This window comes from Eleutherodactylus coqui, chromosome 9, assembly GCF_035609145.1.
Source record: "Eleutherodactylus coqui strain aEleCoq1 chromosome 9, aEleCoq1.hap1, whole genome shotgun sequence".
Lineage (NCBI taxonomy): Eukaryota > Metazoa > Chordata > Amphibia > Anura > Eleutherodactylidae > Eleutherodactylus > Eleutherodactylus coqui.
The window spans coordinates 126,176,944-126,321,122 of NC_089845.1; the positions used below are offsets into that span (position 1 = coordinate 126,176,944).

The following is a 144,179-nucleotide window of genomic DNA, read 5'->3' on the forward strand; positions in this document are numbered from 1 at the left end:
CTCAGACCTGATGCATAGTTATTCTATGTTCACGTGGCGGAATCCACCGCGGAATTTTCTGTGTGGATTTCACCTCCAAGGGCTTATTCACACAAACACATTTGCGCACGAAATAAGCAATGAATAGAACCCGTTGGTTTTCATTTTTTGCATGCATTTCGGTAGCACGAGAAAAAAAACCGCAGCATGTCCTGTTTTCATGCACACACACCAATGGTTTTTTTGCGCAGGGCATGCGCGCTGTCTTGACGCGAGATTTCATATAATATTGTAGAGAGACAGTGCGCTTGTTCGGCAGGAGAAAGGAAAAAAAGCTGATTGGTTGGGGCGGGGAAGCAGCAGCAGTTCCTGCCGGTCTTACCACCAATCAGCGGCACGTATGGGCGGCAGTGGGGAGAAAAGAGAACTGGTAAGTGTTCGCAGACTTGCTCACGCGATCGCGAGTTTGTTTACGTGATTGCGATTTAGTTAACGTGATCGCGCGTTTAAGCACTCGATCACGCAAACAAATGCCGATGTGACAGATTTCGGCACATTCGCTTTATAAGACGCAGCAACTTTCCCCCCGCTTTGGGGGGAAGAAAAATGCGTCTTACAAAGCGAAAAATATGGTAAGTATAGAATTTTTGTTTTCTGATGACACAACCCCTTTAAACTGCAGTAGAAATACACAGCTGTTCTGCAATGGGTTATTTACTAAAGTTTGGCGCCGGGCTACCTTTCTGTGGCCAACCCTGTTGTTTTACAGTAGGTTAACCCATTAAGGAGCAAGCACCATAAATATACACCACTTGGTCCTGGGCTTTAATCCTGGTCAATGGTAAATATAGAGTGTGGGATTAAAGCTTCTGTTCTGCAATCTAGTAGCAACAGCTTGGGTCCTTGGCTGTCAGAAATAGCCACGGACCCAGAGGAGAAGTCAGAAGCTGTTTTAACTACTTCTGCCTTCTCTTTTACAGGCTACATAGCGCTCAATGATTGCTATGTAAAAAATGCAGCATTCGGCACTGCCATTTCCTGCATGAGACCCGGCGATCATGTGATTGCAGGCAACCCTCGGGATGTCAAAACGGCAGGGTCTTAGCACACCATTGTGACTTTTATCACATTAGAGGGATGTTTTCCCCCGTAACTGCAGTTCATATGGATGTGCGAGGTACTGTAGAAAAATTTGAAATAAACAAAAAAAACTGTGTGAATGACCCCCGCCAATAGGTTATGGGGGATATAGATGTTGAAAAAAAGTTACAAAAATGTGTATTGTCCTTTAGGACTGAAACTCTCTGGTCTTTAAAGGGGAAGACCATGAATACAGTAACTGAATGCAGACCTCCATGAATCAGTTAAACAGGATCCTTCTCAGATATAAGCATTGAAATGGCTTCGGTTCTCAGACAAGTTTCGGGGCTCCTTCGATCAGCTGATTGGTAGGAGTCCCAAGCGTGAAACCCCATTGATCAATCGACTTCTAAAACCCAGATAACTCCTTTAGGCAATTTTAGTGAAAAACGTCCTAATGAATACGTACTAATAGGATTTCCCGTTGTTTAGAAATTGCGGTCATTTAAAGGGGACTTTCCATTTTAATAATATAACACGTCTTCCTCCAATTTCTCTTTGCCAGTGTCATTGTCATGGGCGGCTCCTGAAGAGTCTTCTGAGTAACTAATGTTCTGCCGCCACCAAAACTATGTAGACTAACCTATTGGATAATGACAGGAGTTATTCATTAATCGCATCATCTCATAAAACTGCACTCTGGCCATTCACTGCAGGCTCATTGTCAGAAAACCGAACAACACAGAGGACCATGGGCAACTTCCATGTAAGCTTTATGTATGCTTGACATTGCATTGTGATATACGGATGTAGCAGAGTCGAGAACACGGCAAAGAATTTGAAACAATATATTGAACTAGTCTAACTTCTTCGAGTGTATGAGTATTTGTACTCGCAGGAGCGTAGCGTTTTTTACGCACACATCGGCATATTTTACTGTACTTTTTGCGCCTGCAAGGCATATTCATTTGGGAGCGGCAAACAAAAACGCACCAATTGAAATGGCTAATTAGTCTTAATGAGTTCCGGATGTGTTCTTGTTCCATTATTACGCAGTGTTTCACGCATCCCCTTTGTGCACCCCTATTGACTTCTATGGAGAACTTTGGTGTGCAAATACACAGAAAAATAAAGCAGGTTTTATGGGGGATTTTTGGCGCAACATAAATGCACCCGAAAATACGGAAATATGAATGAACAAATTGAAATCCATTACTTCTATTTTCTGCGTATTGCGTGTGTAAATTTTGTGCCGGCAAATACGTCCGTGTGAAGCCAGCCTCAGGTTTTACATAGGGCTGCAGGTAGCACTACTAGTAATAGAATGAATGGACAACGCACGGATGTACATGAGAAGTTCAGGTCTGTTACTTCTGCACACGGGATACTTCTGAGTGATTTATAATTCTACAGGACTAATAGTCAGTAAGAATCATTTTGAAATATTCATGTTTTATGTAAATTTATATCTCTTTATATATTTAAATAACATAATGAGTGGTATTTATCATCAGGGGGACTTTTGATCTCGGTGTTCTGGCAGTTGTTCTTCCCTTTTCTAAGTAAAGATTCGACAAAGTTTATCAAACGCCACATGTTGTTCATAAATTTGTCGCATCTTTAACCCTTCCCGCTGTAGTACTTTTTGTGTTTTGTTTTTTATTTAATTTTTTACTCCCCACAAAAAAAAAGTCATAACTTTTCCAGCGACATAACTACATGAGGGCTTGTTTTTGCAGAAGATACTATATTTTTCAACAGTTGCATTTAATGTGTCATATAATGTATTGGAGAGCTGAGTGGAGCAAAATAGAAGAAACCCCAAATTTAGTAAATTTTTCGGGGTTGTTTTTATGTTATTCACCTCGTGCAGTAAAAATAACATGTTATCTATGTTCTATGGATCAGTACGATTATGCAATTTATGTTTCTTAATGTTGTACTGAGTAAAGATAGGGCAAATTAAGCTGACAGACTAATAACCTAATATTCTGATGTGTACGAGCTGTAATAACGAACACAGCGTTAGGCCTCCTTCCCACGAGCGTGACGGGGTCCGCCGCGTAATATTACGCAGTGAAGCCCATCACGGCGCCCCCCAGAGCCCCTATACTTACCTGCGGGAGATAGCGTGAAATCGCTTCCCCGCCCACCACCGCCGCGTCACCGCCCGTCACCGCCCACCACCGCCGCGTCACCGAGTGTGTCACGTGACGCGGCCGGCCGTGTCACGTGACGCGGCCGGCCGCGTCATTTGGCGTCAGATGACGCGCGGCGGTGGGCGGGAAAGCGTTTTTTCACGCTATCTCCCGCTGGTTACAGCGGGAGATAGCGTGAACGGACGGCTTCCATTGACTGCAATGGAAGCCGTCAGTGCGTACAGCCCGTCCTCACCCGCAGAAAATAGAGCATGCTGCGGGTGAGGACGGGAGAAATCGCGGTGCGTAATTCCGCGCTGGAATTACGCATCGTGAGCATTGTGCTATTAGGTTCAATAGAACCTAATAGCTGCGGGCAGCGCAGCGGATTTTCGCCGCGAATTACGCGGCGGAAATCCGTTCGTGGGAAGGAGGCCTTAGGGTTCTTTCACACGAGCGCATAAACGTGACCATCTGAGGCATTGGTTTCCAATGCATTCGTTCACATCGGCGAATATACAGCGCGTAAATACGTCAGACCGTCAAAAATGGGACATATACGCGCCCAAAATATGTGCGCCGTATGTACGGTGGCTAAAAAGATAGTTCTGGAACTATCTTTTGGCTGATATACGGCGGCGGCTCCCATAGACTCCTATGTAGCTGAAAAAAAGGGAGAGAGAGGTAGTTTAGCTGCGTCCAACGCTGCGAAAACCTTACAGGTGCCGCTATGTAGGCATTGCAAGGCATCCAGAGGATCTTTGCAGAGCGAGGGTTTTCTGTGATGCAATGTATGTTTCCGCTAAAAACTTTGCACCCGGTAGTGTGGGTGAGCAAATACTGGCTGTGATTGTGGAAAAACATCAGTTCATGCAATTTTACGGCACGGCCGAGAGAACGCAAAAACGCATACGCTCATGTGAAAGAGCCCTTACCTTAATATTGTGCGAAAAGGTCTCTTCCAGAAAGATACAGGTGAATAAGTATCTCGTGCTATATGCTAATGAGCCCTGGACCGTCCGATGGGCGTTCCCTCTCTGCGAATGGTCCAACTCTCTTCCAGCCCTTTCCGGTAAAAACCACCCCTTTCTGACAACTTCAGCACTTCCCATCAGAGATGCCACAGGTTCGCTGGTGCTGCTCTTTGCGATCAGGCGCATGTGCCTTTGCTTATTCCAGATAGGCTGACGATGGCACATGCGCGTGACGTCAGTCCGGTTGGGGACCAATAACAGTACATGCACTCGATCACACAGTGTGGTGCATATGGGGTTGGATGTGTAACATCTCCAGTGGGAAGAGCAGGAGGCAAATTTTTATCGCATATATAGGTGCGGGAAATAATTCGCAAAATGCACGTATAAAAATCGTGTTACCAAAGCGTCAGACACGTTTTTAAATTCGTACATAAAGTGCGGTCCACTGCTATCCCCTGCTCTACCTGTTACAGCTGCAGCAGGGGATAGCGATCCACTCCCATTGCTTTCAATGGGGCAGCACTATATGTGCAAATTTGAGGATTGTGTGCAAATTGCGAAACGCTGTCCTATTTTTTGCAGGTGCGAATTTTATTTGCGTGTAAAAAATGGACATGTGATTGCTTTCATTGGAAAGCATTGGTTATAATAGATGCAAATTGAAAAGGCAACTATACACTCGTTTAAAATTTGCTCATCTAAATGAGCCCTAATAGGGCAAATATAGCAGACAGACTTCCTTTCAAAAAACTACCTATTAAAAGTGCTTTCTGTGACTATTTTTTGACTCCCATAACTTTTATTTTTCCATTGATCCAGCTGTGTGAAGGCTCGTTTTTTGCAAGATGACTTGTAGGTTTTATTGATACCCTTTTGGGATACATATTACTTTTTGATCGCTTATAATAAAAAAATCTTTTATTTGACTTATTTCTACATCTTGTTCTATCGAGATATGCTATAGGCAATCAATCATCTGTGTGGCATGAGGGGCATTCGAGACATTACAGTCCTGATTGGAACATTTAAATACTGCTGTCAGGACTGACAGTGGTATTTAAAGGGTTAACAGCTGCGACTGGAGGTATCTCCGATCCTGGCTGTCATGGGTTGGTGTCAGCTGTCAAAGATAGCCAACACCCGCTGTGTATGGAGCGATCTCGGCTCCCAAGCCAGCTCCCTACGCAGCCATCTGATGTGTGCCGAATATGCACATATGTCTGGTGGACATCGCCCAACTGCTAGAATGAGATTGCAACAAAGAGTGCAACTTTTGAAAAGTGGAATGAGAGGCGCTGTGTAAGGGTGCCTACCCACCAGCATTTTTTTTTCTGCTGCGAATTCGCAGCGTTTTTTTTCCAATTGTTAATGGGACTTTCTAATGTTAAAAACGCAACGCAACTTGCGGTTTTAGTGCGTTGCGTTTTTAACATTAGAAAGTCCCATTGACAAGTGGGAAAAAAAACGCAGTGAATTCGCAGCAGAAAAAAAAACCGCTAGTATGTAGTCAACCTAAGGCCGGTCTCACATGACCAGGTTTGAATTGCGGAATCTGCGACTGTCACCAGCACGGACAATCTGTGGTATTCTGCATGCATTCAAGCAAGAGAACATTCGCATGTCCGCTCAAATGAGCTGTCAGCGATTGCAAATTCTGCTCGCGCTGAAAAAATTGCAGCATGTATTATTTTAATGCGGATTCCGCATGGAAGTCAATGGAAGCCATCCAACCCGCGTCATCGCCTAGCGACCGCGCAGGAAAAACAAAGTTTCGAAAAAACATCTGTACTGCACATGTCTGATGCAGTACAGAAGAAATTGAAAGAAGACAGGTACACTTGGACGCTGGCAGCGGTCAGGGTCGGGTTCCGCTGCGGGCTCCCGCATGCGGAATCCGATCTGTCCGTGTGAGACCGACCTAACATTTGTTCTTTTTGGCGTAAATCAATAATACATTTATCTCAATTGATTTGCACAAAAAAGGCAAAATGTTCGCCAGAATACTGCCACAGCAGCAGTGATAGATACAATGCCTATATAGAATTATCATACAATGATCCCTTAGTGCTCGTTTACTGGCCATAGTTATTTGGGCCCGCACAAATCTCATAGTACTAATGGGTTTTCCATTACTATCAGGTTCAGGGAATCCCATAATGTGACTATGGTCTGGAATAATGTGACTTTTATCTCCACGATTTATCATGATGAGAGCTCAGTGTGGCATTCTTCCATCAATAGTCAGACACGGGGGTTTATCGGCTCGCTCACACCTGCTTTAGGACTTTCTGTTCTCTGTTCTGTTTTTGGAGCAGAGAAATACATTTAAAACAGAATTAACCCTTTCCAATCCAATTTGTATCCTGGTTTTCCTAGGAGGCTTATTCTTTTTCTGCTGTTATACAACGGCGCTATCTGCTGGCTAAAGCCAGTACTGCATCAGCTGACACGTTGGATAGGCTCCGACAGCAGAGAGGCTGGCAATATACAGTAAGAGAACCCAAGCGGATGTCTTCCAACATCGGAGCTGTACAGCCTTAAATCATAATGTCTTCAGAGGTCAGACAGTGGATTGGAAAGGGTTAACCGTTTCTGTTTTCCCCATTGATTTCAGTGGGTTTTCAAAAAAAATGGAAAGCTTTCAGTTTGTTTCCATTCTGTTAGGTTTCCGTTTTTTTAACAGAACAAATAGCACAATCTGAACTGAAATCAATGGAGAAAAAAAATGAAACTTTTAAGTCTGTTTAAAGGGCGAAAACACACTTCCACAGGCGCAACTACTCAGCAGTCCAGAGTGCAGCTGCACCTCAACAAGGTCAATTTCTTCCCTGTCGATGGCTTTTCAAACTGCGCGCCAGAGCACAGGAGTTTGTAAAAAGCCGTGGGAAGTTAGGTGCCGCCCAATCTTTGTCGCACGTAGTGAATACATCGTGGAATGTCTCGGACGTAATATTAATATTTGAGAAATCCCAATAGTGAAAATGCAAGCCGCCTTGTAGTCCCGATCTTAATTACTGTTTTCTCGTCCATTCGCATCAGGTGGCTGCGGCGTATCGGTGAAAAAATACACTGCAGTGCAGTAATTTAAGAATGACTACTAAGGCTTAAAGGGGTTGCCCCGCGGCAGCAAGTGGGGTTATACACTTCTGTATGGCCATATTAATGCACTTTGTAATGTACATCGTGCATTAATTATGAGCCATACAGAAGTTATTCACTTACCTGCTCCGTTGCTAGCGTCCTCGTCTCCATGGTGCCGTCTAATTTCAGCGTCTAATCTCCCGATTAGACGCACTTGCGCAGTCCGGTCTTCTCCCTTCTGAATGGGGCCGCTCATGCTGGAGAGCTGCTCCTCGTAGCTCCGCCCCGTCACGTGTGCCGATTCCAGCCAATCAGGAGGCTGGAATCGGCAATGGAACGCACAGAGCCCACGGTGCACCATGGGAGAAGACCTGCGGTCCACCGTGGGTGAAGATCCCGGCGGCCATCTTCGCAAGGTAAGTAAGAAGTCACCGGAGCGCGGGGATTCGGGTAAGTACTATCCGTTTGTTTTTTTAAACCCCTGCATCGGGTTTGTCTCGCGCCGAACGGGGGGGGGGCTATTGAAAAAAAAACAAAACCGTTTCGGCGCGGGACAACCCCTTTAAATAAAGCCGTCTGTCTTCTTTTCCTGGCGTTGGACGCAGTCACACTCCCTCTCCCTCCCTTTTTTCAGCCCATGTAGAAGTCTATGGGAGCTTCCAGCGTATCTCATCTAAAAGATAGGGCAAGAGTTATCTTTTCACGCACCGTATTAAATCGGTCGCTGGTATGCTATTTTTGCTGGCACGATTTTTTCACGCGCCAAAAAAAAACGCTCATCTGAATGAATACATTGGATTCAATGCTTCAGATGGTCACAATTTTTGGATGCAGCTACAATAGCTGCGTATACACGGTCGTGTGAATAAGGCCTTAGACTGGCATATGAAACACTGCTCTAAGTACATAGACCCCGATATATAAGGAAAGGAAATTCTGATACATTTGTTGCATCTTTAAGACCTGGTTTCACACGGCTGAGAAACTCGTGCGAGATTTGTGTGCTGCGAGACGCACATATCTGGCACAAATGTGAACCCCATTCTTTTGATTGGAGTCATATACACAAGTGATGCAGTGCGGGAAAATATCACGGCATATCCGATCTCTTCGCGTTCCTCAGAATGCATCGCCCATTGATTTCAATGCCTCGCATGCTGTGTGATGTGCATGTGAGGTTTCCCATTGAAAGCAATGAAAAACACTTCTGATCCTCTATTACACATGAAACTCGCACGAGAGGATCGGTATTTCACAGATATCGGCCCGATATCGCGCTCGCTCCTGTGTAGGTAGCCTAAATTGGTGAAGGGAAGAAAAGCTGCTAGAAAACTGTCGTCAAACATCCTCCTATAGCGCCATTATGCTGTGGTATTTAGATACAGGGCTAATACAGCCAACTGGCAGTGGAAAGCATGGCTACATCCCTGAGGAGATAAGGAATGAACCCCCCAGAGAAGTAGCCCATGAGGTGTTACTATGGCGCCCCAATAGTTTGTCTCTCCCCTCCCCTTCACCCATTTAGCCAGCCATGTATTACTGTAGTTTAGTCATTATGCAGTGTCGGCCACAGAAAAGTAGCCGTCACCACACTCTTAGGCCGGCTTCACACGAGCGTGACAGGCTCCGCCGCGGAATATTCCGCGGCGAAGCCCGTCACGGCGCCTCCCAGAGACCCCATACTTACCAGCGGAAGATAGCGTGAAGACGCTTCCCCGCCCACCGCCGCCGTATCACGTGACGCGCCGACCACGTCATATGATGCGGCGGCGGTAGGCGGGAAAGCGTTTTCACGCTATCTTCTGCTGTGTTACAGCGGGAGATAGCGTAAACGGACGGCTTCCATTGACTGCAATGGAAGCCGTCAGCGCGTACACCTGCGGCAAATAGAGCATGCCGCGGGTGAGGACGGGAGATTTCACGGTGCGGAATTCCGCGGTGGAATTCCATATCGTGAGCATTGTGCTATTAGGTTCAATAGAACCTAATAGCAGCGGGCAACGCAGCGGATTTTCGCCGCGAATTACGCGGCGTAAATCCGTTCGTGGGAAGGAGGCCTTAGGAAATCTGCCTTTGTTGCCTATAGCAACCAACCACAGCACGGCTGCTTTCATTGTACCTCAGCTTCATAATAAACAGCAACCAATCACAGAGCAGCTTTCATTGTACCTCAGCTAAGAAATGAAAGCTGCGCTGCGACTGGCTGCTATGGGCAACAAAGGCAGATTCTCATGCAATATGGAGCATATCTTCAACTCCAGTTTACTGGCATACAGAAGTCACCGTTTTAGGCTTTATTCACACGAGCGTTCTTACACAGCTCTGTAGCCGATTTTTCATGCCCGGCCGAAAAATGCAACTATCCGAGGCATTGTATTCCAATGCATTGGTTCACATGGGCGAATTTGTGGCGCGTAAAACATTACACCGGAAGAAATAGAACATACGAGACCGAAATCGGCAGGCGCTTTTACACACGGCAGGAAAAGATAGTTCTGGATCTATCTTTCGACCGATAGATGCTGGTTAGAGATGAGCGAGCACCAAAATGCTCGGGTGCTCGTTACTCGGGACGAAATTTTCGCGATGCTCGAGGATTCGTTTCGAGTAACGAACCGCATTGAAGTCAATGGGCGACCCGAGCATTTTTGTATTTCGCCGATGTTCGCTAAGGTTTTCATTTGTGAAAATCTGGGCAATTCAAGAAAGTGATGGGAACGACACAGCAACGGATAGGGCAGGCGAGGGGCTACATGTTGGGCTGCATCTCAAGTTCCCAGGTCCCACTATTAAGCCACAATAGCGGCAAGAGTGGGCCCCCCCCCTCCCAACAACTTTTACTTCTGAAAAGCCCTCATTAGCAATGCATACCTTAGCTAAGCACCACACTACCTCCAACAAAGCACAATCACTGCCTGCATGACACTCCGCTGCCACTTCTCCTGGGTTACATGCTGCCCAACCCCCCCCCCCCCCCGCACGACCCAGTGTCCACAGCGCCCACCAAAGTGTCCCTGCGCAGCCTTCAGCTGCCCTCATGCCACACCACCCTCATGTCTATTTATAAGTGCGTCTGCCATGAGGAGGAACTGCAGGCACACACTGCAGAGGCTTGGCACGGCTAGGCAGCGACCCTCTTTAAAAGGGGCGGGGCGATAGCCCACAATGCTGTACAGACGCAATGAGAAATATAATCCTGTGCCACCGCCATCAGGAGCTGCACACGTGGGCATAGCAATGGGGAACCTATTTGCCACACACTATTCATTCTGTCAAGGTGTCTGCATGCCCCAGTCAGACCGCGTTTTTTTTATAAATAGTCACAGGCAGGTACAACTCCGCAATGGGAATTCAGTGTACACCCACAGCATGGGTGGCTCCCTGGAACCCACCGGCTGTACATAAATGTATCCCATTGCAGTGCCCTGGACAGCAGAGCTAACGTCAGATTAAATGCAGATGGGCTTCGGCCCACACTGCATGCCCCAACCTGACCGGGGTTTTTAATTCATAGACACAGGCAGGTACAACTCCCTATTGTGAAGTCCCTGTGGACCGACAGCATGGGTGGGTGCCAGGAAGCCACCGGCGGTACATAAATATATCCCATTGCATTGCCCATCACAGCTGAGGTAATGTCATGTTTAATGCAGGTGAGCTTCGGCCCACACTGCATGCCCCAGTCAGACTGGGGTTCTTTAGAAGTGGACACATGCAGTTACAACTCCGTGTGGACCGACAGCATGGGCGGGTGCCAGGAAGCCACCGGCGGTACAAAAATATATCCCATTGCAGTGCCCAGCACAGCTGATGTAACGTCAGCTTTAATGCAGGTGGGCAAAAAATTAATTGGTTTACACTGTAGGCGAGGGCCCCAAGAAAATTGCTGTACCAACAGTACTAATGTACGTCAGAAAAATTGCCCATGCCCAACCAAGAGGGTAGGTGAAACCCATTAATCGCTTTGGTTAATGTGGCTTAATTTGTAAATAGGCCTGGAGGCAGCCCAGTTAAAATAAAAATTGGTTCAGGTGCAAGTTTCAACGCTTTAATGAGCATTGAAACGTATAAACATTGTTTACAAAAGTAATATGACTGAGCCTTGTGGGCCTAAGAAAAATTGCCCGTTCGGCGTGATTACGTGAGGTTTCAGGAGGAGGAGCAGGAGGAGGAGGATGAATATAATACACAGATTGATGAAGCTAAAAGGTCCACGTTTTTGATGGGGATACAGAACGATGCTTCCATCCGCGGGTGCAGCCTACGTATTGTTTAGGTACCGCTGCTGTCCGCTGGTGGAGAAGAGAAGTCTGGGGAAATCCAGGCTTTGTTCATCTTGAAGAGTGTAAGCCTGTCGGCACTGTCGGTTGACAGGCGGGTATGCTTATCTGTGATGATTCCCCCAGCCGCACTAAACACCCTCTCTGACAAGACGCTAGCCGCAGGACAAGCAAGCACCTCCAGGGCATACAGCGCGAGTTCAGGCCATGTATCCAGCTTCGACACCCAGTAGTTGTAAGGGGCAGAGGCGTCACGGAGGACGGTCGTGCGATCGGCTACGTACTCCCTCACCATCCTTTTACAGTGCTCCCGCCGACTCAGCCTTGACTGGGGAGCGGTGACACAGTCTTGCTGGGGAGCCAGAAAGCTGTCAAAGGCCTTAGAGAGTGTTCCCCTGCCTGTGCTGTACATGCTGCCTGATCTCCGCGCCTCCCCTGCTACCTGGCCCTCGGAACTGCGCCTTCTGCCACTAGCGCTGTCGGATGGGAATTTTACCATCAGTTTGTCCGCCAGGGTCCTGTGGTATAGCATCACTCTCGAAGACATCCTAACATGAAGTCAGCCATGTGTGCCAGGGTACCTGTACGCAACACATGGCTGTCCTCACTAGGAAGATCACTTTCAGGATCCTCCTCCTCCTCCTCAGACCATACACGCTGAAAGGATGACAGGCAAGCAGCATGGGTACCCTCAGCAGTGGGCCAAGCTGTCTCTTCCCCCTCCTCTTCATCCTCCTCATGCTCCTCCTCCTCCTCCTCAAAGCGCTGAGATATAGACAGGAGAGTGCTCTGACTATCCAGCGACATACTGTCTTCCCCCGCCTCTGTTTCCGAGCGCAAAGCGTCTGCCTTTATGCTTTGCAGGGAACTTCTCAAGAGGCGTAGCAGAGGAATGGTGATGCTAATGATTGCAGCATCGCCGCTCACCATCTGGGTAGACTCCTCAAAGTTTCCAAGGACCTGGCAGATGTCTGCCAACCAGGCCCACTCTTCTGTAAAGAATTGAGGAGGCTGACTCCCACTGCGCCGCCCATGTTGGAGTTGGTATTCCACTATAGCTCTACGCTGCTCATAGAGCCTGGCCAACATGTGGAGCGTAGAGTTCCACTGTGTGGGCATGTCGCACAGCAGTCGGTGCACTGGCAGATGAAACCGATGTTGCAGGGTGGCAGCGTCCGTGTGGGACTTGCGGAAATGTGCGCAGAGCCGGCGCACCTTTCCGAGCAGGTCTGACAAGCGTGGGTAGCTTTTCAGAAAGCGCTGAACCACCAAATTAAAGACGTGGGCCAGGCATGGCACGTGCGTGAGGCTGCCGAGCTGCAGAGCCGCCACCAGGTTACGGCCGTTGTCACACACGACCATGCCCGGTTGGAGGCTCAGCGGCGCAAGCCAGCGGTCGGTCTGCTCTGTCAGACCCTGCAGCAGTTCGTGGGCCGTGTGCCTCTTCTTTCCTAAGCTGAGTAGTTTCAGCACGGCCTGCTGACGCTTGCCCACCGCTTTGCTGCCACGACGCGCGACACCGACTGCTGGTGACGTGCTGCTGCTGACACATCTTGATTGCGAGACAGAGGTTGCGGAGGAGGAGGAGGAGGAGGAGGGTGGTTTAGTGGAGGAAGCATACACCGCCGCAGATACCACCACCGAGCTGGGGCCCGCAATTCGGGGGGTGGGTAGGACGTGAGCGGTCCCAGGCTCTGACTCTGTCCCAGCCTCCACTAAATTCACCCAATGTGCCGTCAGGGAGATATAGTGGCCCTGCCCGCCTGTGCTTGTCCACGTGTCCATTGTTAAGTGGACCTTGGCAGTAACCGCGTTGGTGATGGCGCGTACAATGTTGCGGGAGACGTGGTCGTGCAGGGCTGGGACGGCACATCGGGAAAAGTAGTGGCGACTGGGAACTGAGTAGCGCGGGGCCGCCGCCGCCATCATAGCTTTGAAAGCCTCCGTTTCCACAACCCTATACGGCAGCATCTCCAGGCTGATAAATTTGGTTATGTGCACGTTTAACGCTTGAGCGTGCGGGTGCGTGGCGGCGTACTTGCGCTTGCGCTCCAACACTTGCGCTAGCGACGGCTGGACGGTGCGCTGAGAGACATTGGTGGATGGGGCCAAGGACAGCGGAGGTGAGGGTGTGGGTGCAGGCCAGGAGACGGTAGTGCCTATGTCCTGAGAGGGGGGTTGGATCTCAGTGGCAGGTTGGGGCACAGGGGGAGAGGCAGCGGTGCAAACCGGAGGCGGTGAACGGCCTTCGTCCCACCTTGTGGGGTGCTTGGCCATCATATGCCTGCGCATGCTGGTGGTGGTGAGGCTGGTGGTGGTGGCTCCCCGGCTGATCTTGGCGCGACAAAGGTTGCACACCATTGTTCGTCGGTCGTCTGCACTCTCAGTGAAAAACTGCCAGACCTTTGAGCACCTCGGCCTCTGCAGGGTGGCATGGCGCGAGGGGGCGCTTTGGAAAACAGTTGGTGTATTATTCGGTCTGGCCCTGTCTCTACCCCTGGCCACCGCACTGCCTCTTCCAACCTGCCCTGCTGCTGCACTTGCCTCCCCCTCTGAAGACCTGTCCTCAGTAGGCGTAGCAAACCAGGTGGGGTCAGTCACCTCATCGTCCTGCTGCTCTTCCTCCGAATCCTCTGTGCGCTCCTCCCTCGGACTTACTCCAATAACTACTACCTGAGTGATAGACAACTGTGTCTCATCGTCATCGTCCTCCTCACCCACTGAAAGCTCTTGAGACAGTTGCCGGAAGTCCCCAGCCTCATCCCCCGGAACCCGGAAACTTTCCAAAGGTTGGGCATCGGTCACGACAAACTCCTCCAGTGGGAGAGGATTCGGAACCATTGCTGCCCATTCTGGGCAGGGGCCCGAGAACAGTTCCTGGGAGTCTGCCTGCTCCTCAGAATGTGTCATTGTAATGGAGTGAGGAGGCTGGGAGGAAGGAGGAGCAGCAGCCAGAGGATTCAGAGTTGCAGCAGTGGACGGCGCAGAATTCTGGGTGGTCGATAGATCGCTGGATGCACTTTCTGCCATCCACGACAGAACCTGCTCACACTGCTCATTTTCTAATAAAGGTCTACCGCGTGGACCCATTAATTGTGAGATGAATGTGGGGACGCCAGAAACGTGCCTCTCTCCTAATCCCGCAGCAGTCGGCTGCGATACACCTGGATCAGGAGCTCGGCCTGTGCCCACACCCTGACTTGGGCCTCCGCATCCTCGCCCGCGTCCACGTCCACGTCCTCTAGGCCTACCCCTACCCCTCAGCATGGTGTATTACCAGTAGTACAGAAACAGAACTCTGTAATTAAATGTGCCGCTTATTGGCCTGTGGTTGGAGGCTGACTTTGCTTACGGAACGCACAGCAGAGGCAGGAAAGAATTTTGCGCAAGCCTGCTGTAACACTTAGATGGCTGCGTATGAATTAGGACAACTACTCCCAGCAGAGACACAGTACAGTCAGGACGGTCACAGGCAGCCCAAATAGATTTTTTTCCCCAAATTATTTTGGAAAAGCCCACTGCCTATATAGACTGGATATGTCTTTCACTGTCCCTGCCTCACCACCACTACTGGCCGTGGACTATGTAAAATTACTGCAGGACGCAATGCTCTGGACGCAATGCTCTGCACGGCCGATATACAAAAAAAAAAAAGTGCAACACTGCAAAAAGCAGCCTCAACAGTACTGCACACGGTCAGATGTGGCCCTAAGAAGGACCGTTGGGGTTCTTGAAGCCTAAAATCACTCCTAACACTCTCCCTATAGCAGCTTCGGCATCAGCAGCACTTTCCCTGATCTCTGTCAGAATGCATCTGTGGCGAGCCGCGGGAGGGGCCGATTTATATACTCGGGTGACACCTGATCTCGCCAGCCACTCACTGCAGGGGGGTGGTATAGGGCTTGAACATCGCAGGGGGAAGTTGTAATGCCTTCTCTGTCTTTCTATTGGCCAGAAAAGCGCGCTAACGTCTCAGAGATGAAAGTGAAAGTAACTCGAACATCGCGTGGTGCTCGCCTCTAGTAACGAGCATCTCGAACACGCTAATACTCGAACGAGTATCAAGCTCGGACGAGTACGTTCGCTCATCTCTAATGCTGGTGTCTCCCATAAACTCTAATGAGAGCTGAGAAAAAAGGGAGGGTGAGGCATTTTAGGAGCGTCCAATGCTGAGAAAAGCTTACAGGAGGCTCTATTTAGGCATTTGAAGTCATTCCGAGCGAGGGATTCCCTACTGCGACATATTTTTTTGCTAAAATGTCGCGCTCGCCTGTGTCAATGGATGAGAAAATGCTAATGATCGCGGAAAATCTCCCATTCATGCGAATTAACGTCCTGCGAAGGAGCCCTTAGTATGAGCATCAAAAAGGGAGCAGGGCTTAGCTTTAGAGGGTGCGGCAAGGTCGCCTGGAGCCAGATCAAGCACTTTGGAGGCCTTTGGGAAACATATTGGGGCATATTTATTATCTTTTGTACGCAGATGTCTAGCAAACAAAGCCACAATTCTGGCGCACACGCAGTACTTCGGGCCATGCAACTTTTTCAAAACATGGGCCGGACTGAGTGTTTGGGGGTGTGGCCATGCACAGCCAATTACATTTACTATAATATACGCCAGAAACGGGAGTACTTTATCGTATCAGCTGTGACCAATGTATTACGAGACGCAAACCTCTTAATACGTTTGTCGGAATTAGCTGGGCACAAGGCTTGCTTAGATTGGTTTGTGAAACACCATTATAAGTAAATAGCCCCACTAGGGTTTTATACTTGATGGGGCCTATTTATTTAGAGCGGCGTTTCATACGCTGGCCCAAGTTAACTTTATGCCCAGTTAATTACCACAAATGTATATAGGCCTGCACCTCTTAACACACTGGCCACATCTGTAGGCAATGCCAGATGGAAACCTAACCCAGCTCCAAGCATAGGTGTCTGCTATAATGAACGCCAGTTTCTGGCATGCACTATAGTAAGTGTGTTGGGCCCTGCATGGCCACACCTCCAACATTATGCCCAGCCCCCGGTTTGCAAAAGTTGCTAGGCCCGACATACTGCGTGTGCACCAGAATTGGACCACTGCCAATTGCCTGGTAATCCAGTACTGGAACCATTTGTGCCCAATACATAATTATCAGGAACGCTGGACTTTTGGGTTTTGGATTGAAGGACCTTCACTTTACGTTTTAAGGGGAACATATTAGGCTGTCTGCAGACGGGCGTAAATTCCGTGGCGGGATTTCCCGCGGAATTTCCACCCGCGGAATTTCCAGCCCCGCGAATTGGGGTAGCCCCAAAAAACATCCAAAGACATCTACGTTACAGTACCGAACACGCTGGAGATACGTAAGTGAGGTGGGCCTCAGGAAAAGATGTGACGTGTGCACATGGGTAGTGACTTAAATGCAGGTCTGCCAATTAAGATACAAACGATCAAGCCAATGCCTTGGAATACATATTCATCCACCAGTTGTAGCAAAGCTGTTGGACAACACTTGCGTTACTTTCGGACTGTGTGCAGGTTACCGCCATTGCTGGGTTAAAACATTTAGTGGGTCACGTGTTCTACAGTTGAAGTGTGTGACTGATCTTTGTGATTGATAGCAGATTGTCATCGTACCCCACTCACGTTAGAGTTAAGCATAGAGTCAGTTAGGTTTTCTAACGTTTCTGAATAACTGCATATTGCGTATCTATTAACAGAAGCTTGAACTGCCAACTTCATCTCCATGTTTATTTGTTATAATAAAAATTATGTATTTCTGTAAGCCCGGTATTCAGCGACTGATTCCTATGTCGCTGTCCCTATTGCAGCAATTGTGCAGGGAATGGAAGGAGGTGGGCTGTGACCATCACATATTGTGGGTGGATCCTCTGTTATCTATATATAGGCAACATAGTAAAGCTGCATTCCCACGAACGTATATCGGCTCGGTTTTCACGCTGAGCCGATATACGGTGTCCTCATCTGCAGGGGGAGGGGAGGATGGAAGAGACAGGAGCAGGAACTGAGCTCCCGCCCCCTCTCCACCCCCTCTTCGCCCCTCAGAGGCTCAGGCTGAGCCAATCAGGGGGCAGGTCTGACTCACACCCCCTTAACACCCACTGTAGGCCGCGCTGAACTCCGTCTGCCGGGACAAGGTAAGTATATATATATTTTTTATTTTTACACATTTCTGGATGAATTGCAGGGAAGGGCTTCTATATTTAAGCCCTTCCCGACAATTCATCCCGCGCACGCCGGCAGCCCATTGCTTTCAGTGGAACCGGCTATAAGCATGTAACCCAGGAGAAGTTTCAGCGGAGTGTCATGCAGGCAGTGATTGTGCTTTGTTGGAGGTAGTGTGGTGCTTAGCTAAGGTATGCATTGCTAATGAGGGTTTTTCAGAAGTAAAAATTGTTGGGAGGGGGGGGGGGCAACTCTTGCCGCTATTGTGGCTTAATAGTGGGACCTGGGAACTTGAGATGCAGCCCAACATGTAGCCCCTCGCCTGCCCTATCCGTTGCTGTGTCGTTCCCATCACTTTCTTGAATTGCCCAGATTTTCACAAATGAAAACCTTAGTGAGCATCGGTGATATACAAAAATGCTCGGGTCGCCCATTGACTTCAATGGGGTTCGTTACTCGAAACGAACCCTCGAGCATCGCGATAATTTCGTCCCGAGTAACGAGCACCCGAGCATTTTGGTGCTCGCTCATCTCTACTAATGTCTATATCCTGTAATATCATAGTGCTCTAGTAAGACATCTAGTTCCCTCCTAAACTCCTCTATGGATTTTGCCATCACCACATCCTCAGGCAGAGAGTTCCACAGTCTCACTGCTCTTACAGTAAAGAACCCCCTTCTGTGTTGGTGATGAAACCTGCTTTCTTCTAGACGTAGAGGATGCCCTCTTGTTAACGTCACAGTCCTGAGTGTTTCCTTTCATTGTAATCCTGCCTGTGATGATAATGAGACAACTGCTGAAAGGTTTTTTGTACAAGCCAGGAAGTTTCAGACTATTATTAGGTTTAGTGGTCAGTGTGAGAACTGCAGGATTTTAATATATTTGAAAAAAAAATCTAGAGTATGACATTGAAAATTTGCAAAAAATTGCTAAAAATGCGTTTAACATAAAAACCTAATTTATACAATGGGTTCTTTTATTGATGACGCATTCCCTTTAGAGAGTCATACATTATTTTCATAGCTTACACATTGATTGATACTAACAAGTTGGAACAGAGATAAAGTCTGTTATCCTATGGACACAGTCCTACCCATTGTGCCTTCACTGTCTGATCAATACCTTCATTTGTTTGTGACATTATGTTGAAAAGTCTGGCACTCACAATAATGACTCCCATTAATTATTAATTAGAGTGGCCATCCCATTTATGGCTTCACTTATCTGCTGATAGATAAGGCCAAACTTTGACCAGGAGGGGAGCATACAGGTGGATAGCAGGCTTTTATCAGGATATGAGACAGCTTATCAGGTTCTAAAACAAAGGTGTCAAAAAAAGGAAGAAAGCAAAACAAAAGAAATTTGACAAATTTGTAAAAAGAGATTTCTAAAAATTATTTAAATAACTATTAATGAAAAATACAATTATAAAGAAGCTGTAATTCATAGAAAATATATGCATTCAGATATAATGACTTTATAGGCCGCCTGCAGACGGCCGGGTTGGATCCGGCTGCGAGAATTCTCGCAGTGGGACCCGAACCGAGCGTCTGCAGAGAGCAGCGTGTCACTCACCTGCTCCCGCGGCCCCGACTCTTTCATGTGCCGGCTGCCGGGCAGCCCGCGCATGTGCAGAGCGGAGCCGGCGGCCGGGGAGTGACGTTTCTGTGCAGGGCTCGAAATAGAGCATACCGCTATTTGTTTGCTGCGCGGGATTTTGCGCGGCCAAATCGCGGCCGTCTGCCTAGGATTGCATTTGTTAATGCAATCCTATGGCTGCTTTTACTGGCGGAAATTCAGCGGGAAATCCCGCCGCAGAATTTCCGCCCGTCTGCAGGCGGCCATAATCTGCAGATTCATAACTGTTTTGTATGTTAGGTAACGGATAAAAAAAAATTCCAAAGGGCGTGTATATTTTAGCCTAAACTTTGAATAAATATACTTAGAATAAACTTTGCAAATAATCTTCAGAGCTCTTTCACATGAGTGTAGCTATTTTCGGTCGTCTGTGTCATCGCCACAGCGTGACCGAAAATCATGTGAACGGGCGCACAAATCTACCGTTTGTGCACCTGTTCAGACAGCCCGAGTACGGCGCATATACGCCGAGCCCGGATTGCCGTCGGGCGGGGGCAGACAGTTTAGCCTCCCCCTTTCCGCCCCCTCAACGGCTCTCAGCAAGGAAAGGGGGCAGGACAGAGTGGAAGCTAGTGTGCTGGCAGTCGACAAGGGGGAGAGAAAGGGCGCGACGGGCAGAAGCTTAGCAACTAGCTCGCACACCACCCCCTCCCATTGCAAACAGCCAGCAAGGGGCGGAGAGAGGAAGGGAAGGGGGTGGGAGTTTAGCAAACACGCTGCTAAACTCCCTCCCACCTCCCTTCTCCGGCAGCTGCCATAGGCTCCCATAAGAGTCAATTGGAGCCGCCGCCGTATTCCGTCCTGGAGATTGTTCCTGAACTATCTTTCCTGGCCGACGTACAAGCGCCCAACCGCAATGCGCTCCTATGCGCTATCTTGGCCAGCTGGGCGCTTTTTACACCACAGGAATACGCCCATCTGAACTGATGCATTGTAAACCAATGCATCAGATGGGCAGCGTGTATATCGGCCGGGCATGAAAGCGCAGCCGATATACGCTCATGTGAATGACACCTAAGGGTGCGTTCATACATTACGGAAACACTGTGGTAAAGCTGCAGTGGGAATATTTACTATAAAGTGAAGGGGATTAAAGCAAATCTTGTTCATATGTTGAGAAAAAAACACTGTAGGTTTCCTGCTGTAACTGTTCTGTAACTCTAAGGCTGGGTTCTCACAGCGCGGATTCTAGGCGGAAATCTCGCGGCTTGGCCGCAGCGAAAAACTGCGAGATTTCCGCCGGGAGAACCACCGCTGCAAAACCCGCGGCGACTTTGAAGCTCTTTCGCTGCGGCCGGCGCTCCCATAGAGGAGAGCACGGCCGCAGCGGGGAAAAAAAATCAACATGCTGCGGCCAGCAAATCCGCGCCGCAGCAGTGGCTTCTGCCGGCTTAGCCGCAGCGGATTTGCCGTCCCGTGGAGACGAGATTTCTGAGAAATCTCTTGCACATGGCTAGCTAATCCCGGGATTAGCGGCCGCATGCGGATTTGCCACGGCGAAATACCGCACGGAATTTCCGCGGCAAATCCGCCCCGTGTGAACCCAGCGATATTGCTCCAGATCTGCTGCAGAAATTCTGCAACTAATCCACAGCATTTCGGCAACGTGTCAACACACACTTCGGCCTTATTGACTCGACCGTATGCATTTATACATTCCCCCGTATCCACTATATACTCGCATAAAGAATTGCCGAGATCGAGTCCTGATCTTAATTAGCGTATTTCATGCCATTCACATGGGCGGCTGCAGCAGATAGGCAAGAAAAAATTCACTGAAGCAAAGAAATCCATCGATCGCCCCAAATCCTCGGAATAACTAATAATGCTTAAATTGGGCTGGCTGTCTTCTTTTCCCAGTGTTGTATGCAGGGTAAATCTCTCCCCTTCCCTTTTTTACAGCTTCCATTGAAGTCTATGGGAGCTCCCTGCGTATCTCGGCAAAAGATAGTGCAAGACCTATCTTTTCACGGCGCGTATAACATTGGCGACTGAAAACGGTCGCGCATGTGCTATTATTTCCGGCACGAGTTTTTTGCACGCCCAAAAATCATTTATCTGAATTAATACATTGGAATCCAATGGCTGCGGGCACGGGTGGAAACCGCTGCGGGATTCCACACTTGGAAACCGTGCGTGCCTGTGGACATGAGGACTTAAAGGAGATGTCCCGAGGCAGCAAGTGGGGTTATACACTTCTGTATGGCCATAATAATGCACTTTGTAATATACATTGTGCATTAATTATGAGCCATACAGAAGTTATAAAAAGTTTTTTACTTACCTGCTCCGTTGCTAGCGTCCTGGTCTCCATGGTGCCGACTAATTTTTGGCCTCCGATGGCCAAATTAGCCGCGCTTGCGCAGTCCGGGTCTTCTGCTGTTCTCTATGGGGCTCCGTGTAGCTCCGTGTAGCTCCGCCCCGTCACGTGCCGATTCCAGCCAATCAGGAGGCTGGAATCGGCAGTGGACCGCACAGAAGAGCTGCGGTCCACGAAGATAGAGGATCCCGGCGGCCATCTTCAGCGGTAAGTATTGAAGTCACCGGACCGCCGGGATTCAGGTAAGCGCTGTGCGGGTGGTTTTTTTAACCCCTGCATCGGGGTTGTCTCGCGCCGAACGGGGGGGGGGTTTAAAAAAAAAAAAACCCGTTTCGGCGCGGGACATCTCCTTTAAGGCATGCATTTCATACAGTGTTTCCATATTTTTGTCCACCCCCTGTACATGTGCAACAAACTTTAAAGCTTGCTGCAGATGGAACTTGCCTCCATCTGCAAGCAGGAAGGATATTAGTCGTCTATTAATGATACGCATTTACAGCATACAGAACATTTCTGAGGAAGCCCCCTCCCCGATACATGAAGCAGATGCTCTTTATTACTGCTGCTGGCACATGATTACAAAGTCACAATAATCCCTCTGCAAACATTATATTAAGCTCTGCCTTGTGCAAACACCCTGAGATAATGGAGCTGACATTTCCATCATGGAGCCTATCGGCCCGTAAGCTGCTGCAATGATGCCATTGTGAAGTTGGGTGGTGTTACGTGTGATGGCGCGGCAGTGATCGGCAGAGGAAGAGGCAGCACACATCTTTACAAGACAACTGAAGCTTACTTAACAAAACGGGTTATTAGTATTATTTATAGTACCAGTGTTTCTGGTGGAGCAATGTGCCACTTATAATATAATACAGTAAATGAAATCACATGTAACTCATGGAAGGACCTGTGATGACCCTTGGAATTGGTCAAAATATTGAAGGAGCTGTGATGACGTTACTGTCATGTGATCAGGGGCGGAGCATGTAACTCACTCAATCACTCACTCACAGACAAGTGGTTGTTAGTACTTTGATTAAGGACAAATTAATTAAACGTTTCGCTAACATCAAATGGCATAACTCATAATATTCGGGTACGCAGCATTTGGAAATATGGTAGCAGCAAGTCACCCATGTCGACTTCTGGCCTTATTCACATGCGCCCACTGCCTACTCCTACTCATGGCTTGCCCTCTTCCACCCTTACACCAGGAACGCCTGACATTGTAGATGTCACAATTTGCTTCAGGTCTTCTTGGCTCTGTCACCTTCTCTTAAACTGGTTGTGCCATTACATGTGGTATTAATGCACAATTCCCACGTTTTCTACACATTACATTACATATGAGAACAGACATAACCTAGTTCGATACAATTCACTCCTTTTCCTCAATTACTACTCCAGGCCTGCATGCTAACCAACACTAGTCTCTAATAGGTGTGCCCACCTTTACGTTGGAGACCTCACTTACTCCCATTGGCAGGAGGTGCGCCTCATCCACATGAGGATCTCCTTGTCACAACTACATAACTTCAGCTTCATTCTCTCCTGACGGAACGTCAGCGGGTTCTTCCAACTCATAGCCTCCATCCTCAGCCATGAGTAGCCCCTCTCAGACCGCTGGCTGCTCAGTCCCGCACTTGGTTCAGCTTGCGATCTTGTCTGGCAACGGCCTCCACCACTTCCTCGGCCTCCATCCGCACTGCTCCAGCTGTGTCACTGCTGCTGCTGCTCATCTCTGCGTCCCCGATAACAACAACCTGTGACGCAGCACAGTCCCTTTTTATACGGCGCCTCCCGACACCTCTAGAATCTTCAGGCAGCTTCTTGGGTGGCAAGGATTAGCACAAATATTTGCACAAGTGCATAAACATTCGTATGAGTGCATGGATCTTTACCCTTACGTTCACATCTTCACATGGCCCTTTTCCCTATAATTGTGCCAGGTTGAATAAGCACCATGGCCTAGGAAACCAGGCCCGAAATGGAAGTGGCGATAAGTAGGTTAAAAGTACTAAGGAGCACTTTATGACAGTATAATGTCATTTTATGGCACCAAGAGAGTACTTCTGGGCACTGTTTGGTGCTAATATAAGGGGGTGGTACTGTAACCCTTATAGTTTAAGTGGGATCTGAAGTAACTACCCTGTTGTTTTTCTTTGTATGCTGTTTTATTCCATGGGTCTGGCCTGACCTCTTCTGGTTAACCTGAGTATTGTTATTCTAAACTGTATTTACACTGTTTAGTTATATAGGGTTTTTTTGATTGGCAGTGGCTGAACATGTGGGGCGTGCTGACCCAGGGATTACACACACACAATATAAAATGTGTATGCTATATCTAGGATGCAGAAGAACATCAGAGACTTTCCAGTAAGATGGGTTTGATGCCAGTTGAGCTACTCTACCAGGCCTTCTGGCACAGCACTGAACTTTGTTCTAGTACCCAGGTTGTGATCGCTGAGGGCAGGATTGTCTGTGACAGAGAATCTTCTCCAGGAATTAAAATTGGAGGTGAAACCAAGCTGCACTAAAGACCTGGTGTCCACCACTTCCATGAGTCCAACCACGGCTATTTGGCACATCTTTGACCATGATGACGATTTATCCGTTCAGTTGTTGCCAACTTTTGGTCACCTTCTGGATCAGCATACGCCATGCTTCTCTGTCTTTGGCCGCTTCCTTCAGATTTTCCACAGTCATGTTCGTGTCAACCTTGATTGTGTCTCGCCAGCGTGTTCTTTGGCGTCCTCTTCTTCTGGACCCACTGACTTGGCTGAGTATTAATGTTGTTTCTAGAGAATTGGCTTGAATGACATGACCAAAGTAGGAAAGCCGTTGTTTGGTGATTTAGCTTTTCTAGTACTTTTGGTCGGACACGGTCTAGGATCACCTTATTTGTGACCATCTCTGTCAATGGTATGCGCAGCATACGCCGCTGGCACCACAGCTCAAGAGGCCTCGATCCTTCTGCCTACTTTCTTGAGTGTCCAGATTTCGCTGCATATGTAGATATTGCATTGATTATTCGGATCTTTGTTGTAATGCTGATGTCTTTGCTCTTCCATATCTTTTCCATTCCTTGCATTGACTACGACCAATGCCAATTCTTCATTTGATTTCAGACCCCGATTCGCCACTGCAGTCGATCTTGGATCCAAGGAAAGTGAAATCTTGGACTGATTCAATTTCTTCATTGTCGATTGTTCTGTGTGGTACAATATTGCGTGCTGCCGTCAGCATTTGTGTTTTCTAAACCCCTTCCCGCTCCATGACGTACCTGTACGTCATGGGAGCCTGGTACTTCCCGCAACATGACGTACCAGTACGTCATCGGGATAGCGCGGAGATGCGCCCCCCGCTGTTAACCCCTTCCCTGCCGAGATCCAAGTAGATTGTGGCAGGGAAAGAGTTCACAGAGGGAGCGCACTCCCTCTGCGTCTTCGGCCAGCTCTCGCGATGTTATCGCGAGAGCCCGGCCTGTCGTCATGGCAACAGGACACCAGACACTGGTGTCCTGTGTTGCTAGCGCCTATGATCGCTGTATAAGCGATAAGGCATGGCAGGGCAGCAGCTCTGCCATGCCTTATCACAGCGATCATAGGTACAGTGCTGCAAGTCCCTCAGAGGGACTCAAATTGTGTAAAAAAAAGATTAAAAAATGTAAAAAAAGAAAAATTTTAAAAAACATTTAAAAAAACCTCTTTTTTTGTGCTTTTTTAATATTCGCATAAAAAAAGGTAAATAAAAATTAAAACCCTGCATATTTGGTATTGACGCGTCCGTAACAACGTTTACAAAAAGTTGAACACCCTTTTTATTTTGTATGGCAGAAAGCGTAAAAAAAACCCCCAAAAAACAGAGGCAAAATACTAATTTTTAGCGTTTTGCCTCCCAAAAAATGCAATAAAAGTGATCAAAAAAGCCATACATTCCCCAAAATGGTACCAATAAAAGCTACAGCTCGTCCCGCAAAAAATAATCCCTTATAGAGCTCCGTACATAAAAAAATTAAAAAGTTACAGGACTTTGAATGCAGCGATAGGGAAAAACAAAGATTTCCAAAAAAAAAGGTGTTTTATTGCAAAAAAGTGTAAAAACCTAAAACAAGTATAAGAATTTTGGTATCGTTGTAACCGTACCGACCCACAGAAAAAATGTAGTGTGTCATTTATGCTGCATGATTAACGCAGTAAAAAAAATAATAAAGAATCTATGGCAGAGTTGATGCGTTTTCTCTCTCTGTTATCATAAAAAAATAATAAAAGTTTTATGATATAGCCTATGTACCCAAAAGTGGCACCGATAAAAACTACAGTTCGCCATGCAAAAAACAAGCCCTTATACGGCCGCGTCGACGGAAAAATAAAAAAGTTATGGCTTTTGAAAAATAGAGATGGAAAAATACCAAAAATCGCTTGGTCCTCAACGCCAAAATAGGCCGTGTCATTAAGGAGTTAATATTGAGATACAGTCCCATGTGTTCGCTTTCTTCTTTGACTCTTCGAATTAGTTATACAAGGTCCTTTTCATTTGCAGCAAGTAGAGTTCGGAAGCATATTGAAGATTGTTTATGTTCCTTCCATCAATTTTCACTCCGATTGGGGATTCATCTGGGTTGCATCGCCTTATGATCACTTGGGCATACAACAGGGCTGAGGATAGAATGCAGCCTTGTTAGACGCCTTTCCTGATTTCAAACTAGTCAGTGTTACCAAAAGCAGTCGTGACTGCGGCTACTTGGTTTTCATTAAATGATCTTGTCAATTCTTCCAGATGCTCTGATATTCCCATTTGCTTTAAGCATTTCCACAGCTTGTCATATTCAACACAAACGCTTTGCTGTAGTCGATGAAGCACAGGTATATGTCCTTTTTGTGTTCACGCGTCTTCGCCATGACGCAGCGCAAGTTTGCAATTGGGTCTCTGGTTCCACGTCCTCTGCAGAACCCAGCTTGAACATCAGGGAGTACCTCTTTAATGAAGGAGGCCATACATTTTTGAATGATCTTTAGTAGAGATGAGTGAGTATACTCGCTAAGGCACATTACTCAAGCGAGTAGTGCCTTAGCCGAGTATCTCCCCACTCGTCTCTAAAGATTCGGGGGCTGGCGCGGGTGACAGGTAAGTTGTGGCGGGGAGCCGGGGTGAGCCGGGGGGGGGGGGGGGGGGAGAGGGAGAGAGAGATCTCCCCTCCGTTCCTCCCCGCTCTCCCCCGCCCCCGCCGGCCCCCGAATCTTTAGAGACGAGTGGGGAGATACTCGGCTAAGGCACTACTCGCTCGAGTAATGTGCCTTAGCGAGTATACTCACTCATCACTAATCTTTAGCAGAATTTTGCTTGCGTGACTTATAAGAGTGATGGCCCGAATATTGCCACACTCTTTTGCATCACCTTTTTTTGTAAATTGGGACAAAAACTGATCTTGTCCAGTCCTTTGGCCATTGTTTGGTCTTCCAGATCTGTCTACCTCTGACCATAGGCAGCTGTTAAGGAGGCTTGCACCAGATTCTGACCCACCCATTAGAACGGTACAACATTAATATGAATCCATCTGACCAAGCGATGTTTCTCAACTGCTCAGTGATCAAAATTTTTGCACTCTTTAGCCCACTGGAGTCTTGACTAAGGGACAATAAGTTGTGCATTCGGACATGTTAGTTGGAGCACCAGCATTGTATTTGGGTGCTCTTGCCTGTGCATTGGCTGTTGTATGTTTGTCAGAACAATTCCTGACATCCTCCTCTTACCCCTTTTGTCGATCAGTTGTTTCCGTCCACAGGATCCCATTTTGCTGGATGTTTTATATCATTCCCACCATTCTCTGTATATTCTCTGCATGGCTGCATGAGAGAACCAGACAGTGTATGAAATCTGGGTCTCGGCTAGTCTAGCACCGATGACCCGGCCTCATTGGGAGTCGCTCAGATCGCTGGATTTTCCCATCTAATGTGGATTTACACTGAAACTGATCCACAGAAAACTTGTCACATGATTTTATGCTGCACTCCGGGGTCATTAGTCCAATTTCCAAACAGGGAAACAACAATCGCGAGAGGGCCAGGGTCCTAAATAAAATGTCCATTCAATATATTACATGCTTTATCTGGGCACCATATAATTTTATCTGGTTGCTGTACGGCACTGTTTATATGGACACTGTGTGGCTGATGGAAACTATTTTTTTCTTGGCACTACCGGTATATGAGCACTGTCTGGGGTTGCGTACTGCAATTAATTGTTCACATTATCACAATGATAATACTGTGAGTAGTAAACTGATTAGACTGCTTGGATAATGGAGCTACAAATCACAATTTTGCTGCTGGCTCCACGTACTTCTAGTTACGAGACCATTCAGTGCAAGAACAACGAACTGTGTATATACCCTGTGAAACACTTGTATTATCCTAAAGTCACTGAGCTTTAAGATTGATACATATATATTCATGTTAGATACTTTAAAGGGAATCTGTCACTATGTTTTGCAAATCTGACTGAGAGCATCATAAGATAGTGCCCGCCACCCTGATTACAGTGATATGTCTGTTGTATATATCTGTGCAGTTGTTTTGGAGACCCCTGCATTTCATTAGTAGCAGCCCAACACAGAAGTAGTCCTGCATATTCATGAGCTGTAGATAGCCACACCCACCCTAACCTCCAGCCAATGATTGGCAACTCTCTCACTATGCACAGTAATAAGCAAATAGCTGTCAATCATTACTGGAGGGAAGAGTAGGTGGGTATTAGTGTATCTTGTCGCCACCTGAAGTTGAGGTGGAGTCAAGATACTGAGTGTTTGACAGGGGGTTGCCGCCCCCTGTTCCTGATTGGCTGTCTGGCTGTGTGCTCATCCTGCCACTCACAGGTCCTGTATCCCCGTCCTGGCCCAGATAGCTCCTGTAGGCAGCAGCGTGCAGCAAGGTGACACGCGGTGGTCGGGAGCTATGAGCACTGCTGCCGACCGGACTATGCAGTTCACGAAGGTCAGAGCGGCCGTTATTCAGTTTACCCCGCTGCTGTGCCAGGGAGCAGTGGCGATGAGACCTGAACTGCGATGCTGTGGAAGGGAGGGCTGAGCGCCGGCGGTCTGCACTTCACAGCGACGTATGGGTGAGCAATGCAGAGTCCCGGAGGGGCCCTGCTTAATTCCCTGAGAGCAATGGTGGAATCTGCGGTCCAGGTATCTTTGTGTAGGAGCCTTAAGTGTTGCACAGCGCCTGGGTACAGCAGCAGATTCTCGGACACCAATGGCGGCAGCAGCGGGCCAGCAGTGTATGTGCAGCAACCTTAAAGGGGTTGTCCCGCGGCAGCAAGTGGGTCTATACACTTCTGTATGGCCATATTAATGCACTTTGTAATATACATTGTGCATTAATTATGAGCCATACAGAAGTTATAAAAAGTTTTATACTTACCTGCTCCGTTGCTGGCGTCCTCGTCTCCATGGTGCCGACTAATTTTCGCCCTCCGATGGCCAAATTAGCCGCGCTTGCGCAGTCCGGGTCTTCTGCTTTCTTCTATGGAGCCTTTCGTGCAGGATGCCGGCTCCGTGTAGCTCCGCCCCGTCACGTGCCGATTCCAGCCAATCAGGAGGCTGGAATCGGCAATGGACCGCACAGAAGAGCTGCGGTCCACGGAGGAAGAGGATTCCGGCGGCCATCTTCACAGGTAAGTATAGAAGTCACCGGAGCGCGGGGATTAAGGTAAGCGCTCCGGTAAGCTTTCTGTACGTCCCTGCATCGGGGTTGTCTCGCGCCGAACGGGGGGGGGGGGTTGAAAAAAAAAAAAAACCCGTTTCGGCGCGGGACAACCCCTTTAAGCGTGCAGAGGGGGGCCTAGCAGCGGGCCAGCAGTGTATGTGCAGCAGCCTTAAGCGTGCAGAGGGGGGCCTGCATTAATGAAACGAGCACAGTGCTTGCTCCACAGACACACTGTGGGATACAGCAATTTCCTACAGGCTGGACGCCGGTGACTACAGGACCTGTGAGGGGCAGGACGGGGAGACAGCCGGACAGCCAATTAGGAGAAGAGGGTGGCAACCCCCGGTCAAACACTCAGTATCTTGACTCTACCACAACTTCCAGTGGCGTCAAGATGCACTAATACCAAGTAGGTGTCGCCAGCCTACAATTTATGAATATTCAGGACTACTTTAAGTAGTCCTGTATGTATGTGCTGCCACTGATAAACTGCAAGTTTCTCTAAAACTACTGGACAGATTTACACAGGAGACATATCACTATAATTACTGTGAAAGGCACTACTTTATGCTGCCCTCAGATAGGGTGAAAAAGATGATGAGAGAGTCTCTTTAGAGGGGTTTTGTTATTAAAACAAAACTCTGTTCCCCAGCCGGGCCCTGCCTAAAATAAAAAACAAGGGTATACTCACCCCTCCAGAAAGATGGCTTTTCTCGCTCATGTAAACACTATGTGCGAGAAAGGTAGGGCAAGGCCTATTTTTTCTCACGAGTAGTAATATTGCGGGCGAGAAACACAGATGAGAAAACGAAACCATTGAAATCAATGGCTTTGTTTCGTCACTTTTTACGGATGTGATTTTCGTGCCTGCAAAACGTTCCAAAATCACGGCCATCTGTTTAAGCATTTACATAAATGTAATGCGCTTTCAGTGCCGTTAGAACAACCGCCTGCCATAATGTGCTCAATATGTTCTAATACCGCCAGTAATTCGTGATCGAATATTCCTTACTAATAAATGCATATTTTTTTTCAGCCAACTATCAAGCACCATCATGATTTTGATGCAGATAGAGATGCCAAGAAACTGCACAAGGCTTGTAAAGGAATGGGTAGGTATCTCATATATAAACCGTTCCACAGATCTGGTTGTGATTGTTCCCAGCAAGAGAAACCTTGTAGATATGATACCTTTTAATGGCTAACAAAAATACATGATGTTAACATGAGCTTTCTAACCTCTCAGGATTCTTCCTCAGGCATAATGAAATAGATCCGAAGAGGCATGCATATATATACACACATACTTATGATAAGGCACAGACATAGATGTGATTAATTTGCACTTAAAAGAATACTACAACAGGATGAGTAAAGAAATAAATGTAGTTGTCACAGGATGTGTAACCGAGATGTAACTCACAGTACTTGGACCCCAATGCAAAATCTGTAGCAGCCCTCACCTACCATGTGCCACTTATAATACTGATGTTGTCTTATGAGGAATATGCGCCACGAGGACCCCTCCCCCTTGGATCTGGGTGCATGTCTTATCTCTCACACTTTAGTTAGACCCCTGATGTATAAAATGCAGCTAATACATACATTTAGGTTTAACACTCTATGGGGGCACATACGCAGGACCGCTTTAAAACCCAAATGGACCCAGTGCACACATATTAAAACGGGGGCCCCTCCACTACTGTCCTGCCCCTCCATCCCAAAACTTTTATTAGTGACATAACAACTCACTCATAGTCATTTAATCCAGGCCCAGCAAGCTTTACTGCGATTTTTGTTCACCTTCGGTTCAGGAAGTCACGTGTCCATCCAAACACATGACCGCTGCGGCCAGTTGGTGACTGCAACGAGCACTGAAACCAGTGATTGGCCACAGTGGTCATGTGCGTGAGTGGAGACCAGAAAGGTGCAGAGTAGAGATGAGCGAGCGTACTCGGAAAAGCACTACTCGCTCGAGTAATTTGCTTTATCCGAGTATCGCTGTGCTCGTCCCTGAAGATTCGGGTGCCGGCACGGAGCGGGGAGCTGCAGGGGAGAGCGGGGAGGAACGTTGGGGAGATCTTTCTCTCCCTCTCTCCCGCCCGCTCTCCCCTGCTCCCCGCTGCGACTCACCTGTCAGCCGCAGCGGCACCCGAATCTTCAGGGACGAGCACAGCGATACTCGGATAAAGCAAATTACTCGAGCGAGTAGTGCTTTTCCGAGTACGCTCGCTCATCTCTAGTGCAGAGACATGCAGTAAGTGAGTATAGCCTTTTATTAATTTTCAAACTCCTCAATACTCTGCAACTGCATCCGTGTCCTGAAGACGTGACTACAGATGAAATGGGTAGTACTACTAGTAGCCTGGTGCTACCAGGGAACTTGGGGCACATGCACAGTTTACCCTACGGTTAAAGTGGCCCTGCACATAGGGTCTTGCTTTTTATGTTCTTCCAATCATGCCATGATGTGCTACAAATGACATTGCAAGTGTATGTCAGAGAGAAGTCTACTCCTATGAACCTGCCTTCAGCTAACGAGCATTCACATTGATCAGATGAGTGCTTCAGGTTCTTTGTATTAACGATTAAGTTCTCAGCACCCGGACTCACAGCAATCGAAACATTTAACATGTCCAAAAATTGTCCACGTTTTTGGGAAAGCACAGTTACATTTTAAAGGCCCTTTTACGTAGGCACAATGAACATTGTGGGTAGGGAAATAAGTTTGATAGGAAAACCCCCTTATTAGGTCTATTCCCCCACCGGAGCACCTTACTGAATGGAATAGGATATGTACAGTATAGCTTTATTCCTAACTAGTGTTACCTTTCCTTGTATTTATATAACTGCTGTCTATAGTTTGGTGTATAGCGCCCCCTGGTGATAAATTTGTATATTGCCACAGAATTTATAATCCTGTCAAATGCGACTCATTAGCAACAAATTGACTGATATCAGCAATGAAGCCACATCATTGTCTATTGCCAAAGAACATCTGGTAGAATTTTAAATGTCATGCCAAAAATCTTGGTGAACTTTAAAGGGGTTATTCTCCAAAAATCATCTATCACCTGTTCACTGGGGGCCCCCATGGTCATGAGAACAGCTCATTCCAGTTCACCGGGTGAATGGAATGATGGTGTGCATGCCAGGAACTGATGGAGATGCTCAAATGCTGTGCTCGGCAGGCTCCATAGACAGTGAATGGAACGGTGGTCACATATGTACTCCTGCGCTCCATGCGTCTGGCAGATTTCGGATGTGCCATTCTTCCGATCAAGGATAAGACTTCATCTTCCTTGCATCACAAATAAAATGACGAATTGCGCTAGTCGCAGCACAATGTTAAGTATGGATAAGCAAAGACATAAGCATTGCAACGAAATACCAGATAGTTAACGCAATCATCTTCCCAATCACAACTTACGGCTGCGAAACGTGGACACTGAAGAAAATGGACCAGAGGAAGATTGATGCCTTCAAACTTTGGTGCTGGAGGAAATTCCTATAAATTCATTAGACCGCCATAATCACGAACAAAACAGTCCTAAAACGCATCAAACCAATTTTTTTTATTGAAAGGCAAAATAACAAAACAGAGACTCTCATACTTCAGCCACGTAATGCGAGCTAATTCATTAGAAACATCGGAAACGCTCAGAGTGGTCAGCGGCAAAAGAAGACACGGCGTCAAAGAATGCGCTGGTTTAATAGTATCAAAGCCGACACCAACATGCAAATAATCGGGCTGAAAGAAGCCGTACAAAGCAGAACTGCGTGGAGAGGGCGGATGCATAAAGTGTTCGAGTCGGAGATAGATATTAGATAGATAGATAGATAGGAGATAGATAGATAGATAGGAGATAGATAGATAGATAGATAGATAGATAGATAGATAGATAGATAGATAGATAGATATGGGATAGATAGATAGATAGATATGAGATAGATAGATAGATATGGGATAGATAGATATATGAGAGATAGATGGATAGATAGATAGGTAGATAGTATAGAGATAGTGTATAGAGAGAGAGAGAGAGATAGCTATGAGAAAGATAGATAGCTATGAGTAAGATAGATAGATATGAGATAGATAGATAGATATGAGATAAATAGATAGACATGGGATAGATAGATATGAGATAGATATGGGATAGATAGATATGAGATAGATAGATAGATATTAGATAGATAGATAGATAGATAGATAGATAGATATGGGATAGATAGATATGAGATAGATAGATATGGGATAGATAGATATATGAGAGATAGATGGATAGATAGATAGTATAGAGATAGTGTATATAGAGAGAGATAGATAGCTATGAGTAAGATAGTTAGATATGAGATAAAAAGATAGATAGATATGAGATAGATAGATAGATATGAGATAGATAGATAGATATGAGATAGATAGATAGATATGAGATAGATAGATAGATATGGGATAGATAGATATATGAGAGATAGATGGATAGATAGATGGTATAGAGATAGTGTATAGAGAGAGATAGATAGATAGATAGATAGATAGATAGATAAACAGAGCTCCTATGTAGACCAATGTGTAGCTGATCCTCAGTACTCTATTCTCTCTGCCTCCACTTGCATTATCTGAAAATGACCAAGATGTGCTGACAGAAGGGAGTACGGGATGACTGAAGAATCAGACTACACTAGGTTTGTTTGTAGACTGCAGCCATGGCGATACATAGGTCTGTACAAGAGCTGTATACCTGAAACAGTATATTGTTTTATCGAGACTATTTGCAGAGCTGTTTCTTTTTCTGTTGGTTTGAGATGCATTGGAGCACTAGTACACTAGTTGGTTGCAAAAGTGAACATGCCTTTTTTAAACAGTAATTTTAATCCTTTTCGTTCCTAGTGGTAGGTTTCATTGGCTACTATAAGGTGAAATTCTACATTTTTAATTTTACCTAATAACCTATAAAATGTTGGCTAAACGTTGATTTCAAAGAGAAAAAATTAATAATGTCAAACATAGTAAAAGCTACTTATTCTAGGTAAGGAAAGTATTCCAACCTCCTCTGCAAGCTAATATATATATATATATATATATATATATATATATATATGTATTGCTTTTATTTTGCAGGAACTGATGAAAAAGCAATTATTGAAATACTGGCAAATAGATCTTCTGACCAGCGACAGGAAATACAGAGAAAATTCAAGACAATGTATGGCAAGGTACTGTATGCTGTGTGCAGTCTGCTTTGTTGGCGTATGGCTAGGATGTCCAACCGCTGTGACTCTACTGGTTATTGACCTAGCAAAGCCTCATGTTTTACTTAATCTTCCAGCAGCTCCACATAGTTTTTCCGCAGGCCACGTAGTTGACCCATTAGAGCCAATGGCTGGCCTTGCGGCCTCCAGTAGTTATTGATATATTAGCTCTAATGACATTTCCTTCTAGCACGGTGACCCCCCCCCCCCCCCCCCACCACCACCAATATGCAATGAAGTATGTATAAAGTAGATCTCCGCCTTTTTCATCATGTTGTTTTTAAGTCCTAAATTCTGTGCCGATTAATTTTTTAAAGGGGTATTTCAGGATTTTCTTTTCATTGAGGACAGGAACCATTAGAGTTTCATACATTGTGCAGTGCACCAGAAAGGCACAGTGTCTGACTATAACTCCATGCAGAGCCCGATATCACTTCTATGAGATGCCCAAATAATACTGCCAGACAGTTGTCTATTTAACACTACCCAACCAATAAACTACGAAACGAAGATGTATACAATGCAGTTGCTTCTCCATACATTTGACACTAAATGTAGGATCAGGGTCGCAATCTCTGGGTGCCAACATCATTTGAGCTAGTGGCCACTTATCATTACAGCCAGGTGATGTGCCCTATGTGACTGTATACACTCCTAAGCCAGGCACTGAGCACTAGAACCTCCTGCTGTAGGTTTCCTTAAAGGGGTTTTCCAACATCTAAAAAATAGTAGTAGATCGTCAGGGCTTGGCACTATAGTCAAAATTCCCATTCAGTTCAGTTAGAACTATACCTGTAATACTACATCTGTCCACTGCAATGGGAACAGAGCTGTCTGCTTCCTGTAGAAATCAGCATAGTGCATCGACCCCTGAAAATGTACTATTGATGGCCTATCCTGAGGATAGAGTCTCAGTAGTTTACAACTGGACAAACAGATTGCAGTAGAGGCAGAATTACAATCGTAAAATTGATATTGGGACTACTGCAGTTTTACAATAGCAGGTATGTATGAAATGTGCCTATAGTGGCTGTGGGGTCAGAAACGCTATCTTTTCTCCTTAGGGAGAGCACCTAGACGGTGAGTGAGGAGACTCAAATAATCATGCACGCCCTCCTGGGTAATATGCAAATAAGGGAGATGAAATAAAAGCTCTACAATGCCACCTTTTGGAAGGCAGCATTCCTTTAAGCCAAAGTCAGACTTTTTATACAAGCCTTGTAACAATGACCGGGAATTCCCGGTCATTGTTACAAGGCTTGTATAAAAAGTCTGACTTTGGCTTGAAGGAATGCTGCCTTCCAAAAGGTGGCACTGTAGAGGTTTTATTCCATCTCCCTTATTTATAGTGGCTGTAGTACAGTCAAATCTCATGCCATTCTCTAAATCTTGCTCAGCATATATTTTATTTTTCAGGACTTAGACCATGTATTAAAAGGTGAGCTGACTGGTAACTTTGAGAAGACCGCTTTGGCGTTGCTTGACCGGCCTTGTGAATTTGATGCAAAAGAACTCAGAAAAGCCATGAAAGGAGCAGGAACCAACGAATCTCTGCTGATACAAATCCTTTGCACAAGAGCCAACCAGGTACAATGTCCACAAACCGAGCTGGGCCCTCCTAGTTTGTAGCTTTCTAAAAAGCTGTTTGCACCTTCGCTACCATTTTTATTGCTATAATGCTTCTAAATGATATAATGTAACAATTTTGCAAATAATGGGACTTTCTAACGTCATGACGCATTGCAACGTTAAAAAGATGCAAGTGTGTGGAAGCCCTTATGCCGACTTTACTACTCAGCAAAACTGACTCGGCTTGTCAACCAATGCTGGATCCAGTCTCGGTTTCCTTATAAATTCACAGTCTCTTAATTACTTAGCAGGCCTGGCGTGACTCTCTGGGCAATCTCAACAGTTCTCAATTGTATGCACTCACAGTTTTTTAGTGGCATTCTTCTATTCTCTCAGTAATACAGCAGATATACAACTGGAGACCCCACAGCTATGATGATTTGACTTACTGGACGTTCTCAGCTCCTACTTGGAAGCTCCAGAGCTTCTATTGCATCTTACACTTAGGCTGCACCCAGCCTCTTCTACAGAAGGCTTCCAGGGCTTCTCTTGTGGCTCACAACTCAGGCCACACCCAACCTTGCACTAACCTCTTTTACCACCGCCATGGCCAACACAACTACATCTTGCATACCACACCCCACCTTTTGTACCAAACCCAGGCACCATCCTGCAAGGCAAGGGTATTATTGTATCTTGTCTCCACCACAAGTATGGGTGGGAGACCTAGTGATGTGCTGTATCCGCCCAATGTACACCCACAAGCAAGTGATTGGTCGCCTTTAGCAAGGTCCTAGCAGCGTGAGCATTTAGTTTTGCCTGGGATGGAGGGTTAGGGTTAGGGTAAGTTTCAGTGTTAGGCTTACATAATTAGCTATAAATGCTTTCATGTTAGAGCGGGACACAGTAATATGAAAGCATTATCAGCTAATAATGTAACCCTAACACTGAAAGAACCCCTAACCCTCCATCCCAGCCATAACTCATTCCCGATGCTACTAGGCGCTTGCGACAACTTCCCTCCAGTGCCACAGGAGCCGTGAGCGGTGAATGCAGACCGGGGTGGTGAGTACCGGAGCGGAAAAGGGAGACAAGAGGGTAGGGTGAGGACAGCAGCGCAAGCGAGCCCTCAGAAGAGAAGAGAGACGTGGGGAATTGAGTGACAGGAGTGGAGAAGGGAGGCTGGGGGGGGTGAGGACAGCAGCGCAGGATGAGCATGCCTTCAGAAGAGAAGACAGACGTGGGGGAATGAGTGACAGGAGCGGAGAAGGGAGAATGGAGGGGAAGCGGTGAAGACAGGAGCAGCTAGCAGCGCAGGACAAGCGAGCACAGAAGGGAGATGAGTGACATGAGTCGTGAGCGGAGAACGCAGACACTAGGGGGGTGAGGGACAGGAGCAGAGAAGGGAGACCAGGGGGGTTGAGTGGCAGGACCCTAGGGGCCGAAGGACAACAGGAGTGCTAGGACATAGACGGGAGCCAGCCCTGCTGCCAATCAGGAACTGGGGGTGTCACCTGGCTGTCAAGCAGTCTCACCGTTATCGACAAATAATATTCACAAACATGAGTCTAGCTTGTGTGTAATTCTTCCTGCTTTATTTAATAAGTAATTATTTATTAAATAAAGCAGGAAGAATTACACACAAGCTACACTCCTGTTTGTGAATATTAATTGTATGAAGTGCCAGAGCAACAGGATGGCTATAAAGACTTGTGAGTATACCTGCTAACAGGAATCGGGGAGGAGTGATTCGACCAAGGTGGGACAAAAGCCCTTTTTTGAAACCTCACCGTTGTCGACACCCATCACTTCCAGTGTTGACAAGGTACAACAGTACCCAAGGCAAGATGTGCCCTACTATTCGTCAATCACATGCACATCCCACCCAGCATGGGTAACTAAGACTATGAGTAACTAAATAACCAGTTAATATATAATGAACCAGTGCATGTATAAAAATGCATGTGATAGTATAAATAGATTGCTGCACAGTTTAAGAGACTCTACTTGATTCTGCAAGGCCCAGCAAAAGGAGACAGTGTTGTCAAGCACTTCAGATTCCAAAACTATTTGAAACTATGTTGTAACATCCTGAGACCTCCAACAGTATAAGAGAGTTGTCATAAAACTTCCTGCCTTTACTAACTCTTTCCCAGTCTTCACAGCAAAGCTGACAAGTAAGCTGCAGAGAAGAGGAAATGTTGGCTTGTTGTGTGTGTGCTTGTGGCCAATGTGAAAACCGCAATATTTCAATACTCTTTATACGGTTAAGTGCATATGATACATAAGAAAACAAAACCAAAAATAAAATACATATGGTTAAACAATATATAAATATTCTGAAACCTATGTACAATAAAACCTGAGGAAAACCCTAATGAGATGTCATCTGCTGATGATACATTTGTTTTAAAGCAGATATCCAATTTGTTGTTAAACAACTTCATGTTGGACTGCATTGATGATTCAGTATAAAACCAGTTGGAGTCACAAAGAATGGAGGAAAAGGAGAGAGCAGGGACTGTGCATTACTATGAATGAGACCCTGTGACTTATACCATACCGACTGTACATCCTCCTATACTGCATACGGTATATTATTTTATACTGTGCATATCCTCAGTATATCTATCTTTATCTTTCAGCAAATACGAAACATAAAAGAGTCCTACAAGAGATGTAAGTACTGTTACTCCTCCATAGTGATACACTGCAGTGGCTGTATCTTCACGTTACATTGAGATGTCTCCATTTTTCAGTGTTCGATAGAGATTTGGAGTCTGATCTCAAGAGTGAAACCAGCGGTTACTTCAGGAAGATACTTATCTCATTGCTGCAGGTAAGTTATATTATAAGTCATACATATAGTATTGACCTCTTCTGATCAGGGATGATATAAATTAGGCACTCATTACCCGCTGTGTATTATAGGAAAGGAGAGGTCAAGATCTATTACTATTTTAGATTAAAAGGGATTTGTCATCTTCAAGATGAGATGAACGGGTGGTTGCATTTGCACCTTTGGATGTAATCAACAGATGTATCTGAGGCTTCCATAATTTGTTCAGTTGACCACCACTACTTTGTATTATTCAAAAGGCCAAAGTTCATTGATCTCTATCAGTAAATCCTAAGGATCATTCTTCAAGCAAGTCAATAGAGAGAACATGTCTTGCCTTGGTGAAGATGTTCAGTGAGAGGTAGAAATACTTGTGAGGAACTCCGTTTCTTGAGAACTTATGTAAGGGGGTTAAGCCCCTTTCATATGCTTCTCTGTACATGCATGGATTGATGCGTTCGAGCTGTGGTGCTGGTGAAAGCTGCTGCGTATGTCCTGGACGGCGAGAGTAACAAACAGAGAAGTCCTGAATCATATAAGACCCGATATATCACTGAAGGACTAGATGACCGGACTCAGGCTCACATATTTTGGCCATGTAATGCGAGCAGAGTCGCTAGAAAAATCTATACTGCTTGGACAGATCAGTGGCAAAAGAAGACCCCCTGCCAAAGGATACAATGGCTGATACTGTCAGATCTGATACTGGCATGGATATCACACAACTACAAGAAGCCGTGCAAAACCGAAAAACATGGAGGGAGTTCGCCTTCAGGGTCGCTGAGGGTTGTGAGCGACTAAATGGCTAACAACAACAACATGCATGGACTTTTGTATGTTTGAGGATCCTCAAAGAGAAAGGTCACATGATTTAATTCACTGTATTTTGTGGCTGTGGACTGAAAGGCTTTGACTCTGCCCCTGGATTATATCACAGCCAGGAAGAGGGCTGAGAGTAAGGAAGCTAAGCTTTGCTCACCTTCCAGAATAATCAGGGACGTTCTCAGGCTCCGGCTATGTAAGGGAAGGGGCTGCATCACAGTTTGTGTGCAGTCAACCAGAGGCACATTAGAGAACGGCAGTGTGGAAGAGACCCAAGTAGCAGCCAACAGCAGGGACTTTTAAAGTGGCAGAAGCCTACTCAAGGCCAGTGCAGCAGGCATTTTCCCCATGATGGGCAGCTGCCAAAAGAGGGCCTGAACAATAGGGCCACAGGATTCAGAGAGACCAGACCAGCAAGCCCTGATGACTAAGGACAAATGAAGATGGTGCTACAAGACCAGTGAGCCCTGATGACCTAGGGGCTGAAGTGGATGACAGCGTTATGGATTTTGGAGGAGCATCTGTGTGAGTGCACTAACTTTCCTTGTACTGCGTTATATTAAATCCCAGGTCACGGTGGTGGTCACGGACCCAATGGACTTTGTTAACGCAGGTGCAATTTAAAATGGCACCATAGTGGTATAAATGCAAGACTTTACAGAATAGTTATTATGTTTTGTGGTTCTAGTGTATGGTATAAGATGTCATGTGAAATGTTTATGCTAAAGGATGTAATAGCGCAGCAAGGCACAGGATAATCTGGAGAAGCATGCAATATATAAAGCTGGATGTGACATGGAAGTGAAATCACAAGTTATTAATGAGGGGAAGAAACCTCTGAAGAAATTACGTCTACGACATTTTTTGCTTTTTATGTGAAAGGATGCAGCTTCTATGGGGCAGGAGAGGTGATGCTACAGTTAGTGAGACAGGAATTGGGCATTATTAATGAGGGCCCATGAGACATGTACCTTGCTACAACCAAATGGGAGAGGGCAATAGAAGATGCATGTAGCAGTGGCATATATTGTAGACCATTGTAGCTCCTTACTCCTCTACTTCCAGCATATCCACTAATCCACCAACCATCAAATTTCAATTGCCCCATGCAGGTTCCTTATAATCAAACATTAAAGTTGCCTTAAATTATTGGACATCCCACTAGTCTCTATCCCATTCCTGACATTACATCCTTATGAGCAAAGTGGGCCATAGTCATTTAATAATATCATCCAGGACTTAGCACCCCAGATTCCTTTAACTTGGCTGAGAGTGCATGCTAGTTTCTACAGGGGCATTAAAATGCAACATAATTGATTCCTTGTTGGCCAAGAGTAACCCAACTAACATTATATCATTGGTATCCACTGGTATCAATCCAATGTGTTTGGGTGACTTTAGTTTGCTGTAGTCCAGTTTTTGAAGATTTTGATCTGCACATCCACGTAAGTGACATAGATACAAATAGGGGTGTAACAATAGAAGGTGCAGAGGTAGTAGTTTGCACCCAAGTCCTGGTGTCCATGGTAGGGGGGGGGGGGGAGGGGGAGAGACATTATGTTTTTTGTTTGGATCTCATTGTTTGATTTTCACTGCTCTGTCTTCTTAATTGCGGGCCGGAGCAAAGAAGCAGTGCAGAGCTGGAAATATAGACAAGAATTAGTGCAGAGAGGAGCTTGATGCGAGCCGGAGGTAGAAAAGAGGAGTCTCTCATTGTGGTACTGCAGTATAACAGACGGTCCTATGGACAGTGTGCTCCGCAAAGATGGCAAGCATACCAAGATATAGTTAGAAGCCGGATAGCTGAATACAAACAGTTCATCTGCTCCCACTCTCCCATTTATCATGAATCCATGTCAATGGACTTTGCATAAGACAATTTCGGGTTAACCAGGTGTAGGACTTATGATAACCCATTTGCACAGAAATCTAATTGTTGTTACTCTTATGATTGGGACAAGAGATTGAGTTATCCTGGTTTACCAGGACCCATGTTTTACATTGCTATAATCGTAATTAATCCTGTTTTGTTCAGCATGGCGACTCCTGACGCCTATGCTAACTATCCCCAAGATGTATGTCCCTTCGGCTGCTAGTTGGGTCTATTTCAAGACCCAGCCCTCTCCCAAACCAGTTTGGCCTAAACCAGGTCATGAATCTCTTACATCCCAACTGCCAGCGCATGAAGAAAAAAGAAAGGGACTAGGACCTCGCTCATGGACCTCAGCCTAGCGCTCCTCACTTGGAAATCATGCCAGCCCTATGCCCGTAAGATTGACACTGATCTGGAAAACCGGAGAATCCCTGGACTTGTTGCCTGCACCTAAGGAGGCAAACAGCCCTTCTGCTACATAAGAAGACACCAGTATTATAAATGACACATGATAGGCAGGCGGCTCTGTTACAGATTCAGCCGAGAAGCTTCACGTTAGATTTCAGCGCACAAGGTCCAATGAGGCATTTAATGGTCCTCAAGGGCTTGAATGCCACCATAATCTCTGCATCTCCTAGATCCATTCCACTGCTAAAGAGTTAACATAAAATCCCCCCCAAATCATTAAACATTAGAGCAGTGGTATAAGTTAGATCCCGCTGTTGTTTTAGTATAGAACCATTTCTGTTTTCTTCAAAATTTCAATTACAATACCTCAAATAGCTGTGGTTTATACCAGCGAATGAGTCAGGACAATACGTAAGACAACATCCAAGACTTCGTAGGTTTCAATAGACTTGTTTTGCCATGATTCTAAATTTGCACTGAACTTGATGAACCTCTGTACTGTTTCGCATTGAGAGAACAGCTTCAGACTCATTAAATTAAATTTGTGACTTGGAAAGCCTCGTAATAGTCTAATCATATTATTTCATAAATTTTACCATCTGACTATAGAAAAAAGAGAGGTATTTTCTAAAAAACAGCGTCACTCATGTCCATGAACTGCGTCCAGTATTGCAGCTCAGTCCCATTCATATTTATGAGGTTGTACCAGACACAACCTATGATTATGAATGGCGCTGTTTTTGGAAAATAACAGATAATTTTTTTTCTAGTTTTAAAGTGTAATGCTTCATTTTTCCTGTGGCGGCGCTGCAGGAAAACTGAAAACATATTACTGCCAGGTTTTCTCACAGATTTCAGCTGATCACTAGAGGTCCTAGCAAGGAGACACTTTACAATAAGATTATCATGTGAGCACCTTTAGCAAGTAGGGATTATCCTGAGCAGACATCTCTTTTAAAAGATTAAAGAGGTGTTAAAGAGGATGTACCAGGATCATTAGTTATCCCCTATTCACATTATAATGGATAACTTGCTGGTTAGTGGGGTCTCACCACTGAGACCCCCCACACCGATCCCAAGAATGGTGGTCCCATGTCCCCATCCTCCTCACTGCAAGCTTACTGCTCCCCCAAAGTGAAGAGGAGACTGAATAGAGCGCTGGTTGTTCAAGTATGCTGCTACTCCATTCACATTCAATGTGGCTGGTAGAGATAGCAGAGTGGTAAGCACTCGGTTATTTCCATCAGCCCCAATGAAATTAATGGAGTGGTGGCCAGGCATGCTCAGCCTGCGCTCCATTTATTCTGATGTAACAATTCCACTGAAAAAAAACAAGCTGAAATCCTTTAGAGTGGGAAAATAAAAAAACTAAAATAATGTGGTTGGAAACCGGGGTTAGAATAGGTGGCAGAGACATCAACAATCTCCGTTATGCGGATGACACAACTTTGCTTGCAGAAACAGAAGCAGGTCCGAAGCAGCTGATATGTAAGAATAAAACTGAAAGTGAAAAAATGGGCCTCTACCTGAATTTAAAGAAGACTAAAATTATGACAACTGCAAAAAATGGCCAAATTCAAATCAAAATTGACAACGAGGTCATAGAATATGTGCGAGACTTCATCTTCCTTGGCTCAAAAATTGACCAGGCTGGAGAATCTATGCCAGAGATAAAACGTAGGATAGCACTGGGGCGAAGCGCAATGCTAAACATGGACAACATCTGGAAAAGTAGGGATATCGGCATAGCAACTAAATGCAGGATAGTGCAAACTGCTGTTTTCCCCATAGCCATGTATGGATGTGAAAGCTGGGCTGCGAAAAAAGCTAATAGAAGAAGGATTGACACGTTGGAGCTGTGGTGCTGGTGAAAGCTGCTGCGTATGCCCTGGACGGCAGAGTAACAAACAGAGAAGTCGATATATCACTGGAGGGGAAGCTGGCCCGGCTCACGTATTTTGGCCATATAATGCGAGCAGGGTTGCTAGAAAAATCTATAATGCTTGGACAAATCAGTTTCAAAAGAAGACCCAGCCGCCAAAGAACACAATGGCTGATACTGTCAGAGCGGATACTGGCATGTATATCACACAACTGAAATAAGCAGCGCAAAACCGAAAAACATGGGGGGAGCTCGCCTTTAGGGTCACCGAGGGGTGTGAACGACTAAACGGTCAACAACAATGGCATAAATATGCCCTCACAATCTGACAGATTTGGAGCGCTTTTGCAAGAATGATTGCCATGTCTAGATGTGCCATGCTGATAGACCCCTACCCAAAAAGACTGAATGCTGTCACAAAGACAAAGGGTACATCAACACAGTATTAGGTTTAGGGTGTGCATATTTATGCAACCACGTTATTTCAGGGGGGGGGGGGGTTCTACCCTAAAAGATTTCAGTTTGTTTTTCAACGGAATTGTACAGATGACGGATCGCATTGAAGGTGGAAATAAATCTGAGATGATTCATCTTTCTCGGATTTTTTAACATGAAAAAAACATGGCATTTTAACCGGGGTGTTTAGACTTTTTATATCCATTGCATGTCTTACTGTTGCTCTTATCGAGATTCGCATCAGTTGAATACTGCATGACATGGACTCGTTTTGGGTATGTCGCCGCTGGTTTCTAAATCAGAATATGAAAATGTGACCCTCAACAACCCAATGCACTATATATACACATATTTCTTTTAGGCAAACCGAGATGAAGGTCTGAGCATTGATGAGAATCTTGCCGGTCAGGATGCCAGGAGACTATATGACGTGAGTAATCCCAATCTTTTTGCATATTTCTAATGCCTCAGTTGAATAGACATACTTAGAACTTTTGTTTGTATGTTCTATAGAGGACTTAAAAAGTAACTGTACTGTGTAGAATTGAAGTCCCTTCATATATTCCATATGCAGTTATGGACATGACCAAAAGGGGTACTTTGGCCTTCCACCATCTTGGTATGGCAACTTTTGTCGTGGCTACATTTGTGGTATTACTTAAGCATTGTGTGGCAATATAACTTTTGACCAATATATAGCCATGCTTGTTAAGTAATGAATGGCATGTTTATGTAGATACCTTGTGACAGTATTACCTGGAACGTGTATGATATGGGTATTTGCAGAGTTTTGGGTAGGAACTTACCAAGTCTGTGCAAACGTCGGGTGTAGAAAGGGTCTCGGGAAGAGCAGATAACTATTAGTGTCAGAAAGATTGTCCCATCCATGTAGCAATTCTATTGAAGAACATAGGTATGTTTACTATGGGATGAGTAGAATGTCTATAATGCGTAATCTAACCATATATAGTGGTTTCCATGGAAACATTTCTTGCTTATTTCTTAATTCTTTACCCTAGGCTGGAGAAAGTCGATGGGGCACGGAGGAGTCAGAGTTTAATGTCATCCTGGCAACAAGGAACTACATGCAGTTAAGAGCCACATTTAAAGCATATGAAATTGTGAGTATCAGGGACACTGATATCTCGAAAACTGTACCTGCACTTTCAGGTGATTTTTCAGAATACACCGCTGTGGGTATTGACAAGAGGAATAACAGTATATTGGCCATTATATGACTTGTATTCTGTATTTCCTCTCAGCAGGCTGTATCTCCAATGCTAAGATTTCTCTGAGGTGTTGGGTATAGACTAAGTACTATTATGTCTTCTATACACCACACACAGAGAAGAGGACATCCTGCTCTCCTAGTACTATCTCTCACACACAGGAAAATAACCACATCATGCAGGACAATGTACAGAATTACTGAGCAGCATAGATATAGAAATAGCAAGATAGATATAATATTAGCTGTGAGACAATAAAACACTAACTGTTAGATGCAGCAGTGTATCTGTGTGTGTCACTCTGCTTCTCTATTACGCAGCTTCTCCTCCCTCTCCTTTCCATAAATGTCCATGGGCTGGGCAGCATGTAATCTGATCTGTCAGTGAGCTAACAATCAGTCTTATATAATAATAGCTTAGCGCTTGGTACTGGTATTAACTGAGTTAAACATTTAACACACCATAATAATAATCTTTATTGATATAGCGCCAACATATTTAATAGCACTTTACAACATACACAAAATAGGTAATTAAGTACAGTAATAAACCAATGCGCATCTTGAACAGTAGGGGTGAAGGCCCTGCTCACAAGAGTTTACAGACTATAAGGAAGTATGCACATAGGATACTATACATATGTACATACAGGCATAAAGCTGTATGAGTGGGTCACCAGCCATATTTGTGAATAAGCATATAAGAGGTGCAGTAGAAAGAAGGGGGGCAGGTTTCGATGGGAGAGTGTAAAGGTAGAGTAGATAGAGAAGAGTTTAGATTACGGAATATGGTAGGCTTCCTTACATAGATGTGTTTTTAGGGCATGCTTAAAGCTGTAGGCATGCGGAATTAGCCTGACTGTCTGGGGTAGCGCATTCCAGAGAAATCTTGGAGGCGGTAGTGAGAGGTCTGGATTAGAGAGGAATTTAGTCTAAGGTGATTAGCAGAGCGGAAACAGATTTTAGCAGTATTTCAGAGTCAATGAACAGTTTATCAAGGAGGCATGAGAAGGAAAGGAACCTGATAAGTGGAGAAGGAAGCATTTTTGTCTGATAAAATATATTGCGTAACTGTTTCTTTTTGATTTACTTAAATTTAGCTGAAAGCTCAATGACCATTAAAGTTGGACATAAATGTCAAGAATTTCCCCAGGTGTGATTAGTGTTAAGTGCAATTACATAAGTCATATTTAGGTGACAAATTTACTCTAGGAGCTAATCAGGGGTCTGTATTTACTATAGAAGTAGGGGGCAGAACAGGACAGACGAACAAACAAAAGAGGTGTAGACAAGGCTCAAGAACGACTGCAGTCAGGACCAGGAATAGGAGCAGATAGACGCGGTCCAAAGTCAAAACAGTCAAACACTAAGGCTCCATTTACACTGACAGATGATCGCTCAAAAGTCGCTCAAACAACAGTTTGAGTGACAGTTTTGAGCGATCATCTTTGCATAGTCTATAGTAGCTAAGTAGCTACTTAAGAGCTATGCAGGCGGCACGGGACACGGCCGCTATCTCTCGGCGAGAAATGCAGCTGTTTTGCATAAGCAAACTGCTGTATTGTTCTCCTCGATTACAGCTTGCGTCTCACTGTGAACTACCAGTGGGACACGAGCTGAAAGAATCTTATCAGCACTGCCGACTGTGATAACAGCATGCACTGCTGATAAGAGTTCATCGATCAATTCAAGAAAACTAGAATTGAGTGAGGAATGACTTGTGCACGAAAACTACACAATGTCAGTGCATTTAGACGCAATGGTTGTCGCTCAAAAGACGGCTTTGAGCGAATTTTGAGTATTAATTGTTGGGTCTAAATGGGCCTTAAGTTATACCAAGAAGCACTAAAGCAAAATACCCCACACAACTGAGCAGGACAAGCATACACAAGTGTATTATCAGCATCGTCTGTAAAGAAGGGCCAGAATAAATACTCTAAGCAAACAACTGATAGGCTGACTGGCTGACTAAGAAGATAGATGGCCCCGAATGTCACTGCGCATCAAATGGTCCAGCGCTGATGCCATGATGTCATCTCAGACCCTTGCATGCCCTTGGTATCAGTCAGCTCCGGTGGCACAAGGAGGGGAGGGACAATCAAAAAGAAAAACAAACATATCTGGGCAATCCTAGAAGACATAAGATATTGCCAATCCCGAGGTTACACCACCGGCGGAGAGGGAAGACTGAGGTGTCCAAGAAAGCTGATGTGCAGGAGAAAAGAAGAAAGGAACTTCAATGCATTCTCTAAATCAGTAGAGATATCACAGGTTGGACCTCTACGATCATAACGTTATGGCATATCCTGGAGATACACAGTAATGTTCTTTAATACTCCTTTTATAATATAGCAGCACCTTGCTCACCATATTCCAAATCAGCGCACTGGGGCCTATTTATCATGCACAGGATTTCAGAAATCTGGCATCCACAAGTCACAATTTTGCGAATGCAGCAAAAGAGAGACTTTTTGGGCATGACGCACCCCACCGGTTGTTCAAAAAGTAGTCCAGACCCAGCTTTATATAACAGCAAAGACTGACTTGAGCTCCTAGTTTTCATCTGGCAACTCTAAATAGATTTTTTACCTAACACCCAGGCACAGGGCTGGCTTCTGCCGGCGTGTGAAATGTCAGCCTACGTAAATAAGCCCCATTGTATATAAAGTGAATAAGCCTATAATGCCCGAATATAACAAATATTGTAACAATCATCACTGCCCCTTATTAATGGTTTCATGTATGTTTCTGCTTCTTTTGCAGCTTCATGGGAAAAACATTGAAGATGCAATTAAAAAGGAAACATCTGGAAACTTGAAGAAAGCTTATCTTACAATCGGTAAGTGTAATCAGACTTTTTACCTAGGTGAGATCTCACATGTCTGCCAGGTTCATACAGATCTCAAAGCTGCTTCCAGATTTCTTAACCCACATAGTTGCCCACCCTCTCAACTACAGATACGCTTAAAAGGAAAGTATCATCTATATATTTTTCACTAATTAAAGCCAGATAGCACAGCATAGTCAAGTTGTCTATTCTGTTTTTATTTTCTGATTACTGTATATTTTTTATTCTATTGCCTATACATGACTATAGGGGCGGCCATCTTGCATGTGCTGCAGATGTTTTATAGCAGCCTCATGGGCCATAGACACAGTGGACAGAAAAGGACTTCTCTGTGAGAGTGTTGTGGGCATGCTCTGTGATCTGTGTAGGGAGGAGGAGGTGAGCTGTGACCATCACCTATTGTGAACGGTGGATCCTGTGTTATCTCCATATAGGTCTGATCTTTTATTGTAATCCTGCCTGTGATGATAGTGACATGACTGCAGAGAAGGGATCTCTACAGAATTGGAAGTATTAGACTATAATTAGTCTTAGTAGTCAGTGTGAAAAATGTAGAATTTCAGGATTTTTTTTAAAACATAGATTGTGACATCGAAAATTGAAAAAAAAAATTACCAAAAATTCTTAAAAATATGTAGAGTTGTGACGTGATTTGATGAACAGTCTTGCCACCTGAGGTCCTAAAAGTGGTTCCACCCTCGGCCTATAAAAAGGCTCTCGGAGGCTCCTTGTGTGTAGTGACCTCTTTTTACGTTTGTGTACAGCTTGTTGACCACTAGACATGTTTCTACGACACAATTGAAAGAATTTCGCCCAGTTAGCAGAGTCTGAGAAGGGGATGCTTTATTGAAATTCAAGAAGCTGGATGGTTGTATCGACGAATTGCTGCCACCTGGGCGATTCTGACCAGACTGTTAGGAGGTGTTGGGACCAGTGGATGCGTGAGGGCGCACAAGGTGATGGGGCTCGGGACGTCCTTGAAAGACCACCAGTAGAGAGGATCGTCTGACAAGTACAAGCAGCTCCAATTGTCTAATTGTCCACCATCCAGAGACTGGTCTATCGTTGCGGGCACCTGTGTTTGCCAGAGCCATTTGCAGGCACTTGGCTGAAGGACATTTGGTCTCACAGCGCCCATTACATGTCCTGCCTTTGACACCCACCGTTGCCTCTGTTTGCAGTCATTAACGACAAAAGTGGACTACTACAGAGCGCAACCAGGTTGGCTTCAGTGACAAATCCAAAGTCACAAAAATGTCTCCACAAGACTGTCATACTTAGATGGCTGTGTGGTCACTAGATTTATCATCAATGGAACATGTATGGGACCATCTGGGACACCAACTTCAACTACAAGTTTGCACGATCTAGAGGCTCAGTTACAGCAAATGTAGACTGATGTGCCGCAGGAAACCATATGGAACCTGTATGCCTCCATGCCTTCCCGTATCACACCTTGTATCCAAGCTAGAGGCAGCGCAACAGGGTACTAGAGCCTCCATGCCCGCCCGTATCACATCTTGTATCCAAGCTAGAGGTGGTACAACAGGGTACTAGAGCCTCCATGCCCACCTGTATCACATCTTGTATCCAAGCTAGAGGTAGTACAACAGGGTACTAGAGCCTCCATGCCCACCCGTATGATCTTGACTTGTGCCTCATAATTCGGGCAATCAATAGGTACAGGCCTGCAGCTGGATAGTTTAGTGGCAGCACAAGTACGGATTGTGTGGTCTATATTGCCCTCCTGTCTTCTTTTTTTGTGACGTGAATGTTTGGAAGAAGGTCACAGTCTGTAATTTGGGGTTCACCCACACGCAATGCCCAGGGCGACGTCACCTGTAAACACAGGTCTGGGATATGAGGCAGGGGTTAACAATCTATTTCAATTTTTACTGACATTCGGCACCAGGAATGTGATATACTCTAAGTAGGATCTGTCTGGAAGGATGTGGTCACCAAGCTTATGTGAGGGCTTTTGTCTTATTCTGGCACAAGAGGTAATTACCACAATGCTCTTAGCTGGCTCAGTATACAGGGAACCAGCAACCTTACACGTAACCCTTTGCACTGGCATGATCTGACATAGATCTTAGTGATTCCAAATTTTAACATGTATAGCAGAGATATGCAAAGAATTTCTTGAGGTCATGACCTATATATTTTAACTCTCCATGCCGGAATGGAGTGTTACATTGACAGAACACTACATCTCTGAGAATGCACCACAGAAGAGCATGCTCAGTAAAGACAGTTAGACAGCAAGGTGATATGTTGCAGCTATGAAAGCTAAGAAAAGGAAACCAGCAGAGGTTTGAATGCAGCTCTGGATGTGAATGGGGTATAAAGAGTCACATGTTCTCACGTCTGGATCTGGAGGAAGAATGAGGTTCTCCTATAAGAAAAATCTTCCCTATAAAGAATCCATTCCTACATGACTCTTCTCTGTTCGCTCCAACAAAGGGTTCTTTTACAATGAGCATGTCAATTGGTACTCGTTTTCTTTCATTTACACGGGCTGAGAATTGTTTTTGGTGGCAAATAATCAGAATTATGATCATTCCTTCCCATAGGCTGGCTCTACATCTCCCTAGTCACACGGGAAATGTACAGCCAATCAGCGAGTATTTATACGATTGCTCAAAATCAATGATCAGCAGATGAATGAGTTCATTCATTGACTGCTTTTTGTCCCTTTTACCTGGCCCAACGATTGCATAAACATTCGTACGAACATTTGTGGTCGATAATCAGGCCATGTAAAAGGGCCTTAAAGGGAGTCTGTCACCTTGTAGCTCTATAAACTAAGCTTATGGGCAGAAGGTAGGTGACCCGTGGAATCTGTGTTATACTTACCTTCCCCGTCGTTCTCCCAGCGCAAACGCTGAAAGCCACCGCTCAATGCTAAGTAGTCCACCCATTACAAAATTAGCAGAACTGCTGAATGCATTAAATGGCGCTTTCAGCAGTCACACCGGGGGAACGACAGGGAAGGTAAGTATAACACATCCCTGGACTCCATGGGTCACCTACTTTCAACTTACCTCATAGGGCTAAGAGAAGGTGACTGATGCCCTTTAAGGATCAAGTGATGTTCTTGTCTCTGGAGGACGATGGTTTTTCATAGAATATACTGGATACCCATTGAGCTCAATATGTGCCCTGTAATACCTCTTTAATCCTGCGGGAATGCTACATAGATAAAAAGATCTCTCTTTCTCTCTCTAAATCCTCTACTGTTTGACTCTCAGCACCGCATCACCCATGAGCAGCTGCTGACCGTGGGACCCACAAGGTGACAAAGTATTGTCCAATTTGGACAGCTCCTTTTAGTAGATGACATTTTTAATAATGAGCAACACTGACATGAATTTCCTTTCACACTAACGATCTTGTTTATGATATAATAAAGTATTTCCTCAGAGTACAATCTGCGGGGGCGACGGGGCACCGACCACTTATACCCGCTGACTCATGACTCACACTCAGACATTACATGGACCAAGAATTCCATTTTGGGAACAGATTTTGTTAATTCGCCAGCAGTCTCACGCATGTCCTGCCCTGGTCCTGACCTGAACCCTCCTCCCAGAGGAGCTCTGCTCATGTCTGACTAACCAAATTGGATAATCACATTAAGGGGAATGTGGAAATCATTCTGCTTGGTGCAAAGTTCTAGGCTCCACTCATTTCCAGTGTAATTTATGTTATCTGGAGGTAATGGGACTAATATTTACTCATATGTCAGCAACTCTGTGATATAGTGCAATACAAGCCCGAGCATGCTGGGAATATTAGTTCTAATAGCGGTCCTTTTAGACAACGAGCGAGTGACATTAGTGCTAACCCGTTCGCAGTCATGCAGCCTGTTTGGATAGGCAAATGCATCATTAGCTGATTCAAGCGAGAATTGTTCAGTCCCTGTGTAAGCGAATACAGGGACTTAATGATTGCTGATTAAACCAACGATAAGCAAACGAGGCAATGATGATTTTTATGAATGACGAACGAATGAACAGCTTCCCTGTTTGTATCTGCCAAGTCTTGTTTCATAGTTCAGCTCCACTCAATTTGGTTTTTTTATCTCTATGTCCTAGTGCCATCTCATTCTTCTCATGTTCAGCAAGGTTTCCATTAGGGTTATCTGAGTGTTATTTGGACAGTGTTGTCTGTTGTTAAGGTCAGCATCAGGGATAGATTATGGAGAGACTTAAGGCCAATTTATAAGTAACGTTTATCGCTCAAAATTCATTCAAACGACCGGAAATTAGCGATAATCATTACATTTAAACGCTTGCATTATGCACTTTTCGCTTGAATGATGATTTTAAGGTGAACTTAAAATCCATCGCTCAGCTAGTGAGAGATAAAGTATGTCTCAACAGACCGCACGCTGTTATCTCCACAGGAGTCATGAGATAACATTGTAACCTGCCATTAACTGTAAAGAGAGCAATGCAGCTGTGTGCACAGCTGGGCGTGTTATTAATCACAAGCTGGGCTCTGCAAACAGCCCCTGGAGGTCCTTTTACATGCACATGAAGATTATAAAGTGTAAATGGCCATTGATGGTCATTAAAACTTTATGCAAACAGATCGCAAAATCTTTCAGTCGTTTGAAAGATTATCTTTGCGTGTAAATGGGCCTTTAGGAAGAGTTAGCATGTTATCAGGTTGTTGTTTCTGCTTCCACCAAACGTCTGCTCCATTATCTACCATAATCATCATCAGATTATCCTCACCGTTCTGTTCTTGTCATTAACTGGTGAGATTCTAATCTTGCATTTCTGTTTCCTAGTTGTGTTATGTGCTTCATATACCGTATTTGTTCTTTCGACAGTTCGGTTGTTACTTTGTTCATGTCTACTCATAAGTTTTGGAGTATCTGAGTACAGGGAAACACTGTTAGTACCCGGAAAAGGCGTCTGCTATAGGTGAAGTTAGGTTCTAGTGTCCAGTTATGTCATTAACCCCTTGCAATCCACTGTCTGACGTCTAAAGACATGCTGATTGAATGCTGTACAGCTCTGATGTCGGAAGACATCCGGCAGGGTTTTCTTAATGTATATTACTGGCCGCCCTGTTGTCGGGGGCCTCTCCAGCATGTCCCATACCACAGTACTGTGTTTAGTCAGCAGATGGCGCTATTGTATAATGGCAGCAAGAGAAAAACCCCTAGGAAACTCTGAATCTAAAATTGGATTGCAAAGGGTTAATGTATCAGAGAAATTGAGCTTCGATCACTATATATATATATATATATATATATATATATATATATATATATATATATATATATATATATATATATATATATATATATATATATATATATATAAATAAAATCATCAAGTACAAAATGTTGGACTTTTTTTTGCATTTTCTGCACAAACTGCCATTTACACCATGTGAACTTTAAGCATATTATCCCTTTCATAATTCATTCATTTTTCTTTCTAGTACAATGCACTAAGGACTGTCAGGCATATTTTGCCAAGAAACTTTACAAAGCCCTGAAGGGAGGTGGAACAGATGAAGATGCTTTAATCCGAGTTCTTGTTAGCAGGGCCGAGGTAAGAGACTTCTGACTTCTATGGCAGCCATATTGTACATCCGTGAACCTTGGAGCACAATGTTTTTTTAGGTCCAGCATTCTATAATGACTGATTTCTTACTATATCTAACATAGATTTAAAGGCTATGGACAACTTTAACACAGAGAAAACGAGTTTTACATAGATTCGTGGTTACGTTGGGTTAAATTTGCACTAAGGATCCAGTTGCAATCTTCATTCCTTCATTTTTGGACAACCCGATAAACAGTTTGCAGCTTGCTCCTGGTTTCAGCCTGTTCCCATGTGGACCTGTCCCTCCTAGTAATATATGCGACAGAGAAGGGGACTATAAACTAGTCTTTATTTTGTTACATAAACTTATAAAAAGGATCCAAATAGGCCACCGTCGCCCCCTCCTTGCTGCTGGCGGGCAACGGCCTGTGCTGCCACAGAGGTCGCACACAGCTAATGCCGGCCATGGCACTGCGAATGTACTTTAGGTTCAACTTCTCTGTATCGTAGGCCTCATTACAGTATGTAGTACCATAGGTTATACTATTGTGTATAGGAGCAAAGTCCACACTACTGTATATAGCACCGTATGTGGGTGTAAACATACCATATGTGCCACCTGTGTACCTGCACAGGACCCCAGTAACTAAGGGGGCCCCCTGCCCACCAAAAGCAGCTTCCTCTCTATTAGAATGAATGTGAAAGACTGAGCTAGTGAATGACATAGCTGACAATTACCGGAGTATAGCAGGATAAGCGTATGGAGGCCTGCTATAAGGAGCTGGTAAAGAGCCAGAGGCCCATACACGTGCAAGTATATACCTGGAACTATAGGTTACACTGCTGTATATAGTACCATACACAACGCTACTACATGCTATACTAATACATAGTATATGATATATACATTGTATATAATACCATAGGTTGAACTAATATATAGTACCATGGGTTACACCACTGGTTATCATAGTATTACACAATTGTGCGTTGTAGCACAAGTTACACCACTGTATATAGATCCATACTACTGTATGTTGTACCATAGGTTACAGCACTTCATATTGTACCAAGGCTTACACCACTGTATATAGGGCCATAGGTAACACCACTGTATGTAGTACTATAGATTTTAACACTATATATACTATCATAAATTACACCCCTGTACTGCGTATAGTACCATAGATTACACCACTCTATAATAGTACAATAGGTTACACCACTGTATATAGTACCATGGGTTACATCATTGTATATTGTACCAATGGTTACACCACTGTATATAGGGCCATAGGTAACACCACTCTACGTAGTACCATAGATTCTATCACTATATATACTATCATAAATTACACCCCCTGTACTGTATATAGTACCATGGGTTACACCACTGTATGTAGTGCCATAGATTCTAACACTATATATACACTGTCATAAATTACACCCCCTGTACTGTATATAGTACCATGGGTTACACCACTCTATGTAGCGCCATAGATTACACCACTCTATATAGTACAATAGGTTACACTACTGTATATAGTACTACTGCTTACACCACTGTATAGAGTACCATCGGTTACATCATTGTATATTGTACCAATGGTTACACCACTGTATATTGGTCCATAGGTAACACCATTGTACGTAGTACCATAGATTCTAACACTATATATAGTATCATGAATTTCACCCCCTGTACTGTATACAGTACTATAGGTTACACCACTCTATATAGTACAATAGGTTACATTACTCTATATAGTACTACCGCTTACACCACTGTATATAGTACCATCGGTTACATCATTGTATATTGTACCAACGTTTACACCACTGTATATAGGGCCATAGGTAACACCATTGTACGTTGTACCATACATTCCAACACTATATATAGTATCATAAATTACACCCCCTGTACTGTATATAGTACTATAGGTTACACCACTCTATATAGTACAATAGGTTACATTACTCTATATAGTACTACCACTTACACCACTGTATATAGTACCATCGGTTACATCACTGTATATTGTACCAAGTTACACCACTGTATATAGAACTATAGGTTACATCACTGTATATATTACCATTGGTTACATTACTGTATATAGTACCTACGGTTACATTACAAAGCATCATATATAACACCACTGTACTGTATATACTGTAGTACCATCAGTTACAATACGTGATACATAACACTGTTACACCACTCTATATAGTACTGTAGGTTACACCACTGTATATACCAACATTAGTTATATATAGTACCAATGGTTATATAACTGTATATACTACCATCACTTATATCACTGTATATAGCACAGTAGAAAACCTTACTGTATATAGTACGAATGGTTATATCAATGTATCAAACTACTAACGACCACTTGTCTGTTAGTACGTAAGTATGTGAGTGAGTGATGCTCTTGCTCTGCACCTGGCGAGGTCATAGCTCCGTCCCCTGGCAACATCATAGCTCCTGGCATCGTCATAGCTGGTCCTAACACACTGAGAATACAACTAAGCCGTTATTATGTCAGACACAACTCAGCGGTCCTGACAGGAGACACCGACCTACCACCACCACAGAGATCCGGCTCAAGGACCTGTGGTGACATCACTGCTGTGGGAGGAGCCATTCTGGAGTTTGGTAGTAGTGTATACTGGATAAGCCAACAGAAGCTACCAGGACCTGTAATGACATTACCTTTATATGATCACCTGTGTGGGTGGAGTCAGGGATCACATGACCAGGGGCTCATCACTGTATTCCAGGAGCTGTGTGTGTCATGTGTGCAGTCAGCATAAATGTAGTAGAGCTGCGAGTGGCTGTTTGTCTAATGTGCTGTGCGTGTAATGTGTATAGTCAGCATGGATGTATGTCATGTAGCAGAGCTGTGTTTGTGACGCGCATGTCATGTAGCAAAGCTGTGCTTGTAACATACGCATGTCAAGTAGCACAGCTGTGTTTGTGACGTGCATGTCATGTAGCAGAGCTAAATTTGTAACATGCGCATGTTCTGTGGCACAGCTGTGTCTGTCACGCATAAGTCATGTAGCAGAGCTGTGTCTATGCTGTGACTTGTATGTCATGTAGCAGAGCTAAGTTTGTAACATGCGCATGTGTTGTGGCACAGCTGTGTCTGTCACATGCATATAATGCAGCAGAACTGTTTTTGTACCAAGCGCATGTCATGTCTTTTAGGCGCATGTCATGTACCAAAACTGTGTATATACCACTATAGATAACACCACTATACGGTATATTGTAGCACAGTTACACCACTCTATATACCACCATAGATAACACCACTGTACTGTATATAGTGCCACCGGTTACACCACTCTATATACCACCATAGATAACATCACTGTACTGTATATAGTGCCCCCGGTTACACCACTCTATATACCATCATAGATAACACCATTGTACTGTATATAGTGCCACCGGTTACACCACTCTATATACCACCATAGATAACACCACTGTACAGTATATAGTGCCCCCCGGTTACACCACTCTATATACCCCCATAGATAACACCACTGTACTGTATATAGTGCCACCGGTTACACCACTCTATATACCACCATAGATAACACCACTGTACTGTATATAGTGCCCCCGGTTGCACCACTCTCTGATAATCATGCTTTTTTCAATCTTCTTTATTATAGATTGACCTTGAGACAATCAAACAGAAATACGAGGAGCTGTACAAGAAGAGTCTGGTAGATGCCATCAAGTCCGACACGTCGGGAGACTTCTGTAAACTGCTGCTCGCCCTTCTGCATTGAGCCATATTTTGTAGAAGAAGAGGCGCTGATTCCTACGAATCTCCTTATCTCCAAACGTCTTCTGTGATGTTAAACACAAAGGAAACTGATGGCTGATGTTTGGAAATAAAATACTTGTCTTCAATCGTTTTGTTGCTCCATTTCTGTTTTTACTGTCTTCATTTTCACTGTTTAATGTAGAAAAACGAAACCTTGTTTTGAGTACAAATGTTAACACTTTCAAGATCAGAGATTTTTCAGTCTTTCACTTTTGTTTTTTCGGCCCCACATTCTAAGAGCTCTAACTTTTTAATGATTGCCGTGTGGGGGATGTTTTCTGCTGTATTTTTAATGGCATCATTTAATGTATGATAAAATTTACTGCAAAACCTTTTAATAATTGTCAACTTTATTCTGGGGGGTCAGTATGATTATGGTGATACCAAAGTTATATCATTTACTTTGAACTACTTTAAAACATTAACCCCTTCCCGCCCCATGACGTAAGGGTACTTCATGGCAGGGTGGTACTTCCCGCAAAATGACATACCCTTACGTCATAGGGATAGCGCGAGATCATAGCAGATCTCGCAATATCCCACAGCGGGAGCCGGCTGTCACTAGTAGCCAGCATCCCGCCTCGACAGTGGGGGGCATCGGAGATGCTCCCCACCCCCCGCTGTTAACCCCTTCCCTGCCGCGATCTAAGTAGATCGCGGCAAGGAAAGGGTTCCAAGAGGTAGTGTGACTGTGACTCTGTGACTCCATCCGGCTCTCGCGATAACACCACAAGAGCCCGGCTGGTTGCTATGGCAATAGGATGCCAGATACTGGTGTCCTGTATTGCCATAGCCTGCGATCGCTACAGTAAGCGATAAGGCATGGCAGGAGAGAAGTCCTGCCATGCCCTATCGTAGCGATCTGCAGTCCTACTGTGTAAGTCCCTCAAAGGGACACAGATGGTGTAAAAAAAAGAGCAAAATAAAGTACAAAAAATAAAAATGTAAAAAAAAAATTTTAAAAAAAACTTTTTTATGCTTTTTCTCATATTAGCATACAAAAAATTAAAAATCCCACATATTTGGTATCGACGCATCCGTAATGATGCGTACAATACATTGAACATGCTTATTATCCTGCACGGCAAGAAGTGTTAAAAAAAATGCTAAAAAACTGAGGCAAAATGCTAATATTTAGCATTTTGCCTCCCAAAAAACGCAATAAAAGTGATAAAAAAAGCATGTGTACCCCAAAATGGTACCAATAAAAACTACAGCTCGTCTCGCAAAAAATAATCCCTCAGAGAGCTCCGTCCATGGAAAATTAAAAAAGTTATAGCACTTTGAATGCAGTGAGTTTAGAAAAAAATAATTTCCAAAAAAGGGTTTTTATTGTGGAAAGTGGAAAAACTTAAAAAAAATCTAAGAATTTTGGTATCGTTGTAACCGTACCGACCTGCATAAAAAAATGTAGTGTGGCATTTATGCTGCATAATTAATGCTTTAAAAGAAAAACCAAAAAATCTATGGCAGAATTGATGCGTTTTCTCTTCCTACAATCATAAAAAAAATAATAAAAGTATTACAATGTAGTCTAGGTAATCAAAAATGGTACCAATAAACACTACAGTTCGCCAGGCAAAAAACAAGTCCTTGTACGGCCGCGTCGATGAAAAAAAAAAAAAGTTATGGCTTTTGAAAAAATACCAAAAATAGTTTGGTCCTCAACGCCAAAATAGGCCGTGTCCTTAAGGGGTTAAAACTGTTTGTTAAAAAAAATCACCTTAAAATCAATCTTTCAGCTGCAGAGAGATAAAGCATCTCTCAACAGACCGCATGCTGTGTTCTCTGCGGGAGTCGGCAGATTACATTGTATTCTGCCAGCAGCCCGATGACAACAATGCAGCTGAGTGCAGCGCCCAGCCCACATGCTAGGCTCTGCAAACAGCTCCTGGGGGCCCTTTTACATGCAAATGAACATGATAAAGTGTTAATGGACATTAGTGTCTATTAACACATTATGCTAAATGATTGCTAAAGCTTTCAATCTTTCAAAACATTATCTTTGCATGTAAATGGGCCTTAACTCCTCCACTGTTCTAGACCATTACAGATGAGAGCATTAATCTCTATAGTACCCAAGATCACCAGGGATATCAAAACCTACTCCTGGGCCCTGGTATAAACACTCAAAAGGTTTGCAATTTTGGCACTTGTGCCAAAGTTGCAACATTTTGACACTGCAATTCTGATGCAAACTAGATAATACAAATGCCTCATTGTATGGTCGGAAAACATTTTAGCAATTATTAGGGCCCTTTAGAATGCTGTAACCGACTGTATGATTTATAAAGACTACATACAGGGGTAAAGTTTCTTCAGATCAGTTGCCAGAACGTTTGTAGTAATCGCTGTTATTGTAAAACGTAGAAGAAAACAGAGATTCGGCCACCGCCATAAATATTCTCTGTTTACAGACGTCTCTTGTTGCAGTTATTGTAGGACAAGGAACTGGAGACGTTTCTATAGCATCGGCTAAATCCTTGTATCTGGGTAAGCTTTATATATAAACATGTGCTGGAAAAACAAGGCCGGAACACAGTGTGTAATTCACAGCTCCAGTTATATCACCGCCAATGGCAGGTCACATGTGACAACAGTGGGAAGCCAGCATGCAGCTAATATTAGCATCTCCACTGCTGACAGGCCTGCTTGCAGAGGTTCACAAGTTGCCTTCACGGTAAACAAAGTTAGAAAGCAGAACCTAATAGACAAACATTGCTCTGCAGGCAAGAAATAGGCGCCTGGATCATCTCAGCTGCTGTAAGGAGCCTGGAAGGAGTATTCACCAAGGTAAATTATATGTGATTTGAGGAACTGAAAATCTATCTATCTCACATCTATCTATTTATCTTGCATCTTTCTATCTATTTCATATCTATCTATCTATCTATCTATCTATCTCATATCTATCTATCTCATATCTATCTATCTATCTCATATCTATCTATCTATCTATCTATCTCATATCTATCTATCTCATATCTATCTATCTCATATCTATCTATCTATCTATCCCATATCTATCTATTTGTCTCTACCTGTATATCTATCTATCTATCTCATATCTATCTATCTCATATCTATCTCATATCTATCTATCTGTCTCATATCTATCTATCTGTCTCATATCTATCTATCTATCTATCTATCTATCTATCTATCTATCTATCTATCTATCTATCTATCTATCTCATATCTACCTATCTATCTCATATCTATCTCATATCTATCAATCTCATATCTATCTATCTATCTATCTATCTATCTATCTCATATCTATCTATCTATCTATCTATCTATCTATCTATCTATCTATCTATCTCATATCTATCTATCTACCTCTTATCTATCTATCTATCTATCTATCTCATATCTATCTCTCTATTCAACTTACATCTTTCTATCTATTTCATATCTATCTATTTGTCTCTATCTATCTATCTATCTTTCAATCTCATATCTATCTATCTATCTCATATCTATCTATCTATCTATCTATCTATCTATCTATCTCATATCTATCTATCTATCTATCTATCTCATATCTATCAATCTCATATCTATCAATCTCATATCTATCTATCTTATATCTATCTATCTATCTATCTATCTATCTCATATCTATCTATCTACCTCTTATCTATCTATCTATCTATCTATCTATCTATCTATCTATCTCATATCTATCTCTCTATTCAACTTACATCTTTCTATCTATTTCATATCTATCTATTTGTCTCTATCTATCTATCTATCTTTCAATCTCATTTCTATCTATCTATCTATCAATCTCATATCTATCAATCTCATATCTATCAATCTCATATCTATCAATCTCATATCTATCAATCTCATATCTATCAATCTCATATCTATCAATCTCATATCTATCTATCTTATATCTATCTATCTCATATCTATCTCATATCTATCTATCTGTCTCATATCTATCTATCTGTCTCATATCTATCTATCTATCTATCTATCTATCTATCTATCTATCTATCTATCTATCTATCTCATATCTACCTATCTATCTCATATCTATCTCATATCTATCAATCTCATATCTATCTATCTATCTATCTATCTCATATCTATCTATCTATCTATCTATCTATCTCATATCTATCTATCTACCTCTTATCTATCTATCTATCTATCTATCTATCTATCTATCTCATATCTATCTCTCTATTCAACTTACATCTTTCTATCTATTTCATATCTATCTATTTGTCTCTATCTATCTATCTATCTTTCAATCTCATATCTATCTATCTATCTCATATCTATCTATCTATCTATCTATCTATCTATCTATCTATCTCATATCTATCTATCTATCTATCTCATATCTATCAATCTCATATCTATCAATCTCATATCTATCAATCTCATATCTATCAATCTCATATCTATCTATCTTATATCTATCTATCTATCTATCTATCTATCTATCTATCTATCTATCTCATATCTATCTATCTACCTCTTATCTATCTATCTATCTATCTATCTATCTCATATCTATCTCTCTATTCAACTTACATCTTTCTATCTATTTCATATCTATCTATTTGTCTCTATCTATCTATCTATCTTTCAATCTCATTTCTATCTATCTATCTATCAATCTCATATCTATCAATCTCATATCTATCAATCTCATATCTATCAATCTCATATCTATCAATCTCATATCTATCTATCTTATATCTATCTATCTATCTATCTATCTATCTCATATCTATCTATCTTATATCTATCTATCTCATATCTATCTATCTATCTCATATCTATCTATCTATCTCATATCTATCTCTCTATTCAACTTACATATTTCTATCTATTTCATATCTATCTATCTATCTCCTATCTATCTATCTCATATCTCTCTATCGCATATCTATCTATCTCATAGCTATCTATTTCAGAAGATGCCATACCAAATGATAGAAGGGTGCATGTTGTACAGATACAGTAATTGAATGTTATTTGGTAATATTAATGCTGATATCACATGTTATCTGTGGTTTTACATGGGACTGCACCTAAGTGCATTATCCTAACTCATGTTAGGAGTTATCATAATACATAAAATAAAGAGTACCATTACAAATTCAGCTTTACATTTCTATATCGCGTTTTATTTTTTTGTTTTTTAACATATTGTGTGCAGCAATTGTATAAGATTTCGAAAAACTGTGATTGTAAGTACAGTAAACACAATGGGCAAACATTTGTCACTTTTGTCATTAGTGTGGATTGTTGTAGCCGCTTACCATAAAAAAAATCTTTTTCATGCGAAAATGCTTGCATGTTTCAGGATTGGTCTGGGTTTGCAATATTAAAGGGACACTCAAGGTAAAATCCATGTCCTGTATATTTTCTGTAGCCTGTCAGAGTTATGGTGTTGTTCAGGGAGGTGACGGTCAGCGGGGGCAATATCTTTTCTTATACTCACCTGCTCCCCCGTTCCCGCTCTGCCTGCGATGAAGTCCAAGAGTAATCCAAGAAGTCTATGAAGGTGTGTGCTCAACGTTCTGAAAAGAGTCCGATTTTTAGACCACGCACCATCTCACTGGTGGACAGCGCGGGAATGGGGAATCCGGTGAGTATGAAAAAGACATTCCCCGGCTCCCCGTCACCTTCCCGAACAGAACTTTAGTTAATGGTGCTGTTTGGAGCGGGCAGGTTCCCTTTAAAGAGGCTTTCAGTTTTAAACTATTGATGGCTTTAGGAAAGGTCATTAGTAGTAGATCACAGGGGGTCTGAAAATTCATAAACAGAGGCAAACTGACTAAGATTTTTTTTTAACAGCGAGACCCCCATCCAGTCAGCACATCAACCCCTATTTGGTTATAGAGGATAACTTGCAATCTTGGTACAACCCCTTCTAAGCAGGGCCCAAAGGCCCATGGCGAAAAGGGGCCCCCTGACCCTTAGTGAGTCGCAAGAGTTCATGGAAATTCTCATAGTTTGTAATGGACATCCTATGGTCATGTAACATTTAAAAAGTATTTATTTTGTTACTCTGGTTACCCAAATGTAAGTTTTCAAGGATCTCAGTACACTATAGGCCCGTAACACTGCAGAAAACAACAACTACTGTTGCATATTACCAGACTGTAGAGAAGTTACTAAAAACGATGCCCCCCTTTTCTAACATCACTCAGCTAAGCGGCTGAAGTTGCACCTCACACACGTCCTGCTCTGCCCGCCCCTGCATGCTATATTGAGGGCGCTCTTTTTCATATTAGCATCTTATACCTGCATTTAAACCAGAAAGTCAGGAGAATTATCATAAAAAGAACAAAAAGTTTAAGCATTACCTGTATAGTTTGCAGAGTGCATGCAGGGACAGACAGAGCAGGAAGTCCATGAGGTGCCGCTTCAGTCAATATCCATAGAGCAGGAAGTGATGTCAGAGAGGGGCATACGTTTATAGAACCCAGTAAGAAGCTACAATTTGGTTATTTCCTATAGTGTTAAGGATCAGTAGTCTACAGAGCACTTGAAAAACTTTCTTTTGAAGGGACCTGAGTAAATAAATTAAAGGGGTTAACTAGGGAGGAAACATTTTGTCAAACAGACCTAGAGTGGTGGAATAGATTAAGAAAATACATACTCACCTCTGTCACTCCCCAAGCAGCTGTCAGACCTGGAACACATAGTCCAGCCAGGAATGGCAATCCAAAACTCAAGTCATAAGCCAAGGGTCATACCAGGACAGGGAAACATAGCATAGGACTAGGCAGCTGCCAAGAGAAGAATAGTCAAAACAACACTATGACAAGAATCAATGTCACTAACCCAAGGTGTTGGGCTGAGGAAGAATGCAAACGTATCAAAAACACCATAAGCATGGATGTAGACAAGTCTGAAGACATTGAAATGGCTCTAGGTACACATACAATGGTATTTGCCAATTGCAAGGAGTAGCTATCTGCAATGTTGTCTGCAAGCCATGGCCACCCCTTCACATCAGACTCAACAATCACACCTTCACTGCTGTAAGCAAAGTTCATTTAACATAACTTATGGGGGCTTACAAGTCCCCCTTGAGCTATGGTCTTCAATCTTGGGACTGCCAGCTATTGCAAAACTCCCAGCATACCACAGTCCACCTATTAGAGTGTTGATTGGAGCCTAATGGTAAAATGACCTCTTTTTAGTGCCCATAATAACACTGGAAAATCACGACTTCCCACTGTTACAATTCAACTGGTGTTTGTTCATTGGTTTAGTGTAATAATATTGATGCCTATTGCTTCAGTATCACAATTATTGGTGTACAGTCATTTGGTGGCTTACTACTGGTGTGTATTGCTTCATTTTCCTATGTCTGAATCCTCTTGTTTTTTGGTTTCTAGAGGTTTATTGTCCTAGGCCCTGGTGTTCAGTGGTTTAGTCCCACAGTCAGCTCTTAGAACCTAGTAGCTGGATATCCACCCCAGGAAGGCTGCTATGGTCTGTTGTTCAGTAGTTTGGTATTTACAGTCTGTGGCATCAAATGCTTTGGGAATTTCCATCCTGGTCTGTTAAGATTTGTTTCTCCAGTGTGTGATATCTGGTGATTTTCAATAATCATTTCCCTGGTGTGCAAAGGTTTAGTGTTCTTAGTCCCTGCTGTCCAGAGTGAGACTCTACCAGTAGATCAATCCTCCAATAGACCTAGGTTTTCCCAGTAATGGCCATCAAAAGGTCCAGCAGAAGACAACCCAATTTTAAACTGAATGGTAGCCCATCTCCTCCTGCTAAGAACAATTCTTCCATTGATTTGATCAGTGTGTAGGGCTCATAAAGTTACAGATAACAGTAAAAATAATTTTTGGTGATTCTTTTTTTAAATTTTCAATGTTATGTTCTATTTGAAAAAAATAAAATCCTGCAATGCCAGAATGCTAAACGGAAGAGCAACAAACGAGGACCCGTGACGAGCGTTGTGGGCTCACGTATTTTGGCCAAAATATCAACTAATACCTCGTATTAATTAATAACATGCAGTGTGGTTTTGAATTCTGAGAGAGCCAAGTTTGCCAGTGCCGGTGTGGTTCAACTGTGGGGTGCAAGGCAACCTGTTGGATTCAAATATGACGTCACTAATAGGTTGTAAGCCAGCATGATGCACTACATGTACCTTGTGGTCTGACACCCTGTATCTACTCTTTCGTGCAGGATTAAATACTATACAGTCCCCCCAATAAAGAGAGGTTTGTTAGTGGCTGTTTCATCAGGGTCCTTCACATGTGTTACTTACTCCTCCATTTAGCATTCTGGCTGTCTGCATGCTGGGGTTTATACGCCCGCCCTCTTATATCTGTATACCAGTAAGTATATGGTAATTTTCTGTGATTTTTTTTTTGTCTGTTGGAAATGAATTTGGGATTTTTTTTTATTACTACAGCAAAATTGTGTTCAAGTGTTGACCTTGACTTTAAGGTGTGAATGCACATGGCAGAGCTATTTGTTCCATTGAAAACAAAATATAATGAAACACAAGCAAGCTGAAAGATTTCAGTTTTTTTGAAAACCCATTAAAATCAATGGGAAAAAATGGAAACAGTTAAGCTTCATGTCCACGGCACGCATGGATTCCGTGGCCTGGTGACCCTGCGTACCTGTCCATGTCTTCTTTCTTCTGTACTGCGTATGTGTGCCGACGTGCCAACTGTTGCACATGTGCAGTACAGTTTTTCTTTTAAGATCTCCTGTTCCTCCCACAGAATCCGCGGCTGCGAGTCAGATGGCTTCCATTAAAGTCAAGTGTGGGAACTGCAGTAAAATGGAGCATGCTACAATTTTTCATCTGTGAGTGGAAACCGCAGTTGGTTCCCACTCGTGTACATGAAGAACTGTTTTTCCATAGCATGCTATATAGAGTTATTGCTGCAAAACCCGGAGGCGTATGCCCACTCTGGATTCCGCAGCAAAAATATGCTCGCGCACATGAGGCCTTAATTCCATTTTAATTCCGTTTTTCTGTTCAAAAAATGGAACAAAAAGTCCTAACGCAGATGTGAATGAGCCCTTACTGCACTACTGTAACTTCAGAAATTGCAGTTTTTCCTATTTTTTTTCAAGTTGCCTTATAAACATTTTATAGCACTTATAAAGTGAAGCGAAGAGCGAATGTCCAGCCCTCAATTATAACATGTACCTGACAAAGTGGAGTGTTTCCTGTATAATCACATATGTGGTGACTTTGTGGAGAATTTAGCATTTTATGACTTATTTGGGTAAATTCTAAGATCGTCAACCAGAAATTATAACTTATAATGAATGCAAACTCATAACTCTGTTTTGTTCCAGGCTGGAAGAAGATATGAGGACGTCTACTCTCGTATGGCTTCTGCCTTGGTCTCTCTCCCACACAAGTTAACGGGTTTCATTCATTGACAACTTATCTAATCGGATTAATCGGGTCATCATGGATAGTAAAGCCAGTGAAGTCTTACTCTTCCATGATGAAGACTTCTCCAATGACTTATTGAGGCAACTGAACAAGTTGAGAGAATCCAGTTTACTTACTGACATTACCATTTGTAGTGATGACCGTGAATTCCCTTGTCATAGGAACGTCTTGGCGTCCAGTAGCCCGTACTTCAAGGCAATGTTCTGCAACAATTTTAAAGAAAGTAGCCAAGACAAGGTGTCTTTGATGGGCATTGACTCAGACACGCTTCACCAGATTATTGTTTACGTCTACACCGGAGAAATCCTCATAACACTGGACAACGTATTTAGTCTCATTCAAGGTGCTTCTCTACTACAGTATGAAAAACTATTGGGAATTTGCTCAAAATTCCTCCAGGACCAAATGACCCCTCAAAATTGTCTAAGTATGATACGACTTTCTGAATTCTTTAGTTGTAAGAACCTCAAAGAAAAGGCTAGACAGATGGCTTTGCAATATTTTAAAGATGTGTCACTTTCAGAAGACCTGAAGGACCTTGGTTTCTCAGAACTTTTGGATTATATAGGAGATGATGACCTTTGTGGTGAAGAAGAACAAGTGTTTGAGGCTCTGATGACTTGGGTTAGACATGATGAAAAAGGCCGAAAGTGCTATATAAAAGAATTATTTAAAAAAGTAAGGCTCCAGTATGTCCATCCCACGTTCCTTTTCTATTTCATTGCCAATGATCCTCTTATTCAGTCTTCAGTGCCTTGCAGGAGAATGCTAGAATCAGCATGTAGAGTATTATTTGCTCACAACACAACAGTCTACCCTGATATTAAGCCAATGTGTGATGTCCCACGGCGATTTTCTCATCAAGAATTCCTCATCAATGTAGGAGGTCGGAAAGACAACCAGCAGACCACCAAAGATGTCTTGTTGTATAATGAGAAAACCAATCAGTGGTTGAGACTTGCAAAACTTCCAACATGTCTACACAAGGCTTCGGCAGTTGGGTTGCATGGCCATGTGTATGTGCTAGGTGGGTTAACCATTGGAGACAAAGAAAATACCATCACCTCAAGTGTTTACATTCTGTCTCTTAAATTAAATCAATGGTGTAAAGGAGAACCCATGCTTGTTCCAAGATATTCTCACAGGAGTATCTGTTACCGAAACTATATCTTCTCAATAGGAGGAATTGGAGCAAAACAAGAAATTCTGAGCTCGGTAGAGAGATTTGATAGCATTTATAACTCCTGGGAGGCAATGGCTAGTATGCCAGTTGCTGTTCTTCACCCAGCAGTAGCTGCCAAAGATGAAAGGATATATCTTTTTGGTGGTGAGGATGTGATGCAGAATCCTGTCCGACTTATACAGGTAATTCATGGAATTAATACGTCAGCCCAAGTTTAAAAACATATTAGATACACCAGCCCTAAACACAGCACTCATCATTAACATACACAATGGATCACATAGGCATTGTGTAAGATATATCAAAACTGGTGCATGAGAAAAGTGGAGCAATTGCCCGCAGTAACCAAAACCTAAGACCCTTTGAAAAATTAACATAGCAAAATGATTGGCTGCTATGGTGAACTACTCAGCTCTTCATCCATCCTAAATTGTACTAGTTGTAGGCATAAAAAAGTGTAACTTATCAACTAAGCTGAAAGGGGTTGTGTATTCTCTGTAGTCTGATCTTGTAGTCATACTGCAGTCGTTCGGTTAGCCAAATTTTGGCAAAAAGTTCCATTTGGTCCAAATGAGTTTGAACTGAAACAGAACTTCACAAAAAATGCCTAAAACTGATAGATAATGTCTGAAGGTCATAAAAGCCCTTTATGATAGAAAAGAAGAAGAAAAGGGAGAGGGAGAAGAAGAAGAAAGAAAAGAGAGGAATAGGAAAAAAAAGGGGAAGAAGAATAGTAAGAGTCAGAAGAGGAAGACGTAGAGCAAAAGGAAGATGGAAAAGGAAGAAGACCAAAAAGAGGAAGAAGTTTTCTTCTTCTTTCTCTTCCTCTTCTCCTTCTTCTTATTTTAGCAAAATTCGACCCGAAACACAGAGTTTTGCTGTTTCGGTTCGCACAACACTATCAGTGACTAAAAGCTAATCAGACAAACGACAACACTGCCACCTATAGGTCACAGGAAGGAACTGTATCTGATCAAACTAAGTATTGTTTGCAGTGGGGAGATCAATGCGTAGGATAATGACGTACAGATGATTACTGTTAAAATTACAGCGTCCTTCCAAAAATCAGGCAGGAAGGATATTTAGCACTTTGTGGTATTCTCTTTTAATTATGTTCTGGCTTTAATGTTTATGTGGGAGTTGAGGTCCACGTGAAGTGCCTAAGGGGCTTATACAATTTGATCAAAATGTAACAAAGAGTCTCATGTTTACAAATATTGCTGAGAAGCACTAGATCAATATATAATATGTGGATGTGCGCCCATATCTGTCTTACTACAGCTTTGTTGTATGTGGGAGTTGTGCCTTGAGCAGTATAGTATTAGCACAATATATGTGTGTCCTTACTGAGTTAGATTCTCACAGTTACAGAAAAGAGAGGACTATAGACCCTATAAGACACCTGTAATGGGAACAAATAATATACATTCTTGTCCTTCTTTTGTTTTAGGTTTATCATGTTTTCCGAAACATGTGGTTCAGGATGGAGACCAGGATGGTAAAAAACGTGTGCGCCCCCGCGGTTGTCATTGGGGAGAAGATTATAATAATTGGAGGTGAGTTCCGAAAAGGGGTTCTCCGAGGCTTTTACTATTGATGATCTAACCTCAGGATAGATGTCACATCTGTTCAGGCCTATCAGCTCTACAGACGGCAGAAACCTAGGTAGCTATACATTGTTACAGACTGAGCAATAAATATATATGAAGACTTTAGACAGATGTAGGAGACAAAACCTTACAATAGTAAATGACTGAAAATAAAGCTACAAAGTATTCTGTGAACTGCCCCAACTGGAGCTGCAACTAAGCAGAGCACCAGCCCCGAAAAGGGCGACCCCACTGCTGGAAAGAAACAAAGTCCAAGTCAGAGAGAAACAAGGATGACTAACCACTGATCACCAAACAGCCAAACACTGAGCACTGAACACCAAGAACTAAACATTGAGCACCAAGTGAGTGAGCATTGAGAATTTAGCAATGACTAGTACACAAACAGTATAACTGGCGTGCTCTGTAAAGAGGAGCCAGCTTAAATATTTTACAAGAGATTCCTGTTAGGCTGCCTGAGATGATTGACCACTAGGCTAGGCTACCAGTACAGATACAGAAGGGAGATGTCTGTGCTTCTGAGGAAAATACAGAATGACACTGTGCATGCACGAAAAGGTGCATAGCATGCTCCAGCACCAGCGAGATTATATAAACCCGGGCCTGCGCCTGCGTCCAGCCGCAATCAGCGTCAACAGCACTGTTACAATAGGTCATTAATAGTTGACCCGCTGGGGATCCGTAATAAGCTGATCGCTGGGCTGCTATCAGTGTGGACAGCACTGGAAGCAGATAATGCTGTTAACATTGCAGTGCCCCAGATTGGTACAACAGACACAGCTCCTGTTGAATTTAATGGGAATTGCACCTGTGGTGCCAAACCGGGCCTCCTTAATATGGACAGCACTATCTGCTTCCAGCGCTATCTGCATTGACAGCGGCCCAGCAATTAACTGATCTATGGGGATCCTGAGCAGTGGACCCCTGCTTATCAACTACTGATGACCTATCCTGAGAATAGGTCATCAGTAGTAAAAGCCCCATTTGATGCAAAAGTTTAAGCATATTGATTATAAAGCACAGAAACTCCAATTGTTTTCCATAAGTAGCACCTCCTTTAATAATAGCAGATGAGTACCTACCATGAACAGTGCCAGCAAAGTGCTCCCAATAAACAGTGCCAGTAGAGAGCTCTGCATCAATACGGCCAGCAGAGATCCCTCAATGAACAATGCAGCCTGCAGAGTGTCACTTCACAAACAGTGTCAGCGTAGTGCCTCCCTTCACACAGCCATTATAGTCAAAAATAAAAATCTAGTGCCCATAGATGCCACTAGCAGGAGCTTACTGCATACTGTATATATTGACAGCAGCCTTCTGTGGGACACTTGTTATATCTGCCAAGTGATAAGAGTTCTCCCTAATTTTGACAATTTGAAAAAGTAGGTAAGTACCTTGGTAAAAGTTCTGAAAAAACTGTATAAACTGTATATATTTCATGTTCTGAAAAAACGTATATATACGGGGTTGTCCCACTTCTAGCTGTTTTGCTGCAGGAAGCAGACAGCTCTGTACATTGTGCAGTGGCCCAGGTTGGTACTCCAGGCTGAGTCTCATTCACTTTAGTAGGAGTCAGCCTGCAGTTCCAACCTGGGCCACTGCACAATGTACTGAGCTGTCTGCTTCCTGCAGCAAAACAGTTAGAAGTGGGACAACCCTTTTAAGGGGTGCATATAGAACACTAGAAAATAGAAAACAGGGTGCTCTTCGGTTATTGATTTACTGAATAGCAGAGATTGAGTTTGTTGCTCACCTCGCCCCAAAAAAGCTTAAGGCCACTCTCTTCTGGGCTCCAGAGCAGCTGCAAGCACTTCCTCTGCAAAAAATTATAATCTAGTTTATATTGTAGTGCCCGCTGAACCATTAGTTGTAGAGACTATGTCTTACTTTGGGGCATTATGAATGCAGCTCTAGATGTGACTGGAGTATACCAGAGCAGTTGTAGACAGGGGATATAATAATAGGGGATATGTGTCTGATCGGTGAAGTCCAACTACTGGGACCCCCACTGATCACAAGAAGGTGGAATAGGGCATGAGCTGATATATTGGGAAAACCCCCTTAACTTTTCCCATAAAACTGGATCTCTCGAAACTTTTTTGTTCCAGGTTACACTAGAAGAATAATTGCCTATGATATGACGCAAAATACATTTGCCAAATGTGCCGACATGAAGGACAGAAGGATGCACCATGGTGCCACCGTCCTGCAGAATAAAATTTACGTAACGGGTGGCCGCTGTCTGACCGTGGACAACACCATTGAGGACTCTGATTCCTTTGACTGCTATGACCCTGATACCGATACATGGACTTCAAAGGGGAAACTGCCTCATAGACTATTTGACCATGGCTGTCTGACTCTGCGGTGTATCCCTACACAATTAGGCTAAGCAAAGCTGAACTGGTGGCCAAAATGAAGTACTGTCAAGGGGTGTGGTCCAAGAATACTTCAGGAACTGTGAGACACATGCAGTGGTGTATACAGAAGTAAGAGGACCCCACAGTAAAAATTATAATGGGCCTCTGATTAATGCGATGGGGTTGCCAATATGGATTGAAGGGCCTGGTCTTTGTTTCCCCTTTAACACCCTTTCTATGACCTTTAGGGCATTTTGCAACCCCCTTTTTTGCAGTTCCCTTAGAGAGAAGGGCTCTGCACAGGAGTTTACCAGTCATAAGCAAAACGGATGGGACTGCAGATACCATAATAATAGACTACAAGCAATCCTGTAAATAGTCTGATCCTGCAGCCAGCTATTACTCCTTTCTATCTGCCCATTCTTGCTAACCTACTGATGCATTTCATCTGCACCTTTTTCTGCTAACATATCACTGCAGGACCAGACTACATGGGGTTTGTTTGTAGTCTGCAACCATAGGGACAAAAAGACCTGCATATGAGCTGTATACACAAAACAGAATACATTTGCAAGTGAAAGTAAGTCAACCCTTTGGAATTCCCTTACTTTTTGCACTGGTAATTAATAAAATGCTTGATTGTTATCAAGCTAAACTAATAACATACAAATAGTCATACTATTTATTTTGAGCTCATGGAGTAAACATCCACAGTGCAGGCAGTAACTGTAGGTGAACCTTTGTGTTAATGACGTCTCCAAGAGCTAATTGGTAAAAGATGTCTCAATGAGGGAGATGAGATTGGAAGTATGAGTTTCACAAGTGCTTTGCCCATTAAATAAAGGTGCACAAAGACTGGTTACTGACAAATCTGTTCTTCTCAAGAAAGATTGGTTAGTATAAACCATGCTTTGATGCAAATACGTTTTGGAAGACCTCAGAACCAGGCTTTGTGAGCCTTTTCTTAATGGGCAAAGAACATGTAAAACCCGCACTTCCAATATCATCTTCTTATATCTGCAGCACCTTTTCAAATTAGCATTTGAAGATGTCATTAACCTAGAGGTTCACTTACTTTATCTCCCTGCACTGTGGATGATTATATCAAATGTGCTCAATAAAAGACGTGAACAGTAAAACTGTCTGTGTAATATTAATTACATTGTATTAGTCTATATTTGTGATTTCAATAACAATCAGACCACATTTTATTAATATGCAGAAATCCAGGTAATTCCCAAGACTTCACTTACGTTTTCTTGCAGCAGTATGTTCAATATTGCTTCATTTTTTTAAATTTAAGATGCATTAGAATAATAAAAACTAATGTTATAAAGCTGGACATTCATATACCGTAACACTCATTTTTAGAGGGTTTCTGTCATCAAGTTGACGTTGCCTGGACCATGGGCAGCATGAACCCTGGACAGGGATACCTGTTGCCCCATGGGTGTTTTCTTCTGAAATGCTATGATGTTTCAGAATAAGTGTACTTCGAAGTTTGACTCGGAGCTGAGCTCTAAGTCACGAGGAGAGCCAAGATGGCTTCTCCCTGCCTGCCAGGGGCGTAACTATAGGGGATGCAGGGGATGTGGTTGCACCCAGGCCCAGGATCTGTAGGGGGCCCATAAGGCTTCTCTTCCCCATATAGTAAGCCTAGCAGTATGAATAAAGCATTATAGTTGGGGGCCCTGTTACAGGTTTTGCACCTGGGGCCCAGGAGCTTCAAGTTACACCTTTACCACCCACTACATATAGACTCACAGACTCTCATCCTTTTTGTGCATAGAGAGAACAGGGATCCTTTGTACCCCTGTGACTCCCAATATGAATGGAGAAGTGGTCAAGCATGCATGCTGTCTCTCCATGTATCTCTATAGAGTGCTGGAGATTAAGGACCGCTGTACTCAGCTTCTCTTTGCCAGTCCCATAGAGACTAATATGTATGCTTGTCCTCTATCACTTTAGATTTTCGGATAACCCCTTTAGCTACCACAGTCTGCAGAAGAGGGAAAGAGGATACAAAATATTCTGAGTTTGTACTGACTCAACACTAATTAGGGTGGATTTAGGTTATGGATTTTTGTTTATCAAGGGAGCTGATGATAAGGCAATTACTATATGGATCTAATTTTGCACACCCAGCGTTATTATAAAATGTATTTAACCTTTACAGTTAGTAAAATGTGTGTTTGTAGTTTTGCTAACTTTTCACCTGAAGTTTTCCTTATTGTGGATCAACCTATTTCCATATCAGAAAGAGACTGAGAAGTTTTCAATTTATACAATACATATCAAATATATATGATGAATTCAATATTGTATCAAATGGATTGTGTGTTTCAATATTGTATTGCATTTTGTAATAAAGAAACTTCTTTTCATATCTAATATATTATCTCAGTTCCATTCAAGTGAGGTACCAGATACATATGGGCATATGGACGTCATAGAGGAGGGTCTTCCATTTTGCTATGGAAGAAGCAGCCCATCCTGTGCTACATGGTTGGCCATTTATTTGCAGGGAAACTGTAGGGCCAGACATGTCTTCCCTAGCAGAATTGACATCTGATCATTGGGATTAAGAAATCCAGAAGATGCAATCTAACAGGAGCAGGTCAAGTCTTCAGTTGTTTGTCACAGCTGAGTACCCAGAGGAGAAGGCAGAAGCAGTTGTTAACTACTTCTACCTTCTCTCTTGCAGACTACATAGTGCTCAATGAGCGCTATGTAATGAATAGAGAAAGCAGAAGTGCCACAGCCGCTATTTGACCTGGCGATCATGTGACCGTCAGGTGACCCCTGCCATGGCAGAGCTGCAGGGTCCTAGCAGACCCAGATCAGCTCTGTTAGTGACTATTGTAACTACAGGGGGATGTTTGCTCCTATGAATGCTCCAGCTACAGTGGTAAAGTGTGAAATTAAAAAAAAAAAAGGACAATGTGAATGACCCCCAGAGTTCTTATATGAGATCATGGGGGTACATAGATGGTAAAAAAATAGGTAGAAAAATAAATTACAAAAAATTAGAGAATAAAATAAAAAAATATATATAAAATAGAAAACAACCCACCGCCGACACCAACCTAAACTGTCACCATATGCGCCCTGTAATCAATGATTATGCAAATTATATAGCAAAACTTCTGAAATAAAATGAAGAACCCATTCCTGTGCTTTATTTTAGCGTAAATATACTATTCTTAAAAATAAACAAATGTCAATGTAAAATTTTTTTCCACCCTTTTACCCCTAATAAAACCAAAAAATGGAAAAAAATAAAAATAAATTAGCCCTATGTGTCAGAAAAGTATCTAAAAAGTATATGGTCCTTTTGGACCGACACACTCTGGTCTTTAAGGGGTTAATGAATAATGATTTAGATTCCCAGCAGTGGCTTCAAGCAGTTGCCATTGTGTCCTATCTGGGCAGTAGAGTCAGTCTGTTTCCAATCGGCGCTTCTCTACTTCTTCTTCTGTCCACTTTTAAAGATACAGGCACATAAAAGTAGCACAGCATAATAACCACAATGATATAATGTAAATAAACAACGTGGGGGTCATAGGGGTGTCTTCCCCTTACACATGTACTTATGCATTTAATTTATTAGCTGGAGGTGCTGACTTTGATTTTTGTTGCAACTGATATACTGGCACCAGCCTTCTACCATGTTTCCCTGATAACAAGACCTATCCATAAAATAAGCCCTACCCTGTTTTCAATACTTACCTAGTAGGCGCTGTCCAGATTTCTCCCGCTGATCTCCGCAGTTTCAGCAGGCTTCTGTACGGTTCTCAGCCGTCGACAGAACATCCCTTGCTGGTAAAGTGGTTTATAAATCCCGCCTCCAGCAAGCAGTTGCTCTGATTGGTTCTCGAATGCCACGGCTAAGCCAATCAGAGCAATCGCTTGCTGGATTCAAACCCTGTTACTAGCAAGCGATCTTCTATCGGGTCTGAGAACCGCACGGAAGCCTGCACAACTGTGGAGAACAGCGGGAGGGACCCGGACAGCGCCTGCTAAATATTATAAGACATCCCCTAAAAATAAGACCTTGTGCTTCATTTGGGGCAAAAATCAATATAGGACAGTGTCTTATTTTCGGGGGAAACACAGCAATAGTATACTGGCCATGTTGGTCATTTACTAGCCAAGTGGCAACTCTAGGGTCTAGTGATCCTTTAAGAAGATTTGACACACTGATTTAACACTGCTCTGACCTGTTTATATAACTGACAAACCAATCTACAGAAACACTATGGTAATATTATACTACAGAATATTCCATAGAACTATATTACCATTTATCACGTAAGAAGTGGCAACAATGTAATCATATAGGCATTTTTTATTGCAAGGCATGGGCAGAATATAGTAGAACTAGAAGTCCATGTCATACCCATCTATAAGAACATATCATTGTCATTACACATAGTCTACTGCAGGGTTGTGAAAAATCTGGCATCACTTAGTCACATCTGATAGCTCTGTATATTATGGGATGTTATATAATGAACAGATTATACTTGTTAAATCATCCTATGAGTATAAGTCACTTTTTTATTGGATCTTTATATTCTTGACAGCCCCAGTAGTCATGCCCTGTAAAGAATATCCACCTTTCATCCACTGCTGATAGTCAGTAAGTACATTCACCAAGCTGAATAATATATTTGGATCTTCACCATTGTAATGACTGTGGATGTGGAACCACTGTGTCAACCTACCGGGTAGATGATGACCCAATGCAGCACGGCTGGATACCTGATGTACAACCCCGTACAAAGATGAGAGCTGGGGAAAGTATCGTGCCCTGAGCTGGTAACAGGGAGAGGGAAGATCCTGCCTATAAGCAGGGCTGGCATCCTGAAAAGAACAACCCTGCGGTCTTCCTCTAGGCGCTGACTGACCCTGACAGGACAGACACCTATAAACAAAAGACAGAGCAATACCGAGGAGTACAGAAATAAACAAGGAACAAGCAGACAAGGATAAACAGAGAAGCAGACTCACAAGGATGACAGACAGCAGGATACACGAACGGAGGAACAATAAAACACAGAAGGTATCAAATAACTGCAGGAGCAGCGGCTAAACATGAAGCTATGGAGCAAATCTCACAACAACACTGAAGCACTGTCTGGAAGGGCCAGGTCGGTTATATAAGGCGGCAATTGGAAAAAGTGCATCAGCTGAGCAGTACACCCAGAAGTAATTAATCATGGGAGTCCTGGAAGACAATAATTATTAGCTCAGGGAAAAAGGAGAGCAGGACGACGCAGAGGCCCGCTGTTTTGGGGTTATATTCGAATATGATCTCTCATTCACCCCCTACATCCAATCTCTCGCCCGAACATGTCAGCTGCACCTCAAGAACATTGCTAAAATACGTCCTTTTCTCACCGTGGACACGCTAAAAACGCTCACTGTCGCCCTCATCCACTCTCCGCTTAATTATTGCAACTCGCTGCTGATCGGCCTCCCCGCGCCAGACTCTACCCCTCCAATCCATCCTGAATGCGGCAGCCAGAATCTTCTTTCTGTCTAGCCGCTGCTCGGATGCCTCTGCCCTGTGCCAGTCACTGCACTGGCTGACCGTCAGAATTCAATTTAAACTCACTACGCTCATCCACAAAGCATTCCACAGCACCGCCCCGCCCTACATTGCTTCCCTCATCTCAATTCACTAACCAGCCCGCGCCGTCTGCTCCACTAATAAAATCAGACTGAGCGCCCATTTAATTTGAATCTCTCATTCCCGCCTCCAAGACTTCTCAAGAGCAGCACCAGTCCTCTGGAACGTGCAACTACAAAACATCCGGGCAATCACTGATACACTAAACTTCAGGCGTGCTCTAAAAACACACCTCTTCAGGGAGGCATACCATATCCCCCAAACCGAACTGCTCTGTAATCCGCCTGATAACATGCTCTCTTTCCCACAGACTGCAATCCCTGCCAGCCGTATTCAACCGGCATCTGCAGTCATCCTGATTCCGCCACTATACGGCCTGACCATTGTCTATGTGTATATCACCCCTCACTCTTCACCTCACCATACCGTGCACATCTCCAGCCTCTTTACCTTCTGTATCACCCCATTATCTGTAGTATGTAAGCTTGTTGGAGTAGGACCCTCACCCATACTGTTTCCATCAATTGATTACTTCATGTAACTGTGGTCTTATTTTATTTCCCCTTATTGTAAGCGCTGCAGAATATGTTGGCGCTGTATAAATAAAGATTTTTATTATTTAGTTTGAACAGTGCATCTAACAACCATTTGAGATTTTACCCCTTGAAAGAACGTGAAATAGTTCTCGTAGGTTCCTCAAGTAGGTTGGGTTAATGGGGCTCTGTCACCTGTTCCCTTCGGACCCCTGTCTGATAAAAAAGTTGCGGATGAAGTTGCCAAAAGACAACAGGGGTTCTTATTTATACAAACTGACACATTCAATTGTGCCCATGACTTCCTCCTCTGTCATTGGCCCCAAGGTAACATGCCAACACCCATTGTAGTTGCCACGCTATAAGGGCAAATAAGCCTATATAATGCGCAGGGGATGCAGTTGAAAAGGTAGTTATGTTCCCAAGACAATCCCGCAGGTTAGCGGTTACGGACATAACCACTGTGCACACTATCCTACCAAAGGTGATTGAACACTTGAGTAAGTATTAGAGTGCCTTCACACTTGCGATCGTGATATCACTGCGTGGTTTTTTCAACGCATATGTCAATAGGACTTTCTAATGTTAAAAACACCACACAAAAATCGCCAGTTTGTGCTTTGCGATTTTTGTGCATTGCGTTTTTAACATTAGAAAGTCCTATTGACATTTGCATTAAAATTACGCAGCGATATCGCGATCGCAAGTGTGAAGGCACTCTTAAAAGTAGTATTTATTTCTATATGTTAATACCTAGTGGGGCTCCTTTGGCCCTAACGACATTGCATACTCCCTGTGGCATACTTTCTACTAACGTCTGATACACTTCAGCTCATATATCCCTCCATTCATTCTGCAAACATTTGGTGAATTCTCTCAAAGAAGATGGATGCTGTTCAGATTTCCTGACCTAATGTTCCAGTTTCTCCCAAAGATGTTCAGTAGGGTTCAGGTCGGGACTCTGTGCAGCCGGTCCAATCATGGAACATCCATATCCTCTAACCAACATAAAACAGCATTGGATCTATGTCACCAACACAGCAGGGGGGGTTCTTCTGAGAACGTGGTGATGGCGAATTCGATAAAAGAGTTTAAGAGGGGCCTGGACGTCTCTCTTGAGTGTAATAATATTACATGTTATAATCACTAATTACTTCAGAAGGGTCGGTGACCAAGAGATTATTCTGATTGCCAGATTGGAGTCGGGAAGGAATGTTTTTTCCTTAAATGTAGAAAATTGGCTTCTACCTCATTGTTTTTTTTTTCCTTCCTCTGGATCAACACTGGGGGGGGGGGGGGTAATAGGCTAAACTGGAAGGACATATGTCTTTTTTCAAGCTAATACACTGTGACACGGCGTGGTGTATTGTTGGAAGTATTGCTGACCACTCTCAGAGTATTACCACATTATCGGCAGCACATTATTGTCTACCTGTCAGGGTACACCTCCATGTTCATGGTTCTTGTCACTATAACCAATGGACTGAGACCATGCCATGTAAAACATCCCCAGACCATAACAGAACCTCCGCCATATTCAAGTGTTAGCACAACACACTTGGGCAAAAGGCTTCCCCAGGTATTCTCCACACCCAGGTACATCTAACTAATTTGAAGATGGAGAAGCATTGTCACAGTGAGTGACAAGTAACACAGGTATCAGGAGGAGAGAGAGAAGAAGCCCTGCTAGGCTTCGGGATTTCCCCATAGCAGGGATTAACCCATAGCCCCGCTCTGTCTCTCCCTGCTATGGGTTAATCCCCCATAGCCCGCCTCTGTTTCTCCCGGTTATGGGGAAATCCCTTGAGGAACCCGATGCTAGGGAGAGAGGTGGAGGGAGTCCCCTACAGCAGCAGGGCTGGAGGAATTCCACACTGCTTACAGTTGGACATTTAAAACTTTCTGCCCAGAAGCATATTTTAAATGTCCTGCTGTAAACTCCTGTTAGTCCCCACGGAAATTAGGGGAGCCCCCGTTGAGATAAACGAGGACTAACAGGAGTTTACAGTGGGACATTTAAAATGTGTCTCTGGGTGTAGCGGCGCCACCGCTTTTTGGAATTCCCTCGGTCGGTAGAAATCCTCCTAACGACTTCTAATCTACTTTTCAGGGCGTCAGATACAACTAAACTCCTGCTCCCATAGGAGTCTATGGAAACTTCTGCGCATCACACATCAAAGATAGGTCAGGGCCTATCTTTCCTTGCAACACGGTCCTTAGATGTGTGCATTGTAGCCAAGCATGTCTTGTCTTTTTAGCGGGGAGTCTTTTGTGCGTCTAAAATTCCTTCATCTGAACATTTCTGTAGGAAACTATTGGTTCTAATAGACACGATTTTTTCATTCGCCTACTCTGCATGAAAAAGACCCCCGTGTGAAAGAGGCCTGACCATTTATTTTATTTAGCAATGGCTGCTTTTCAGTTCTGCCCAGCTATAGCAGTTGGTCTACTAGAGTCTTTGCAAATCAAATATCAGTTTCTAGACATAGAATATGTCAAAGGCTCAGAAATCTATGCTTTTTCAGATTGCATGTACTATAAATACAAACACAACACAATCTCGATAAGAACTGCCCCTCTTCATGTGTAAGTCTTGGGACACTAACTGTGTACAAACATGCCACACCCATGTAGAAACATACGTATATACACATACAAACACACTGTTAGGCAGGGTTCACACAGGGCGGATTCCCGTCGGAAATCTCGCGGTTTGGCCGCAGCAAAAACCGCGAGATTTCCGCCGGGAGAACCGTTGCTGTTTAAGCCGCGGCGGCTTTGAAGCGGCTCGGCCGCATGCTTTTCCGTTGCAGCCGGCGCTCCCATAGAGGAGAGCGGGGCCGCGACGTAAATAAACAAAAAAGGAGAGGTAAACAGACCTGCTCAATCTTTGGTAACCGCGGCTGACTCACCCATACGGATACCACAGAGGTTTTTATGCGATTTTTGACGAATTATTTAGAGATCTGGTTTGGAGGGAAAGACAACCTAGAATGAGGTTGATTTACCTTCAATATCCCTCTGACCCGGGAGGTACGGCAGTTCCATATGTGTATATTTATTTTTTGGCAACTCAACTGAGGCATTTTGTCTTGTGAGGGAGTGAGGGGGGGGGGGGGGGGGTCAGGGAATCCAGCGATTCTGCTTTTTTAATTTTTTTTTTGTCCTAGACGGTGGATTTATAAAAATATGATATAATATAACTTTTTTCAGATGTTGGAGATGAGAATTTTTTCTTTGAAGCACCTTAATAAGATCCATACCTTCATTATGATTCATAAAATATGGTCTAAAGTTAAGATATTGTGGGATAATAAAGGTTGTTTCACCCCCTCTCCTGGCTGGGAGAATATTTATTTGAAAGCTTTGAATAAAATTGAGGACCGCGGATTTTGGGAGAGAAGTGGTATTCTCAATCTAGGGTCAGATAACGAAAGGAACTCATTTGTATCAATGGCAGGATTGGATAACATTGCCTGGGACCTGGGGAGTTTTATATTTAATAGTCAATTGTGCCAGGCAGTATTATGTGACAATTTAGAATATGTAAAGATTAACGGATGAATACCGTCTCTGTAAAGTGATTCCTGACCAAGTTATATCAAGGTCCCTTTACACAGGACAACTGTTGGGCACATAAGTGCCTGACAGCCGTCCCAATTACTATCACTCCTAGGCTTTCACGCAGCAGTGATAGTCGTTCAGTGAATGGAGGCGTAGCGGCAGATTTTGATACAAAGGCTTAGCCCTTTTCAATCCACTGTCTGATGTCTGAAAACATTCTGATTGAAGGCTATACAGCTCTGATGTCGGAAGACGTCCGGCAGGGTATTTTTACTGTATATTACTGGCTGCTCTGCTGTCGGGGGCGTCTCCAACATGTCACATACCGCAGTACTGGCTCTAGCCAGCAGATGGCGCCATTGTACAATGGCAGAAAGAGAAAGCCCCCTTGGAAACCCTGAATCGAAAATTGGATTGCAAAGGGTTAAAATCTGCCTGCAATTATGCATCAAACTCCGCAGTTAGACCTGCAGATTTTGGTGTGTAATTCCGCAACTGAAGATTTGATTGCGCCCTGCAGTGTAACTCCGTCCCGTGGGAAAGGTCCCTAGGGCTCATGGACCGAGTGCGATATCGGGCCAACGAATGTGTTTCTCTCCCATTATGTGGCTGTGATAATCATGGCTGCATAACGGGATAAAACGAAGCCACTGATTTCAATGGTTTTGTTTTCACTATCAGGATTCTCGTTCGTTAATTGTACGGGCGAGAAAAGATAGACTTACCTTATCTTTCCTGCACGTAGTATTCCCGTTTGAACGGCCGGTGAGGGGAAAAGAAAAACCTTGTTTCGGCGCAACTGCGCTCCGTACAGACGAAACCACTGGATTTTAGAACTCCGCTATGGCGCGGAGTTTGAAAAGCCGGAGAAAGGGGAAAAAAGCAGTTTATGCGCAACTACACTACGTGGCAGTGAGCGTAGTTGCGCATACTGCCGTTTGAAACCGCAAACGCAGACGTAATTTTCTCCCCTTATGTATCCATAATTATCACGGCTGTATAATAGGACAAAACTAAACCACTGACTTCAGTGGTTTCATTTTCACTAGAGGGATTCTTGCCTGTTAATGGTATAGGAGAGAAAAGAAAAGACTTGCCCTGTTTTCCCCGCATGTAGTTAATGCTATCTGCGGGAAAAAAAGATGGGGCAGGATCTATGTTCTTGCGGTCTTTTTCAAAATCTTGTGCTCTGGCACAGAGTATAACAGCCGTTGAAGGGGAAGAAATTTCCTTAGTTCAGGCGAAACTACTCTCTGTGCCAGGGAATGTAGTTGCGCCTACGGACGTCTGAAACCGGCCTAAGAGATTGTGTGTGTTTCACCTTTCACTCCTGTAAGAGGGTGTGGACTTTGTCATAGGAAATCCCAAGATTATAACCCCATAGTAGTCTCTATTAACAGTAACTAGTGTGTAGCATAGGTTGGGATTAGTAGAAATTAGTGCTACTGGCCCTTTAAGAAGTAAATATTTGCATGTGCATGCAACCCCTGGCAGAGCGGCTCAATGCAGGAGAGACAAGTGACAGTCAGGGGCGGATTTACGAGCACCAAACAAGGCACAATAAAGTATTTAAATCATGATAACACCCCTGATCAGTAATTGCGCAACCTTTCAGTCATGTGACATTTCTACTCACAGATCAGCTGTAATTTCTCTCGGTTTTACAAGGTCATTAAAATAATTAAAATAATTACAGTCAGCGATCAGTCAGGAATGGTACAATGTTCTGCTGAATCACAGACTCCATCAGTTTTACTACTGTACCCTGGTGACATTTGTGTCCTGTACATTGTGTAACCCAATGCAGTGGAACAGTCCTGTCCCCAAGGACAATCTGCAACAGTATCCACAACATCCCATTATAAAATGACATTAACCCCCTCACTGCCCCAAACCACCAAGGATTCAGACACAAACCCTTTTACTGCCGTAGACCACCAGGGATACTGACGTTAACCCTTTCATTGCCCTATATCACCACAAATACTGATAGTAAGGCCCTCTGTCCACGGCCGTTGCGGAATATCACCAGCAATATTCCGCCCGGGGGATGAGGGGGAAGAGTTGACAGGTCTCTTCCGTGAGCCTAACAGATAAGCTCACTGCGGAGAATCATGGCAAATTGTGGCATGCCGTGATTTAGATCCCACGAGTGGAGAATCATTATGATTCTCCGCTTATGGACGCTGCGGCTGCGCTTTCCATAGCAACGCTACGGAAAGCCTCACACAGAATTCACGCCCGTGGACATGCAGCCTAACACCTTTACTGCCACAGAACACTAGGCATACAGACAATAACTCCTTCAGTGCACTAGACCATCAGGAATACGGATATTAACCTCCTCAATAGCCGACACAACCAAGGATGTAGACCATAAGCCTCGCTACCCTAGACCTGGATGCTGTTTTATACTATTTGCCTGGATGCTATATGATTCTGTATATCTGGCTGGTCCCAAGTTGATCTGCTCACTACTAGAGATGAGCGAGCGTACTCGATAAGGACAGATACTCGAGTGAGTATCATCCTTACTGAGTACCTGCCTGCTCGCCCGCAAAGATTCAGGTGCCGGCGGGGGGGAACACGGGGGAGATCTCTCTCTCCCCCCTAGTCCCTCCTGCTCACTCCCGCCGGCACCCAAATCTTTGCGGGCAAGCTGACAGGTACTCAGTAAGGATGATACTAGCTCGAGTATCTGTCCTTACCAAGCATGCTCACTCATCTCTACTCACTACCTATATAGGTGTAAGGGATCCTTCACATGGGCGTATTTGCTCTGTTGTTGTGCGTGTAGAGAATAGAATACATTGACTTCAATGGGTTCGTTCACATGCGCATTTTGTGCATGCATTTTGGTCACACACACACAAAAAAACACAGCATGCTCTACTTTTTTGCACAGTGGCGTAGCAAAGGCACCCAAAGATGTTAATGGCTGTGTACAAATGCGCACACAATATGCAAGGAGATGCGTAATATGCTGTGTAATTCCGCTGGATAAAGAACACATCTGGAATTAATTAGTCATTTCAAGTGGCGCATCTTGTTTGCTGCGTGCAAGTGAACATGCCCTGCGGGCAGAAAAACTGCAGTAAAATACACTGATACATGTGCAAAAAAGCAGCGCCTAGGGGCGCACAAATGCTGATACGCCTGGGTAAAGGAGTCCTAGAGGGAACACTGGCCGCAATGTAGCTGAAACTTAAGGGCAGCCGGCGGCCAGGAAGAAATGTTGTGTTGTAGGGGGGTAAGCCGAGTGTATGTGCCAGGGCTCATGAGCCTTTAGCTATGTCCCTGGTTGTATATATAGTCAGTTGTGCATTTGTGTAGTTATGTAGCGGACGATCATGGATACGTGTTATTGTGTATGAATGAGTATGTATAGCTCAGTGTGTACACACATGTATGTGTGTGTAACGGTGGAAGGTTATATGTCTGTGTGTATAAAAGAGATTTTTCTCTGTTCTCCCCATTAGTCAGTCATGGTCTCATTAAACTAGATTACGTTAAAGTACATACAGAATGAGCCACAGTTTCCATGGAGACCAATCTTGTGATGCAGGTGAGAAATAAGATCATGATGTACGAAAATTGGTATGATCAGTGTCATTGGTACAGTAGATGTGATGCTTCCCTAATGCTGTACAAGTGACTGGTGCTCTATGAGATGCTAAGAAAGGGTTAACCATGGCACTTGATCCCTGTGGGGGCACAAACAATCACAGAAAATGGCCGTTACTTACTGAGTGAGGAGTGCATATAGATGCATCCTCCTCTCACCATGCAGGTAGCTGACTACAAAATGGAGGAGCAAATTACACCTGTGCAGGACACCGATAAGACAGCCACTCACACTGCCTCTTGATATAGAGGGGGGTGGCTGCTTGGTGAATACCCCCACACATAGTGGATACAGGGTGCCAGACCATTCTGATATAATTCTACATTATCACATCTGAGAGATCCACCACAGAGGAGGGAACATTGGCGTCACGAGTGACGCACAGGACTACAGATAACCACGGTTACTAATTTGTGATCACTCCCAGCAGTAACAAGGTCGGGTCCTGAGCTACCCTAAGAGAGGAGATGGTAGAGCCCCGTGACAAGGTTATCTTTCTACCCCCCTGTCTTCCTTGGCTGAGGGCCTGCTGCTCGTACGCTGCACCAGGTTGCCCTGGATACGTCCTGTAGGCATTCCAGCGTCACAGGTCAGGCACGCTCAGTAGGAACAACCAATGATGACTTATCTGTTCAGCTCTCCAGATTGGATTTCCGACCAATAGCAGGGCAGTGCTTAAAGGGGTTGTCCCGCGCCGAAACGGGTTTTTGTTTTTTTTCAAACCCCCCCCCCCCCCCCCCCCGTTCGGCGCGAGACAACCCCGATGCAAGGGTTAAAAAAGAAAACCGGACAGCGCTTACCTGAATCCCCGCGCTCCAGTGACTTCTTACTTACCTGCTGAAGATGGCCGCCGGGATCTTCTCTCTCGGTGGACCGCAGGGCTTCTGTGTGGTCCATTGCCGATTCCAGCCTCCTGATTGGCTGGAATCGGCACGTGACGGGGCGGAGCTACAAGGAGCCGCTCTCCGGCACGAGCGGCCCCATTCAGAAAAGAAGAAGACCCGGACTGCGCAAGCGCGTCTAATCTGGCGATTAGACGCTGAAAATTAGACGGCTCCATGGAAACGAGGACGCTAGCAACGGAACAGGTAAGTGAATAACTTCTGTATGGCTCATAATTAATGCACAATGTACATTACAAAGTGCATTAATATGGCCATACAGAAGTGTATACCCCCACTTGCTTTCGCGGGACAACCCCTTTAATGAGGATGCGCACAGGAAGGAAGCACAGAAACGGAGGACAGGATAAGGAAGTCATGGCTGTGCAATTTATACCCATAACCAGCTGGGTATAAACATGGTGCAAACACCTCTCATATTTGGAATTTTTGAAAATTTGCTTCACAACCGGAAAAATAGCACAATACAAAAACTTCAACATGAGGTCTGGGGATGGGGGCTTGTTCAGCCCTATTGGACCCCTAACACCCTCCCCCTATTGTGTGTGCCTGAAATTTGGGACTATCCCACTGGATCCAGCAGAGATGGGAAGCACAAGACTGTATATAGCAGGCCTGCACAACTTAGCAGTAGATAGGTTCCAAAATTAAAACCCGCAAACCTCTTGGCGCTGTAGATAGGTTGCTAGCAGCTCACTTTGTAAGTAAACCACTAAAAACACATCTATTCTAAGTGTACAACGTCTTAAACCTATTTTGCAGTTTTGCAATTTTGAAGCCAAACGACCTCGTCATTAAGGGGTCAATAAGTAAATACATATAAAAGGTCGGATTGGATGGAATTCTTGGTCTTGTTCTTCCATCATGACTCGGTGTTCCTAAGCGCTTACTAACAATCTACAATTACAATATACTTTTCAACCTAGGAGTAGAATCACATGTAACTTTTTACCATGCAATGCCCTTACTGCAGCATATATACACGGCTCTGAACACCGAAAGATTCTACCGCACCACCGTTCCCAGGGCCTACAGGACCTTCCCTGACTTGAATGATGGTCACATGACTGTCATTCACTAAAGGTCCTTTACCCCGCACAGTCATGTCACGCTAGCTGCTAGCGGTCAAGTTTAGGTTTCCCCGCTAGTGGCTAGTGTAACATGACTGTGCTGCGGACTGTGACATGACTATGATGTCTAGAGTCTAGTGACTTACCTCTTGACACCATAATCACGTCACAGTCTACGGGATGCAAGAAATCTTCTGCTGAGCTGCATGTGGCTCGCGGGCCATATGTTGTGCAGTCCTGGTATACAAACTACTGAACTAAATGTGGTGATTCAAAAGTAAAGCTGATTTCTTTGTTAGGGATAAATCCATGTTACGTTAATATGCTGTGGGGCTCCAAATCAGAGCTGGTTATGCCGGCCACCATGAGAAAGCAATAGACACAGGCATCACGGTCGTGTCTTAGAGCAATCTGAGTTTATTGTGTACTTTGTCTTTCTTATACAAAAAATAGTAGGCGTATCAGAGGTTGAACTGCTTTACAGAGGTCGACCTGTTTTACTGGTACATAATTTTGTCTTCTCTATAAACAATGCTTTATTTGTTTGTATGTAGACATCGTGTCTGGTATCCTGATTATCATCACACTCTACATTAACAAAGCATTCCATACAACCTTTTGATCAGTGTAACGAGATAAACAAGCTCTTGGAGACATGATGGACGCTTAAGATTACACCTGTACTTAATTTAGCAGAGCTTTTCATAGGACACAGAATAGAGTGTACAATTTAGGCCTACAGCCTCCGGAAACGTATATCAAAGATACATACATATATAAATTAATATGTTCATAACCCTCACAATCCCCCATTTTGAAACAGTCCATCTTGAAAAGAGCCTTTGTAGTGGTACTATCAAGGGTGCTAAGCCACCCCCGCCGGTCTTTCTATCCTCTTCGCCGGATCCCCACTGTTGTTGCTCTTTTACGTATGACTGTTTTAACGATATCGTAGAGGGAGCGATTCCAGATAATTTGCTTGTCTCCGTATCCCACAGAATTTCCATAAATTGCAAACACTCAAAAGAATGAACAAAAGAAACAGTATTAGTAAAGGGTGAAACATAAAATCCATCATCTTTCCTGCAATAGGTGACCATTCAGTAAAAATATCATACCAGTTATACTCTGTGTCTACCTGGATCTCAATACCTAGGCTGACTAGCTTATCTCCTACCCATACATTTTTCTAATTCCATAAGGGAGAGGTTAGTAACATCCAAATGCACTTAAAGGTGTTCAGTATCTATCATTAGTCTTACAATTCTACCCAAGGATACTGTCAGAGTTGACATAGGGATAGTATCTGGGTACCAGTAGTACCTTAATGTTGCTTCAGCATCTGACAAAAATGTGTAAGTTTCTGTAAATCAATGTATCACCGATATGTTCTGTATACATCCAGACAATGGAGTGGTGAGATTATACATACTGGTGGTTCCAGTTCGGTTGGCAACAAAGAACATATACATATTGGGGGCCAACTTCTATCAGCATATAGAAGAAGCAGGTAACACCGTCCAATCACATATGCTGATTGAAGGCTGCTGGAAACATGGCTCATATGCGGCTGTACTCCGTCCGCATGCTAGGCCATCCAGTGTTTCTTCACAGTTCTCTATACCATGGGTTTTATTTTCACTATAAATCATAGTACCTGTGAACTTGGGCAACCAATATTGTAAAGCATATAGAGGCGGTCCGAACACCACAGGTAGTACTACAAACTTACACATCAGGCTTGTGTCCTTTACATCATAAAAAGTCATTTCTCCAGTGCTATATTCATCAGAGCATTCTACACTATCAGCCCGGGGCCGTATCCAGGATGCTACTGGAATTACATTATTGAAAATATTTCTCCACAATTTTTCATTATTTGTCATCACATCTGACTGCTTTGTCCCTCTCGTGAATCATATATACATATTGCAGGCTACATTGTGTATAGTTCATGAATTTACTCATATTTACAAACAAATCCTTTTAAACCGCAAAACCAGATTAAAAAGCGTTAATACATCCTTATCATATCCTAATGCAAGACATCGGGGGAGGAACAAGGAAGGCATGCATTGTGCCTGAACATTTATCAATCTAGAAACATCCTGTCCCACCCCAGCCATTTTATTCTTCATCCCCTCTAAATCTATAGAGTTCAGAACCCCTACACCTGTACCAATTCCCCCTAATAGGGTATCATACCATTTTCGTTTTCCTCTGGTGCAGGGTTTCATTGCCTGAAGAGAAATATTATAATGCAATATGATTTTCTGGCTCTTTGTGGATGATAAGGGGTGTCAAATGCCTGGGAGTTACCCAGGGCAGACATGAAGTGTTGCATTATTTCACCTGTGAAATGTGTACCTCTATCTGACTCAATTACCTCTGGTACCCCGTATCTGCAGATTACCTTATTCATGAGCTTCTTTTCGGTTACCTGCTCATTTACTTTTGTAACAGGGTACGCCTCCAACCTGAAAAACATCAACAACAACAAGCACATATTCATACTTCCCAACACGTGGGAGCTGAATGTCGTCAATTTGCAATCCCTGAAATGGGTAGAGTGGTCCTGGCAAGTGCCTTTGTGGTCAATTTACTTCTACCCTGTTGCTTACGGCATAGCTCATGCAAAACTGGACAAATGATGTAGCAGCTACAAAGAACCCAGGGGGCAACCCTTTCTCTCTCAAGCGTAGGTAACATAGCTGCCTTCGATAGGTGAGTCTTTCCATGGATCAGCTGGGCCATCATGGGGTACAGGGATCGTGGTAGGCAAGTTACTGACTGTTTGCCATACGCCACCCTGTTCTACTGCTCCCATATTAGTCCATTTATCTTTTTCTTCTTTGCTGGCTTGTGACTGTAATGTCTTTAGTACATCAATGTTCAAATTTTTATCAAAGTCCAAATCATAGTCTCTGACTTGTGCGGTCAGTATCTTCTTTTCTTCTTTCTTCCACGGCTTGAGGGCCGCTGTCTGCGCTGAAGTCTGCTAGGGCGTTGCCTTTTGCTTCTGCACTGTTGGCTTTAGTATGAGCTTTCACCTTCAGGATTGCTACTTTGTCTGGTAGGAGTAGGGCTTTCATAAGGTTCTGTACTGCTACACCATTCTCAATGGGTTGTCCTACAGAAGTTTAAAAATGTCTGGCCTTCCATATTGGGCCGTAACCATGATCTATGCCGAATACATACCAGGAGTCAGTGTAAATGGTTACCTTCTGTCACTCTACACGCCTCAGTGAGGGCCTTCAGTTCCGTTTCTTGTACTGAGACATGTGGAGGCATTCTGCTTTTAGAGATCTTGTTGTGTGAACACTGCATATCTGGTGTGGAGTCATCAATCACCCTGGTACCATCTATAAAAAACAACTCAAAATATGTATTAACAAGGGGTTTCAATAACTCTTTAAAACTTAAACTTTCTTGTTGCATCAATGCTAGACAATCATGCTGATATTCTATTCCAAATAGATCACGTTCTTATTTGCAAAAAATTTTTTAAAAAATAGCTGATCTGTAGTACATAGATCACCTATGCATCCCCCTCCCCCATTTGATCACCTATGCCTCCCCCTCCCCCATTTGAAACAGGATACTCGATTGGAAGAAGAGTAGCCGGGTTCACCATTGAAAAGAAATATTAAAGGGGGGGCATGAGCAAAGCACATTGCAACCTTATTTGACGAGCTAGAGACAGATGTTTAGGTTGTACTTGAGTGAGTATACTCTGGATGTCATGAGGGGTGAGAACCACTAGGGGGGGTAGTTCAGGACCAACTCAGAAGACTTGTCAACCATTGCTTGTACTGCTGCTACCGCACGGACACAGGAGGGGGCTCCTCAGGCTATCGGATCCAATCTCATGGAGTAATACCCAAGTGGCCGTGGACGTCCTCCATGTTTTTGCGTCAATACTGCTGTCGCATGAAAGGCCAGGGACGGCAGTATGAGACAAGTCCCAAAAAGGTGCGAAGCTTTGGCAGCAGAAGAAGATACAGAAATGGCTTGAACTGCAGCCCTGCGTCGTTCTGTGAGATGTCTGCCTTCTTGAGCTAGACAACAACCTTTTGTTTACAAAGCTGTAATTTTTCCTTTTTAAGCCTTGCAGCCATTTTCTGCTAAAAAAATTTTAGAAGAGAAATGGGTGCAGATTGACATGTTTTCATATCCTCAGCACAAAGCTGGAAAGTCATTAACATATTGCAACAGCACAGTCCCCTCAGGCGGAGTCCAAGCCTGCAGGACAGTTACATAAATGCCCTTTTGTCTGAAAAAGGGCCGGAGATTCAGACTGTCTCCACTCTGGCTTATTATCTATGACCTTAGGGATTCCAATAGACCTTCTACAAAGGCCATACTAAGTACATGTTTGCCCATCTTTTCTATGCCCCTATACCCCAGATCTGACTAATGTTGTTGAAGGCGGGCATAGAATTGTTTTACACTTTCTTCCTTCTCTTTGTGTGATATTAGAAAGAGACAAGGAGGATTCTCTCAATTTTTTTTTTTTTTTCTTTTTCCCCAATGTTTCAGACAAATTAAAAATATTTTACCACTTCTCAATTCTCTATGTTTAATTTTATCCCAATCTGTGCCACAATAGTCTTTCACATAATTTTAGATTATAGTTCCCGCTGCCTTCCCTGTTTTACATCTGCTCCTATTCCACCCTCCGCTCCCTGCATCTCTTTCTTGTCCTCATGCTTCCACTCACTAGCCTAGGATCTAGTGAGCATAGGCATAACCGGTTTGTGCCGAGGAGCTCCGCAAGCAGGGCAGCTCTCTCTCCAATCCGGGTTCTGTTGTCCACAATGCCAGCAGGTCCATCCCTCCAGTCCAATGTTTGACCTTGGAGTGGATGACTTGGCATAGGGTGGGGAGGAGACGGTTGGAATTGAGATGAAGGAGGGGGTGAAGATGGAAGAGGGAACTAACCCGACAATGAGAGAACATCTTTGAATTCTTTTCTCATTTCATTTTCAGCTACTGAACAGTATATATATATATATATATATATATATATATAATACAACATACTTCCTATGTAGCCAAATATAACCAATTCTTAATTCACATTTCTTTGTAAAGACAAGTAGGTCTTCTAAAGCCCAGTACCCCCCACCCTTTGAAATTTATCTTATCTTCTATAGAACACAGAAACTTCTCCAGACAAATAGCTGTATAACTGGTTCCACTGCCTGTGACCATCTTCTATTGTGCAAATAACCTGGGCTGACTATTCAAAATGAACTTAGAGTGTAATACACTTGCCCCCACCTTACAAAAACTGCAAATTCACACTCACTAAGGGGGGTTTTATTCATTCCTATACGGACTGATAATATGTGAAGTAGAAATTGGGATTGTATTTACTGTACACCAGACTTCCAATAATGAGCGAATTATGTATAGATAAGAAAAACTCTTAGTACCGCGGTTTTTACACAATTCGCTCAGAATAGGCTACCCAATGACAAACACAATACAACTTATGCCCATTTCTACCCACATACTGATATTCATCACACTGCGACCACTCAGCGGCCAATATATTATAGGGGGCTTTATTCCACCCTGGCATAATTAACAATTCATCGGACACTTCTTTGTTCTTAGCTACCGACATTTTCGTACTATTGCGGATTTTCTTAAAAGGCGACATTTTCACACTAAGCCCGATTATCACAAGAAATTCTTCAACTATCAGTTTATCAAAATTTTCCTTTAAAACAAACTAGTGTATTACTCTCTGCGTAATCCTGTTCACAGCGCTATTAATATATATTGCTGCAAGGAGCAAGACTTAGTTCAAATTACGCTTTAAAGAGAGTAAGACACTATAAAAGGATCATACTGTAGTTGATTGGGACCCTAATAAGTGGGATGGGGACCAATATTCATTTGCCAATTTCTTTAGCTATCTTCCGCACCTTATCCTCTTTACCAGCAGTATGGACAATGGCTGGCGGTTTATGTACACCAAGAGGCTTATTATTTTTATTCTTTCACACACATAAAACAATTGTTTGTTTCCCTATTTTCTTATGTAGTCTTCCATACCTTATCCTCTTTACCAGCAGTATGGACAATGGCTGGCGGTTTATATACACCAAGAGGCTTATTATTTTTATTATTATTTTCTTTATACACTCTTCAAATAAAATACTGTTGTTAATTGGAAATGAGATACACTTTAAATAGAACTTTTGTTATTAATTTGACTAAAGTACTTATCAGGTGTTTCAAGTACACAATTATCTCATATTAATATCTTAATTCAATAATATTCAAATTAACACAACCCAATATTTTTGAATTCCACATATTCCACGAATCTGTATATACATATATACACTGTGGTAATCCTGGGCTATTATCTCACACAACTAGTCTCAGGAATAAAATTAGATAATTAGATGCCCCTCCTTTGGTCACTCCATTTGTTCAAGTGAGAGACTTAACATGGAGTCTAAGAGTGACCTTCACTCTATACATTACCACAATATACATATATATACACCAACATCCACTTAAAATGGAGACACACTTCTCACCTAGGCTGGACTGTGTGGAGGGTGGAGCAAGACCTGTTCCTATTGTTCTTCCCTCCCATCTCCTTACATCACCTAGCTCCACCCCCTGTGGTCTGGCTCAGCATTTGGTCATTTTTGCTTCATTTCGTTTCTGGTTACCGGACAGTATACACCATATAACACAGTCTAACTCTCATACAGGTCCTTCCATTTATACACACACATAAAGACAAACATTTGCATGTCAGTTACTATTTTTTTTTTGTCAGTACTTTAAGTGTCAGTACTTCCTCACTTGTCTAAAAGTGTCGGTACTTCCCAACCCTGCTTATTTCCCCCCGTCTCAACTACTTCTCTTATACCTATAAGAGGCTCCCATCAGGGATTTTATCCCCTGAAAATTTTAGGCTTCCCTGGTACAATTTATACCATGCCTTCCCGAGATCGGCAAGAGGGTTTCATATTCTGTACTTCCTCACCCTGCATATTTTACCTCGTCTCTACTACTTCTCTTATGTTTATAAGAGGATCCCATCAGGGGTTTTATCCCCTGAAAATTTTAGGCTTCCCTGGTATAACTTATACCATGCCTTCCAGAGATTGGCAATAGGGTATCATATTCTGTACACTGACCATGCAAAGTAACAAATAAAGACAATAACAGTTAAACACCCGCACAGCATATTCAGCCCACCATATGAATTCTTAAAAAGCTTGAAGATTTATAAGAGGCATGCACTTCTTACCCCTCGGACAGGAAAGGAGCAGCCAGGAAGCACGGATAGATTGTGGCAAGATAAAACCTTACCTTACTGCGCAGTTTTTGTCAATCCGTGGTTCCGAGTGGCTCCTTATCCCATCTGGGTCCGGGGGGGGTTCGAGGTGTAGGTGGTCCTCTTGTTCCATCAAGTCCCGCGTTCGGGCGCCAATTTCTGTTAGGGATAAATCCATGTTACGTTAATATGCTGTGGGGCTCCAAATCAGAGCTGGTTATGCCGGCCACCATGAGAAAGCAATAGACACAGGCATCACGGTCGTGTCTTAGAGCAATCTGAGTTTATTGTGTACTTTGTCTTTCTTATACAAAAAATAGTAGGCGTATCAGAGGTTGAACTGCTTTACAGAGGTCGACCTGTTTTACTGGTACATAATTTTGTCTTCTCTATAAACAATGCTTTATTTGTTTGTATGTAGACATCGTGTCTGGTATCCTGATTATCATCACACTCTACATTAACAAAGCATTCCATACAACCTTTTGATCAGTGTAACGAGATAAACAAGCTCTTGGAGACATGATGGACGCTTAAGATTACACCTGTACTTAATTTAGCAGAGCTTTTCATAGGACACAGAATAGAGTGTACAATTTAGGCCTACAGCCTCCGGAAACGTATATCAAAGATACATACATATATAAATTAATATGTTCATAACCCTCACATCTTTATACATGAACTGACATACAGCAGCCAGAATGACACGAAAAGATAGAAGAACTCTTCACGTTTGTACTGCACCTTACGGGTGTTCGATGTGAGCGCTGTTGGTCATACGGCAGATGTCAAGTTGGTAGTCCAGTACTGGTCAGAAGTGCCCTGGCCTATCCTCTGTTATCGCTTCCCCTGCAATGGAGATGTATTGTTTTAGTTCATCCAATGACCCAATGGCGCCCACATCAAACATTTGTAAGATGCAGTAAAAACTTGAAGAGTTCTTTTATCTTTTTTATGTTATTCCGGCTGTTGGAGATCAGTTTATGTATGAAGACATCAGCTGTACTTTTGCACTATTCTTTTTGAAGCCCCCTGTGTTAGTACCATTGGGCTAAATGTACTACTTACTGTACTAGATGCATATATAGTATAGATTACATACTGTACGATATGTTTATAATGTATGCATTATTGTACTATACAAGGTGTAGGCAAAAAGCCTGCTGCAGCGCTGTATCTTAATACTTGCGTCCTATAGTGAGATAATAAGAGATGGACAATAAGACCCAATTGAAAAGTTGTAGAGTAGCATGGGAGAAGCAGGAATCCACTCACCGCGTCTCTCTAAGTCCCATGGGACCGCTGCTGTGACTGAAGTAAGGGAAGCGTACTTGAAGTGTCCTCTTTCTGCTATGATAGTGGCAGATCATCCTGGAAGTCATCCATCATCCATCCTCATGCAGGAGATTCAGGTTCTGATCTGCATTGAGTTCCTGGAATGAAGACAGATCCAACAATGGCTCCATGCATGTATCATAGCAGAAGGAGGCCACTTCCAGTATGCTTTCCTTACTTCAGTCATAGCAGAGACCACAGAACTTAGAGACACACAAAAAGTGGATTCCTGCTTCTCACATGCTTCTCTTCAACTTTGCAATTGCATTTTATTCTTTATCTCTTACAGGGGCCACAATATAATATTGAAATCCATGTTCCGGGGCCCTAAGGCGTTCATGCACCATACCATTATGTAGCACAGCCATGCTTTTCTATTTAGGTACTCTATTGTTATTTGACTATAGGACACCAGTCTAGCGCTGGATCAGACTTTTTGATTCCACCCTGTATATAATGTAATGTAATATATGAGTGTTTACATTTCAGAACTCTATATCTTCTCTGTTTTTACATGTTCTTCCCATTTGCACAACAACCCTTCTTACTGGCTGTTTTCTCCAGATCTTTGAGAGGAGCCGCGCTCCCTTCATATATTGTTTAAGAAGTTAGATTTATTATGAAAACAGACTGATTAAAGAGCTGGAAGATTTCCTAGAACAGATCAGTCCAAGATTTTCTAAACATATCCATTCTTGGAGGAGCTTGGCTGCTGTTATGATTTCCACTCTGAAAAGGAATCGTCTGTACTTTACTTAACGGCTTCAGGGAACGCAGCGGCGGCCGTCATTAAATGTATATTTTCATATGGCGGAACCCCACAGCTATCCAAGCAGCATCGGGTGAATATAAATGTGGACATGGCACACGCTGTCTCTCCTGGGTACACACTGTATCTGAGAGAGGTGCCAGTGCGATAAAAGAATATCCAGTATTGTGCAGGCCTCCGATAGAGAAAAAATGGCCTATTAAGTGCACTAGCTCTGGGTCGTCTTCTTGTACTTAATGGCTTGCAGTTAGAGATGAGCAAGCATACTCGCTAAGGATAATTACTCAAGCGAGTATTGTCCTTAGCGAGTATCTCCCCGCTCGGAAGAAAAGGTTCGGCTGCCGGCGCGGGTGACAGGTGAGTTGCAGCAGTGAGCAGGGGGAGCGGGGGGGAGAGGGAGAGAGAGATCTCCCCTCCGTTCCTCCCCGCTCTTCCCCTCCGTTCCTCCCCACCCTCTGCCGCCGGCAGCCGAATCTTTTCTCCCGAGCGGGCAGGTACTCGCCCTTAGCGAGTATGCTCGCTCATCTCTACTTGCAGTCCATCTGTTAGGGGACAAATCCCTTTAACTTAGACTAAACTGTCGAAAAAGACTTGCCAAGGTGGAGTAAATTCAGACATGTGATCACCTCCAGCCAGACAATTGAATGGGCACTTAATTTAGGCTGCTTTCACACCTGCATTAGGGCTCAGTTCATGCTTTCCGTCTCTCTGATCTGTTTTTGGAGGAAAGAAACAGATCAGTAACCTGACGGAATGGAAGCAAACCGAAGCCTTTCCATTTTTTAAAACCCCATTAAAATGAATGGGAAAAAAGATGGATCCATTTCTTTCACCAAAAACGGAGCAGAGAGACGAAAACCCTGAACTGACCCTAACGCAAATGTGAACCCAGCCTTATATAGAGGGTGCACTTTCTTGGTGTGCCCTGAATAGGAGTTCAGGTCTATCTATGTTTGATACTGGACAACCCGCACAAGCCATCCTCCCTGTGTGCAAGACTATGTGCAAAAAACCGTTGCTTTTCCTCATAATATTGGCAGTGTGCTTTAGAGGGTTCCTATTATCAATGTCATCAAAGCATCTCCTATAAACAGTTTCATCAATGGGACCCCCTCAAAAAAGAACTGTGCTATTAGAGTGCCTCATAAATTGTGGCATCAGAGTGCCCCCATAGACAGTACAATCAGAGTGCTCCTATAAACAAGTGAAATTAGAATGCCTCATAAAGAGTGCCATTAACCCTTTCCAATCCCCTGTCTGACGTCTGAAGACATTCTGATTGAAGGCTGTACACCTCCAATGTCTGAAGAAGTCTAGCAGGGTATTCTTACTGAATATTACTGGCCGCTCTGTTTTTGGGGGCCTCTCCAGCATGTCCCATACCGCAGTACTGGCTCTAGCCAGCAGATGGTGCCATTGTGAAATGGCAGAAAGAGAAAGACCTCTAGGAAACCCTGAATCCAAAATTGGATTGCAAAGGGTTAAGATGTTCTACAACACAGTGCCATCAAAGTGCCCCCCATAAACAGTGCAATTAGAATTAGAGTGCCCCTGTAAAACATGAAATCAGAAAGCAATGAGTCTGCCATTAGAATACCTTATAAGCAAGTGCCATCAGTGCCCCATAAATAGAGCAATTAGAGTGCCCCATAAATAGTGCAATTAGAGTGCCTCTTCAAACAGTGCCATTAGCATCCCCTATAAATTGCCCCATCAATGTGTCGCCTGCCCAGAGGGTAGATGGGATGCTACTGTGCACGGATAGACTGCGAAGGTGCAAGTGAACTGAATTAGCACTGGAAATGCCATCACTTTACAAGATGGAAAAAGCCATTTAATAATAACGATGATCATGATAAGGCCGGGCTTCTATGAGCGTGTGGCGACAGAGAATTACACACGCATAACACGCTGTTCCAATCTGCCATAAGCTCTCATGTTGCCGCTCACACATATTGTGCAACATACACGCACAAGAAAAACCGCAGCACGTTCTATCTTTATGCATATTACATGTGCATACCCGCCAAGATAGTGCATGGCGATTGGCGTCACGCAGCAAGTACATAATGTCATTGCATACTTGCCGCACGTTGCCTCGCGCGTGGCACGCAGTGAATTAAGGCCGTGCGAGCTCCTCCAAGGCCGTTATAATGACTCCTCACAAGTAGTTTGTAGTTAGCGGTGGTCACTGTGTCTCCTGTATATAATAATACATCACAGCGTGCACCACGAGATGTTTAACTTAGACGCCTGTAGAAACTAGCCGTGTTTATAAGTCCTGACAATTGTTGTGTTTTCAGCTCAGAAGTTATGCAAGAAGCTGGCATCGTACTCAGAACCGAAGTTAACCTTGAATGTCACTGGCTCATTTTTATGTGGAGCGTAAAGATGTCTGCAAGCATTGGAAGAAATTGTCAACAGAATCAAGAGTTAGTGGTTTAATAAGACACAGTAAAAGTCATAAAAAGTAAGATGACTGCTGCTTCACAAACCTCCAGTGTAAGTAGTAGGTGACATTATTGTAACTTTGGTTTCAGAGAATCCTTGTGCCTGTCAGATCACATCACTTCCTGTCTGAATGACCATAAAGTCTAGCTTTCCAATACATCTATCTGTAGTTGTCACAAACAGTAACTCATATGTGGGCCTGGAAGGTAACAGGGCATGGAAGCTTTAACTATGAAGAGAAAAGTGCAGGGAAACTCCGCCTATGAAGAGAACAGAGCAGGGATGCTCCACCTAGGAGCAAAAAAGGACAGGGAAACTCCACCCCTGAGGAGAACAATGCAGCAAGGTTCCACCCATGAAAAGAACATGGCAGGATAGGTCTAGCAGGAAGCCAGGAGCAATTATGAAAGATGGCTTCAAGTCCTGGCTAATTAGGGAGGATGTGTTCTTAAACAAGGAGATGGAATACGTACAAAAGAAGGTACTAATGTTTTCAAGGTCTTGCTACACATAATCTGTAGACTAGTGTGGTAGAGATTATGGGAAAAACTGCCATATTTTTCTATTCATGGGCACCAGATACTGTATCAGACTGCCTAGGGAGATCTTCCTTAGATGTCAGATGGGTGTTCATCCTTTCCCACAGATGAACCTATGATCAATCCCAATAGCATTCTAGCCCGCAAGGTTATTCTGATAATGCACACGAATTGGTGGATTATGTGTAAATCCAGCTTTTTATTAGATTAGATGTTTGTAAAGGTGAAATTTTAATTGTGTTTAATGAATTAGAAATGCTTCATAGGTTCTGTTGTTGATGATTTCAGAGCAAAAGTGAGGAACTGAAGAAGTCCTAGTGGTGAGAGAGAAAAAAAGGGAAGAGGTGATATGATCAGAGATCAGAGCAGATGAGAAAATGGGAGAAGAGTATAGATGAGAAGGGCAGAGGAGAGTATAGATGGGAGGAGCAGAGAGTATAGATGAGAAGGAGAGAAAAGAAGACAAGATGAGAAGAGAGCAGATGAGAAAAGAGAAGAGCAGAGTATGGAGAAAAAATAGCAGAAGAGAGATGATTATAGATGAGAAGAGAGAGAAGTGAAGTGAAGTAGAGAGAAGAGTATAAATGAGAACAGAGAGATAAGAGCAGAGGAGAAGCAAGCCGTTGAGAATACAGACGAATAGAAGAGAAGAAAGGAGTGGATGAGAATAGAGAGAAAGAAAACTGAATAGAAGTGAGGAAAAGAAATCAATAGAGGAGAAGAGAAGATCGGAAAATAGGGCAGAGGAGAATAGAAGAGCGGAGAATAGGGCAGAGAAGAATGAAGAGCAGAGCGGAGAATAGGGCAGAGAAGAATGAAGAGCAGAGCGGAGAATAGGGCAGAGAAGAATGAAGAGCAGAGCGGAGAATAGGGCAGAGAAGAATGAAGAGCAGAGCGGAGAATAGGGCAGAGAAGAATGAAGAGCAGAGCAGAGAATAGAAAGGAGAAGAATAGAAGAGAGGAGATTAAAGTAGAGGAGAATAGAAGAGCGGAGAACAAGTGGCTGGAGAATAGAAGGTGGGAGAAGCAGCGGAGAAGGCAGAAGTGTCGAAAAGAAGAGAGAAAAGAGGAGACTAGAAGAGAGAATAGAGCACAGGAGGATGGAAGAGAGAAGCGGAAAGGAGATGGAATGGAAAAGAGTGGAGAAGAGAAGAAAAAAGATGAGGAGAGGAGTAAATGAGAAGAAAATAGAAGACCGCAAAACAAAGGGGTGGAGAATAGAAAATAGTAGAGAGGAGAGAATACTAAAAGAGAGGAGAATAGAGGACAAGAGATTAGAAGAGAGAAGAAAAGGGGAGAGGAGAAGATAGGAGTGGAGAATAGAAAAAAAAAGGAGAAGGTAATGGGCACTGGAGGTTGTGTTTGGAATACACTCATCAGGTCAATGACAAGCAAGGAATAACAATCATCATATCCAATTACTTATTTTCCATAAAGTGAAATATATCTATTCATTCAGTCTTGGATGTAATAACATTGCAGGACAGCAGGAACATCTGCAGAAAATAGGGGTTATTCAGTGTCTGAATGATGAAATAACGCCTACAAGTTATCACAGGATGATGCAACTCATTGATCATAGTAGTTGTGATTTACTGGTCCGTTAATATATGTCTGATGGCCACAGACAGCTCTCCTCCTGCACTTATCTCAGATCCTGTTATTATTATTATTAGGATACAACGGTGATATTCAGGTGTCTCCTTTCAGATGAACCCACCGCCGAGGGTTGACAGACGCCAAATGAATTAACGTTCAGCTTGTTTATTTTTAGGTGCTGAAATCACAAGACGTACGAGGTTGGATACAGCTGCTACGCTACTGATCGTGTGAGATTCTCTGGAACCTTTACCCCAGATCCCGAACACCCAGACATGTAGCTCCTGGGTCCCAAGGAAAAATCTGCAAGATGGCGCAACCAACCATGTGACATTTATAATACCATGTGATCTTATGTAGAAAAGGGTTCTTCGGACCACCTCGCACGCCATAAGATCTGCCATGAATGTCTAATGCACACTTGTCAGAGAACGGGAGCTCCCTGACTCTCATTCCTCAAAGTAAAGCAGCTGGTGGCAACTGCATCCAGGCAGACACTGAATGTGCGCCATTCTTTTTACTGAGAGCAGCCATCTTTCCATTCAGACGCTGTCTGAAAGTTCTGCAGGTATTTCATGAATGTCCTTGATAGGAAAACCTATTTAACTATGATTGTCTTTAGAGTAGTACCCTAAAGCCATGGCCGAGAAAATTGCGAGAGACTCATACACACCAGCGATATTTTGCCACATTGTCCGCGATGGAGAAAACAAATCGTGACTCGTCCTATCTTTGGACGTACCGTTGCATCGCATCACCTATTGTTTTCAATAGGGCCGGCGGCAGCATTGCTTTAAGAACAATGGTAGACACTCCGCAATTCTCCGCCACAGCTCTCAACCATGCTGGAGGATCACTACTTCCCCGAAGTGATGCAAGGCGGTTTTGATACAAATCTATGGGGAAATCGCATGTTGGCGAACCCGATATTGGGCCGCGAATCACGGCCTGATATCGCACTCGTCCGTGTTAAGTTAGCCTAATGCAGCGACCTACACCATCCCACCAAAAGTATTTGGACACCTGAGCAAGTATCAAAAATAATAGTTATTTACATATGTTCATAGTTTGGCCCTAATGACATTAGATACTCTCTGTTGCGTACTTTCTACCAACGTCTGATACACTTCAGCTGGTATTTCCCTGCATCCATCCTGCAAACATCTGGAGAGTTCTCTCAAAGAAGATGGAAGCTGTTCATATTTCCTGACTCAACATTCCAGTTCATCCCAAAGATGTTCATTAGGGTTCCGGTCAGGATTCTGTGCAGTCAGTCCAATCATGGAACATCCATATCCTCGAGCCAACATAAAACAGCTAACATGTTTGGAAGCACATTATTGTCTAGAATGTCAAGGTACACCTCCATGTTCATGGTTCTTGCCACTATAACCAATAGACCAAGACCATGCTATGTAACACATCCCCAGACCACAAAAGAACCTCCGCCGTACTTAACTGTTGGAAACTGTTGGCATAGCACACTCTAGCAAAAGGCCTCCTCCACATCCAGGTACGTCCATTTCATTTGAAAATAGAGTAGTGTGATTCGTCACTCCACGGAGCGTTCTTCCATTGTTCAAGTGTCCAATGACATTGCTGCCTGCTCCACTGCAGATGGGCCAATGCATCCTCTCTGAGAGAACTTGCCAGATCTTTGCAGGATGAATAAAAGGAAATACCAGCTGAAGTGTATCAGATGTTAGTAGAAAGTATGCCACGGAGAGTATCCGATGTCATTAGGGCCAAAGGAGCCCCACTAACAATTAACATATGAAAATAAATACTACTTTTGATTCTTGCTCAGCTGTCCAATTACCTTTGGTAGGATCGTGTATATAATTACATGCAGATTTTAAGCTCCCTCCCCTGAGGTGCCAAATAAATAGCCAAAAATTTGGCCGATACGGTATGAGTATATATGATGGTTTCTATCCTTGCAGTGCCTTCTCTTTGTTAGTCGATGATTCCAAGATGAATCATTCAACTCACTTTGAGAATTCAAGGAAGATGGAGCCCCCAAAGTTTGTCCTATAATCCTCCTCAATGCTGCTGACAGGGTGAAAGGGATCATTATAAATAATCATAAGTACCTTTAATTCATACGTCCTAAAGGTCTAGGTTAGAAGACCCATTTTGAGTTAATAGAGGGTGGTCCTCCAGTTCAGGATCCTCAGCACTTGGCCAATGAGGAGAGCGGTTACAAAGAGTGTCTCTCTCACTGGAGGACCTGTCCTACATAGACATCCCATAAATATGAATAGGCACTTTGTAACGCTTTACCCCTTAGTGACGGGCCCATTGTTCGCCATAGTGACCAACACAGTCCAAGAGCTATAACTTTTCAATTTTTTCTATCAACATAGCCATATAAGGGCTTGTTTTTTGTGGGCCAAGTTGTATTTTTTAATAGCATCATTTTGGGGTACATATGATGTAATGTATTACTCTTATTAAAGGGGTTGTCTCGCGGCAGCAAGTGGGGTTATACAGTTCTGTATGGCCATATTAATGCACTTTGCAATATACATCGTGCATTAAAGGGGTTGTCCTGCGAAAGCAAGTGGGGTTATGCAGTTCTGTATGGCCATATTAATGCACTTTGTAATATACATCGTGCATTAATTATGAGCCATACAGAAGTTATTCACTTACCTGCTCCGTTGCTAGCGTCCTCGTCTCCATGGTGCCGTCTAACGCTGTCTTCTCCTTCCATTTAGACGCGCTTGCGCTGTGCGGTCTTCTGCTGTGTTCAATGGAGCAGCTCCGGCGTGCTCGTGCCGCCGAGGTCTTCTGCGCATGCGCAGACCAGCTCTCCGGCGCGAGCACGTCGGAGCAGCCCCATTGAACACAGCAGAAGACCGCACAGCGCAAACGGGTCTAATGGAAGGAGAAGACAGCGTTAGACGGACCCATGGAGACGGGGACGCCAGCAATGGAGCAGGTAAGTGTATAACTTCTGTATGGCTCATATTTAATGCACGATGTACATTACAAAGTGCATTAATATGGCCATACAGAACTGTATAACCCCACTTGCTGCCGCGAGACAACCCCTTTAACTTTTTTTAGGGGGACTTGGAAAAAAAGAAATTCTGACATTGGTTTTTGGATTCCATTTTTACGGCGTTTAGCATGCAGAATAAATTACACGGTAACATTATTTTCGGGGTCAGCACAACTACGCTGATACCAAATTTGTACAGTTTTTGTATACTAAAACCCCCTTTTTTTAAGATGTGATTTTGTGTTGCAGCATTCCAAAAGCAGTAAGATTTTTATTTTTCTATCGACAGAGCTCTATGCGACTTGTCTTTTGTGGGATGAGCTCTAGTCTTCATTTACTGCATTTTTGGGAACATACGGTAGTTTGATCCATTTTTATTCAATTTTTTTTAAAGTAAGATAAAATCTGCAATTCTGAAATATTTGTTGCTTACAGTATACATTGTGCGGTCTGAATAATATATTCAATAAATTCTGTGGGTAAGTAGGATTACGTCTACAGCAAATTTATTTAGTTTTTTTTTTTTACAACTCCCCCCCCTCCCCTTTTTTTTAATGTAATTTTTTCTATCACGGTATTCATGAACTCCAAACATTTTTATTTTGCAATCTTTTTAGTCGGATGAGTTGCACTTTTTCATGGTACGATTTTTTGATCCATAAGACTTTTTGATCGCTTTCTATTCCGTTTTTGGTAGGGCAAATGTGCAAAATAAGCTGTCTTTTGTAATTTTGTAATAGCTTATGCAGTGCAGGTTAGATAAAATCTTTTTTTCTTGGGTCATTACCAATGCACCGATACCAAAATTGTGGTGTTTTTTCGTGTTTGTTTTTTTATATTCTAAGGTGGGGTTTTGACTTGTTTATTTATTTATTTATTACTTTTGTTCCACTAGGGGACTTTAATTTCACCACTTTTCATTGTTTTTATAATTAACTACTATACTTAAAGGGGTTGTCCCGCGCCGAAACGGGTTTATCTTTTTTTTCAATAGCCCCCCCGTTCGGCGCGAGACAAACCCGATGCAGGGGTTAAAAAAAAAAACCGGATAGTGCTTACCTGAATCCCCGCGCTCCGGTGACTTCTTACTTACCTGGTGAAGATGGCCACCGGAATCTTCACCCTCGGTGGACCGCAGGTCTTCTGTGCGGTCCATTGCCGATTCCAGCCTCCTGATTGGCTGGAATCGGCACGTGACGGGGCGGAGCTACGAGGAGCCGCTCTCCGGCACGAGCGGCCCCATTCAGAAAAGAAGAAGACCGGACTGCGCAAGCGCGTCTAATCCGGCGATTAGACGCTGAAAATTAGACGGCACCATGGAGACGAGGACGCTAGCAACGGAACAGGTAAGTGAATAACTTCTGTATGGCTCATAATTAATGCACAATGTACATTACAAAGTGCATTAATATGGCCATACAGAAGTGTATACCCCCACTTTGTTTCGCGGGACAACCCCTTTAAGTATAGCAGTGTATTATAAGGCCCATGAAGCTCAGTCTGAGCCTCATAAGCTACCGTACATGGCCGACTTGGAGGCCATTTTCAAGCTTGCGGGTGCCATAGCACCCCATGGGTACCCTGTAATCACATCACGGAGATTTGATGGGTGACAGAGGGAGCTCCAACCAAAACATTTGCCTTCGGTCCTCTAACAACCTTTATCTGGCCTGATTTTACCCCTTAGCAGTCAGGAGCCACTTCAAATGGTGGTCTTTAATGATAGACTGGTGTTATCCATCCATTAGCTCTGCCATGCAGGGAGCTCTAGTTTTGTGTCCCGGCCCAACTATGGGTCTACTGACTTGAACTAAGAGCATCACAGATCACTATGATGCTTCAAGTTTGGATCAGTAGAATCGGGTCAGAACACTCATCTGTAGTACAACCTAATACATTTATGCAAAACTGGCCTTTGAGACATACAGCATGATGACTTCCAATGCTTCTCAGCAGGACAACCTCAAGATATGACCAGATGCCATCACAGAAGCAGAGATCCTGCTAGATTTATACATTTTAACCTTGAATTGTGCCCATGTGTCTCCTAGCAGTTCTGGAGGCAGATTACCTCTACAAAGCCTCATGTTTTCTGTCTGGCCGAACAAGTTTACACTTAGCTGGAGACAGAACAGCATTACAAAAGTGTTTTGGAAAGAGGAGGCGATGGTGAAACTCCTGCAGATTAACAGCAGCAGGTGAGCAGATGGCAGTCACACTACAACATGAGGACATAGGCTGAAAAACTGGCTATAACATTTTGTATGGACACATGAACCATCAATGTTAGAAGAGAAATGGGTGAGGCACCTGAAAAGTGGAGCTATATTATATGTTTTTATTCCCTTGGTGATAGGACTGACTCAAGTTTCAGGGACTTAAAACAGGTCCCACAAAAGGAAGATTGTTCTCTGCTTAATCCCATTTAATCTGCACCAAAAATGTTCATGGGTCCCATTTAAACGGGTTGTTCCAAGTTTTAAAGTTGTCCCCTACCTACAAGGATAACTTTATGTTCAGTAGGAGTTTATCCGCTGGGACCCCACCGATCCTAAGTACAATCACCGAGTGAATGGAGCAAAAGTCGCGCAGGCGCGCCACCACTCCGTTCACTTCAATGACAACACCAGTGATAGTCGAAATGCTTGGACTCGGTAATCTCTGGAGCTGTCATGGAAACGAATGGAGCAGCGGCACACAAGTGCAACCTCTACCCCATTCATTCTGGGATCTTCTGGATCCCCTTTTTTTGGGATCGGTGGGGTCCCAGGGGCTGGAGCACTACTGATCATAAAGAACTTGGCACAACGCCTTTAAAGTACAACCAGCCTGTACCTGATAGTAAAAAGGGGTTTTTCACCACAGCAAATTGCGCACTAAAATCTGTACGTCTTACATGCAGATTGTGCCGCTGAACAGCTACAGATTTCACCCTTAGCAAATTCATGGCAAAATCTTCATGGAAGACATGTGGATTGCGGTGCTGATTTTGCCACAATGGAATTTTCTGCCACATGTGAAAGCATCCGAAGATACAACCACTAGACTGCAAGGAACCTAAACGAGTTGTACAGAACTAGAAACATGGTTGTTTTTTTTCAAAAAACAGTGCCACACTTGTGTGTGGTATCACAGCTCAACCCCATTCACTTCAATAAAGTTGAATTACAGAACCAGTTAAACTTTAGTGTCATATTCACATCCATCCCATGATGAGGCTCTACCATTTCTGACTGCTGGATGGACAGTTTCATTATCATTAAAGGGGTTGTCCCGCGCCAAAACATAAAAAATTTTTTTGCACAGACCCCCAGTTATTCCACAGTAATACTGCATCCATGTGTTATTTAAAAAAAAAAAAATTCTCTTACCTGGATCCCCGTTCTGCAACTTTGAAGATTCTTCTTTCCAAGATGGCGCCGCTGGTCTTCTCCCACGGTGCACCGCGGGTCTTCTCCCATAGTGCACCGTGGATGTTCTTCTGCAGTCTGCGTTCCACTGCCGATTCCCGCCACCCTATTGGCTGATCAGCACCACGTGACGGAGGCGGAGCTACGCGATGATGCCGAGAAGAGGGAGGAGCCAGGACGCAGCTCGTGAGCCCGGACCATCCAGAAGAGGAATCGTCTCTGCGCAAGCGCGACTGATCCTGCGACCAGAGGAGAAGTTTGGTCGGCGCCATGGAAACGGGGACGCCAGCACAGGAGGGGACCCCCTGTAGGTAAGTAAATAACTTCTGTATGGTCAATATTTAATGCACAATGTATATTACAAAGTGCATTATTATGGCCATACAGAAGTGTTTAACCCCACTTGCTTTCGCGGGACAACCCCTTTAACTTTTTAAATATTCATGTAAATAAACTACAGAGCATACATATTCAGTCAGGAGGATAAGCTGTGATCTCCTCTATTATACCTGTATGATAGGAGCTGTGTGATCATCATATGATAGGTGTGTCTGTGTCTCCCTCTAGTTAGTTTCTATGGTAGTATCCATGTAATATCATCACACAGACTGAGAAAGTGTTCCGCCCCCGCCCCTCCGATTGCAAATAGTAGCAAGGGACAGAGATGGTGCGGGAGCTCAGGGCACTGCTCCTGTCCCGCCCTCTCCCCCTGCAGAGAGAGACAGCGTATATTGGCAGGGCGTGAAAACCCAGCTGATATATGCAGGTCAGAACTGTTATTACAGTAATTGATCTGATTCAGATAAGAAAGTAATCTTATTTTCTTATCTGAATCATCGGGTCCAGGGGGTTGGACCCGATGACCCTGGAGGTCCCTTCCAACTTTACCATTCTATGATTCTAATCATGTTATAATTATCAAATGGTGATTGCCGTGAAAAGAAAACCCAAGAAAAAATTGCGGAATTTCTCCATTTCCTCCCCAAAAAATGTAATAAAAGTTATACAAACACATTATGCAGTATGAGGGCTCTTTCTCATGGGTGTCGGCGTTTTTACATAAAAATGCGTGAACGGGCACAGAAAGCTAATGTTTGTGCAATCATTCAGATGGCCCGGGCCCGGCGTATATACACGGAGTCCGTAATGCCATTGGGCAGGGGGAAAGACAGTTTAGCTCTGCAAAGCTGTCTCCCCTTTCCTCCCGCCCCCTCGCCGGCTTGTGTGCTAAGCTCCCACCCTCTCTTAGCCCCTTGTCGGCAGCCAGGAATGGGAGGGGGCCGCATGGTGCGGAAGCTTAGCAACTAGCTTTTCCCCGTCCTGCCCCCTCCCATTGCAAACAGCCGTCAAGGGGCGGAGAGGTGGCAGTTGTCATAGGCTTCCATAGGAGTCTATGCAGCCGCTAACGTATTCTGTCCGGGAAAGATAGTTCCAGGACTATTTTTCCTGGCCGGTGTAAAAGCGCCTGGCGCTATATTGTGATCTGATGCAGTGAAATCCGATGCATCAGATGGTAGCGTATATCGGCCGGCCGTGAAAACAGTGACCAATATATGCTCGTGTCAATAAAGCCTGAAACCCAGAGTGGTGCCATTAAAAATTTGAAATCTTCTCACCAAATGCAAGCACTCATATGGCTATGTGAATGAGTTATGGCTCTTGCAATGCGACTATGAAAATCGCTTGGTCCTTAAAGGGGTTGTCCCACGAAACAAAGTTGGGGTATACACTTCTGCATGGCCATATTAATGCACTTTGTAATATACATCGTGCATTAATTATGAGCCATACAGAAGTTATTCACTTACCTGCTCCGTTGCTGGCGTCCCCGTCCCCATGGTGCCGTCTAATTTTCAGCGTCTAATCGCCCGATTAGACGCGCTTGCGCAGTCCGGTCTTCTCCCTTCTGAATGGGGCCGCTTGTGCTGGAGAGCTGCTCCTCGTAGCTCCGCCCCGTCACGTGTGCCGATTCCAGCCAATCAGGAGGCTGGAATCGGCAATGGACCGCACAGAAGACCTGCGGTCCACCGAGGGTGAAGATCCCGGCGGCCATCTTTGCAAGGTAAGTAAGAAGTCATCGGAGCGCGGGGATTCGGGTAAGTACTATCCGGTTTTTTTTTAAAACCCCTGCATCGGGTTTGTCTCGCGCCGAACGGGGGGGCTATTGAAAAAAAAAACCCCGTTTTGGCGCGGGACAACCCCTTTAAGGCACAAAATAGGCCGGTCATGAAGGAGTAAAAGAGTTATCCGGGACTCTTTCTATTAATGACCTATCCTATTATCAGTAGATGATCTGCAGGGGTCTGCCACTCGGGATTCCAGTTGATCACCTGATTCCCAGCACTGCTGCCAGTATGGACAGCTCTGGGAGCAGATAGCGCTGTCTGTATTGCAGTGGCCCAGTTTGATACTGCAGGCACAGCTCTCACTGAATTCAATTGAAAAAGTCCTAAAAGTTCTAGACATCTGCTTTACCAATTTTCCCTTAGGGGTTGTCTACATTTTACAGTCTCATTTTATTAGGAGGATTCCTTGAAAACAAGCCTATCATAGGATGTTCCCTGCTGCTATCACATCAAGTTGGGTTCTCTTCCACATGCTTGCTGCTTATGTCCTGCTGCTATTCTAATATCAGAATTGAGCACTCTGGAGCTGTACATCATTATCCTTAATGTACTGCAGTCGTATTATGTAATACTGTCTACTGACAGTCCACTTATTATATAATAACTATATAATGTGCAGCTATAAGACATTTTTTACATTCCTGCTCTAACTTATAGAACACTTTCAAGATGTTCCTGTCACTCAGTGACCAATCAGATGGTAGTGTATGATAAAGGGGTTGTTTATGAGTAGAAATGTATTAACTGAGAAAACCCCTTTAATAAAACTAGACGGCGTTATTGCTGAGACCCCACATCAATTGGCTATCAGTTCCACTCAGCTTTTCCAAACTCCTGACTTGCAACTCTGTCTAGTAATGCAATAATAGTCGCAGAGGCCATGTATGATACTTGCCATTGAAGAGTCTCTGAAAACTTTCCAGGACTTGACAAAACTAATTACAGTAATAGAATGGAATTTTTAATAACTTGGAGAAAACCATTTACTTTGATTTATATATATGATGCTCTTTTTACGGATTATTAGGGACCTTCAGGACAGAATTACACCACAAGACGGAGCCAAATCTGCAGCTGCAGAATTCCACACCAAAATCCGCAGGTCTAACTTTACATTTTGGTGTGGAATGAACCGCGGCTTGCAGTGCGTTGTACGACCTGTTCTGTCTCGTGTGAAATGTGCCTTACGGTCTCCACAAATAAATCATATGTATTATGTAATGAAAAGTTAAACAATTATTTGACATTTTAAGAATCTCTGCTTGCTGTCATTAAATGGAAACCTTTTGTTCCAATGGACATAAACCATTCTGGTCATGTGATGGACGTGCAAGTGTTTGGTACCGATACGGCCTAACCATTGTACTGCACATTGGAGATGTTACAATGCCTCAGCATCAGGGCATAAACACGTGGCCTGAGAATCACGCCCACGAATAAAAACCATTGATTTCAATGGTTTTGTTTTGACTACATGCGAGAAAAGGTAGGACAGGCCCTATCTCTCCCCCTTTTTTTAACCGCACAATAGCGGAAAATTTAAATGGTAAAAAAAATAATAATTTTGACTTGTTCATGTGTGAATACGCTCCATAGCGGTGAGCGTATTTGCGCATGCACTTGTCTGTTAAAGCCCTCAGGCACTCTAATATCTCCCACTTCCATACCAGATTTCCCAGAGGAACATTGCATGGTATTTTAAGTCTCCTCACACCTAGCTGGTCTCCATGTAAGATGGGTAGTGGTGCTGTACCGCTCTCTGATACAGCGGCTCACAGCATCTCTGACAAGCGACTTGTTCCGCTACGGCAAGTTCTGAACCCTGTTATCGGAGTCTCCGGGCAAGGGGAGCGGAGTGACACCAGCCATATGTTGGAAAATAGGCACACAGCAGACCCAGAGTGATAAATTGTATATGGAAGAGGCACTGGGAGTGCCAGAAAGCACGTTCCACCACCTTGGTGATGTCTACAGTGATGTACCTAGTGCGTTACTGCTGGGAAGACAGCCCCCTCAATAGGGAATAAAGTGTAGGGCCAAGTCCCGCAACTCCAAAAGGTCCTGGAACCTTCTTGGCATGACAGGCGCCCTATAAAAAAAAAAGTAGCTGCACCACAAGGAGTGATGCAGGTTAAGATTCGAGAAGCAACAGCAGCACAACCAAGAAGGGACTCTTAGGTGGTAGAGTCCATTGTAAGGAGAGCAGCAAACCCGGCCAGGAGGCTGCCAGCAGAGGGCGGCTTGGGAGACCGAGAGCAGCGTGAGTCACTGCTCCATACTCCATATTCGCTGCTCAATACTCCATATTCAAAGGCTGGGGGAGTAGCCAGGGGAGTCTAGCGACCGGAGACCAGCAAGAAAACCATAGGGTCCTGATGATCTGAGGACCAAAGATAGGAGTGACACATTACATGGAAGGAGAGGGAGGCTCCCTTCCCACATGGGAATTGGATCAGGAAAAGGACAAAGTTGCTAGACATGTGAGACCGGTCTCCAACAACAATTCACTGCACTGACTTCAGGGGCATGGACGGTTTGACAAATGTGGACTAAGGGAGTACCTCCCCCGTAAAGAACTGTGGCGGCATGCAAAAGCCTGTGTTTGACATAACATGTAGCATTAACTGAGGTAGTGTCTGACGCCATGTGTATAGCAGGATGTACGCAATGTTAATTATGTTTAGAGCTTTTATACCGCAGTAACAGGGCATTTGGCATGGCATTGTGCGCCAACCATGATGTATGTTATACGGGATGATGCACTGGAGTTGTACTTTTGTACCTATGATGCGTTGGGTCCGCAATGCCGCGGAACACTGAACTTACAGAACGCTGGTTAGACGTGAATGGCGATCAGTATTCTGTGCAGATGTTTACATCTATGGTGCCAGGCCACAATGTCCGCAACCCTAAAGAGTATAGCACGGGGGACGTTGATGGTTAGTTACGATGATGAAAATTGCATAACTTTTCATTATACAAAGAATAACCTTTGAGGCGACTAAAAGATCCCTTTAAGCAGAGTAAATTCCCTTTGCTTTTGTGCTGCAGTTCATAGTAAGTGGAATAATAGAATCGTCAGATCTCCCAGTAGATATATTACAGATAGGAGTTGGGCTACAAAACTCATTATGAGAAAATGCACTTTATTTGTGTATTTTGGACTCTTTCAATCATTAACTAAGATCTGGGTAATTCAATTTACAATGTTTTGCCGCAGTATTGAATTACCGAGGATTGTGGCTTAATAATTCAGCTGTTCAGTCAGCTGCATGTTCTATTCGTGGGTTCTCGGGCGTTACAAACTGTGCCGTATTCATAGAGCAGCTCTCCACAAATATATCTAGTGAGAACTATTGGCCAATACCAGGTCACATGTCCTCTGGACGCACGCCTGGGCAACATTGTTCTGTTACACAGTGTCAATACATTGGAGATACATTGTATAGATAAATAGGTATTAGTGTATCTTGACGCCACCTGAAGACTGACAGGGGGCGTCACCCCCCTGTCAGTCTTGACTCCACCAGGACCTGCTGGTGGCATCAAGATACACTAATACCAGATAAATATAGCATATCCATAGGGCCGGGGACACCTCCATTCTGAGGTTCTGATGTTGCAGAACCAGCACAAAATACCGGAAGAAATAGCACTGCATGCAGTGCTTTTTATTCCAGAAAAGTGCCGAGGAGCTGAGCGGAAACCGAACTTACCCCATTATAGTCAATGGTGTCCGTTTGGTGCTCTTTGGTTCCGTCATAAGAGGAATCTGTTCAGCCGAGGGATTCCCCTTTCCTGCTCCCCAATTGGTGTAGGAAAACGAAACCCCCAACACAGATGTGAAAGCAGTCTATATTAGGCCAAAGGCACACAAGCGTATTTTCAGCCTATGTGCTGTCCAAGCCTATAATGGATCAAGCATAGACTCATAGTAATCAGTGTGCTAAATCACATATCTGTGTTTTTTACACAAACATACAGATTGTGTGATCAAAATCCAACATACATTATTCTGATCGGTTTCCTAGATGAGATACATCTATCCAAGTCAATGCAGAAAAAACGGACAGCACTTGGAGGACGTCAGTCAGTGTGCAGTCTGTATTCCATGCATCCATAGTTAAGAAATGTACAAAAAAGAATTGGGCTTGTTTCAGTGGGGTTTTTTTTGCAGATTTGAAAAACGGATGACATACAGAAGTAAAATGTACACACGGACTGCACACAGATGAACTATTTTTGCAGACTCAACATTGTTGTGTGCCTTTGACCTTTGGCCCCTCTGTGCACTGGCGTATTTTGGGCCATTTGCAGTTGGTGCTAATCTATGAAGAGCACATGGCCCCATTAAAACCTATGTGACTCTGCACTTTGATATTTTTTTCACACGGACTGATGGTCTACGCGTATAAGCTAATCACATGTCCTATTCCTGTCTGTATCACCGACAAGATATAGGACATGCCAATGCATGTCAGTGTGCTGTGTCCATGTGCTGTCTGATGAGAGTTGTGCCCGAGCCATTCATCTGCAACTTACAGTCATGGCTAGTGTGTACCTAGCTTTAGTCCCAAGTCCTTGAGTCGTCAGCAGTTCTCTTTTCGGAAGGCTGAGTGACCTTTAAAGGAGATGTCTCGAGGAAGCAGTGAATTTTTTTTTTGCCCAGTCCCCCTAATTAAGCATACATTACTAAGCCCCCCTGTAAATGACTTTTCTAGGTGGTTTGTACTTACCGTTCCAGCGTTTCAGCAACTTATAAAAGTTTCCCCAAGATGGCCGCCGGCTTTTTTCCCGTCGCTTGCTGTAGCCCGACGTGCGCGCTCCCAAGACGCTGCCAGCTGTGTCTCCATGACAACACGACGCCCCGCAGCCGCCGACCGGACCCCTGGAGTGAACACGGCCGACCAGTCACCCACCGCCAGGCATCAGGTAACCGGCGCAGCCCCCGGCCCCCCCACGCTAGACCCGGCTCCCCCGCGCTACCGCCCCAGCTCCCCCGCGCTACCGCCCCGTCTCCCCAGCGCTACCGCCCCGGCTCCCCAGCGCTACCGCCCCGGCTCCCCAGCGCTACCGCCCCGGCTCCCCAGCGCTAGACCCTGACAGACGAAGGCCCCCTCGGCCCAGCGGAGCCCAGCGCTAGGCTCCGGAGCCCAGCGCTAGGTTCCGGAGCCCAGGTGAAGGCCCCGGAGCCCAGCGCTAGGTTCCGGAGCCCAGGTGAAGGCCCCGGAGCCCAGCGCTAGGTTCCGGAGCCCAGCGCTGGGCTCCGGGGCCTACCGCTGTGGCCCGGGACCTTCACCTGTTAGTGAAGATCACCCCCCGACCCATCACTTACCTGGGCGGCTTCTCGGGACAGCTGGGCTGCTGGGCTGGGCTTCTCCGCTGGGCAGCTCCAGTTTCTGCACCTTCCTCTAACAGAGGATGGTACAGAATGGCCGCTCCAGCGCGCTCCCGAGCAGTGACAGCTCGTCTGCGCATGCGCAGAAGAGCTGTAGCGGGGAGCACACTGAAGCGGCTCGTGCTGAAAGGAGAAGACCGGACTGCGCAAGCGCGTCTAAAAAAGCAAGCTGCCAGCGAATTTAGACGGAACCATGGAGACGAGGACGCTAGCAACGGAACAGGTAAGTGGAATAACTTCTGTATGGCTCATATTTAATGCACGATGTATATTACAAAGTGCATTAATATGGCCATACAGAAGTGTATAACCCCACTTGCTTTCGCGAGACCTCCCCTTTAACATTACCACCATTAAAGATCTCATGGAAGTTGCCAACCTGTCTTCTCAGATTCCTTACAGTCATAGCAATTATGCACCTCAACTAGGACTGCATTACCCCGGGTAAGCTCAACATCCCCTTTCATGGTGAATATCTTCATTGCCCCATAGCAGAGACAGCAACAATGCCCCCATATCAGAGATAGCCAAAGGACTGGCCACAATTCCCCATCATTGTGATTGCCCCAATGCCCAATAGCAGAAACAGTCAAAGTACCAGTCAAGATGAACCCAGCCACAGGGCCACGTAACAGCCAGCAACAGTACCTGTATAGTAGTGATAGCCACAGTACTCCCATAGCAGAAATAACCAGCAGACTGGCCATAATGGTCCGAGAACAGTGACAGCCACAATGCTCTTACAGCAGAGACGGCCACGGTGCATTATAAGGGTATGTTCACACGACGGATTCCACCATGGAATTTTTTGTGCAGAATTGGCCTGTAAAACCACGTCAGATATCAGTGGCTATTGTGCTGCAGTTTTTGCTGTGGATCTACATATGGATTTAGCCCTGTCAGTGGGCAAAACCCATGTGCAGAATTTCTGATACATTTCTATACACGTGAAGAGATGACTAGTCACTTTGTGAGTAAATCCATGCTGAAATGCATCAGTAATGATTTTGCCCACTGACAGGGCTAAATCCATATGTAAATCAGCAGCAAAAACTGTACAGAATAGCCGTGGACTTCTTCCGTGGTCTCACAGGTGGATTTCACATGAGAAATTCCACGGTGGAATGCACTATGTGAACATACCCTAACAGAGCTAGCCGGTGTGCGGACATAAGTACTAGCCACATCGCTTCTTCAAGGGTGATAACCACAGTGCTCACAAAATAGTGACAGCCACAGTTCCTCCATGTTAGTGAATGTCATAATGTCCTGAAAAGAGTGACAGCCATATTAGCCCCATAACAGTGACAGTCACTGTGTGCCCATGATTCTAAGAGCCAAAGGCCCTTGTAAACCAGTGACAACCACTCTGTTCTTGTAACCATGATAGCCTCGGTGCTGCCATTACAGTGACTGCCACTTCACTGTCACAACATCCACACCAGAGAAGTAACTTGAAGCTCCTGGGCCCCAATGCAAAACCTGTAACAGGGCCCCCAACTATAATGCTTTATTCATAGTACTGGGCTCCCTATATGGAGAGGAAAGACCTTATGGATCCCCCAAGTCTCTTGGGCCCAGGTGCAACCGCATCCCTTGCATCCCCTATACTTACGCCCCTGTCTATAGCCTACCCCTATAACAGTGGCAACTGCAAAGTCTCCCCATAACAGTGACAGCTACACTTACCACTTACTTGAAGGCCTACTCACATGTAACCGTTTCCACAATGCTCCTAGTTGCGGCTGATATGGCCATTTACCCAATGACATAATACATTGTCCAATATATAGTACCAGCAATGTAGTTCAACATGCATATGACAGATGTAGGAGTTGGGCCATCAGAACCAAACCAGTATTACTTACTCCGGATGAGGGGGTCTGAGCAAGGCTGGCATGCTGCAGCTGCCCGTGCCATCCTGAGTAGTTCCTGCCTGCTGCTCAGCAGGGGGCAGTCTGTGTGCGCTGTGGCTGCCCTGCTGCTGCCTGCTCTCCGTCTCCCAGTAGCTCAGTCTCTTTAGCTGCTCTTTCTGGGCGGAGCTGAGCTGGGCAGGACTGGCTGTGATTGGGTCATCACTGTTGCAGCCTCCTGCTGGCACTTGATCCCTACAGAGTATCTCCACGCCCCTGTGTATGTGCGCCAACAGAAGAGGAAGGGTGTTCCCTCTTCACTGGCCAGCTTTAAGGGAACCCTTGCTCCTCTAGGAGGGGTTCTAGACAATCGAAAACTTCACCTAAGCCCCCTACAACAAAATTGCTTTTCAAAGATTGGACTCCCTACAGGTAGCCAGTACAGCTGTTCTTGGGCCCATTACAAGAGGGGCCCATCTTAAACTTGCCCTATCCTTGGGTCATAGGGCTTTCTTCTCCATATTCTAAGTAACAAGATGGTATGAACCATCATCACAAGGAAGCCCATTCTGATTTTTAGTATTTTCTTATCCTAGGAAGACGAATCACAGATGTGTATTTAGTGCATATATTTCATTTTGTAAATTGGAGGTAAATACCCTCTGGGTCCTTTGATTATATCGTTGCTATCTTACATTGTATTAATGGAGCACTTGGCTGCGGTAGTATCACCGGCATCTGGATGATAACTGTAATGGAGCTCCGAGCTCCAATTTTGTAACGCAGTGTGTTGCAGGGAGAGGTCATCATACAAGTGTCCCGCTGTTTGGGGATCATTTCTCCAGACTGATTTCCACGGGTCACAGCCTAATATGTTGTGTTTTCTATTAATAACACTTTTTGGTCGGGTTTTGGCTGCAGACACCAGTTTATTTGGGCTTATTTATATTATATTTCCTTTGTACTTGTATGATTTATATCTGTATATTCATAATTTAATTCCTAATAGCGCATTTGTTCCCAGTGATAGAGATACCGCTGATATCAGGCTATACTGGGAAATATAATGTTTGTTATTTACAGATAGATCTGGATAAAACACTGAATGGCCACCTCATTAGAGACAACATCTAGTAGAGCTTTGGGCCTCCGTTGGCCTTTAGTACCACAACAATTCATGGTGGCGTCCATCCACTGGTATCAGAAGACCCAGGATGTGCCACGAAAATATTCCCAACACCATTACTGCACCTCCACCAGCCTGAACTGTAGACACCTGACAGCAAGGGTTCACCAATTCATGCTGCTTGTGCCAAATTCTGAGCCTCCCATCAGCATGGTGCAACAGAGATCTGGATTCATCTGACAGGTGATGTTTTTTCGCTGCTCACTGATCCAAGTTTTGCGCTCTTTTTCCCAATGGAGTCTCATCTTTCTGTTTCTCTTAGACAGCAATGCGCTGGAACGGGTCACCTGCAGTCGTACCCCATCATACTAAGGAACAATGAGTTGCGCATTTAGACACGTGAGTTGGAGCACTAGCTGAAATTTGCTTGACTGTGTGCCATCTGTTTGTTAGAACGATTCTTGACATCCTCCTCTGACCCCTTTCATCAACAAGTTGTTTCCGTCCACAGGATCCCCTTTCACTGGATGCCTTTCCTTGATTACACAGTTCTCTGTGTACTTTCCACATCGCTGCACGAAAACCCCACAAATTTTGCAGCGAAATCCTGGTTGGTAGATCACAGGGCAAAACCTCCCAAAAAACTATGCAGAAATAGGTCCTGTTCCAGTATTGAACCTAGAGTCACGACCCAAGTGCGCATGATACGTGACCCCCGGTGTCTTATACACAGAAATGATCAACATGTCTAGTACTGAGCCACTGAGAAGATCTAAGCCAGACAAAATAATAAGCCAGCAAATACCAAAGGTTACATCAGGAAACACAGAGGTAACTTCTATGCATCGTTTAGTATAAGTCATTATGGCAGAAATTACCAAAAATAAACATAAAATTCCAAATGTTAACTCTATAAAGGTCTGTCTGTGTGGACACTCCTCCAGAAAAACACAAAAGAACAGTAAATTAGAAAATATGCTCCAAGAAATGTCTATTTAAATCCTCGTGATTGGACCGTGAGTTTGGGACAAAGGTTTTCTTGTAATGTTAATATATGCATAAACTGCAGTAATAGTTGTCATGCAGGTTAGTAAATCCTTTCACCTCTTGCTACATAAAGTATCCCTCAAACTTTGGTCTCAGTACAAGTAACTTACAATATGTCTTGCTTCTGCCCATGTTTGCCCTTGATTGGTTGTGTAATTCCCTCAAGTTACCCCTGCTCTTAAAACAAGTCTGTGCAGCATGAAGAAGCAGTCTACCACATGTCAGACGGAACTTCCTGGGGTCATTTTACTGAAGATAGCTGCATAGACAATGGTTGTTAGGCAGAGCTGGCTTACACTATGTACCTTGACAATGACTGCAAAGTTACAAGCTTTTTCTAAGGCCGCCTGTCCACGGCCGTGACCGAGGAGGGGGGAGCACTGTAAGATCTCCGCAATGACCCTATCTAATTGATAGGCTCACCGCGGAGAATCGCAGCAAATCGCGGCATGCTGCGATTTTAATCACGCAAGCGGAGAATCGCTATTATTCTCAGGTCGTGGACGTCGGGCTGCGCTTTCCCTAGTTAAATGGAAAGCATGTCAAGCAAGCTCCGCGGGCGATTTATCACCACAGATCTCACTATGACATCTCGCCCACGGAGAGGTGGCCTTAGAGTACATGGTTGTAACTTTAGTGGTGCAGTAGTAGTGTAAGGAGGATGAAGAAAGTGTTTTATGCTCACTTCACCACATATACAGAGCAGCTGAGCTGCTTCAGCGGCTGCTGTCAAGCTCCCTGCTGCCAGACTTAAAACCCACCCAATTGTCCATGGTGCGACCGTGGAGAGGAGAGTTCACAGACTCTGTGAGCACCAAAAGACAGGCTTTTCCTCCATCTGTCACTGCCACACCATCACATGCAATACACCTGCATGTTTCATTTTGATGTAGTCAACAGGATAGCACAAGTGGTGGTGGGCAGAATGCAGCAGTGGAACCCCCCTCAGGGACTGCAGGGTTGCTGAGGACAGCAACCAAAAAAGAAGGGGGGAATGTAAGGAGGGTGAAGGGAGTCTTTCACACTTCCTCCAGCACAGTTACAGAGTGGCCAAGCTGCTTCAGTGGCTGCTGTCAAGCTCCCGACTAGTGGACTTAACCCCCCCCCCCCCCCCCCCTGTCCATGGTGTTTTCAGGTGCTGCTCGTGTCAGAATCGAGAGGCTCCACATCCATCGGTCACCACCGCTCCATCACGCATCATCCACATGCATGTTTCAGTAGCGGTTAGACCCAGGCACTGGAGCATAAAGGGACCCAAAGGCCTTTTTCTCACATTAGAAGACGCCAGTATTATAAATGGCACAAGATGTGGCATTGGGGGCTCTGTTATAGTTCTTGCATTAAGTCATAGTTGCAAGTTATAGCTCTGTAAGAGCACATGCTGGCAAAAAATAAAAACACAATTCTTATGGAGTTGACATGGCAGACATAATGCTTCTTAAGCAGTTTTCCTAGGGTAGGAAACTTTTCAAACTCCAATCCAACTGATGTTATCCTGATTGTAATCAATCCAATGACCTCAGTGTTGCAAGGCAATAAACTTGCTGCCCCTCCCTCAAAAAGCCGATTTCAGACACTGTCATGGGAAACTGGTGGTTGGACATTGGATCCCCTTCCATGACAAGCTTTGCAGTACAAGGTCTGGTGGCCAGCAAGGGTGTACTTGGGAAAGATATTAGATAGAGTTGGTAGTCCAGGTGTCCATGGGGAGTAGATGGACTGGACAAAATGCTGATATTGTTCTGGGTCCTCTCCATGCAGTGTACTGCTCTGACCAGTAGTAGCTGTGAGACATCCATGGCTGTTATTGGGGTTTTCGTGCATTATGTACTCTGGGGCCAAAATAAAAGCTCTAATGTAAGGTCACAGAAATTAAGGCCAACCCTTCGCTCTAGATGATTCATGCATTGGACAGACGGGGAATTAAGAAAAACACTGTGACCGGAGATATTTAAGATGCTGCAACCTCAAATATGTTCCTCTTCAGAAGACTGCACATACTAGACTGTATGATATCTCTCTGTGTAGAGCCAAGGTGGAGATCTCTGTCTTGGCTTACAATCAAACACAGATCTCCACAAACAGAAGAAGGGACTTGTCCAAGTGGTTAATGTTCCTGTAAACCAGAAAAGCTGCTTTAGTCTCGGGACCACCCATTTGTGTTCTGAGAGAAGACCACACAGGATCATTGCAATAGAAACATGTAATCTATTGAAAATATTGAATTCACCTAGTCAATGTTACAAAGTGTACCCATTATTCAGAAAAGGCTATCATGTGTGAAGTTGAGTAATATTAGTATTTTTTACCACAATGTCACTTGTATCATGCATTTTTCTGCAGTTCTCCCCCTCTGCAGACTCTGAATTTGTCCATTTTTCTATAGCTCGAAAGAGGGGTTCTACAAGGCCCCTTGGTTTTATGCGTGCATGCTGTAGTACATGGAGTAATTTTTACCATTTGTGTTAATGTGTGACTGTTAGGTTGTGCTGCTGGAGTTTGTTGTTCTACAGGGTTCCAGGAACACACCTGCACAGGTGAGGGTTAATTGAGCTGGCTGAGTGTGGTTGTTCAGGTCAGCCAATTCCCCAGGTCTGGGTGTAGATATATACCCCAGCCCCTCTGCAATGAGGAAGCTGTATTTCCTCAGTCTTGTCTGCTGAGTGAGTAATGTCCGGTCAGCTTGCTGGGTGTGTGGTGTCCTGTGCTGCCTGTTTAGTGTCTTGGTAGAGTAGGGACTGCAAGACATGAGGAGCCTTGTCGGGGCCTTGCAGCTTACATTCATTGGCCAATGTACAAACAAATCCTTTGCGTTTATATTCAGCCTTATCATCTGCTTTAGTGTGCGAGGTTGTGTGGTAAGTGAGTTTGTGCATTTAATGTGTCAGTTCCGCCTGGTTGCGAGTGTCACCCTTTCAGGGAGAGCAGGGTCGAGGTTTCAGCATGGGCCACCTTTATAGAGGTGATCGTTCTGCTTGTAGGTAGGGCCAAGTCATCTTCCCTGCAGCACAGGGTCAGTTTTCCCTAACCCGTGTCTTCGGGTCACGTTCATGTGGGACTGGTGCTTAGTTGCCCACACAAACATAACAGTAACTTTTATTGTCAGCTTTTGTTATTGACTACGTGTTTGGTGTAACAGTTGCTTTAAAGAGCATTATTCTCCCCCAGGCTGCTGGATGTGGAAATATAGAGTCAACTCACGAGAGAGGAGGAGTTGATAAAAAGAGGTGATGAGTTTTGGGCGCAGAAGAAAGAGAGCACCAAGTGAAGAGGACGTGTTATCTCCAAGTGTTAAGTGTGATTGTTCTCAGTAAGAGAAACCAAGTAATCTTGTAGATATGATACATTTTAATGGCTAACAAAAATACATGATGTTATAGCGAGCTTCCGAACCTCTCAGAGTCCTTCCTCAGGCATAATTCTGAAACTTTTCTGCAGTTGCAAAATTCCACACCAGTATCTGCAGGATTTTGGTGCAGAAATTAACCACAGCTTGTGGTGCGTCGTGCAACCTATTCTGTCCCGTGTGAAAGATCCTTAAAAGTTCTACCAGTGGCTGAGAGCTAAATACCCTGTTTCCCCGAAAATAAGACGCGTCATATTAATTTTTGCTCCCAAATATGCGCTACGTCTTATTTTCAGGGGGTGTCTTATTTTTCAATGATGAAAAACTTGTTAGAGAGCGCCACAGGTAGATCCACTTCACACCCGCTGGGATATGCGGATATAATCCCAATGTGTCTTCTCCTCAGAATTCCAATCCTTTCACACAAAGGAGAGCTGCAGATACAAGCTGGGGGCTCTGGATCCAGAGCTCACCCAGATAAAACAATGAACATGTAGTCAGAAAAAGGATCTGCGCTCAAAGATGGAATGAACTAAGGAAGAATTCACATAGAAGTAATGGTGAGGTGTGACACTTACTTGAAAGGAGGGGGGTATGATGCACAAATGCCCCCTCCACAGAGTGTCCTCAACGCAGTACAGAGCTATGCTCCAAAATGCATAGTAATCCAGGAGTTTTAAAGTCAGATGAAAACTTTTAATAAGGCGACGCGTTTCAGTGCAACAAAGCACCTTTCTCAAGCCATACATATAAATGAAGAAGAATTCACATTTATTGTTTAACAAAAAAAATGAACATTTATTACCGTATATACTGCACAGTACCGTAGTTGTCACCACAAACCGTTATAGCTAGACAAACTGTGAAAACAATGCAAAAATTACTCAATGACAGTCATGTCATCATTTTCTGGCACATCATCATAAACATCTGAACCCGGAATCTCCAGCTGAATTTCTTGACACTCCATTTCTTGTAAAATCTTTGGGCCAAAGCAGGAAGGATTTTGCCCCAAGAATCTTCCACGATTCCTTTCTTGTACTCAACGGAATAGCTCTTTCTTTTTGCGCTCATGTCTAGAAGTAAAAATATATGGTAGCAACATTGTTTATTTCTTGTACTTTAGACTCTTCAGCAAAAAAGCAGACACCCCCTAATGAATCAAAATGACACACTGTTTACCTGACTCACATACAGGGCCACAAAAAATAAGAGCTGTAAAGTACCTGGCTCCCACACACTGTCTGGAGACTGTAATGCTCACCCCTTAAGGCTGGAAATACACTCTGTGAGAACCCAGCCTTAAGAATCACACATATGGTTGCCTGACTCACACACAGAGCCATAAAAAAAGTAACGTACCTGCAGACAGATGTTCCTGTAACACTTGTAAGCAGGGATGGTATTGCAGCTTCCGGCCACCAGGGGGAGCTCATCACAGCAGACGTGTGCAGCAGCAACAGAACGACAGTATGGAGTTTTCCAGCCAGCAAGGGGAGCTTACAACAGCACACTCGTACAGCACAGGAGGAGGTAAGAGACAACGGGGATGGCAGCAGGGGACAGGCCTCTCGACTTGCCTGCACACTTTAGTATGCCTTATTATCGGGGTGTGCCTTATATTAGCGATTTCTGCAAATTTCTTAATGTGTCTTATTTTCGGGGGTGCCTTATTTTCGGGGAAACACGGTAGCTCTATTCAAGAGACAGAAGCAGTTGCAGTATCTGCATTTTCACAGTATAGAACCTACCTCCGTGTGAAGACCCTGCATCTCCAACCTCTGTGACCTAGCCCCAGGCATTTAAGAGACAGTGAGAAGATCCAGCTAATAAACAAACAGCGCTGCGTTTTATCTGGTGTGCTGTTTTATATTGAAGGAGAACATTCTGGGGACCTTTGAATGAGCATTCTTGACTGTGAGAGATCTGAGCCCAGAGGCCTACCATAGACATGGTCAACCTAAGGTGAGTGGAGACTGACATGCGGGCAGTACCCCTGTGCTTATTCCTCACCACAAATACCCCCTTCCTGAGACCCTAGCAGGTATTAAAACTCAGCTGCTGTTTTTCCCCAGCACTCAAGAGCACTATATCCTGTCCCCTTTCCCGAGCAACCACACCGCAGAAAGCCAGGCATATTTTAAAGAAGAACTGTGCCCTATATGCTGAGCAGTGTGATCAGCTGACATACTCTAACAAATCAGCTGTCGGACCAATTACATAGCAATTGTCCCAGTAACAGGTTAGAAAGCAGGATATGATGCTGCAGCAGGAAAATTCTTGATGGCTGTAAAATACGATATGATGCTTCAGCAATAGAATACTTGCTGGTTGTAGCATACGCAGCTCCAAATGCTCTGCATAAACATAGATTAAAAAATTAATGTTCTGACTGCCTGCAGTGACCACAAGTGGGAATTTAGGTGTTTACTGTGTTATTATTGAGTTCAATGTATGAATTGTATACAGTGAGCTCCTCCTAGTGGTAGCTGCAGGTAGCCAAAATGTTTTTGTTTTAGATCTATGTCTATGAAGAGGATTTGGGGACATTAGATGTCATCGCAATCGGACAAATTTAGAGCACTTTTGCAAGGAACAGTGGGCAAAGATTGCCAACTCAAGTTGTGCCATGCTGACAGACACCCGCCCAAAAAGACTGAATGGTGTTAGAAAGTCAAAGGGTACATCAACAAAGTATTAGTTTTAGGGTGTGCATATTTATGCATCCATGTTGTTTTAGCTTTAATTGTTATTTCATTTTATTTTTCAATGCTGTACAGATAAAAGGTGAAACTGAAGGTGGAAATTTATCTGAAATGGTTAATCTTTGTCAGATTTGTTAACATGACAAAAACATGACATTTTAACTGGGGTGTGTAAACATATATATATAAAATAGTGTTCAAGGTGGGATATTGACTACCGTCAGTTGGCTGTGCCTGCCGTGATGCAGGTCTGCAAGGACAGTAGGATCAGTGGGATGTGTGATGTGCTCAGATGCAGCGGCTCAGCAGCACTGTCCCTGGAAACTATTTTCGGATGTTGGCATCTACTCCTACATGTGTTTCCATTTCGTTGATTTGTGTCCTGCTGTATTACTCCACAGCAGGGCCCTGGTGACTTTGCAGAACATATTTTGGCCGCACTGAAGTGATTGTAAGAACAGAGCGCTCATGTGACCCAATGGATGAGTACATGGCTTATAACTCCTATTCAACCTGATTTCTAACTGAATCTCATTAATCTGAGCCCGTAAACCTATGTGCCGTGCCCAACCTAGTACAATGATAGGAAACCCTCAGCTGGCTAGTTGGTGATTAATACTTTGCGGATCATTCCTGAATTCAGTATGTATATACTGTAGCTCTACATGCTATGTACAGTGTCATTGACAAATAAAAGCAGAACCCTAATAAAAAATAGTTAAAAGGGTTGTCTGACTTAATTTTCTAGATAGTTTTGGGCTTCCCATCAATGGGTGCTAGTCAATGTTTTGCACAAGCAATTTTGGAGTGTGCAAAAATGTGTGCAAATACACCCCCCTGAAGGAGCTCCTTTTGCTACCAGGTACATCATGCACATTAATAGGTCCGCGTCTGTTGGGGTTTTTGGTGCATTTATTTCCACAAGATGCACTGTAAGGCGCAGCTTATTCTTCAGCTGTGGAATTGCGCTCCACAATAGTCTGCGTCTTGTGGAAATATTCTGCTCATCCAAAAGCACCCTTGTAGTGCTCATACCAACACCCTCCAGGGCATCTGAACAGTAAGAAGTAATGAGGCCAACCACACTTACTCCTGAATGGAGGTCCGGGTCCCTCAGCCACCCTTCTACAGGAGCCCAGGTAAGTGACGCACATGCACCTGGCTGTCCACATGATGTAAAAGTAACCGTGAGTCAACAGACCTGTCCGTCTCCTTCCATTGCTCCATTGTCCTGTTCTGATGCTTACCTGCAGAAAGCAGCCATAAACTTACTGATATACAAATGCAAATTAGAAGGGCAGGTAGAAGCACCGCATCCCTCACTATGCATACAACCCAACTGCTAAATGGAGGAGCAATGCACCACTGATGAACAACCATCCAACCACCTTCCTTAGGGCTCATGCCCACAGCCGTGACAGGCTCTGCAAGCGGAATACTGCAGTGGAGTCCTCCACGACGCCCCTCCTAAACCCCATACTCACCTTCCGGAGCATGACGCGCCAGCAGTGTCATATGACGCGGCCAGCGGTGAAGGGTATTCACGCTATACTTCCGCTGTGCTACAGTGGAAGTATAGCGTGACGGCCGGCTTCCATTGACTACAATTCCCCCGGCAAATAGGACATGTCGCAGGTTATTTCACGCTGCGGAATTCTGCGGTGGAATTCCGCAGTGCGAACATTGAGCTATTAGGTTCAATAGAACCTAATAGCTGTGGTGTAACGCCGCAGATTTCCACCGCATTTTACGTGGCGGAAACCTGGCCGTGGGCATTAGCCCTTACACTGTGGGGAGTGCCTGCCTAATACCTTTTTGCATATAGATAAGGCATACAAAGAGGGTCAGTCCACATGATACATGTAGTGCACCATGCAGGCTTACAACTTAATAATGACGCTACATATCATTCAGCCAGGTGAGTTGACCTGCACCTCAAAGGTGAACCACATTGGCACTGCCACCCTGGTCGTCCCCAGTATCAGTGTGGGGACTGATAGATAACAAGTACCTGTGATGTCGGCTTACAGTGGACTTTACATGTGAATGTAGTACTGATGTGACACAATTAAATACACAATGACGCTGAGTGACTCATAGGGGACAAACTGCAATGCTCTGTGTGATCTGATACCTTCAGTAACTTTATATGCCCTGCAGCATCTCTTCTGTGGTATCAGACCAAACGGGCAGTCCTTGCGGTTCGTATGCATCAATAAGCCTTGGGCACTTACCCTTGTCTCCAGTTTACAGATTGTCCTTCCTTGGACTACTTCTTGTAGGTCCTAACGACTACATCTGGGTACACCCTACAAGTCCTGCCATTTTGGAGATGCTCTGACCCAGTTGTCTAGACATTTGTCTTTTTTTCCTGCGCCCAACCCATTAAAGTCAAGAACCGACTGTTCACTTGCTCCCTAATATATCCCCACTCTCACAGGCACCATTGTAACAAGGTAATCAATGTTCTTCCCTCACCTGTCAGTGGTTTCAGTGTTATGGCTGATCGCTGTATATAGCTTGTTTGTACGCTTTTATACATAGCTTAGATTTCCCCGTGTATTTTTAGCCAAAACCAGGATTAGATCCCAGCAGAAGAAAAAAGAAAAAGCTTCTCCAAAGCAAATGTTTTCCTGCTTCGCTCTGCTGAGATTCACTGTTGTTCTTGGAACAATATATACCGGAGAACAAAGAAAGCAAATCTGGCCATGTAAGTGAGCCGAACAAGTGTATGGGTACCTACCTACACCCCGCCCGGGCCTAGAGGGGCGTGAACAAAAGCGGCCCCATGGCTGTGACACATCAGTGTCCTCATAAGGGACCCGTCACACGGGATGGAATAAGCCGCATGATGTGTAGTGGCCTGAAACACCTATTTCTGGCCCCTCCATAATGGTCATACATGTCATGTTTTCAGTGTGGATGCTCTGTGCAAAGTGTCTTGTCCGCTGTTATGTGTATTGCACACTGCAGCATGTAAGAGGTTAATGTTTGAAAGTGACTGGGATATGTCTGGAAAAGTATCAATGTCTGTCTTGTCACATGATGCTGTATGATGGATGTGTTTGCAAGGTGTGGTTTGTAGCCTTTCATCATCTTCTACAGTTGAGTGTGGAGTGGCGGCCACATGGGGGTACCTTTAACCCTCATGTGGTGAAGTGATGGAGGAAGAGGTTTCCTGAAGTTTTCCATGCCATGAACCGCCTCTGAAGAATAAGTGAAGTAGGAGTCCGCCGTACAGAGCTGTCTTCAAGCAACGCAGCAAAAACGGCAACTTGCATTTTTGCTGCATTGCGATTTTAACATTAGAAAGTCCCATTGACATCTGGAAAAAAAGAAACGCAGCGAATTCGCAGAGGAAACAAAACGCTAGTATGTAGTCACTCTTAGGGCTCCTTCACACTGGCGAGCACAATATTAGGCCGTGATTCCCGCCCCCATATCGCACTTGCCACCATGTGAAAGCCCTGTGGATGCGAAGCGCTTTCATGTGAAAACTGCCTCGCATCACTGCGGGGATGAAGGGAATTGCCGCTGCGGCTGTCACAGGTGCAGCAGAGAATCACGGAGTACTCCCATTGCATTCAATGGGGCGATCTCGCACGGAGATCAGACAGCAGATGCACGGACGTCCGTGTGTTGTCCGATGCGTGTTAATCCTGAGATTACATACATGGCCACGTGAATGTGGCCTTATATATGAGAACTGGAGATTTGGAATCCATGTGTGTAATAAAACTTGTGCCATGTAGACTACAGCGCAGATTCCCGATGAAAGTAATGATATGCAGACTTGATGAAGTATCGACACTGATTCCATGTCAGATCTGCGCCAAAATTCCGTCGTGTGAATGTACCCTAAGGGGTTAACATTTAATGATGCTAGAGATGGGAATTTGGCAATCTCCTGAGAAATAAATAACCCCCCACAGACACCTTCCCTTCACATGACGACAGTTCATGGATTAGTCACTCTGTTAATATTCAGTGTGAAGTGACTTTACTCGTTATCGGTTCTCACCAGACAGCGGACGAAAACACTTCCTCATTTTCCATAGAAGCAGTCATTATTTTCCAAACATAACATATATTCATATCAGGGCCTATAGTTGTAGAACTTGACTTGCTTGTTTGTAATGTAGAGAGGTTGGCCCCAGCAACCAATCAAATTGCTTCTTTCATTGTAAAAAAGGCATATGAAAAGTGTGAGCAGTAATCTGATTGGTTGCTTTCCACCACCTTTGCTAAATCATAAACATGAGATCGCTGTTACGGAATATTCCATCCTGTCTGAAAGCTCCCAAATAGTTCTTCAGACACGATGTCCTGTGGTAGTACACTTCTTTGTTTTTTAAATGCTCAATTAACAGAATATTGCTTTGGCCTCCTTCACACGAGCATATGTGTTTTTACATTCGCACATATGAACCGTAAAATCGAATAAATGCATTTTTGACCCGATCGAGTCCTGATTTTTATTTGCGTATTTCAAGCCATTCACACTTCATGCTGCATGTATGTAGAAAACACGCAGAAACAATGGAAAACCAACAATCGCTATAAAATGCTCAGAATGACTAATAATGAGAGATAAGCTAGCACGCTCGGATAAGGCAGTTACTTGAGCGAGCATCGCTCTTCTCGAGTAACTGCATTCTCGTCCGAGCGTGCTCGGGGGCGGCGGTAGGGTGGGTAGCAGGGGGGGAGAGTGAGAGAGATCTTATCCGAGCGTACTCGCTCATCTCTACTACCCTGTTTCCCTGAAAATAAGACATACCCTGAAAATAAGACATAGCATGATTTTCCAGAATTTTTGAGGATGCAAAATGATTTTTCAGGCTTTTTGAGGATGCTTGAAATATAAGCCCTACTCCAAAATTAAGCCCTGCTAACAGTTAATTAAAAAAGTCAATTTAAATAGTGTCCAGACAGCTATACATGTAAAAAAGTAAACCTTTTTAAACAAAAAAATTAATATAAGACACTGTCTTATTTTCGGGGAAACACGGTAATAATGCTTAATTAGAGCAAGCTGTAGTCTTTTCCCTGCGTTGTACGCAGGGTATCTCCCTCCCCCTCCCTTTTTTCTGCTGCCATAGAAGTCTATGGAAGCTTGCTGCGTATTACAGCAAAAGATAGGGCAGGACCTTTCTTTTCATGCGCCATATAATAAAGACGACTGAAAGTTGTTGTGTGTCCTATTTTTTCTCGCATGATTATCTTATGTTGCAAAAAACTGTTCGCCTGAATGAACCCATTGAAATTCAATGCTTCACAAGATCGCGTTTTATGTGTGATTTTTTTACACGCCGAAATGCCTGCGTAAATGCGGTCATCTGAATAATACCTTAGGGGGGCTTCACATGAGCCTATGCGGAAAAACACCTGCCACAGTGCACTATTTGCGCATAAACGAGGCTTGAAGAGGTAGATTTGTGCACAAGTCTGCTCATAGTACTGTACTTTATGCGCACGCAGGGTTAATTCACAAGCACGCAAGACATAGTTTCTGTAGAATAAAAGGCTAATTAGCCTAATGAGGTTCAGATGTGTTCTTTTCCCTGCATACTGAGCAGTGTTGAGTCAACAATGTGATGCAGCAGCCAAAAAGTCAAACACAATTCTGGGATGTATTAAGAGAAGCATAGAGTCTAGATCACGTGAGGTCATTATCCCCCTCTACTCTTCCTTAGTCAGACCTCATCTGGAATACTGTGTCCAGTTCTGGGCACCCCACTTTAAAAAATACATCGACAAACTGGTGCAAGTTCAGAGAAGAGTTACCAAGATGGTGAGCAGTCTGCAAATCATGTCCTATGGGGAACAGTTAAAGGATCTGGGAATGTTTACCTTGCAAAAAAGAAGGCTGAGAGGAGACTTAATAGCCGTCTACAAATATCTGAAGGGCTGTCACAGTGCAGAGGGATCAGCCCTATTCTCATTTGCACAAGGAAAGACCAGAAGCAATGGGATGAAACTGGGAGGGAGGAGACACAAATTAGATATTAGAAAAAACTTTGACAGTAAGGGTGATCAATGAGTGGAACAGGTTACCACAGGAGGTGGTGATTTCTCCTTCAATGGAAGTGTTCAAACAAAGGCTGGACAAAACATCTGTCTGGGATGATTTAGTGAATCCTGCACTGAGCAGGGGGTTGGACCCGATGACCCTGGAGGTCCCTTCCAACTCTACCATTCTATGATTCTATGTGTTTCACGCTTCTCTTTGCATTTTTGTGCAACTCCCATAGAATTCTATGGGACCTTTGCTGGAAAATGCTGGAAAATAGAGCAGGTCCTAAACACCGAAAACACGCTACTGAGAACGAACCTATTGAAATCAATGGGTTCTATTCTCCATGTTTAGAGTGCAAATAATTTCCACGTGCAAAAACAAGCGCAAATATGCCGGTGTGAAGAAGCCCTTAAAGTAATAGAACACCATTATTGCACAGTGACAAACAATATTAAGATTAAACAGACGACCGTGAATTTGTCCTGTTTTGAGGGTGTGAAAATCACGCCCTCAAATTAGATGAAATGAAACCATTCACTTCAATGGTTTTGTTTTCACTATTAGTATTCTCGCGCGAGAAAAGGACTTTTTTTTTACATGCGAGAAAAGATAGGGCAGGAGCTATTTTCCTGTTTTTTTAACCTGTGCGCAATAGTGCAAAATTTGAACGGTAAAAAACATATATAATTTTGACTGGTTCATGCGCTCATACGCTCCATAGCAGCAAGCGTATTTGCGCATGCGCTTGTCCTTTCTACCCCATAGTACGGTTTCCGATGACCGTAGGCACAACTACGCTACCCGCTACGGAGCATAGTTGCGCCTGAACGAGTGAAATGTGGTTTTTCTAACTCCATGCCATAGGAGTTTGAAAAAAAGCGAGGGAAGATAGATGCCATGATTATAACGGCCGCATAACAGGATTATATCACATTCCATGTGAAGAAGCCCTCAGGTTGAATCTTGGTTTCACACAAAGCTCTGTGAGCTAAATAACTTTATCTCTAGACTGCTACATTGTAGCAACTATGAGAGGTTGAGCTCACAGAGCATTGTCTAGGCTGGGTACAATTGTATTCATTTCTCAGCCGAGAACAGAACCAGCTATGTAGAGGCTTACCGCTTCTGACCGTAGACAAGTGTTCTCATTCACTGACAGCAAGAAAGTTGTAGAACTTTTAATCTATACAGTGATTAAGATTTCTTTCTATAACACCTTATTGATAAGATCTGTTCTTTATCAGCCTATAATAACCTCCTTGTTGCAACACAGTAAGAATACGTCCTACAAACAACCCTCCTCGCCGCAATCCGATCGGTGACACATGTGACACTGTAATTATATTCCTGTTTACAAGGCGAGTCAACTGCACAAGGGTTAATGTTTCAGTTCCATGTAAACCTTGCAATTAGGAGAATATAAAGGAGTGGCGGAGCTTCACCTGACGATGGCGGATGGAGGGGGGGGTGAGTGTAGGATGACAGCTACAATGTGACAAGGCTGCAGCTGTTGCTCTCAGGATACAGCCTGGAATTGAGTTTCCAATTTTGCAATAACAAAGCTGAGGTATAAACAAAGCCACATGTCAGATTTGGAGGCCGGGCCTGGCACTTCCGGCAACAAAGCCTGGCCTATATATAGCATAGAAGAAGCTGGGAACAGCAGAGAGAGAACACTGCAAGAGCAGACAGAGGCGCACAAAACAGCTGATACCCAGGACAATAGCTCACACAGGACCATGCCATTCCTAGGACAGGACTGGAGGTCCCCCGGCCAAAACTGGGTGAAGACTGAAGACGGATGGAAAAGGTTCCTGGAGGAACATAGTAACTTTGTCAGTGACATCAACAGGTAATGACAAAAATATCATCCTTCCTATATAGAAGAAGCTTCCTGATCCCATCTATAAGGGATGAAATATCTATACGGGCATCATTTTGTCTACAGATGTAGCAGTGCTGGATTTGTTCTTCGGCTCTTTAGAGCTGCATTACTTCTGCGTCACATCTGATAATAGCTTTAAGACAACAGATAACACACACAGCTCTGTTGCATCTCGGCTCGCAAACTCAGCACTGCTACATCTATATATATGTTATTCAGCCATAGATAGTTCTTTTTTATTCTCCGTATATAGGCACCAACTTGTCGCGGATCCGGCACATAATATCGGAAGAAAAAGTGCTGCATGCAGCGCTTTATCTTTTGGGTAAAAGCCGGGCAGCTAAGCAGAAAGCGAACGGACCCCATTGTAGTCAGTGGGGTCTGCTCAGTGCTGTTCGGTCCCGTCTTAAGACATTGCTGTTTGGCCAAATTCCCCTAAGCCACCTTAATAGACTTCTAATACATCATATAAGGGATCACTTTCCCATTAGCGTTCCTAGGATTTGTGTGCTATCTAATAATGTATAAATGTATATCAGATCCCATCTATAAGGGACAAATTAACCATAATGACTTGGATCAGGGCATGCTGGGAGTTGTAGTTTTGCAGTAGCTACATAGTAACAGGTTGGAGTGAGACTTCCCATAACAGATAAGGTTACAATGTTGCAACTTGGTGCAATGCAGCTACATTGTATAAGCAGCCTTGAAGAACCTCTATAGAGGATGATCTGTAGTAGCTGTAGAACTACAAGTCTCAGGATGCTCATATTCTGCAAGAAGTGGATGTGCCGCTGCTATTTCCATAGCGAATCGTCCATCCTGCGGGAAGCTGATCTATAATAAGGCCATGTAAACAGTGACTTGGCTGATGGAGCTTTTCAGAGGTCGGTTTCTTCCCTGCGATCCGAGCTCTACGCAGCTATGTTGTTTTTCTTTGCCTTCAGAAAAGCATGTGACCTGCAATACCCTCAGCTGCATGTAGGTGGCGATAGAGCAATTATTGACAAAATTCCTGGCACATCCCCAGCAGGGTGACATTGCCCAGAATGGTTGGCAGCTGTTGGCACTCTGTATACTGTGTGTACACTGTATGCGGTGACGGTGCGCAGGGACGGGGTTGTGGAAGTATAATAACAGCGCTGGCTCTGAGATTGCGCAAATGTTTTATTGTAAGATGCGTATAGCTTACGACAGGCTTGTTGAGCAATGATTAGAAGGTCATGTCCTCGGCTGTTTCTATAAGGGTGCATTGATAAAAGCGAAAAATGTGTGCGAGTTGCGAGACGCACGAAACTGGCATGAAAATACAACCCATTGTTTGCGACGCTGCGAGGCAGAAATATTATGGCGTGCTCTATTACATGCAAGTCTCACACGCAGATATGCGGTCTATCGCACAGCACATGGACCAACAGCGGCTCGCTTGTGTGAACGCACCCTCACATAGACTATGATGCAGAGCTATGCTCATAAGGAACCCCTGCACCTTGTACTCCTGGGAGGTGGGGGTCCCAGAAATGGGACCCTTATATCATAAATGTGAATGGATGGGACACCCCATTAATAACATCCCAATATGTTGAATTCTAATCCATGGTAATAAAATAAAATGCAGTAACATTTATTATCACTGTCTAATTACATTTAGATTGCAAGCTCTTCAGTTCAGGGAAGTCACTCTAGTCGTTTTCGGCATATGTTAACAAGAAACGCAGATAAAACAGCAGAGTTTGAAATATTTCCATTTATTTGCGTTCCCTTCACTTCCGTTTTTTCAACAAAAAAAAATTGCGCTGTCGGCTGCGCTATTCTAACCGAAAAGTGGAGATGAAACGGGCTGCAATCAAACGGAAATATTTCCGTTTTTAATGCACATTCAATTCAATGCACAACTGCGGCTAACACTGGTGTAAACGAGCCGTAATTCTTCATAAGGGAGTCTCTTAGTTCCCCTAATGAACGTGGTATGTGACTAGATAGTTTGTTACTTTGTGTCAGAGCAGATAAAAGGGTTGAAGTGCAGGGTGTTTAGATCACAGAGGAATCTCTAGACCGGATATAATTGTGACAAAACCTCAGCTGTGAAAAGAATTGGGTCTGTACAGGTTTTTAAGACTTTGGATGTCAACAAGAATGTTTCTAGTCACTGACAGCAAGCAGAGCTATTGAATATGGCAGGTAATTGAAGCACAAAGTATATTAGAAAGTTGCAGAATTTCTATATATAGAGTTATTCACCTTTAATAATGCTGGAAACCCCCTTTAGCAATTAGTGTAGTAAGTATCGGAATCAGTTGGGGGTGGGGCAGATCATGTATGACCGCTTGTCACATAACATGTTATTTATAGACATTGTGTCCACAATTGTTCCTGCTGTCTCCTCTGTGACCGTCAGCTTTGCCTCAAGCTCCTCTCGTGATCTGCTGTGTGACAATGACATGTTATGGGGAGAGCTGTGTGACTGTCACTATGGCTGCCGTTAGAGTCATCAAAAGGGGTGTATGTGTTTAAAAACAACAGAAACAGCGCCCCTCAGGCTGAGTGTGGTATTGCCGCTTAGCCACACTGACTGGAACAAAGCTGAGCTTTCAGCCTTAGGCTAGATGGCACCTTGTGTGAACTTTTTTAACAACTCATAAGAAAAAAAAACACTATATATATATTGCGTTAACAAGCAGTCTGTTTGTGCAGAAAGCAGTAAGATAGCAACATTCCCACACTTCTTGAATAACTATGATTCCAGAACCAAGCTCAGCACATAAATACGGCACCAGAACCAAGCACATAACAGAAATTCAGCATGGACCAACCTCAGTACATAGATATAATACCAGAACCAAGCTCATAACAAAAATACAGCACAAACCAACCTCAGTACACAGAAACCTACCAGCACCTACCTCAATACATAAACACAGAATCAGAGCCAACCTCAGTATATAAATATAACACCAGAATCAAGCTTATAACATAAATACATCACAAACGAACCTCAGTACGTAGATACAATACCAGAACTAAGCTCACAATATAAATACAGCAGCAAACTAACTGATTGTATGTGTGGAAGCCAATGGTTTGAGAGAGGGGAGGAGACAGAGCCAGGAGGAGGATGATTCATGTAGCTCACCAGACACTGCCACATAGAGTAAGATGATCATATGACCCAAAGGACCTAAGCGGGCGATCACCCCCCTGTGCACCCGCACGAGCTGGGGACCAGTGTAACTATGATTCTACATATTCCTGAATTCCATTGACCTGAGCACCCCCACTCCCCCTCAGTGTGAGAATGACCTATAGCGCTGTTCATCCTGGGCCTCCTGTTTCATCAATAATAGCAGAAATGCCATAAGTGCTCTAATACAAGTAGCACAATGTTACAAAATAACGGTGTATGATGGAACTTTTCATAGCAGTACACACGTGTATATATATATATAGCTCAGGGCTTGTAGGAAAAGTTGAGTCCCATTAGTTTAATCACACTTCTAGGTTCATGTTTTCCATGGTACCATAATATTGGAACAAGTCCGACCCCCCCCATCTTTGTGGTATTGTGGATTTGCCTTATAGTCCTATTGGCCCTGAAGGGATAAACCATTTATAAACTGGAGGTGTCGGCCTGGCACCGCTGCCTCGCTCATACTCTATCCACTACAGAAGCTGCATTATATGAGCGATGTGTAAGCCTTTCAGAAATCCATCTGGCTCTGACAGATCGCTGTTCATTACTTCTCTTATGTAACCTATTGTTTGGCAATATTTGGAATAACAGAACAATCCATCCGTGAAGCCGGCGCACAATTGTTGGCCCCCAATCCGCTGTTAAGAAATGATCCTTTTTAGGATTGTAAGAACTATTCCTAGTAATTGCTTTTTTTCTAATTAAACCAAAATTACATATTTATTACATTCTACACAAGGCGGAATAATGTCTGCCCTTTTTCTTCTCCCCCTCAATTGGCAGCAGTAGGGTTATCCGGGCATAACTATAGTGGGCGCAGAGGGCGCAGGACCACCTGGGCCCTGGTGCCAAAGAATCCTCTGCCAGATAGGAAGCCACCACTATTATAAATGGCAAACGGTAGGTGAGGACCTGGGAAAGATTTTGCATTGGGGTCTAGGAGCTATAAAACACACAATATAGAGGTGCACATGTGCATCTAAACGGGCAATGCAAAATACCCGCATCTAAGAATGTGCCAATTTAGCTGATGGTTTTGCCAACGGCTTGCCAGGAGGTGTGGCTTGAACTTTCTGCACACCGATGCAAAATCTGGTACCAGCACCGCCATGTGCCATTTATAATACTCCGGACTTATAATACTGCTACGTCTGCAGCCTCCATCGTTGCCCCCATTCGCTTGCCCATAGTCAGCGGTATTTTTCATAGCAACTGCTGGTAAATGTTCTCGTTGGTAAAATGAAGACGGACCACTTTCATACAACTGGCTCAGCAACCAGACTGCCCAATACGGCGCTGAATCTCTCACCATTGCTGGCACATTTTAGCTCGAAGATGCAGCCAGTAATTTGTGACGCTGTCACTTTAAGTTAGCGACGTTAATACAATCTTAGGAAGTAAACGGCAATTTGTTTGCCACCAGCTCAGCTCTGCTAGACCGGCATGTTGAGGCTTGTCTATACGGAGCTATGCATCATTACTCCCTGTATTCCCACAGCGTGAGTCATTGTAATCCCAGAGTTCCCCTGGCACCATGTCTGTGCCCGGTATCCATATCACTCCAGGACACATGGGACATTATAGCTTATGAAAACAAGCACCATGGGGCAGATTGATTAAGGCTGTCTAATATATAATAATTACCTTTATTGATATAGCACACATATATTACGCAGCACTTTACGCCACTTGATATTGGGCTTTATGACATTGGGGCTCACAATCCATATTCACCTATCTGTATGTTTTTGGATTGTTTGAGGAAACCTATACATATATGAGAATAATTAAAGGGATTTTCTACTGAAATGTAATCACAGTGTAATGCAAAGTTCTCCAATTGTATTTCAATTCCAAAACCTTTTTTAAGATCTCTGCTAGCTGTCAGTGAATGGGAAAACTCATGTTTACACCCAGAAGACAAAACTAAAAACCTGTACACACTAATTACTTATCACTGCGGAGAATTCACTAGTAGTATCCAGTCTATACTACTGAGGGCTGCCTCCCATTGTATCCAGTCCAGACTGCAGCCTAATAATACATTTTATCCTCTAGGGATTTGTGCTACCGCTATGTTTAGCTCATAGAGCATTGTCTAGACGGGATACAAATATAGCAAGAGCTCGGCTGGGGAGGGATGTTCACATTGTATGGAAATAAAGTTTAATGTCACAGTTTTCTAATACATTTTCTTTCAACGCTTTACAATTTTCAAGATCTCTGCTTGCTGTTGGTGAATGGGAATATATTTGTTAACCTACATAGGCTAAAAGAAAACTGTACAAGTCTAATACTTCTCATAGCCCCCATATGATCTTGTATGGGGTCAGATCTTACAGATGAACTCCTGTCTTTCCAGTTATTGCCACATGGAGAACAATAAGGACAACAATAAGGAGAACCTGATTACAAACCTGAACTACGATATCGCTGCCAAGAAGAGAAAGAAGGATTTTCTCAACAACAACACAAAGACACAACGTAAGAGCCTGTCACAGCATCACATTGTATCTCCGCATGACAGCCTGCATTCTCATTGGTTGATTGCATAGAAGGCCTTTATAATGCAGTATATAGGATTGATACATTGTTACAATAAACAATGGCCCTTCTATGGGGAGATACAAATAATGAGTCGCTCTTTCACCTATTTATGACTCAGATTTTCTTTCCCAAACAGATTTCTACCAAGAGAAGTGGATCTATGTGCACAAAGGGAGCACCAAAGAGGTGAGAATGTGACCTCCTCCATCACTGTATTCATTAATTATCTCCTCTCTGTGTGTATTGCGCATGGGTAGAGCAACCTGCAACCAGTCGGATCATGGAAAGGACGATAGCAGCAGGAGAGGAGTGTGTTGATCTCATAGGAGGCAGTGACTTGATCACTTGTGACTATTTTAATAAGGACAGTGCACCCTACGTAAGGGCAAGTGTTTTGCTTTGGGCAGGGATACAACACATAGCCAATCATATCATGAGAAGGATGAAAGCAGCAGAAGGAGTATGCTGATCTTGTATCAGGCAGTGACCCCATGGTGATAATTTTAGGGAGGACTGCTTCATGAAGTTGGTGGGAATAAAACCCTTTGATGCCAATATGATCATGGTCAAGGGAATGTTTACTGGAGAGGTGTGTGTTAATTTTGTGGGAGGCACTGATCGATCCAATCACAGGATTATGTAAGGGACAACAAGGTAGGTTACAGGTGATCACTCTAGTATCATAATTGGATAAACAGTAACATACTGGATCATACAGTAAGAATTAAGACCTCAGGAGGAGAAGAGTATGTTGATTTTATGGACGGCAGTGACTTATCCAATCATGTGATTGAGTAAGGGAGGAGAAGTTGATTGCTCTAGTCTCATAAATTGGGGAGGAAGGGGGCTGAACACTTAATAGTCTATTGGATCATACATTAAGAATGGGCATCATGGGAGAGGAGTATGTTGATTTTGTGGAAGGCAGTGACCTGTCCAATGATGTGATTCAGGGTTATGCTGTGTAGGACCGGGCAAAGGTCATGAAATGGGTAGGGATAAAACATGTACAGCTAATAAGCTGATGGGAATGATGACATCAGCAGGAGAGGAGTGTGTTGATTTTGTAGGCAGCAATGACCTGTTCATTGATACATTTGATGGCGGGGCTTCATTGGACAGGAGCAGTTTCATTAAAAACAGGGGAAAGGAGATAAGTGGAGGCCACAAATAAATAGTGGAAGCCACAGACATCATAGAAGATATCAGTTGATTAAAAGTACTCGGCTGTTGAAGCCACATCTATAAAAATTGAAAGTATTCATCCAAATATTTTTCCACTGTCTTGTTAACCTAAGCAGTACCCAACATGTAACTAAATGACAGTAATAATGTATAACTGGATCCATAATGCCAGTCCAGACGATTTCCTAACACGAGCGTTCCTCTGTAACTCTCAAGTGTTCCTTGTTTCTACAGCGTCATGGATATTGCACTCTGGGTGAGGCTTTCAACCGCTTGGACTTCTCCACTGCCATCTTGGACTCTCGGAGGTTCAACTATGTTGTACGAGTAAGTATCTGCAATATCTCTTTGAGCTTTTAAGTTAATTGCATGGTGAAATGTTTCTAAAGTAAGTGAATCTTATCCAGGAATCTTATACTTGTAACTTGGGATTAATCAGTATCGGGACCCCTCACCTACCATGTGCCCTTTATAATGCTGGTGTCTTTGTATGTGGCAGAGGGGTCTTTGGGTTCTCTCAGGTGCAACTGCTTCCTCTGCACACCCTATAGATTCACCACTGTCTGCCAATATGTCATTCTGGGGTTATCTATGCAGCTGTGGACCGGCGGGGAAAACTAAGTATTAGGTATGTAACTATTCAAAAATGTCAAGTTCTGAGAAGTTGCCCCGTAGCAGAAATTCAACCCCTGTCATCTGTGTTAACCAAATGGGAAGGAGGGCATTTGCTGACTATTCTATTGCATTGTCCAATGAGCTTTGAGTATCTGACAGGGGCAAATATTATTTTTGCCAGGCTTTTTCCATAATAATATTTACTTTGGTCTTGGCAGGCCCCATAAAAATGTAATTTGCGTTGTTGTCTGGGTGCCATCCTAGGACCATCTGTGTAATTGTATTGCGTAACCAGATGCCTTGTGTATTCATTTCAAACACAAGAATACCACATGTCTTGGCAGCAGCGCTTGGGTGGCTTATAAATCACATTGCTGAGACTCACCATGTAAGCCGTACCGTGACTGGCCAGCCGTAGATGACTTTATCTTTGTCTCCTTGGCTGCCCTCTTTGTCTAACCTTCATGAAAACTTGTCTTCTTCCAAAAATGTTCAATGCTATCAAGTATCACGATCTAATTTCCCACACTGTGGCACCAGGATGTTTTTGAAGAGTGGAAGGAAACCAAAGAATACCCACACAAGCATGAGGAGGACATACAAATTTAATGTAGATGTTGCCTTAGTGGGATTTGGACCCTGGAGTTTTTAGTTTTACTTGCTAGTATGGGAACTTTCAATAAACTTGGTTTTAGGAGATGATAGTTACTAGCCTAACAGCTTTGTGTCTATATGAATCGGCCCTGTTGTGTGATATGAAGGAACGGCTGCCATTTGACTGCAGGTCTCTTCTGCGATACTTTTAAGCAACCTTCCAGTTTCAGGACAAAATTCTGTCCCAAGATTGGAGGGGCTGGGAGTTATATTAACTTGCCGTTCGTCTAATTTTCTGCTTTCAAGTCCCATTTTCAGCCGTCCAAGATGGCTGACACAATTTTCAGACTACCAATGCACTAAATCTACTCTGATTGGTCAATGCTGCTCATGTGATCATCACTTGCCAATCAGAAAGCATTGTACAGTCTGTATTAGTTTATAGAAAATTGTAGCAGCCATCTTGCACACCTAAAACCAGGGTCCAAACTGGTGACCCGACAGACATCAGAGAAGAACAAGTGCAAGTAACATATCCCCAGACCCTCCATTTCCAGGACACTTTAAGAAATGACTGTCAAATAAGAGCCCCTGCCTTCTTTGTGCTCTATGGAAGTGCTGAGCTATTGTAAGCGAAGGTTTACATACAGTAGATAGAGCATTATAGCTGATTTCAAAATGAGTCCTTACGCCTTGCAGTGAGTTGAACCATAATATACCAGTATCGAGGGTAAAATATTTATATTGATGGAGAGGTGTGCACATATCCACTATGTAGGCATATATAATAATATGGAATGTTTGTGACATAGTCCTACATGACCAAGAACACGTTGTAAGAGATGGAGAACCTAGCTGGTAAATCATGGCTAATCCCTGATAAATAAGTTACATAAATCCTTGTAAAAACTAAGAACTGAAGAAGGGAATTCATGGTATGCCGTAGAGTAGGCTAATGTTGCTCCTTGTGGCTGATATCATCACCTGTGATGAATCGCTCCTGGTGATGTCATCTTCACATGATATCATCGGTGTTTTTTTTTATATAACCTGGAGTAAGGATGAGCTCAAGCTTTTCTATACTGAGCTCATGCTTGTGTTTGTAAGGTAAACGCTAAAGTAAGGGCTCGTCCACACTGGCGTTCGCCTCAGTTATACATTTCCGTTTCTCTATTCCGTCTGAGGAGCGGAGAAACGGAACTAAAAATGGAGTTAACGGTCCTGTTTTGTTCCGCATTGATTTCTATGGTATCTTCCGTCTTGAGTAAAAATCCATCAAAATCAATGGGGAACAAAACAGGACCGTTAATTCCGTTTTTATTTCCGTTTTGTGCTCCTCGGCCGGAATAGAGAACCAAAAATGTATAACTGAGGCGAACGCCAGTGTGGATGAGCTCTAAATCTGACAATAACCTACAGTTCTAAAAGAGTTAAGCCAAGGGCCAGATAGTAATCTTACATCAGGGCCCCCCATCACGCGGGCGTATTTGTGAACGCAAACTTTGCATGCACAATACGTAGAGAAGAAAACCTATTAATTTCAGTGGGTTTGTTCACATGCACATATTTTTCTTGCGCATTTCGGTCACACAAAAAAACCTCAGCATGTTCTATTATTCTGCACCTTTGTGCACCCAAAGTCCCCATAGAAGTCAATTGTGTTGCCCAAATATGCGCAAAATATGCTGGGAGATACTTGAATACTATGCAATTGCACAGGAAAAAGAACACATTTGAATCTCATTAGACTAATTAACCATTTCAATCTTTGCTTGCTGCATATAAATTAACGCAAAAAATACATTAAAATACACTGATGCGCACAGAAAAAAAACATCGTTAATCCCACAAAAACACAGCACTCAGGGGCGCACAAATACGCATACGCTCGTATCAAGGGGGCCTAAGACTCCTTCACACAAAATACACAATTTTCTACTAATTAAGCATTTTTGAGTATAAATAGTCCCATTTTATCTCAGCAAATGAATGAGGTAGTCACAGCCCCGCCCCTTTTTATACTTAAAGGGGAACTTCACTTAAATGATTCTTCTGCATGCACTCATAATGTTTAACTGTCAGTAGCTACCTATCTTTAGACCCCCTATAACCTGTGCCTGCTCTATAAGCAAAAATATGAGAAATGCCCATTGAAGGCTGTCCTATCCATAACTTCATAGACTAAAGGTTTCTAAACTAATATTGGCTTTATTCTATAGCATATCTGCAGCCAAGGGCTTCACTA

The 144,179-nt window shown here is 43.8% G+C and overlaps 3 protein-coding genes across 3 annotated transcripts in view; all 3 read left to right on the forward strand.

The window, feature by feature from the left end:
- The first annotated feature begins 1,797 nt into the window (after nt 1–1,797).
- On the forward strand, nt 1,798–58,056 carry ANXA13 (annexin A13). The gene is made up of 11 exons (XM_066579031.1): nt 1,798–1,825; nt 30,408–30,483; nt 34,497–34,591; nt 36,044–36,214; nt 38,842–38,875; nt 38,956–39,035; nt 44,838–44,906; nt 45,496–45,597; nt 48,468–48,543; nt 54,013–54,125; nt 57,816–58,056. Exons 1-11 carry the CDS (start codon nt 1,811–1,813, stop codon nt 57,933–57,935), a joined length of 951 nt encoding a protein of 316 aa, XP_066435128.1. The 5' UTR covers nt 1,798–1,810; the 3' UTR covers nt 57,936–58,056.
- Nucleotides 58,057–60,589: 2,533 nt separating this feature from the next.
- KLHL38 (kelch like family member 38) lies at nt 60,590–74,909 on the forward strand. The gene is made up of 4 exons (XM_066578475.1): nt 60,590–60,766; nt 67,292–68,759; nt 70,028–70,133; nt 72,296–74,909. The coding sequence occupies exons 2-4, from the start codon at nt 67,410–67,412 to the stop codon at nt 72,577–72,579; spliced, it is 1,740 nt and encodes a 579-aa protein (XP_066434572.1). The 5' UTR covers nt 60,590–60,766; nt 67,292–67,409; the 3' UTR covers nt 72,580–74,909.
- A 58,653-nt stretch (nt 74,910–133,562) lies between these two features.
- Nucleotides 133,563–144,179, forward strand: part of FBXO32 (F-box protein 32) — a 21,960-nt gene continuing 11,343 nt past the window's right edge. Inside the window, exons 1-4 of the mRNA XM_066578476.1 lie at nt 133,563–133,770; nt 139,356–139,477; nt 139,677–139,726; nt 140,960–141,052. Of these exons, the coding sequence (XP_066434573.1) occupies nt 133,658–133,770; nt 139,356–139,477; nt 139,677–139,726; nt 140,960–141,052 (378 nt within the window). The 5' untranslated portion in view covers nt 133,563–133,657. The remainder of the gene's footprint in view (nt 133,771–139,355; nt 139,478–139,676; nt 139,727–140,959; nt 141,053–144,179) is intronic.

Coding starts and splice junctions, on each gene's coding strand:
- ANXA13 (XM_066579031.1), top strand. Junction 39,036..44,837: donor TACTTATCTCATTGCTGCAG/GTAAGTTATATT, acceptor TATTTCTTTTAG/GCAAACCGAGATGAAGGTCT. Junction 48,544..54,012: donor GAAAGCTTATCTTACAATCG/GTAAGTGTAATC, acceptor TTTTCTTTCTAG/TACAATGCACTAAGGACTGT.
- KLHL38 (XM_066578475.1), top strand. CDS start 67,410: ATGGATAGTAAAGCCAGTGAAGTCTTACTCTTCCATGATGAAGACTTC. Junction 68,760..70,027: donor ATCCTGTCCGACTTATACAG/GTAATTCATGGA, acceptor CTTTTGTTTTAG/GTTTATCATGTTTTCCGAAA. Junction 70,134..72,295: donor GAAGATTATAATAATTGGAG/GTGAGTTCCGAA, acceptor TTTTTGTTCCAG/GTTACACTAGAAGAATAATT.